The 144,179-nt window shown below is 41.2% G+C and overlaps 2 protein-coding genes across 2 annotated transcripts in view; both read right to left on the bottom strand.

The window, feature by feature from the left end:
* The window catches only part of Tmem171 (transmembrane protein 171), a 6,157-nt gene extending 1,580 nt beyond the window's left edge, over positions 1 to 4,577 (bottom strand). The window contains exons 1-2 of the mRNA XM_059276295.1: positions 3,941 to 4,577; positions 1,023 to 1,161 (exon numbers count right to left, since the gene is read on the bottom strand). Of these exons, the coding sequence (XP_059132278.1) occupies positions 1,023 to 1,161; positions 3,941 to 4,577 (776 nt within the window). The remainder of the gene's footprint in view (positions 1 to 1,022; positions 1,162 to 3,940) is intronic.
* Positions 4,578 to 36,174: 31,597 nt separating this feature from the next.
* Fcho2 (FCH and mu domain containing endocytic adaptor 2) lies at positions 36,175 to 137,787 on the bottom strand. The gene is given in 27 exon segments (XM_059276251.1): positions 36,175 to 38,527; positions 38,783 to 38,947; positions 42,495 to 42,559; positions 43,228 to 43,427; positions 45,678 to 45,810; positions 46,086 to 46,241; positions 49,799 to 49,910; positions 58,554 to 58,683; positions 63,581 to 63,684; positions 65,593 to 65,684; positions 67,232 to 67,274; positions 69,246 to 69,270; positions 69,685 to 69,696; positions 72,624 to 72,799; positions 73,060 to 73,117; positions 79,456 to 79,480; positions 80,217 to 80,289; positions 81,102 to 81,146; positions 95,569 to 95,665; positions 97,165 to 97,263; positions 105,402 to 105,506; positions 111,957 to 112,109; positions 112,193 to 112,334; positions 115,316 to 115,390; positions 122,916 to 123,007; positions 137,607 to 137,768; positions 137,770 to 137,787. Coding segments are annotated over 27 exon segments (2,580 nt in total). The 3' UTR covers positions 36,175 to 38,504.
* Positions 137,788 to 144,179: the final 6,392 nt, after the last annotated feature.

Here is a 144,179-nt window from a genome sequence, read left to right as displayed (position 1 = left end):
ATTTGATTGCTGAGGTTCTTTTCGTTCCCAGGGCAACCACTGAGTGAACACATATGGGCACCAGGTCCCTAGGGCTTAACTTCTCCTTCTCTGAAAAATGCACACATTTCGCCAACTACCTTCCCATTTTGCCCTGGGATATTTTTCAGCAACATTTCCTTCCCTCACCACAACCTGGGTTCCCAACTCCGTAAGAGTTGGCATCTGGGGGCCACACACACTGGCCCCTATCTGGCACTGTCGGGAACTCCTACGTGGACACCTTCTACCAAGTCTTAAGAGGTCCATATCAGTACCGCCTCTTCTCGGTACACCCAGCCCTGAAAGTCTACCTCAAAGGTCTATTCTCATGTTCCCCCGACTAGCGGGGAGCCCTGATCCTCTCCTAGCCTGTGTGCCCTCCTTCACCACTATCCCCGTCACTCACTCTGGAGATCAGTGTCCCCCCTCTTCCTTGAGACCAGCCTTCCTCCTACCCTCTCACTGTGTCTTAGGTTCTTGCTGCCTCAGGCCTGTCCCATGAGACTCTCTTTGCTTTGGATGTGGAGTGGGGCACGGACCATCTGTCTCTCTCCAATCATCCTTCAAAGCTCTGAGGCCCAGAGGCTATCGAACACGGAGAGAGAGGCCCAGCTGGGCCAGGTCAGAGCCTCCTCCATTAGAGTACTGAAATCCTTCTGCGCATGTCCCCTGGAGCCTTGAACCTCTCCCTCTGCCATCTGAAGCAGCAACACTAATCGAGCAGAGGCCTCCAGCCCCCGTGGCGGCTGCCTGTGTGACAGATGTGTAGTTATCGGAAACAATAAAGATGCCCAGAGGTTTCCTAGCAATCCTTCATCACTCACCCTATGAACTACCCGAGGTTTCCTGACTGAGTGTGGGCATCAAGGCAGGAACTCTGGCATACCACCACATCCTCCGCACTCTAACGTCAACACAGCCTTAGAGCTAGGCTGGCCTGAGTTCAGGCCTAGTTCTGGAACGGCTACACATGCCCACTGGTGGGGAAGGGGAACTCTTACCCGTGGTTAAAAAGACTGCAGTAGGAAGGTGGGTTTTCAGCCCGGTGGTGCAAGCTGTTCGCCCCAGGAGGTCGAGTGCCCGAGGAAGACTCCGGAAAGTAAGGCGGTGGAGGGGGCGGGAATATTATCACCGAGTCACCTGGGGAAAACACAGAACAACAAGTTAGAAAAAAAACAAAATTAATGGCTTCTCTCTTGCCATCTCCACACACACACCATAAAAGGTCAAAACAGCCCTGTGCGCTCTGGAATGTGAAAGTAGGCCTGTGACGCTTCCATGTGGAGTAGACTAGGTTTCAGTTGGGAGGGAAGGGGGTTGAACTGCTAACAGGTGTTTCTGTTTGGGAGGAAGGGAAGATTCCAGAAGCTGATGGTGATGATAGTGTTGCAATAGCTTGACTATATTTAATAACATTACATTGTATATACTGTGTATTATATAAACATAGATATCCATATATATATATATGTATATAACATTACATTGTATATAGCGTATATATAAACTGTATATACAGTATATTTAAAACAGTTAAAATAGGGCTGGGGGATAGCTCAGTCAGTACAGCACTAGCCTCACAATCAGGAGGACCTGTGTTCAAATCCCCACACCCTTATAAGACCCTGGGCAGAGGGGCATGTGCCTGTAATCTCAGGGAGGAGGAAACAGGGGGGTCCTTGGGGTTCACTGGCTAGCCAGCCTAGCCAAATCAGCAAACGTTTTGCGGCAGTTGTAATGCCTGTCTCAAAAACATAGAAGGCCGCGTGTGCAGATGAGGGAGACACCCAACATCAGCATCTAGCCCTCATCTGCACACACGTGTGCACACACGCATATGAAGGCACACATGCACTCACATAACACAACAGTAAATGAAAATTAAAAATGGCTAAGCCAGGAAATTTATTGTTGTTCTGTTTTTTTGTTTGTTTTGGTTTTCTTTTTCTTTTGTTTTGTTTGAGACAGGGTCTCACTATGTAGCCCTGGCTGGCCTAGAGCTTGATGTGTAGACCAGGCTGGCCTCCAACTCACAGAGATCCGTCTACCTCTGCCTCTTGAGTGCTGGGATTAAAAATGTGTCACTATGCCTGGTCCTGAAATAGTAAGTTTTGGGGTACATACAGGTCACCACATTTTTTTAAGTTGGCCTATAATTCAGAGTCTTGAGTTCTCCGGTGGTAATATGGAGTCAGCCTCTGTCAAGCCCCCCTGAGCTAATGCATCTGTGAGACACTCTCAAAGACATCCAACTTCTCAGGGACGTCTTCTGTTGAGAAGGGTTTTCTTGCTTTCTAGTGGTAATCTTAACTCATCAAAATCCAGCTGCTGGATTAAGCGCAGAGTTGCTCCAACACAGCACTCCGCTCACGTGGCAACGGGCCACGCTGAGCCCCACCTCCGCCGCAGCCGCCCGGGTGCAGTCGAACTTCTAAGAGTTTGTTTTAGTGTCCCTGTTCCCTCTAGAACACACCCCTGTGTTCTGAGGAGGAGGGAACGAGGGACCAGGACTAAGTTGTCTCCCAGTTCCGATCCTTTCCGATTCCCATGCATGGCATGATGACCACTGTCCAGAACATTCTAGACAGGTCGCAGCTCTGCTGTCAGAGGACTGAGGAAGGATGGGCCGGCGCCACCAGGTGACGGTGCCAGGAAGAGGTAGGAAAGAGAACTCCACTTCCGTATAGGGAAGAGACCAGTTCACACTAGTGACTGGACGTCTAAAAAACCATTTGCCAGGGCCCAAGCCAGTGTAGGCCTGAGCAAACTCAGAACTCCCTGGCCTCGGCTGCCACAGCTGCCAGCCGCACAGAACAGCACCTGTCTTGGAGGACAAAAAGGACAGGTTGTGGCCACTTGCGTCCAGTGTTAAAGTGCCGCCTCACACAGAGCAAACCTTGGGCCTGTGACACCTGGCGATGGCACCTTCGTCTCTGTCACCAGCTAAGGGCATTTGTTTGTCTGATGAAGAAACACTTCCAGCTGGCAGTCTCGGCCCCACCCCCCCACCCCCCCACCGCCACTGCCTCAGCCATTTCCCAGAAGTCACAGAGATGCCCAGAAAATGGATGAAGTCCTACTGTCCTGAGAAGAGAGGGCGGGTGGACCCCTGACCTGCTGAAACTTGACAAACTGGAAAGGTTCCCTTTGGATTCATCTGAGTTTTAGAGGACATTGTTGGTGGGGAGCGGAGATGGCGCAGCAGTTAAGAGCATGTACTGCTCTTTCAGAGGCTCCAAGTTAGGGTCTCAGCACCAGCAGCCAGCAGTTCACAACTGCTTGTAACTCCAGTTCCAGGGGATTCAACACCCTCTTCTGACCTCCTCAGGCACCTCCACATATATCCCTACAAACACACCCACACCCCCCCACACACACATACACACTACTACTACTAATAATAATAATAGTAACAATAATAATAATTCTTAGTTGGGAGTAGTAGCACATGCCTTTAATCCCAGCACTAGGAAGGCAGAGGCAGGTGGATCTCTGTGAGTTTGAGGCCAGCCTGGTCCACATAGTGAGTTCCAGGACAGCCAGAGCTGCAGAGTGAGACTGTATCTCAAATACAAACAAACAAACAAAAAAAAACCAAGGAAGCTCTTAGTAGGCCTAGGAGCTGAAATCGAATGCTCACTTTAACTATATACTGTAGTGTAACAGACCTGTGAAGCAAGCCCACAGGGCAGACCTTCTTACAGCCTGCTTTTCGTGTGTGTGTGTGTGTGTGTGTGTGTGTGTGTGTGTGTGTGTGTTTGGTGGTGGGTTATCTGTGTGTTCAGGTGTGCGCACTTGTATGAGACAGAGAGGAGTTGAGTTGAGAAAAGGAATCTAGACCAGACCTAGGGAAGCCTGGGGAGGCCTTAAAGCAATGCCCACTGAGACTTGAGCAAGCTTACAAACGACCAACACTCACCTACAGTGATATGGACCGGCTCCGTACTGTGAGCATGTCCCCCTTCAATTTCAGAGGTATCTCGGCTGGAACTCAAGTTGTGTTTCTTCTTAACGTGGGCCACCACAAAGAAACACAATCCCACAAGCACAATCAAGGGCCCCATGATCTGCAGAGACAGGAAGCCGCAGATCTGGGGCTCTGTTTCTCCCGTGTCCGTCTCGTTCAGCGGCTCCCGTTCCCAGTCTGCGCCGCATCCAGGCACCCAAATGCCCAGGATGCTGATGAGCATGCCACTGGTCAGGAACAAGAACCCAAAGATGAGGCATTGGGCAAACTGGCGGCTCTCTCCACAGATGAAGGATTGGTCAGGGTCCTGGAGGCCTCGCCGCTGCCCCTCCCGCAGATGCAGTCGTGCCCGGGAGCGGGCCAGAACCACAGCCCCCAGCCCGATCACTGCGCACGATGGGCCAGCAATCTTTAGCACCATGTTGCAGTGTGAGAGGGCCTTATATTGGCAAGCCTGGTAGCCAAAGATGGAGAGCAGGACTCCCACACACAACAGGACCGCACCGAAGAGGAAGAGGAAGAAAATGAGCTTGCTGACATGCCTGTCCCTCTGGTCCCCATCTGGCTCAGCCGTTCCTACAGAAGACATGGCCAGAAAAGAAAAAAGGCTTCCTCGTTGCTCCCTGCCGTGAAGCGGAAATGTGTTTCCTTCCCTCCCGAAGTTTCAGGCTCTGCAAACAACAATAAATGCAAAATTACAACGGATACAGCTATCTACGACCAGCTCTGATCTCTTGCTGGCCATTGCAGAAATCACAGAAGGGTGACCTGTTAGTAGGTAGAATGTTATGCAATTGGTCTGCTGTAGAACAATGACTGGGCCTATGAGTCAGGAGAACTGGCATCCAAAGACTCCCAAATGTGTAATTTCATGAATATATCAAAAAAGAGGAAATTCAATTACCGTGCTTCTGAGATAAGGAAATCTTTTTAAAAATAAATAAGATGACTGGGTGTGGCTTTTCCTGTTCTGAGTCTTACAAACTCATTTCTCCAGGCCAATGAAATAATAATAATAATAATAATAATAATAATAATAATAATAGTGGCAGGTAGGTAATGGAAGAGCCATGGGGATAATTTCAGACATACAGCTGTCCGGTATCGTATCAGAACTGCTCTGAGAATTTGGGTAAATTTTTGTCCAATAACTAACTTCCCACTTCTTGTTTAAGATTTCCCCAGCTTTTCACTTCTCACTTTATTCTAAGGCTGCATCCACACACGATCCAACGCCCGCAGTTTCAACAGGACGGAAAGGTAGTTCAGAAAGGCAGTGGGTTTGTGGACTTTTAAGCTAACTCTGTCAAAATGTCATTCTAGGATTCTCAAGATGCCAACCCTAGGGCTGCCCAGACACTACACCCTCACTGGCAGCTCAGTGTCTGGACCCTGGCATGACCTGAGAAAATCTGGCACAACAGGTAAAGTCCAGCCCCATGGCAGAGGTAGACGGTGCCCTCAGGTAGGCGAGCAGACCCAGGTGGGTGGCTAACACTCACCCTCTTCCACAGCGCCGCCCACTTCCACAGAGGCTTAGACACATTGAAAAGCAAGTGGTTACAGGGCAATAAAGGCTCACAAACGTGCTGGGAAAACAGAAATGTCCAATGGAAAAAGCTCCTCATACAAAACCACAAAAGGCCGGTACTTCAAGACTATTTTATACTCATACTAGCTGGACATGTGGCGCACGCCTTTGATCTCAGCACTTGGGAGGCAGTAGGCGGATCTCTGAGCTCGAGGTCAGCCTGGTCTACAGAGTGAGTTCCAGGACAGCCAGAGAGAGCTACATAATAGAGAGACCCTGTCCCAAAATAAAACAAAAACAAAAGAGTATTGTATACTGACGTCTCCAAGCAGTGGTTAAAGGGTAGGCTGGTTTGCACAGCATTGGTTTTGAACCAGTGACTTTGTTTCACTTGAGTGAATGGAAGTAAGGGTCCTTACTGTACCACTCACGAACACAATCCAAATAGAGAAAATGTTAAAATGTGGGGCTGGGGAGATGGCTCAGTGGTTAAGAGCACTGGCTGCTCTTCCAGAGGACCCAGGTTCCATTCCCAGTACCCACATGTCAGCTCACAACTCTCTGTAACTCCAGTTCTAGGGAATCTGACACCCTCATACAGACATGCATGTAGGCAAAAACACAGTGCACATGAAATAAATAAGTAAAAAAAAAAAAAAAAAACTTTAAAACATAATTTGCCGTTCACATTCATGATCTCACATGAAGGAGTTCATGGCCAAGACCTAGACAAACTAAATCGTATAAAAAGATGAGTTTGGGTAAAGATGGTAATCAATTGAAGCCACCATAGGAAGTACTTTCCCCCCTCACCCCCTCCCCAGGAAAGTGCGATAGAATCAGAAGAAAGTGAAGGAAGAAAAAAGAAGCAGATGAGGCAAGCCTTCCTCTCAAACTTGGAAAAGACACATTCCATGAAGATGCTGTTAAGATGGAAGACTTAAAGCATCGTGCTAATTCAAAACACATCTTCCCTTGAATCACATAATATTACTGCTGCTTTCCCAGATAAGGACTGCCTCAAGTTCTGTTAGGAACTCACTGGGTTCTTGGTGTCTTCAGCTTTGCGGGCCTCGACTCTTAAGGCAAGTTCCCAAACACCAACAATATAAACAGAAGCCCCAAACTAGATTTGCAGTTTCTTTCCCCTAGGACGCCTAGCACATTTGTTAGTCCCTGATCCAAACTAAGGTGGGGATCGCCCCAGCGCCCCGCTTAGGTGCGCTCAAAACACGGACACCCGGGGACATCCACATAGATGGAAAATTACCTAAGAAACCGAACCCTCTCTACCTTAAACTGTTTCCAAAGCCAACCCCACAAAGCCAGATCCGCTCATAAACACTCCTTTGGTTTTTCCCAAAGCCAGTCCCAAATCAACAGCATCTCTCCGCTTCCCACCTTCGGGAGAGTTGGCAAAGCCAAGCCAGGAGAGGCAAATGTCTCTGCAGGGAGTTGCTGCGGTTCCCAGGGTGCCGCTTACCTGAGCTGGTCCTGGGACTCTCCGCCGCACGCCTGGCTTCCACGCACACCCTCTGCGCGTCCGGGCGCGGAGGGCGGGTCGCCTCCGTGTGCACAGGGCCAGGCGGTGCCGGGTCCGTGGGCACGGCGGCCGGGCGGGGCAGGGCAGGGCTGACCGGTGGGAGCTGGCCGCCGCCGGGTGCTGCCCTCCCGGGGCCTGGGCGCGCCGCGCCCGAGCGCAGAACTAAGGGCGGCTTCGTGGCCCTGGGACGGTAAGACTTGGCGGTGCACCCGAGGGACTGGGGTGTGAGTGGAGAGCCAGATTGACCCGCTCCACCAAGCTGGGGGTACCAGCGAGTTGAGATTGTCCCCCTGGCAGCCTGGACTGCGTGGCAGGCAGCTGGGAGGAGAGCTGGTCCCTTTGCAGCCTAGGTGCAGACAGAGCTCCCGGGGCTGCCGGAGAGCTGAGCCCCGGCAGAGCAACAGGGAAAGCCAGGGATCCCAGTCCGCCACTGAGCCTGGTCTTCGTCGTCCGCCGCCACTGCTGATCAGAAGTCAGGTGGCCGGTCCTTCTACTGCTCTGAGATCTCGACCTGGGGAGGTCACTGGAGCTAGGGCCCCGCAGGGAGCTTTCTACAACAGGATATGGGAACACCTGGGCCCGCTAGAGAGTGAGACAGGGGACCTCGTACTCTAGCATTCAACCTGAGGGCCTCGCTCCTAGACTGAAGTGGATCCCCCATCAAGTCCTGTAGTGTGCCACCTCTGTCCCGTCCTGGTCATATATGTGTGTGCTCACAGCCCTCCTTTGCCATAAAACACCCTCTCTGGTGCTCCAGGGATTAAGCTGTTAACTTTCCCTGACCTTGAACGCGAGTTTCTGATGGGGTTTGCTAATCCCCGTGCTATTTGTAACCTGCCCCGTGACACTTGACAAGTATCCAACTGTGCTAGTTTCCACACCAGAGGTCAGACCGCTGTGAGAAGTGAGTCAAGCGTGCTCTGGACCCGAACACTCAGGCGCCCAGAGCTCTGGGGACTTTCCCACTCAAGCCTTTTCTCCCTAACTTTCTGTCTCCTTGAAAGCCCACCCATTCTAACTCTATAGATGAGTTAGGTAAGAAGAGGTGAAGAAAGGAAGTGGGGCGGGGGGGGGGGGGGGGGGGGGGGAGGCGGGGAGCTAAGAGGGAGGGACGGAGAGTTACCTGGGCTTTGGGGCTGGTGGAATGGGAAAGGTGAAATGGGGGTTCACCGAGGAGGTTCACAGCCATGGGAGGGGCGCACTTGTCTAAGGGGCCAGATGTGGGCTTTCTCACAGTCAGGGTGCTCTGAGCACTGAGTCTCTGTCTTACATAATGGTTAGTACCAGCATTCAGCACCCAGAGGGCTCTGCGGAGTCCCTGCCTTATACCTGCAGCCCATGGCTCCCTACTGTGTGTCTCCAGCTCCCTGGAGCAGGTTGGGGTCATAAGTGGGTGGGGATCTAGCAATCCTATTGATTCAGTGAAGGAACCGAAGCCCAGCGGTGAACTGGCCACTGCATCTGCTTGCACGGGGCAAGCAGCCAGATGTGCTGAAAACTAAACGTTCTTCCCTGAGCTCGCCTGTCACCCAGAGAACCCACAGGCCGTGAACTTGGAGAATGCTTTTATTACATGGTCTTGTGATGCCAGGGAGGGACCTGTACAGATCAATAAAAGAACTATCCCAAGGACATTGCAGTCATCCAATGCCTTGGGTGGGGCTATCTTGGTCAAAGTGTCGAGCTACACCAGTCATCCTCTGGAAGGGCACCAAGGTATGTCCAGTTAATGGGCAGAGAACTACTAGTGGTTATTGCACAATAGTGGTGAGGCCTGGACTTTCTAAGAACTCGGGCCCTCACGCAGGAGTCGCCCCCTTCAACCCAGGCCTGCTCTCTTCACTGCACAAAACAGATCCATGTCCACTGCCCACTCACTCTTCCCTGCTCGCCTATTTGAAAGTCAGCCTCTGGCTGAGTCCTGTGCGAGCCTGCAAGGGGCCTGTTGATACAGCTGCCCCTCTGGTGCCACATGACTTCGGGCTCGCCACCCATGACAGACTTGAATGTCCTGGCACCAAGGACAATCAGATTAGCTCCCCCTGGGGACAGTCGCTGTTTGTGTCTTTTGGAGCCCTGCTTGACTAAATCAAAGCCTTGGAAACTGATGGTCTCCTGTCAAGTATGACTTCCTTCGCGGCGCTTGTCTTTAGATCAGGCCTGGTCTTGGGAGAGAGGCCGCACGATCCAAAAGCTGGTCCTCCTCCCCAACCTGCAGGCGGTGAGAAAAGGTGCCCCCAGACGGAACCCTTAGAAAAACAGCATCAACACGAAATTTTAAAACTGAGTGAAGCAAGGCACGGTAGTGAAGGGCTATAATCCTAGCCCTTGGGCGGCTGAGGATCATGAGTTCAAGGATGGCCTGGGCTCCATAACAAGTTCCAGGTGGACTTGGTCTACATAATGAGACTTCAGCTAACAAAACAAACCTTTGGATGTCCCTCAGATCCACCCAGTCCCTGAATACAGAAGGACTAAAGCAGAGGTGAGCGTTCATTTACTCACCCAGCAACTATTTACTGAGAATTCAATGGGGAGACAAAGATTTAGAAAGCCAAGGAGACCTACGCCTGGAGGAGAGCCATTCTTAAGGGAGTGAGTGAATGGTGGAGGTGTCTGCACCGTAGCACAAACTTGTTGGGAATGAGGAAGCCGTGCACTGTCTCCGATTGTATAACAAACGGCCCCCAAACACAGAAGCTGAAAACAATAGAGTTACTGTCTCCCATAGTTTCTGAGGGTCACGAAGGAGGTCAGTTTCTGGGAGTGGCTTCGCCAGGTGGTTCTGGTTTGAGGGTCTCTCCCAAGGCTGCAGTCACATGGTGGGCCAGAAAGGCAGGTATGTGTAGGTGTGGCTGGGGCTGGAGCAGCAGCTTCAGGGTGGCTCACATCCCCGGTGCCAAGTGCCATCCCTTTGGCAGAACTGCAAGAATGCCCTCACCATGGGGCAGTCAGGGTTCCCTGCGGGAGCCATGCCGGAAAGAGCCTGAGGAGGGGACGATGCAGGGCCTTCCATGTCCTCTGGATTGAGCCACTAAATCAAGGGAAGGAGAATTCGGTTGCATGTCAAAGGGCCTGTGGGGGGCAAGTTCTGTAATATCTGGGAGAAGAGGAGAAGAATACTTTAGGCAGAGATAACAGCAGTACAGGGGCTGAAGAAAGAACTGTGCGCTGGCCACTCTTCCCAAGGACCCAAAGTGGAGTTCAGTTCCCAGCACTCCCATTGGGCGGTTCAGGACTACGTGTTACTCCAGTCCCAGGGGATTGGACACCTTCTTCTGGCCTCTTCAGGCACCAGGACACACATGGTAGATACACACATAGACACACACACATAAATAAAATAAAAATAAACCTTAAAAAAACAACGGGGGCGGGGGACAGAGAGATGGTTCAGCCATTAAGAGCGCTTGCTGCTCTTGTGGAGGTCCCAGGTTCCGTTCCTAGGGCCTATGTGGCAGCTCACAACTGTCTTTAACTTTTTTCAGAGGTACCGATGCCCTCTTCTGGCCTCTGCCAGCATCAGACACACACCTAGTGCACAGACATACACGCAGGCAAAATACCCATACTCATAAACATTTTTTTAATTAAAAAAAAAAGCAAGCGCAAAAGCTCTGAGATGAGCATGGGCGTGTTTGGAGAAGAGCAGGAGGCCAGGGTGGCTGAAGTGGGTGAACACAGGGAAGAAGACCTTAGAAGAAAGAGGACACATGGGCCACAAACTGAGCCCAGTGGGGGCTCAGGAACACCAGGGACACCAGGAGGCAAAGGCCGCCAGCTTGTATGGGGCCTTGAAGATCACTGTGAGAAGTTGAGACTCAGTAGAGGGGACGCCTGGACTGGCTTTTGAGCTTAGTGTAGGATCTGATTTTATTTTTTGAGATGGCCTCTCATGGGTAGATCTGGAGCTTATAGGTTATAGGCTCCAGTAATCCTCCTGCCTTAGCCTTCCAAGAAGTTAGGTTTTTTTTTTTTTTTTAGTTTTTAAGGTGTGTGTGTGTGTGTGTGTGTGTGTGTGTGTGTGTGTGTAAGGTTATGTGTACATGTGCCCATAGTGGCCCGGGAGGTTTTCAAGACTCCCAGATACTCCCCTGAAACTGCCTCGATTGATCCAGCCACCCAGCTTCACAGTGGATGCTGCCAGTATTCCTCAGGTGTTTTCTTTTCTCCTCAACCCAGGAGCCTGAAACATGGGTAGAGGTTGACTGATGGGCGTGTGAGAATTTAAGGTTCAGGTTGGGTCCCCCAACTGATCCTCACACAAAGGCAACCCTCTGCAGTCACTTGACAGCCTGGATGATGCTGTTGATTTCACATGGCTGATACCAGCTCTGCCTGAGTGCCTGGTCACCTCAGCAGGAGTGTGGAATGCATGTATTTGTTTCAGGAAGAGAGAGTTCACCTGGAGCACGCATGGCCTTACTGCGGTCAACCTTTCTGCACTTATTCAGGGGAGAGACTCCCCCCAGCACACACATAGCGGCCACAGCTTCTGCTCTAAGGGCTAGAAGAAACCAATTTGTTGAAAAGTCTGAAGGAAAAAAACGGTGGTTTCCTGGCATGTGGTGTTGCTCGTTCAATTCTCCACAGCCTACTGGACCCCAAGGAACGGACGGTTTCTTCCCAGCATATAAAAAGGGGATTAGACAGGCTGGATTTTGCTATTGCCTTCATTACTTTACTAATTGCATGGACTTGAGCAAGTAGCATGTTCTCTGTGCCTCTCAGTCCTCATCCAGGAACAACGAGACCTACCAGAAAGGCTAAGTATGAGGCAGGTGGAGGATGTCAACAAATGTGCTTCTTTTTAACCCCTGTGGTTACTCAGGAGAGCTGAGGAGGCCCACAGAGATCAAAATGAGATCTATCACGGTGGTTCTCAGGGCCTGGTTGCTATGGCTTGAGCTAACTCCTACAGCATCCCTCCCGGTTCCTTCTGGGCTCGAGAGGTGCGCTTTGGATGTCTACAGAGACCAGCATGCCCGCCTGGTCACCCTCTGTTTCTGCCTTTGTGTTAGCGGCATTTCTAGAACTTATGAAAGGTGCCTAGTTTCCCCAGAGGGTCGTGGGATCTTACAGCCAGCCCATGGCCGGGGCTCGGGTTCTACCTGGCCCCCTTCTCCCAGGTCCTTCCCTGTTGGTTGTAACCCCATCTCCAAATTCTCTGTCCAGCCCCTCCACGTCCTGGTGGCCACCGTTGACTCCGAGATGGAGTCGAATCAGTTTACCGTGCTCTGAAATGATAGCCTAGTGAAGTAAAACAGGGAAACATGATGGAGGGAAGGGAGGGAAGAAAGGTCTTACCCTGGTTCCGGCCTCCTTTAAAGACTGTGGGCATTGCACTGGGCAGGTAGAATCCTCTTGATGTTACTTATATAGGTATTTATGATATTTTAGGATCAGACAAGGAAGCTTGTGAAAGGCACCTAGGGATAACTCCCAACATGGCCTGACTCAGAGACACAGGTGGGACCCACCCCCTCCCCCCAGCTGTCCCAAAGTGCTGCACGACACAGACCCCGGGGTCTGGTGCGTTAAGGCTCTTCCCAGGTGTGGCTAGTCATCTCGGTGACACACTAGGAACCCTCGGCCTCTCCCACAGTAACTTCTGGCCTAAAAAAAAAATTTTTTTTTCTTTCAAGTAATAAGAGTCTAACACCTGAGAGCTGGGAGGGTTTGATAAATAAAAAGCCAGCTTGGCAGCCAGCCAGCCCGCAAGTGCCCCACATATCAACAAAAGGCTTTTTGTGGAAGCCACGGACTGCAGGCAGAGCTAGGGCTGGAGACTATATTGTTTCAGAAAGAAGGAAAAGAAAACCTCTTGTAGGAGCTGCTTTTTTTTTAAAAAAAAAAAAAAACAAACCTCACTTAGAAGCTTGATGAGGGAAGGGAGACCACTCACACAGAGAAAGACCCGCCATCCTGCTGCTGGGTGCGATCCAGGAGAAATAACTATCTGAATCATCATGATAGCTGGCCCTACCCATGGCCAGCTGGAGTCGGTGCTCACAGAGGCGTAGCATGCCTTGTGTGTGCTCAGCACCGTGGGAGGTGGGTCCAGCTACGGCTGTCCTGGCCCACAGGTGCACAGGGGCATTATGCACCTCACAGATTCATGGCTCCGGAGCAGGCTCAGGGCTTTGTCTGGGACCCTCTGCCTCCAGCTGGAAGCAGCTATGACTATTTAGTTTTGAGTCAGTTGAGGACAAACTAACAAGCTCCTATTCATCCTTTACAATTCCAGCTCGGTGCTCCTTCCCAGAGAGGCCTCCCTTGACCTGCTAATCTAAATGAGCCCAGGCACCTTGGACACCTGCGACCCTGTGTATTTACGGAACATTCAAGACCCTTGGTTGGAGCTGTGGTTATTTATTATCTCCTTCAGAGCCCCCCACCCCACCCCATGGGGTCACATCCTGGCCCTTTCTGTCACCATCATCCTTGGTGTTCTGGAGTGCCTGTCCTTGGTGTTTAGCATCTGGCTGGTCCCTGTCACTCCAAATCCCACCTTCATCCTGCTCATCTTTAGCCTGTACATGGTGGCCCGCCCGGAACCCAAGCCTTGTCGCCCGAGTCCTTCCCCCTCCATGTGCCTTGGCTGGTACCATCCATCTGCTCAGCCAAGACCGGTGGTACCGGAACAACTTCTCCTGCTAAACAGAAGCTGCAGCATCAGCCTCGGACCTCGAACATCCAGACATTCCTGCCGCCTCTGCTGCCCTTCATTCACATGCTCGAGTCCCTTGCTTCTCCCTTCTCCTGTTCATCTAGTCCTGTGGCCCACCAGTTCAAACTCTTTCCCCGGGGGTAGTGCCGGCTCTGTGCCTCCCAGTCCAGGACAGTCAGATACCCTAACTTTTGGTCCATGTCTTGTGGCTCCCATGAGTCAGCACAGTCACCGCCTGCTGTTGGTCGCTAGCTTTCTGACACTGTGACAGAACACCTGAGACAGTCAGAAGAGCAGAAGTTGGTTTGGGCTCAACAGTTAGTTCATCTTGGCCCTGATCACTTGGCCCTATCTCTTTGGCCCGAGCCTGAGGCAAAGCTGAGCATCGCTGTGGAAAGTTCAGTGTGGACCACAGTTGCTCACCTGATAGCAGCCAGGAAGCACAGCAAAGAGAAGCTGGAGAAGGGGGTCACTGTCCTAGCACTGCTTGGAAGGGCGCAGCCCCGGCACCTCACTCCCTCTAGGCCACACCTAACAGTTGCGCCACTTCCTAACAGTGCCACAGGCTGGCCACCAAGCTTCAATGCATGGTCTTTGGAGGACATTTAAGATCCAAACCCTAACACCCTGAGTCTCTGCCTCAGTAGCTGAGTTCTGCTGGGGGAAAAAAAAAATGCAACTCGGGCTGGAGAGATGGCTGGGAGGTGAAGAGCACTGGCCGTTCTTCCAGAGGTCCTGAGTTCAATTCCCAGCACCCACATGGTGGCTCGCAACCATTTATAATGAGATCTGATGCCCTCTTCTGGCGTGCAGGCATGCATAAAGACAGAACATTGTATATATAATAAATTAATAAATCTAAAAAAATGCAACTCAAAAATCAGCTGTTATCTATCTGAGTCAGCTGAAGTGGGACCTCCGAGGTGTCTGGTCACACAACCCCACGGTGCGGCTGGACTCACTTTCCACAGAAGGTACAAAGCCCACCAAGCCCCTTTCTGGGCCCAGGTGACCTCACTCACTCAGGCGGCAAGGCTCTTCAAGACAGACAAGCAGGTGAAACTTAACCAAGCACGCCATATCTGCCGCACCCCTGGCCTGGTCCCAGGTTGCTCCTCCGTTTGCTATCACCTGCTTGGTTCCTCAGGCATAATGGCAGCCAGCCCCAGTTGGTGACTTCAAGGCCTTAACCTGCTTGGCAGTGCAGGTTTTCCCGGTATGGTGAGTGGACAGGTGTCAGCGCATGCCAACAGTCTCGTCTTCCATCTCCTGCCGTGAGTCCTTCCTCAAGAACTTTCACTATTTCTTGCAAGTGGCCTTAGCAGGAACTGCCTCTGTCTAGCCACAAGACTTAAAACAGGTCAGAGAGCCTTTTGTATAAGGGGCCGCTAGTGAATGCTCCAGGCTCTGTAGGCATCCGACCACTTGACCTCCACGACAGCTATTCCACTCTGCTGCCAAAGCAGCCCTAGACACAGCCAGTGTATCAGCAAACAAGCAAGGCTGTGGGCCTGCAGCTGTAGTCTCGGGCACTGAAGACGGAATTTTGGGTAATCTTCACATTATTGAGTTTTCTTTTCCCTAAGTGCACAGTTGGCCATGGTTCCATGGCCATAAAAACAGATGGCAGGCCAGATTTGACCCTTGAGCTGTGGCTTGCTCACTCCTGTTAGACTCCAAAAAGGGAGGTGATAATGCTGGAAAGATGCCATAGTGGTTAAGAGCACTGGCTGTTCTTCCTGAGGACCCAAGTTCAGTTCCCAGCACCCCTATCAGGTGGCTCACAGCCATCTCCAGGAGATCCAATGCCCTTTGCTGCTCCCCTGAGGGCACCTGCACAATACACACACACACACACACACACACACACACACACACACACACACACTTTTAAGGAAAAGGGATGGGTCCAGGAAGGTGGCGGTATAAAAACCACCAAAAATCCCACCCTCCACTTGGACAGCAGCCACACCAGAACCATCTGTCTGAATCGCCAGCTTAGAACTCAGGATTGTGCAGGCTAATAACTTCCAGCAGGGCAGGACTCATCCTGTACATTACAGCTACTCTCTCAGTTTCAGGCCTTAGCAGAGAAGCAGCTGCTTGCTTCTCAGCCACATGCCAGGTAGCAATGACGTACCCTAATGCAGTAGGTATTCACACACAGTTTAGGGGAAACACGGTAAACGAGAGGCCACTGGACTCCAAAAACTGAGAGTCCATGCCTCCACTACTTCTGAGTGAGGGGGTGCAATGTGACCACTGTTGATTTCCCAACCCCAGTTTAAAGAGACAGTGTTCTTTCTCTGCTCTCCCATTCTTTTCCCTTCCCTTAGACATTAAAGACTAAGACATGAGAAAGGATACCCACACAGGGAAAGTTAGGAAGTGATCATACATGTCCACTAGAAGACCCAAGAAGTTCTTAAGTCTATAGCCCCTTCAGGTCCTTAGCATAGAGACAGACTATAACAATCAAAACGTAGTCACTGGAGATGTAGTTTAGTGGAAGAGTGCTTGGCTAGCATGCATGAGAACTTGGACTTGCTCCCAATGGGGAAAAATAGGTCAACCAAACTCAGCGAATCCTAGGGGAGTGGAAGCTACTTCCACAGTTACCACAGTATTAGGTTCAAATATCCTATTACCGACAGCAAAAATCACAGGGCATACAAAGACCAAGAGACTGTGGACAATTCAAAGGAAAATTAAACAAACCAACAGAAACAAGTCCCTGAAACAAGCCTGAAGTCAAAGCTCCTAGATCCATGGTTCTCAACCTGTGGGTCACAACCCCTTCCTTCACAGGGTTGAATGACCCTTTCACAGGGACACCTAAGACCATCAGAAAACACAGATATTTACATTACGATTCATAACAGTAGCAAAATTACAGTTATGAAGTAGCAACGAAAAGCCTGAAGAAAGGTGAGCATAGCCTGTGGAACTCCATCAGGAAGAGCATCTCACACACACACACACACACACACACACACACACACACACACACACCATAGGAGACTCGGAAGTAAAAGAGCAGAGACAACATATGAAGAAAATGGTGGCTGAAAAAAACTCTCAAATTTGATGAGTAAAGACATTCAAGTTTGGCAAACTCTAAATCAGAGCTATCCAGAAAGATCCATTGAGAGTCGTTACAATCAAACTCTTTTTCTTTTCTTTTCTTTTTCTTTCTTTCTTTTCTTTTTTTTTTTTGGTTTTTCGAGACAGGGTTTCTCTGTGTAGCTTTGTGCCTTTCCTGGAACTCACTTGGTAGCCCAGGCTGGCCTCGAACTCACAGAGATCCGCCTGGCTCTGCCTCCCGAGTGCTGGGATTAAAGGCGTGCGCCACCACCGCCCGGCCCAAACTCTTTTTCTAAGCATGAAGATTCACCTTACTACTGTTCTGTTACTCTGCAGAACCCTGACTAACACAGGTGCCTAACTAGGGCCTTCACCCCTACTAACTAGTGTTCACAGTACTGGAGAGCACGCTGCATGCTACCAAGGGGAGAAGGTAAACAACAACCCTGCTGCCAATACTTCAATCTACAATAGTGACCAGCCTGCATGACTGCTGCACAACAGTGGCACACACACGGGGTGAGTAACCAACCACTCTTCAATGAAAGGTAAAGCCTGCTTCACAAGATGGAACCCACGCCTGACACTGCTCAGGTGGCCAAGAATCTGAAGCTGGATAGGCCAAGGGCCTAGGGGAAAACCAAATACCACTGTTCTGGTAAAGGAACACAGCGATAAAACAACTCCCAATGCCATTCTTCTATACCCATAGATCAGCGCCTCATTCAGACATCATCAGAGAAGCTTCCTCTTGCAGTACATGGAAACTAGTACAGAGCTCCACAACTGGACAAGGTGCAGAGAGTGAGAGACTTTGAAACAGTCAGTCCTAAATAGGGTGTCTTCATCAAAGCCCTCCAATCAGGGCTCAGGGATCGATGCAAAAGAGGAGGCAGAAAGATAGTAAGAGCCAGAGGGGATGGATGACCCCAAGAAAACAGCAAAACCTTCTGGACAGACCTGGACTGGCACATACATGAACTCACAGAGACTGTGGCAGAAAGCGCAGGATCTGTGCAAGTCCCAGTCCGACGGAGTTCCAGAACTCAGAGAGGGAAGTGGATATGGGCTCCCACTCCTAACCAAAAAGCCGTCTCCAGCTGACATCTGCTTGCAAAGGAAAAATTAGTTTTCTCCAATGAAGTCTCACTGAGTATAGAGACCACCCTTCAGGATAGGCTCTGTGCCCAACCATAGATGGCCAACTCAAAGCAACCTCAATGGTATTTCCGTGGACTTTTTGTCTCATGTTACTTGGTTTGGGTATTTTTTTGTCTTATTGGTCTTTTGCTTGTATATTATGCTTTCTAATTTTGTAGTTGTGTGTGTGTGTGTGTGTGTGTGTGTGTGTGTGTGTGTGTGTGTGTGTCACATGTATACAGGTGTCTGAGGAGGCCAGAAGAAGACACTGGATCCCCTACAGCTGGAGTTACAGGTGGTTCCGAGCTGCATGACAAAGGTGCTGGAATCACCCGTGACTGTTGTTTTTTTTTTTTTTAATTTTTTTGAGATTATAATTTAATTACAACATTTCTCCCTTCCCTTTCCTTCCCCCAAGCCCTCCTATATACCCCTTTCTGTTCTCCTTCAAATTCATAGCCTAGTTGTTATTTCATGCATGTGCTATTATTTTGTTTGTTTGTTTGCTTGTTTTGTTTTTCAAGGCAGGGTTTCTCTGTATAGTTTTGGTACCTGTCCTGGATCTCACTCGGTAGACTGGGCTGGCCTCGAACTCACAGAGATCTGCCTGGCTCTGCCTCCCAAATACTGGGATTAAAGGGGTGTGCCACCACCACCTGGCATTCTACTATTTTTTTTAAAAGACAGGGTCTCACTGTGAAGTGTGGCTGGCCGGGAACTTGTAGATACGCTTGTCTCTACCTGCTGATGGCCATATGCCTGTGAGTTTCTGTCTAGCATTCATTCATTTAACTTGCCAGGTTCTATTGAGCATTTCTTGTGGAGCAAGTCAAACCCAACTCGGGTTCTCTGCAAAGAGCAGTCCACACTCATAACCAGTGAACCATCTCTCTAGCCCCTTGATCATATTCTTAACAAAAAACAGTTCTGTATAAACAAAATTAAATTGGTTTCAAAACAAATCCTGAGAATCAGCACATCTTCTCCAAGTAACCAAATGCATTCTCGGAATCATGGCTGTTTTGATACTTCCATACACATTGTAGCTTCAGCGTTTGCAGTATATTCCCTCATGGTATGCTCTTCAGACCATGGCAGACTTCACCTCTGAACTGCTTTCTCTTGTTCTTGGGTTCAAGCATGATCAAATCTGACTTGTTTACTGTTAGAATTTGGACATTGCTAGGGTTTGGACCAGGCTTAGGCTAACAGGAATCCCTGGCCACAGTCTCCTGTCAGTGGCTGAATTGATGTTCATATCAACAGTTCTGTATTCAGGAGGGGAATCTGGTGTGTGTAACACACTAGTCGTCCAGATGTTTCTGGAGTTTGACCCACTGGATCTAGTGGGTTTGAGGATTGTGCTGTTCAAAGCAAATCACAACACCTCATCCATCAACAGGATTCCTATGGATACAAATGCTCCAAGCCCCTTCCCTGGTGATCTGCTGCCAATCTCCAGAAACTGGGTGGGCTGAGGTAACAGAGTTTTCCCAGTGCAGGATTCTGGAATGTGCAGTTCTTTTCTCTTCTCTTTCTATTTAAAATTTCAGAGGATTTGTTCTTCCCCTCAGAGGAATAAACTTAGAACTGCAGCACACTCTCCTCTCTGGGGGGCCAGTACTTCTCCACCACAAACGGCTGTGGCAGTGGGGACAGCCGCAGTGGCTGGCCCTCACCAGGCTTGAGAGGCCCAGGGTTCTGCCCCGCTTAGGAAAACCTTTTATGGCAGTTCTTGTTAATTGGCATACTCATGAAGACCCTGTCTTCACGGCTCCATTTCATTAGAGTTTGGCATAAGTGCTTCCATTTTGGTAGACAGTTTTCACACATACAAGGGAACGGTACTGAGCATCTAAAAGGAAAGGAACTTGGACACATGCCACAGCCTGGATGAACTTTGAGACTGTGATGCAAAGTAGAAATAAGCCAGTCACAAAAAGAGAAATAGAGTACAATTCTACCTAAATGAGGTACTTTGAGTACTCAGACTCAGAGCATAGCATAGAGGTTGCCAAGACCAAAGAAAACAGGGAATTTTCACTTAATGGTATAGTTTTCAAGACTGTATGAATTACAGATATAGGTAGTAGTGACAGCTGTACAGCATTATGAACAAGTTTCCTATACTGAACTATGAACTAAAAAATAGGATAGTACATTTCATATTACGTTATTTTGCCAACACCACAACAAAGTTCTCTGTCGACTCTGGGGCGACAATGCTCTCCTTCCTGAGTGTGTATCCAGTTACCCTGGACAACAGTGCAGAGAAGGCTCCTCGGAGGGCTTCCCGATGGCTCTGATCACCCACAGGTGATTTACCGCCTTCTCTGTCCTCAGTGGGGCTCCTTTACACACAGTTCCAATTCATTCTCTCTACCCCTCTCCCACCAGGCCACAAATTGTTTGCCAGATCCATCACAGAGCTAAATAAGCCACCAGTCCTTCAGCCATCTCATGGGACTGAGGACTCCCCAGGGCCTGGGACACAGGTCTGTCACACCCTCCTTTCCCCAGAGAACTCTTTCCTAAACTGGCTCTACCTTTGGGCCTGGCTGGAATCAAAGCCCCCATCCCTCTGCCTCCAGGAGTAAGGGCCTGGGAGTCTCACGGCAAAAGTTCTGAGTGCTGTGTGTGAGTTGAGTATTACCCAATCCTGAGAGCCAATGGCTTTCTAAATATCGATCTGCACCATAAATAGATGGGGGAGTGGCCAGCTGATGAGTCAGAACAAATCATTTTTAATATAAAAAAATGACGTGATCTTTTTTTTTTTTTTTTGGCAAAAAAGAAAAAAAAAACTTGTAGAAAAACCCAGAGAATAAAATGTTCTCACTGTGCCAGGCATGACTCCTCTAATTCCAGCACTCCAGAGGCAGATCTCTGTGAGTTCCAGGCTAGCCTGGTCTACAAAGAGACTTCCAAAATACAGCCAGGGCTGTTAGACAGAGAAACCTTGTCTCAAAAAACAAAAAAAACAAAACAAAACAAAACAAAAATCCCACTGTATAAAAGTCTCTGTTGTGCTGTGTATGTGGACAGGAGGCGTCCATTGGCTCCCCAGCAGTAAAAGGACCGATGTCGTTCCAGCAGTAAGTACTGGCTATTCACTAAGAGGGCTCATTGCCTTATCAAAGGGGTTTTTTCCATAAACGCTCACTTTGTGTTTAGTGATCACCAGCATCCAATCTATGTCTGATCAATTATGCTACTCATAATTTGTACTGACCATGTGATGCAAGAGTATTTTAATATTTTGGACCTAACATTTATATTAAAACAAAAGTTAAAAATGGCTATAAAGGAAGATATATAGAATACAGGCATGAATTTTTTGCAAAATAAAATGTATTTCAAAGAAATATGATAACTAATGAATAACAATCTTATAAAGATAATGCATCTGAATAAAAGTCTGTGCCAAAGAAATACATAGATATTGAAAACATATTATTTTAAATAATCTGGCTGATTAAAAGGAGATTATGGTTGTCATGGAATAATATAACTTACCTGTGTCCACATCAGGTGATTTTCAGTAGCAACCACAAATATCTTGCCGTGACTACAATCTACCTAGTACCCACAATCTCACCAGTGGGTGCAAGCAAACACCTCCAACAGATCGAGTCCTGTTAAACACACAGACCTTTATTAAACATTAGCCAACAATTACACAGTAGTTTATACAGCAGCTTGCCAACAACTGTCTGAAGGCAGCTGTCTGAACATTCCAGAACTTAGTTCTCTCATACTCCCTGTGCTTTGGGCCATCAGACTTTGTCATGGCCATGCATGCATGTCCGCACACACACACGCACACACACACACTTGTCTGAGATATTTTTGTTGTATTTTAGTTTGTTTAAAAAGGTGTCTGGCTATGATCCCCAGCCTGGTCTCAAACTCCTGGGTCACCCTTCTGTCTCATACCCGAAGAAGCTCTAACTACAGTAGCATGCCTTTACACCAACTCCCCCTTTCCAGTCAGCCTGCAAGGGAAAATGAAGGGCACCCCTTCATTCCAGGGCAGGGAGTACTTCTAAAGCCAATGAGCATGACTTGATGCCTCCGATTGCCCTGGGGAAACCCACTGCTAGCATTCACCGTGACACTTAATATTAACAGGCCAGTTTGAGTCTCAGATGTCCTGTCAGTCACCTGAGTCTCAGGCTGGCAGGATGCCTGTTGATGCTGCCTCTGGGCTGTGTTAGCTAATGTCCTCACTGATGTCCCACATCACCGGGGTGACAGATTAGCCTAAGTGACACATAACAAAATAGCACAGACCACAGAATTTTAAAGTAGATTATGAGCATTTTTAACACTGTCACATCTCTGAGGAATGCTAATCCAGCTGGGCATCTTTAAAAGCAGGAACCCTGGATGATAAAATGTCAGTACTTACACCACCTCAACACATAACAACATAGGGCGTATGCAACATGCCATAGTGTAAATGCTTTCATTTGAACTTATGACAAAAATCTGTCATCTTTGCCATGAGCAAAGAGGTATATACTTCTTAAAAATAGCTTTAGAGGTCATCTAAGAAGCCAGCTACCTGTTCAGCAGGCCTGTCTTGGGGGGCAGGGGGTGGGGAGCACCTCTCCTTGGAGCATGAGGACCCTGCATCTCAGAGCGTCCAGAGCCACTGCCCTTCCAAGCAGTCAAGCTCCCGTGATGAGTCCTGCAATTTCTCTAGCTGAGAGACTCTTCCAGAACACAGATCTGCTCCTTCGTGACCTGGTGGTTCCACTAAAGCTGGGACTGATGACTAAATAGTGGATTCTTTTTTTTTTTTTTTTTTTTTTAGGTTTTTCGAGACAGGGTTTCTCTGTGTAGCTTTGCGTCTTTCCTGGGACTCACTTGGTAGCCCAGGCTGGCCTCGAACTCACAGAGATCTGCCTGGCTCTGCCTCCCGAGTGCTGGGATTAAAGATGTGCGCCTCCACCGCCCGGCGGGATTCTTTTTCAAAACGTTGTTTTTTACTCTTAGCAGCCATCAACCTGCCCACCCAACACAATTCTTCTTTTAGTTTGAAAATCAGTGTGCTCCATGAGGCAGAGACATATCGAATTTGCTACTCATGATGTCCCCTTGCACATAACAAAGTACCTGGCTGGTCACCTAGGTGCTCAAAGAATATTTTCTGGATGGAAGATAATTGAAATGCTATTAACGAGATGAGAAATGGGAACTAAACAGAACCAGGAGACGTCCCGATTCAAGGCAGCGGTAAAAGTAGAAGTTACCCTCTCAGGTGAGCCAGCCAGACCTAGTGGCCCTAATAAATGTGGAGAAGACAGACCAGGTGTGTCTGTGATCCACACAGGGCCTGGAAGTTCCAAAGGCTAAGTCTAGAAATGAATTTACGTGATTGTCTCTTGCCATGAATGATCATTTTATCCCACTTATCTCTAGCTCCTGCTCTCTCACTGTTCCTACCTGAGCTGTATCATGTCTGTGTGTGTGTGTGTGTGTGTGTGTGCGCGCACTCTTGCTTTACAGAGAGTTAAGTGCATTGTCGATCTTGTATGTTGTCTCAGAGAAACATATATTTCACAAGAGCATTTTTCTGCCACGTAATTCTCCTGTCCTACTTGTCGCTTTTTGTCTGATTCACATTTTAACTTAAATATTTAGTTGATTTAATTTAAATTAAAACCCAGGAGTTCGCCGGGCGGTGGTGGCGCACGCCTTTAATCCCAGCACTCGGGAGGCAGAGCCAGGCGGATCTCTGTGAGTTCGAGGCCAGCCTGGGCTACCAAGTGAGTTCCAGGAAAGGCGCAAAGCTACACAGAGAAACCCTGTCTCAAAAAACCAAAAAAAAAAAAAAAAAAAAAAAACCCAGGAGTTCATACACGCTAAGCAAGCACTGTCCACTGACTGAGCTATACTCCCCACCCAAGTTAAAATTTTAAATCATTACTCTCCTTTGGGTTATGCGCTTCCGGGGCAAGATATTCAAGTATTTATGCAGGGGCAGCCTATAATAGGCCATGAGCAAACTGACCTGCTATATTAAGCAGGGAGCTACTTTTACCAGGTTATACCTCTCTTGAGCCAACCAAGAGGCAAGATTAGTGAGGGCCCTTCCCTAGAGCTATGGCTCGTATCAAATCTGGCCCAGAGATGCCTCTGTGCAAACGGGGTTGCTTTTGTTGTTGTTTCGTTTGGTTCCTTGGAAGGGTCGCCTTTGTATTTCCAGCTTCGCTTCTGACTCGCACACACATTCCAAAGGCATCCTTTCCCTCTTAGTCAGCTGCTGTCATCTGCTAGCCAGCCACCTGTTAGGCAAATGGTCCGGCACGGCTAACCTCAGCTCAATCACCTGGTCTCCTGTCCAGCTTGACTCTCACTGCCCTGACACTCCTTCACTGTGCTTGGTGATTTTGAATTGCAAATGTCCTCCGATTGTGTCCAAGGGAAGAGTTTGCATTTGTTTCTCATTACTGTCAACTGCTCTAGTTTGCTTTTCTGTTGCCGTGATAAATGCCACGACCAAAAGCGATTTGGGGAGGAAAGCTTGATTTCATCCCAAAGTTACATTCCATCACCAAGGAAGGCCAAGGCAAGAACCCAAGGCAGGAGAGCTTGAGGAAGAAACCTCGGAGAACTGCTGCTTACTGCTGGCTCTCTGCTAGCTTGCTTATACAGCCCAGAACCCTTCTCCCCTCTTCCCCTACCTGTAGCATGCATCTTAAAAGGTCTTATTAATAAAAGCAAACCTGGAGCCAGGTATTGGGGTGAACACTGAAAGGTCAGAAAAACAGACAAGCCACATCCAACCTCACCTCAACAACTTCTCAGCTGATCTTTTTTCCTCAGACTGAAAGCCTCTGAGTCCTCATCCAAATGGATCTCAGCTGAACTGCTGCTAAAAGCCTAAAAGCTTTAAAAGACCTCTAGTTCCTGGTCTTCATGCTTTATATACCTTTCTGCTTCCTGCCATCACTTCCTGGGATTAAAGGCATGTGTCACCATGCCTGGCTGTTTCCAGTGTGGCTTTGAACTCACAGAGATTTGGATGGATCTCTGCCTCTGGAATGCTAGTGTTAAAGGTATGTGTGCCCCTGTTTTCTGGCCTTTATGTCTATCTAGTGGCTGTTCTGTTTTGACCCCAGATAAATTTATTAGGGTGCACAATATATTGGGGGACATAATATCATCACACCTACCTCCTAGGAATGTGCTTCCCAGAGTGGGAAGGGCCCATCTACATGAACTAGCAATTGAGAAAAAGGCTCCACAGACATGCCCACAGGTCAGTCTGATCTGAGGAATTCCTGAGCTGAGGCTTCCTCTTCCCAGGTGACTCTAATCTGTGTCAGTTTGACAATAAAAACTAACCAGTATGTGGTGGTGTGAAAGAAAATGACCCCCACAGGGAGTGGCACCATTGGGAAGTGTGGCCTTGTTGGAGGAAGTGTGTCACTGTAGGAGTGGGCTTTGAGGTCTCCTTTGCTCAAGCTAAGCTCAGTGTGACACACAGTTGCTTCTGCTGCCTGCAGGTCAAGATGTAGAATTCTCAGCTCCTTATCCAGCACTGTGCCTGCCTGCATGCCACCCACCATGACGATAATGGACTAAACCTCTAAAACTGTAAGCCAGCCCCAATTCAATGTTTTCCTTTATAAGAGTTGCCATGGTCATGGTGTCTCTTCACAGCAACAGAAACCCTAAGATACAGTACAGCCACTGTTTGCAAAATTTCTGAAGATGACAGGATTCTTTTTATTCCATTAAAAAAAAATCTTTCAAGGTCGAAACGGTGCAGTCGGTAAGTGCCTGCCACAGAAGCGTTATGATGCCAGTTCTTATGCCAGTGCTGAGGGGTAGAGATGGCAGGCTCTTTGGGGCTTGATGGCCAGCCAGTCTAGCCCAATTGGTAAGCTCCAGGTTCAGTGAGAGAGCCTATCTCAAAAATAAGAACAATTGGGGAAGACACCCAACACTGACCTCTGGCTTCCACATACGGGCATGTGGATTTGCAGGTTTGCATACAAACAAAGAGCCTTTTAAAGTAGGATTTTGAATGCCAGTGGTGAAGGCATAAAGGCAGATATTCTAGGTGGGGTAGGAGATCACCATGGGCATTAAACCTAGGGCATTAAACAATACAGTAGAATTAATGATGACTCTTGTTTGGCTAAAACATGGGCGATCAAGCCGGGCAATGGTGGTGCATGCCTTGAATCCCAGCACTTAGCAGGGCAGAGATAGGTAGATATGAGTTCGAGGCCAGCCTGGCCTACACGGTGAGTTTCAGAACAACCAAGGCTACACAGAGAAACCCTGTCTCGAAAACAGCAACAATAATAGTAACAACAACAAAAAGTATTAGAGATCAAAGAGTATGTAAGAATGGTGCTTGGAAAAGTCCAAGAGGATACTCTGGACGTCTTACAATGCCAGGTTGTGGGGATTTACCACTGTTGCAAGCAAGAGAGCCTTTAGAAGTTTCCATGGAGGGAATCAGCAAATAGTTTATAGGACAAGCTGAAAATGGGAGGGGGGCATCTGGCAACAAAGAGAACTGTAGGATGATGATGCTAATGTTCAGAATCAAAGCAGTGAGTGACCAACACCATCACCATCCCTCCAACACATGCGTGTTACACCACTCATGAAGGCCAACTGACTTAGTCACACATAACTGTAAAAAAAAATGTTAAACTGTTATTTAAAAATACATACAAGGGGCTGGAGAGCTGGCTTAGTGGTTAAGAGCATTTGCTATTCTTGCAGAGATTGGGGTTCAGTTTTCCAGATACTGGTGGTGTGTACACAAGCTCTTCAGTGTTTCCAGCAGACCTAGTATCCCTGACCGGCTTCCCCTGGCTTCGCTAGGACACTTGACCAAATAGAAAATATAATGGCTTCAGCTAGAACATGCTCTACTGGCAGGCTGGGTATGTATATCTCAAACACTGCTAGATCACTGGTGAAGAGACAGGAAATATTCAGCTTATGTTTCTGATATTTCTACTGGCCAACAGTAAAGTTTATGAGGCCAACAAGGAGGAACAAAGAATGGGAGTAAGCTTCTTGGAAATAATTGTGCAACTTCCCAGATCATTAGCAAACTTGACTCCCCATTACAAACCGTGGAATCACGAGTTTTATGTTCATTACTCTCATCATTTAAAAGGGTATTCCAAATTCCTATAGTCTTCATTGTCAGACTTAGTTCTCCCTCAATAGTCAAGAACCAATACCAGAGAAAAGAACCCATTTAAAACAAATCCTAAAAATATTAAAAACACAGACACTTTAAGAGAACGTGTGTGTGTGTGTGTGTGTGTGTGTGTGTGTGTGTGTGTGTGCATGAGATGAGTTCCCTCACCAGGTAAAGGTCTAGAGATTCAGTGGGTGAACTTTGGGCCATCTCCATGCTTCTGCTAAGCTTCAAGGCTGTTTCCTACTAGTGTTTTTTATAATCTCTTCCCTGGGATAGTCACGCAAGGTTTGTCTGTACAGTTTGGCGTTTTAGAACTGTTTGCACGTAGCAGTGAACACAGGAGGCAAGCGAGGGTGTTCTTAATCAAACTGGGAACAGCACAAGCAGGCTGTCATTAGAGGTGACCGTTTCCTTAATCTTACCATCTACCACAGGGTTAAGGGCTGCCATGTTCCACCAAATGGCCACTGCCAAGAAGTTATCTCACATTTAAAAGATGCCCTTCACCATACCCAGTAAGAACAGGCTCTGTGCCTAAGCCACATGACTCAAAGAGAACTATGCTGGACTGGGTCAACAAGGTTCCATTTCTAGACCTTCAAAAGACAGAGAGAAACTTCGGAGACTTCAAGTCACCTTGGCTGTAGGACAAGGAAGTGGCATTTTTTTTTTTTTTCAATTAAGAGGAATAAGCATGAGGGGTGGATTTTAAAATGCTGTGGAGGCAGAACCCACCTAAGCATTTCCAGTTAAGTCTCCAGGGAGTCAGCTGTCTATGTCAGTGGTAAAGCAACCAGATGTTTGAAGCCCTAGATTCAATCCTCTCCCGTGTCACATCTCTCCCAAATAAAATCTTCAGTAAGCACTGATGGGTGCTTATGAAGCAGCAGAAGCAGCAGCAGCAGCAGCTTCTGTGTGGGCCCAGTCTGCTCCTGGTTCCTTCTGGGAAACTGCCTTCAGAGTCGCTGATGATATCTAGGTATTTTTCCCTGGCTGCTCAACGAGATTCCAGGTGATAGGGTTTACAGTCATTCACATGAAAAGCCAGAGGTTGTTATTTCTAGGACTATTATAGAAAAGTCGATAGTATCTGGAAAATGTATCGAAGCCATATAAAGTCTGCATGCCTTGGAATGTCTGACAGGCTACATTACTTTTGGAACTTAAAAATATTCCAATTTTAAAATTCCCATATTTCTTGCCGCAAGACTTCAGGAAGCACATAGGGTTGTCTGTTCGTCCTGCCTCGTAGGTTGCCTCCCCATAAAACACCTGTTTCCAGAGGTTATTTGCAATGTCTGCTTTGCATATTTCATAAATGCCTTTTCTTGCAGAAGCTGAGTTTCTGGCACATAACTTGCAGCTTCTCTTACTTGAAAATGTGGGCTGCATTCCCTATGGTGCAACGCCTTACTCAGCCGTGATGCAGGGGGAGGCGCTCGGTGTGGCCCCAACTTGGTGTGCCAGCCTGTGTTGACTACCCAAGGGAGGACTTACCCACTATGAGGAAGGGATGGGGGTGAGATGGGGGAAGGAGGGGGAGGAGGAGAAGGGGAGGGAGGCAGAACAGCGGTTGGTATGTAAAATGAAAAAGGAAATTTAAATAAAAAAGAAAGAAAATGTGGGATGTAAGACAGCCCAGTGTAGTGACACGTTTGTAAACCCAGAGATTAAGGCAGCCGAATCCTGAGTACAGTGACAGCCTGGACTACACAGTGAGTTTGAGGCCAGGCTACATGACATAATAAAGTCAGGGCCAACCTGAGCTACATACACAGTAAACTCAAAGTCAGTCAAAATTACACAGTGAGATGCAACCGGAAACACCCACAAAGAGACTAGAGTGGTGGATCCGGGGTTAGAAGTTTGAACAGCTCTTGCGGAGGACTCGGGTGTGATTCCTAGTACCCACGTCAGGCAACTTACAACTACATGTAACTCCGAATCTGGGAGGATCTAAGGCTTTTCTCTGAGGCATGTGTACTCATACATGTGTGTACAAGCATGTGCGCGTGCGTGCACGCGCGCGCACACACACACACACACACACACCACACACACTCTCACCAAGGGAAAATACGTATCACCTACACACAAACAACAAAAAAGGACTGGAAAGAAGTTGCTGTGGTGAATGTGCACGTATCTGAGTGCTCACCCACTTCTATCCTCAGGAAGGCATGCTGGGATGATGCCTCCTACCCTCCAACGGAAGAACTGACAGGGTCTTTCCCTAAGTACGGTGTGTGCCACCAAGGACCCCAAGGAAGGAAAGGCAGCAGCTGCACTCACGGGAGACAGGATTCTGATGACTACTTTAAACTAGCAAGAAGCTGAAAGGCCACCTCACCTCAAGCAGTAACCGTCATCTGGGCGCTCTGGTCACACGGCCATGTAAAATATGCCTGTGAGGGTGTACATGCAAACTGACATGGAGACAAATTAGGACAAAGTTTGCTTTTTCTTTCTTTTTGTTTTTTTTGTTTGTTTTTCAAGACACGTTCTCACTATGTGCCGGGGGCCAGCCTCGGCTCTGGTTCAGGTCCTGAGACAGGGAAGGGGTAGCGGTGTAAGGAAAAATTCTGACCGCCAAGTAGATTTCAATCAGGTGGCCCCAAATAGCTCGAGCCGTCTTTATTTATACTTTAACAGAGCTTTTTCTACCAGGCTTACATGAACAGCTTTATTAGTGGCTTCTATTTTTGACTTTTAAAAATTACGTACTTTAAGAAATACATCGCAATTATAAAAGCCCCCATTGTTCCCCATTATACTTCCCCAAATACACCTTCCCACCCCCTACATAACCTTATTCTAGACATAGAGTTCAGCGTTTCGCAGGCTTAACTAAATATCAAGCCAGACACATCCTGTTCTTGTGGCACTTAGGTCAGCTTATGTCAGTAACCGGCACTTACTTGCGGTTACAAAGTTAAAAAATACTAGACATGGGTACAGTGCTTTAAGGACAATAATATTCAAACCCAAACAGTTCTTTCATGTCTGCAAGATATGCTTTTATACAGTTCCCTTTTCTACAGGAGGGTCCCATGTCTGTCTCTCTGTAAAAGGCAGACTTTGATAAGGCATTCTTTTCCCATCTCACAATACCGTACTTCTTCCGCCAATATAAGCTCCTGTGTAGGGTAAAAGACAGATGGATCTTTCCATCTCATATTTTACATTGCATTTTTTTTTTTTTTTAACCACTGGATACTAGATTCTACCATTGATTCTATGTGCTTGCTGTCCAGGGAACTTACAATAGAACACTCACCAAGACAGAAGTTGGTACCAGAAGTGGAGTGTGTTAGTTAGGGTTTCTAATTGCTGGGAAGAGACACCACGACACAGCACTCTTATAAGGAAAACATTTAATTGGATGGCTTGCTTACAGTTTCAGAAGTTCAGTCCCTTATCACCATGGAGCATGGTGGCATGCAGGTAGATGTGGTGCTGGACAAGTAGCTTAAGAGTCTTTTTTTTTTTTTTTTTTCGAGACAGGGTTTCTCTGTGTAGCTTTGCACCTTTGCTGTAACTCGTTCTGTAGCCTAGGCTGGCCTCAAACTCACAGAGACCCACCTGCCTCTGCCTCTGTCTCCAAAGTGCTGGGATTAAAGGTGTGCGCCACCACCGCCTGGAGAGTCCTACATCTTGCAGGCAACAACAAATGGTCTGTAACACTGAGCAAACCTTAAGCAAAAGAGACCTCAAAGCCCGCCCCCACTGTGACACACTTCCTTCAACAAGGCCACACCTCCAAATAGTGCCACTCCCTATGAGCTTATAGGGGCCAGTTACATTCAAATTACCACACGGGGTATTGCTGTGATAGGCCTGACCATGCTGCTTGTTGGCAGAATGTGGATTAGGAAAGCCCCTCTTTACATGGGGCTTAATGGGGCATAATGGCTGGACCATGGAAGACAGTGATGAGGGTAATTTGAACTGTGGGGTCCAGCTCAAGAGTTTCAGAGGGATTTAAAGAATATTAGCAATTGGCCTAGAGACCATTCTTACAATATTTTGGCAAAGAATGTGATTGCTTTTTGCCCTTGTCCTAAAAGTCTGCCTGAAGCTAAATTGAAAACTTTTGGATTAATGGCATTGGTGGAGATTTCAAGACAGCCTAGTATTGACTCTACCATGTGACTATTAGTGGTCACTCTTATGCAGATCTTTAATGAAAATGAACAATCTGAGCAAGGAAAAATACGAAGTGTACAGTTTGAGAAGAAAAGAAACACCAGGAAATGTAATGGTGCTAAGTCCAGTGTTCCAAGTTCCAACCCCAGGAAGCAGCAGAACTTGGCAGCTCTGGCTTGGTGGTTCTGGTTTTGGAGTCAAGGATACAAAAAAGTGGTTGTGGAATCTGCCTTGAAGAAAAGCTGCCGAGGTCAGGAGTCCATCAGGGATGCCCCTGCATGGAAGCCCAGAGAGGCCATTGTGTAAAGCTGTGAAGGCAAGCCTGGATTGTGCTGGGGGCCCCAATGTTGGAGATGCCAGAGGAGGGTTGAAATGAATGATAAGCGGCTCTGGTTACCTCGTGAAAAGGTCATGAGCCATGGCCACGCTACCTGGTAGCAGAGAGCTTTATTAGGAGGAGGGGCGAGAAAGACAAGAGAACCAGGCCTGGGGAGGAAAGCACATGCAGAGAGGGAAGATGGTGGGGGGAAAGAGGAGGGGGAGGGGGGGAGAGAGAGAGAGAGAGAGAGAGAGAGAGAGAGAGGGGGGGGGGGGAGAGGGGGAGGGGGGAGGGGGAGGAGAGAGAGGGGAGAGAGAGAGGGGAGTGTAGCTCGAGTTTTCCTGCCTGGCCCACAGTCAGGACAAATCTCTCTCACCCGCCAGTCCCACAGCCGCTCTGACCCAACCAAGTAAACACAGAGACTTATACTGGTTACAAACTGTATGTCCATGGCAGGCTTCTTGCTAACTGTTCTTACAGCTTAAATTAATCCATTTCTATAAATCTATACCTTGCCACGTGGCTCGTGGCTTACCTGGCATCTTCACATGCACATGCTGCTAGTCATGGCGCTGGCAGTGTCTCTCTCTCAGCCTTCCACTTCCCAGAATTCTTCTCCTCCTTGTCCCACCTATACTTCCTCCTGCCTGACTACTGGCCAATCAGTGTTTTATTTATTGACCAATCAGAGCAACACATTTGCCATACAGAACATCCCACAGCAGGGGAGAGAGAGAGGAGGGGGGAGAGAGAGAGGGGAGAGAGAGAGGAGGGGGAGAGAGAGGGGGGGGGGGAGAGAGAGAGAGAGAGAGAGAGAGAGAGAGAGAGAGAGAGAGAGAGAGGAGAGAGGAGAGAGAGGGGAGAGGGGAGAGGGGGAGGGGGGAGGGGGGAGGGGGGAGGGGGGGAGGGGGAGGGGGAGGGGGGGAGGGGGAGGGTGGGGTCTGAGTCACGGCTCTTTAAGGCGCAGATGGGCTTACAGAGCCGAGCCCTCACTGCACTGCGCCTGCGCACACTGATGACGTAAGACACAAGACCCTTTGTTTAACTCCTGAACTGCTCATGTGTGGGTCTCACATCTGGAGTGAGGGTGGAATTCTAACAAGGGTACCTGTCAAAGGAAGCTGCAGACCAGGTGTGGAACCAGCCCATGAGAGAGAAGTGCTTTGCAGACAACAAAGCTTGAAAGGAATTGGAGATCTGAAGACTACTTTGACATTGGACATAGAAATGCAGAATGTGGAGCTTTCTCTGCTGGTTTTCAGTCTTGCTTTGGTCCAGTATTTCCTCACTATGCTTTCTTCCCTTTTGGAATGGTAATGTATATTCTGTGCCATTGTATGTTGAAGTATGTGATCTGCTTTTTTATTTTGATCTTATTGAGGATTACAGTTAAGAGATTGTCATGAGTCTCAGGAGAGACTGTGTTGTGACTATAACAGATTATGGGGACTTTTGAAGTTGAACTGAATGCTTTTTGCATTATGATATGGTTACAAGTCTCTAGGGGCCAGGGAGTGGAATGTGGTGGTTTGATTAAGAATGGCCTCTACAGGAGCATGTATTTGAATGCTTCGTCATCAGGGAGTGGCACTACTTGAGAAGGATTAAGTGTGGCCTTGTTGGAGGAAGTGTGTCACTGGGGGTAGGCTTTGAGGTTTCCAAAGTATAAGCCAAAACACTGCAGTGACTTTCTCTTCTTCCTGCTATCTTTGGATTTGGATATAGAATTCTCAATTTTTTTGGCCAACCCTTCCAATTTTGTCACACTAGGAACAATATTGCAATAAATATCTTTTATGCACATTTATTTGTTCATCATGTTTTCCTAGGGAAAAAATCCCCAGTGATTACTAAATGATACATATATTGAGGGGAAAAAGGTACTGGATTCAAATTACTATGTAGAATGGTCATAGGAATTTACTATCCTAAAAATAAAACAGTAGATATTTACTTTTAAGTTGATCTTGCTCATTTGTAACTTTACATTGTTAAGAACAGATTAAAATGTTGACTGGGGCCAGGTGTGGCTGCGCACACCATTAATTCCAGCATTCAGGAGGCAGAGGAAGGCAGATCTCTGTGAGTTTGAGGCCATCTTGGTCTACGTATTAAGTTGCAGGCCAGCCAGAGATATACAGTGAGATCCTTTCTCAAAAGAAACAAGTTAAAGCCTGGCGGTGGTGGTGTATGCCTTTAATCCCAGCACTCGGGAGGCAGAGGCACAGGCAGGTGGATCTCTGTGAGTTTGAGGCCAGCCTGGGCTACAAAGCGAGTTCCAGGAAAGGTGCAAAGCTACACAGAGAAACCCTGTCTCAAAAAACAAAAACAAAACAAAACAACAACAAAAAGAAACAAGTTGATTGGGATGGGAGCAAAGGTTTGATTGTTAGGATTAGGTATGGAGTCAGGGCTAGGCTTACCACCTGTGTAATACATCTGTGGCTGTCAATCATTTCCATTGCTCCCCCTCCCACTCCCCCATCTTATGTAAAGATTTCTTCCCTTCTCTGCCTCATACACAATCTGACCAACTGGACATGAGCAAAGAGGTGCCAGGAGCTTCCAGAAAACTTTTACTCTCCCAACGGCTCTTGTCTGCCTGTGGTGTAAGCATACTCCTCCCAGGCTGTGGCCACTCCTGCAGCCACGAGGAAAAGGCCAAAAGTTTTCTACTGACCAATGCCAACACCAGAAAACTTGCAGACCATAGGAAATGAGCAAACTATTTGCCTACTTTAAACTTTTCTTACCTTGTTTAAAACATTTTTCAATTTGTGTGTGTGTGTGTGTGTGAGAGAGAGAGAGAGAGAGAGAGAGACAGAGACAGAGACAGAGACAGAGACAGGAAGTGTGCATATGGAAGTCAGGACAACTTCTGGAAGTTGGTTCTCTCCTCTACTGTGGGATCTGGGGATTGAAGCATGATCATCAGGCTTTTACCTCCTGAGCCATCTTGTCAGCCCTTATTTCCAAAAGATAAAACTGAATACCAAAGATAAACAATCATTTCTGAGTTACCAAAAATGAGCATGCAGGACACTCACTAGAAGGATGAATGGAAGGGCTGGTGAGATGGCTAGGTTAGGAAAAGTGCTTTGCTGTCAAGCCTGACACCCCCAGTTTATCACTGGGACCCATAGGAAGGGATAAGAGAACTGACTCCAAGTTGTCTTCTGACCGCCACACACACAAATAATAAATGTAATTTAAAAAGAGTGAGTATAGAAAAAAATCAGGTGTATTAAAAATAAGGATAGACTGTCAATATATAGCAAGAATTTATGGAATACCACAGACTCTCTCGAATGCATGTTTGGGGAAGGGTCAGGAAAATTAACAAGACGGAAAAGGGACCTGGTAAGCAGAGGACTGTTTATCTGAACCTGGTTTGATGTCTGTCTCCTCGTGGGCATACAGGGGTACTTCATTTCTTATCTTCTCCCACAGCCAACTGAGGCTGTAAGATCCAAGGCTCGCTCATGGACCATGGGTGGAACAGATGATTCCGTATCTAGGCCTGACCCATAAAAACCTAATGAACTTTGCTTTTTCTCCATCTGGTGGCCAAATGAAGATCCTTAGCAGAACCATGAAATGGAAGGGGCCCGAGTTCCTCAATTACTGTAGGAGCAAAGATATTCCCTCTACTTAGGACTGTGGGATGAGCCAGTCTGGCACTGTGCTCCACCTCAGAATGTAGGGTGTCACAACTCTCAGACTTGTCTAGTAGAGTTGGAAGTAGACATGAGGAGAGAATAATCCATGGGATGTGTGGTGTGAATGCTAAGAGGTTTCCCAACCAAACCCAAATAATTATACTAGTGTTTTTATGACATATTTGACAAAATTGTCACTATTTAATATTTTTTTTTTCTTTTCTCAGTTTATCCTTCTATTCCTTCCTAAATCCACTGGTTTGGGTTTTTTGATTTTGTTTTTCAGACTTGATGTCCCTAACTTCTGACATTATGATTTTTTAAAATTACATTTATTTACTTGCTATCATACTGTGTGCATATGGAGGTCAGAGGACGACTTGAGGGAGTCAGTTCCCTCCTTTCATTGTGTGGGTCTGGGGGACTGAACTCAGGTCATCAGGCTTGGTGACACACACCTTTCCCAGCTGAGCCACCTCTCAGGCCTCATCATGACTTTAAATTATATAAAACTATTTCTACAAAACTAGTCAAGAAGAAAAGTCTTTACTAAAATTCATAATCAATTTCAATATATTTATAAATATGTTAAAATAATTCATAGTTAAGTATGTTTGATATTCAGAGATACACACCAAACCAAGTTTTCTTTATGACCATCACATCTTCAGTAGTTCATCTGTATGCTAGCACAAATGGTGAGCTAAAGCTCAGAATCCGCTGGGGCTCCAGCTCACTGTAGAGTGATTGCCTAGGATCCACCAGGCCCTTGGTTCAACCCCTACTACACAAAAGGAAAACAATTCTAATACAGTTCAAAGTCAACTGCTCATTCCTTCTTCAGCTCGACTGTCCTATCTATAACATATCTATTAATAGGGACACAAAGACACATAAAGTCAACTGCTAAATTATATATTACATGTTTATTAGGGATACAACTTTTATGTAAAATTTACATTTTATGAAAAAAATCAAAAATATTTACAAAATTTTGCAAGATAGAGGTGCTCTAATTACAACCCAAAGTAGTAAATAACACTCCTTAAAAGCTCACACTTGTTAAGAGTTCTGTGTTTACAAATTCCTGGTTAAAGAAGCAGCTACAAAGTTATGACTGTACACAAGCAAGAACCAGCTTGCTAGATAGTCTCTCACTGAAATCTACTGGGCTTTTTAAAAACATTAGTGACTTTTTAAATGAAAAAAAAAAAAAAAGACTATCAACTCATATGGCTTCAGAACTGTAACCTGTACCCAATACAAACGTGCATGTCAACACTAGGTCTGCAGGCTATGGGGAGAAAGTGCACAAGGTTAACCATTCCACTCACGTCAACATCTTAAGGTACTACTTGATTAAAAACAGACATTGTGAATGTAGCAGTGTCAGAATTCAAACAGTAAAGCATTAACTGCCCAATAAAAGCAAATGTAGTCAAAATTTTAGTAAGGGTAATTGTAACTGGCATTTTAAAGAACATAAGAGTTAGAAATTCTAACTTTGCTAGTTAGTAAAGACTAACATCTCAAACAATTGCCTTATGTTTGCTTAAGTCACACCTAAATTTAGAACTGGAATACCACTGAATATGTAAAAATGCTCACTTTGTATTACATGCTGCTGAAGAGTAGACTTTCTGTTGTGTTTAGTATAGCAAGATGTTATTTTAATGTCTAGTAATAGGGGTTTTATTTTCTGTAAAGCTTAACAAAATAATTAGTGGTTTATACAAATTATCAGATGTAACACAAGCTATCACTTCTATGAAAAATGAAAGACATTGGTATTTATCATAAATTCCCACTTGTAAATTATGAAACTTTGTCTAAAACATTTTATTTCTTTTGTTAATCAGAATTTTCTATAAAGTTACTACTCAGTATGAGCAGTTCATGTTAAGAAACACTTAACCCATCCTTCACTTCAAATAATTTACCTATTCTTACCATATGGGGATTTGACAATTTTCTAATTATTAAAATGAAAATAAGTGACAGTACTTCTCTCATTGTCAAAATGAATCTTTTAAAAATTATTCATACAAAGCTATAAAACTTATATTCACAACACAATAGGAACTAAGTGTATAAATTTTCCTTGATGAATATGGTCAAGGGAAATGCTAAATTAGAGTTAAAATACCAGTTACCAATTTATCACCATAGTTTCTGCACTTGTCCACTTCACATACTTAGGAGGTCAATGTTGAGTATCTGAAAGTCATTTTATTCTCAGTAAACATACTCCATTAGGCTTATTTGTTTTTCTAATGGCTATAGTGTATCATTAAAGACATGAGCCAGGATTTTTAAGTATAAATTATCTTTTGGTTATTTTGAATTTTCTTCCCAATTACAGCCCAAAAGTATTTTAAAAACTGCAAATATCTTTTAAATATGCTTGACCACTGTAGGATTCTGAATACAGGATCCAGAGTGAGAAAAAAGTGAGGCACATTAATTAACACAAACTAGAGGCACATTTCTGGGTTTTGTTATTGTTTTAAAAGGCACACATTATGTAATCCATATAAAAATAAATTAAATCTACAGCATTAATTCATCAAAACAATCACAACTTCTATAAAGTTAATTAACTGCAGAAGTAAGTTTTTCTGCTGTCCTTTGCAAGCTTATTTTAAAACACATTGCACTTGAGAATTTTAAAAAATCATATAAAACACCATTTACACTTTATTAATATGCTTATGAGAATCAGATTATAGGGTTTTTTGCATACAACTTGGACTCTGGTCTGACTACCTTATGGCACATAACTCAATTAGATTGAGCTCTGAGTTAACATTCAAAACTTAAATTTCACGTTCTGTTTATATTCATTCATATCAAACTTATGGAACTTCAAAGCTATCTCTGAGTCTAAATACTTATGGAAAGCTAAATAATTTTGTGCTTGCTCTCCTGAAATTTTAGGTTTGTTACTACATTCTAACCTCTTAAAAAACACAGACATTGAAGATAATGAACTTCATTTTAGTGACAATTTGAATACATGTGCTTCCTGAATATTGCATTGGATCGTTACTGTGTACAAGGTCATTTCAGTGCTCTCTTTCAATGACTCACTTTGAAAGTGCAATTGAACATTGTAGTCATCTTTCAAAGACGAAGTTTGAAAGACATCATACAGGTAAGAATAGTGTTTGGAAAGACAGGTGATGCTGCAGTGGCAGGTTCGCACTGTTCCCTGGAGAAAACCGCTTTCTAGGTCCATCAACAATCCGCCAAGTATCGTCCTGAAAAACACCAAGCAGACTCTAAATGACCACACTGCTCTTTGTGGTTACAGACACACAACTCTAGTCTCCACCTGCTGTTTACAATGCACTAGAATCACATTACATAGCTCGCTATGCTGATCATGGTAACTACTAAGACTGTCTTTATCTGGCAGCTTGTAGCAAGGGGAAAAAAAATCCATGCTTTTAAATTATAAACTGCTAAAATAAGTGTTTCCCACATACACTAGAGTTCAAAACATCCCAACTTACCAGTGGCAAAACGCTTCTTTACTAAAGAAAGTCTATAGCCAGTGCCAACAAGCTCAATATCTACTCCTGAGAGGGTATTTCCCTCGCTAAGGAATTGTACTGCAAGGGTTGTGGGTTTGCTGGGTCCTTCTGAAAGATCAAATTTTGCTCTGAGGGATCCAGAGCCTGCAAAGAAAAGAATAAAAGCTTTATCAAAGGTAAAATACACTGCACACAAAATAAAAGTAAATGAGCAACTAAGTCGGTGCTTCTGAACCTTCCTAATGCTACGACCCTTTAACACAGCTCCTCAGGTGGTGGTGACGCCAACCATAACATTATTTTCATTGCTACTTCATAACTGTAATTTTGCTACTGTTACAAATCGTAATGTAAATACCTGAGAAAGGGCCATTGCAACCCACAGGTTGAAAACTGCTGGTCTAAGCTAAACTACCTCAGCCAATGGTAAATTCATGAGATGTGCATAGTAAACAAACCACTGTCCTGTTTTCAAATCAAACCCTATTCGGTGAGCCTGAATTTCTACTAGGTAATCTCAATCTACTATTTTCTTTTACCTATCAGTAATGCTCAGAGACGTACCCTGCTTAGATAGATGCCTGTGATATGTATGTACGTGCTAAAGTGAGTTAACAAAGGGGAGATAAGGAATGAGGAGCAGCACACAGGAAGCATGGGGGGGGGGCACGACACGAGGGACGGGAGACGACAAGACAAAGTCAAGAGAAGTGAGTGCTAGGTGCCAGACCACGCAGTCCAAAGCAGTAAGGAGAAAAGGCAGCTACTACTGCTGGAGGAGGCTATCAGCCTCGCTGTTTTCACTTGTCTTATTAGCACCATACTTGAACCACCTGAGCTAACTGGCTAGCTGCATCACGCCGCAGATATTCAGAAGTCTTTTCTTTCAGCTATAATCACTTACTCAACAGATCCCTGTCTGAATGCAGCAGCAGGAGGAGGGCATCGGTGACGCTAAGGAATCTGAAAACATGCACTGCTACTCAAAGTCATAAACACATTTTAGACAGAAGACCTGTGAGAGTTAGTAGGCTGAAGAGAACTGCATCCATACCACAGTATCTGGAGAAGAGGGTACAGTGGAGGACAGCAGCAGATGAGCTAGAAGAGCAGCAGGGCCCGGGACACAACCAACCACAAGGAAACACCCAAGGTAAGACAGGCAAGACTACCTCAGATTAGTGTCCCAGAGGAGAAGGGAGGGGGAAGGACGCCAAGGAAGGAGACCAACTGCAAGACAGCAAGACAGTTTACTAGGGCTCTGGGTGACAGAAGAGGGGAGCCATGGTGGAGCCAATGCACAAGCAAAGAACACAATATTTAAAAGGAAAGAAAGGGGAAGTCTAGAAGGATTTCTAACCTAATTTAACCTGGGTTTTGGGTTAGGGCAGTGGTTCTCAATCTTTGGGTTGAGACCCTTTTGGGGGCCAAATGACTCTTTCACAGGAGTTGCATATTGGACATCCTGCATATCAGATATTTACATTACAATTCATAACACTAGCAAAATTAGTTATGAAGTAGCAACAAAAATAATTTTATGGTTGGGGTTAGCACAGCATGAGGAACTGACTGTAGTCAGGGGTTGCAGCATGAGGAAAGTTGACAACCACTGTGTCAGGGGACGTGGACAGACTTGCTCAGTAGCAGCGAGAAGACATGTGAATCCCCTGTATATAAGTTTAACACTACAGAGAAATATGGAACAAGATGTAGTAAGTGGTCTGTCCTATGCTATCATGCCTGGTGATGTATACCAGAGTGAAGAACTGCTGTTCCAGCTCTTAACTCGTGTCCACAGTCCTGAAAGCTGTACACTTGATCAAGAACTCCGCTCTGTGAAAGTTCCACTGCAGGCCCCAGTGAGCAGCAGCCCTTAAGCTATACAACTGTTTCCTAGTTCTTGTACAGGTACTGAGCTAGAATAGAAAACAGGTTTCTATTTTACAGCATTTGAATCTGGGTATTTCTTTGTAAAGGTTTGACTGACCACATCAAAACCACATTCATAAATTTTTCCCATTTCCTCACATAGAACAGCACTTTCTTAGCTGAGTAACAAGGAAAGTACTAAATGTGTGATAGAAAATGTGAATCTTGTTTTTGAAAGAACAAATTCCTTTTGTGGTACATTTACAATTATTGTATGTTTTATTAAATAGGGAACAAGATATTCTCTCTTCCTTGTTAGCTGGCTGTAAGCCTAATACATAGGATGTCTGATTTACTTACAGTTTAAGTTAGAAGTTTCAGTGTGATTCACAAAAACTATGGCTAGGAGAAAAGATTGAAAATGCTAACTGTAAGTACTAAACAACGAAAACTAACTAGAGGCCAGCTTGGTCACCTACCTCAAGTGTGGCTCCCTAGTATAAATCTGACCCTGTACAGCAGATATACAAGAACAGACCATCTAGATTTGCTGATAGTCCTTTATGTAGAAATACTAGAGGAGAAAAACCACTGATATGCTCAAAATATTCAAAAAGAAAAAAAATTGAACAAAATTGGAACAGCTAAAGCATTCGCTGAATAAGAAAAATTAATGGAGGATAATTAGGAAGACAAGTTCTCTTTTAACTAAGAGAGATTATGAGTATCTCATGTTAGGGACTTGACTTGGGAACTGTACACTAGTTTTAAAGACAAAACTCAGAGGAGATATTGGAGTGATAACTAGCCATATGGTGAACACAGACAGATTCAGTAGGAGGAAACAATTAACTTGTTTCTCCTTAAAACTGCCACACAGAACTAAAGACCTCTGGTAAACTCCAACAGGAATGAACAGAAAGGTAATCTCAGCAAGATGGAGTAGATAAGCAGCATGTCAAAGCTGTTTTCTATGTAACTGGGGAGGGGAAAGCAGGGGCACCTGCTTTAACAAAAAGCACCTGCTTTTCCCATCAACAGAATTAGCTCAATCATTTCCAATTATTTGAGTTACCTACCTGGGGACAGTTTCCTTTTCAACAAATTCTACCACTAGGCATTTCTCTTATGTAAACACAAAAAGCACTTATCCTTCAGTTATAAAAGTTTAAGTTATCTTTCTTTTTTTTTTTTTTTTTGGTTTTTCGAGACAGGGTTTCTCTGTGTAGCTTTGCGCCTTTCCTGGAACTCACTTGGTAGCCCAGGCTGGCCTCGAACTCACGGAGATCCACCTGGCTCTGCCTCCCGAGTGCTGGGATTAAAGGCGTGCGCCACCACCGCCCGGCTAAGTTATCTTTCTTACAAAGAAAGCCTATTCAAGAGAAGGGTAAAAACTGTTCTGAATCTCAGCTTGTCCATTCTTACATAGAGTATTAACTTCCACCTAGTGGTCAGTTCTAGAACTGAAGGCATAAAATTTCAAGAGGAAACTTTCAATAAATATGCTTCAAAAAAACCCAACCAAGGCAAAGACGGCTCAGCAAGTAAAGGTTCTGGCCACCATGCCTCCACCCACGTCTCGTCCTCAGGACCCACGTGGTGGAAAGAAGAAGAGAACTGACTGATACAAGCTGTCTGTGACCACACTGTGTGCACTCACACACACAGTTAACAGAGGTAGTAACAGTAAGAGCAACAACAGAAAACCACCCAGGCCAGGGCAGCAGACGGGCACAGCACCTGCCTAGCATGTACCCCCGCCCCCTCCAGGGCCTGGATCTGATCCCCAGCACAGTGAATGAGAAGAGCACATCCGTACCTCCACTGTCCGATTTTTCTGAAATCCCAGATAATTTCCAAAGGGCTTTCATTTGTTCTGCATTCCTGAAATAAGAACAAGTTATCTTCAAATCCAGTCTCTTACAGTGTCTAATATATAAATGGACACTCAATAAATGTACCTCAAGTATTTTTATTATCAAAACTATAATGTGGGCTTTAAATGACATTCCCCAGTGAAAATGTATCATATATATAAATATAATACTGTAGCTTTCTTGAGTAATGAAAGGTTACGAAATTCCAGGACTCCTTTCATTTCCAGTGGCCAGAGGAAACAAACTTGTGGATATGTGGCTCGGTATCTTAGTCAAGGGAGACATCATTCTTAATGATAACTACAAAGAATTGTCAGAATTACAGTACTAACAGAGGTAGGGGGGTACAAGAGGTGGTTAGCAATGACGGTAACTACTGAACACTAAGCAGATATTCCTGTAGACAAGCTCAGTGCTACATTTAATCCTATTAAATAGTTATTACTGTTCTTTAAATTCTATGTATGTATAGAAATATGCTTGCCACTGACACATAGGGATCAGAAAACCCTTTACATGGGTTCTCAGGAACCTTTACGAAGTTCTCAGGCTTACTAAGGTTGTCAGGTTTGCATGGGCAAGCACTTAATCAGTTATTGTTAGTTTGAGAGGTCAGAGCTGTTACAGCTGGAGACAAACAGAAATGCAACTGGAAGGCTTTTAAAAGCAGTTTACCACACTGCAGGGGGAAGGGACTGCATGTTGGTGACTCCTCCATCCACTGGAACCACCACCTGTATGTTGGAAAGCACACTAGGTGCGACCATGGCTTCTGGGTTGTACTTATAGTCCACTCGCAGATCTGTGGTGCTGGCACTACATTTCCAGTACGTTGCAAGATTCAGAGGAGTGGACTGAATGCCATTTGATGATACCTTTAAAGAGAATCCAACAAATAACTGTCTTTGCCTGAGATTAAACAAGGCACGTTCATGATACAAACGCTTAGGCCTGAGAACCTGCACAGTCACAACTAAGCAGCAGGGAGTGGCTGTTGCTAGGCAGAATACAGCACTGGGCTCCTAGGGTCACTCTCGGCCTGTGGCCCTGAGACAGCCTATCTGCAAACTGCCATGGTGCAGTTCCCTTGGATCCAACTGTGGAAAAGCTGACTTTACAGATTAGGCACAGTGCCCAGAGGTCAGCATTCTGTTAGGTAATTTTTTAAAAACTATTTGTGAAAGTCCAAAACCTTTCAAAAGAGGATTCTAAGATTCTGCATTAATCACGTATGAAATTATAAAGAATTTAGATACAATCCGTGAGAAAAAAAGATTCACCACATACTTCCCAAAGCCTAGAATTAATACACGCCTAACTTCAAACATTTAATAACTTTAAACACAGTGAAGGGCATAATTCCTCCCAGCTCTTGGGCTCCTCTTTCAAGGCTCCCTGAAGCCGTCTCCTTTTGTCTACAGCACTTGCTCTCTAACATAACAATATATTTACTGACCATGCTTACCACCTCCTTGTCCTACTCCCAGCAATTAGCAAGCACTGATTACAAATGTTTTTTAGAAACACAAGTTATTTTAATATTACACTATTAAAAATTCAAACATAAACGTCGAGAATTTATCTTCAGCATGTGCATGCGTGCTGGGGATTAAGCTCAAGGCTTAACACACGCAGGATTAAGTGCTCTAACTACTGAGCTGTAAGCGAGCCCAGCCCTTGGTGGTTTTACTCCCCACTGTTAGCATCATGCTACTTATCCTCCCAGACTTTTTAGGAACTTGAAACAGTTCTATCTCATTGCTTGTGATGGTTTTTATAACATCCTGATGAAGCAGTGTACTCCTCTGCTGTTGTATACTCAGGTGGCCTGGAAACAATGACGCAGGAAATGTATTTTGTACCTTTTCTTTGCCTGTTATGAAACTTCTGAATAATTATTTCAGAAAGAACTTTGAATTAAACATTTTATCTATCCAATTAATTTACTACAACTTCCTTCTAAAAGGTTCTATTAATTTGTATTCCTAGGAGTAAGTGGTCGCACCCCTTTCACTATTGGATAGAGCAATCATTACCGCCTTAACCACAGTTCTGAATACTACTGTAGTAGAGCATGCTTCCTTCCAAGAGTTATCCACCTTGACTTCCTAACTCCTCAAGGTTCTTGGAGTGATCCCTTTAGTCTGTCTTATGCATTCCAGCACTTTATATGCAAACTCACTTAGTGGTTTTATGTCAATTTCCTTTTTTTACATCCCTTCTGGATTTTAAATCTATTCTTTTATGTGTAAACACAAACACACATACACATGCATTTGAAGGTTAGGTCACATTCCACATTTCTGTGAATTCTACAGATTGAACTTAAGTCATCAGGATCAAATTCAGGTTGTGAGGACTGCACAAAAAGCACTTTTAACCACAGAGACCTCACCAGCCACTCTGCTGGGTTTTAAATAGACTTGGAAATGGCTTTCATAGTTCAATATTAACATTATATCATAAGCATATGTATGTATGTATACATATTTGGTCGTAATTTATTTTAGGCCCTTCTATGGTTTCATTTATTATTAAGTATTTGATACACGTGGACTTAGAACTTTAGGGTTTTTTTTTGGTCTTTCAAGACAGGGTTTCTCTGTGTAGCTTTGGCTGTCCTGGAACTCGCTCTGTAGACCAGGGTGGCCTTGAACTCACAGAGATCTGCCTGTCTCAACCTCCCAAGTACTGGGATTAAAGGTGTGCGCCACCACCACCTGGCTATTACTTCGTATTTTATTCTCCTATGTAGCAGTACTAACAAATCCAGAGAAACACTTAAATTCTGTACTATTAATATAAACAGTGAGTGTCTGCCATATCGAACTTTAACTGACGGCTTTGGCATTTCTTTATGAAGAATGACTACACTGGAGTTTTCATGTTAAATATAAATGCATGTATTAATATTTATTCAGTAGTTGAGTCACAAACAGATGGTAAACACTTCATTATTTTGGCTCAAATAGTCATTAACTTACTAACAGATTTTCAAATTCCAAAACAATCTTGCACTCTTGGAATGGACCTCGTTTGGCTATGACATATTTATTTATTTAGTGTTCTGCCAGATTATATTATTTATATAAAATTTAAGGTTTTCACAGTGATAGGACACTCACCTGATACTTCAATACATCTACATTATAATAAGAAGCAGCTGGATTTTGCTCTGATAGCTTCTTGAGGTAGACAGTAACAGCTTGCATGTTCATCCAAAAATCTTTTGTGTTGGAATCACATTGGGATGGATCACTGTGTGTGTGAGAAACACTGTTATTTCATTTGACTTCTCCTTTCCTTCCTTCCCTCAGTCAGTTGGTGGCCTGGGAAGGACTGCTAGAAACCGATGAGGGGAAGACAGGGACATGGCAGTGAAAGGAACCGGCACCCACGAAAGCAAAGGGCCCAAGGCTACACACCTGCCTAAAGGATGCTGGCACTGTCTTCAAACTCAACATTACTTCACAAAGGAAAACATTTCTTAAAAAGAAACTTCAATCTTAATCTTAAGAGCAAAACACACAAACCTGAACACGAGCTGTGAATTTGGAAGGATTTGTTCCAGTCTGCTGATGTTTTTCACTCTGAAGCACAGCACAGCCGGAGAGGGGTTGCTTGTGAAGACTTTAATAATTCCACTTGGAAATGATATTGTCACGTCTCCAGTGATCTTCACAATACACCTGACATTGGGGGACATGGGCAAGTGCTTAAATAAGATGCTCTAATCTCTTCTCAAAAGTATGCTTGGCTTTAAAAGTTTATGTATGTGAGCACATATGCATGAATGTATGCATATATGCATGTAAACATATGTATGCATGCATATATGTATTTTGCTGTATATATATATATACACACACACACAGCTGTGGATCTGTTCATACATACGTATATTTATATCCTTTATTATAATTATAGATGAATTAATCATAGAAAACTGCAATGGCACACCCCTACTATTAAACATAGGCACAATTCTTTGTGTGTGGTAGCCATCCTTGGGAGACCTGTAAGGGTAGTGCTTCCCTGGTAACAGCACCACTAACTAGTTAGTTACCTTCTCCTCTTAAGGCCTTTGAACCCCTGGGCTTGGTGATGGCTGCTCTTCTGGTTCACTGCTTCTTCCTCCGAAACTCTTGGTTCACACGCTATTGCTCAGACCCTGTCCCCTCAGATCACCTTCAATAGTCCCGTTTTACCTGAAATCCTGAGGTCCTGACTCACCGCTAATCTTATCTCTGCACCCCTATTTCTAGCATAATTTTCTGTAAGTTCAATAGCCATCCAGACGGTCCTTTTAATATCCTTAGTCACGTAGCTCTTCAGTTTCTTTCTTCCGGTGGCTCTGTCCTACAGCTTACCTCAGCCGCGGCACAGTCCCTCAACAATGTTTCCCAACCATCACTCATCCGCTCAGATTCCTGTTTTGTTTCTAGCTCATTTCACCTAGTAGCACAACTTACTTCCTCACTATCCTACCGCATTTTCAATAATCTTTCAAACTTCATATCCTTGTATCCCCAATCTTTGGATTTCCAGGCTCCTCATTAGACATGCTCCTTTGCCTAAGCCCCCTTGATGCCTCTGCTGACTGCTTACAAGTCTTGACTGAATCCAGCTCCCTCTCACACATGTACGGCTGAAGGTGACCAGAAGCAAAACCACACGGCCAAACCTCCCACCTGCCCCCTTAGCACGCCCTGGAATCCTGTCTAGTCACTCTCTCCTCTGCCTTCTCATAGCTTCTGTTTCTCCTCTAACCAGCAATATGCCCTCACCCTATACCTAGGTGATGATTTTAATGAAGAAATAAAATCAGAAAGGAATGTGCTCACACTCTTCACTACCGAACTCCTACTCTGCCAAACCTGTATCTATCATGTGCCTTTCCTCCAGTTTCAACGGAAGACTTGTCCACACGGGCAGGTTGGTGTGGAGACCAGAGGCTGGTATCCGATCTCTTCCTTCATTGCTCACCACGTGATTTTTTAAGGCCTTTCTCACTAAATCTGGAGTGCACAGCTGTGTGCTGCCACACTCAGCCTTTTACTTTAATGTAGTATTTTTCCTATTCTTTTGAGAATCTCATAGATGTATACAATGTATTTGATCATATTCACCCTCTACTCTTCCTCCTAATTCTTGTCAGATCTACCACTCCCTCCTGACTTCCACACCCAGCTTTTATGTGGATGCTGGGGATCTGAATTCAGGTCCTCAGTGATGATGATGCTTGTGATACATGCACTCTACCAAGTAAGCCATCTCCCTGGTCCCTAGCATCTTTAAAAAAAAAAAAAATGAGATAGGCTCTCACATAGGTGAAGATGGCCTTGAACTCACTAAGTAACTGAGGATGACCCTTACCTCTTGATCCTCTTGCCTCCCCCTTCCAAGTGCTGGAATTGCAAGTGTGGGTTACCACACACAGCTCTATCATCTTTAAATCAACATACAAAAACTAAAATAAAACTCTCTTGTTCCTGCCACTATTCCATTTCTCAGCTTCCCCTCAGTAAAGCATCCAAAGAATTATCTGTATTTGTTTTTTTCCAAACAGCTGCCTAAGTCTGCATAGTCTGCTCCTGCACTCCAAGCAGGCTTACACCTTTACCACGTCACTACAATGACATGGTTGAAGGTCAGTAGTGACTTCCATATTGCTACTGCCAATGGCAGCCTAAGGAATTCCTCATACCTTCCTTCAGGAAATGACTTTTAGTTTCAGTCCTCCCTTCTCTTGCTGCTTGTGATCTCCAATTCCTATGCTTGGTCATTCTGGTATGGTTCTCAACAGGGAATCAGGACTCGGTTTTCTGACCTTTGCTCTGTCTACTTCTTAAAACCCCAACTTCATATATTACATACAAACCAAGGACACCAAATATTTTATTTCAGGTCTATACTTACTCGGTGAGCTCCAGAATCATGTACACAGCTACCACCTTGTCTACATTAACAGCACTTAACGAGTACTTCAAACTTGTCATTCTATTCTCTGTTCTCAAATATATTTAGAACATCAACACTTACTACCTTCTCTGCTAATAATAAACTTATTTTCCTATTCAGTGATATGTTTCACTCCACTGTTTCCCGAATACACCAAGCATGCCTTTACCCTGGATTCTACCACTGTGCCCTTGTCCTGGAGTATTATTCTCCCAGATATACGGATGGCTTACACCACCATATTTTTCAAATATCTGCTTAAACCTGCCAAAAGGCTTTCCCCCCTACTGTAATTTCCTAACCTCTTACCTCCCTTTTTAATAACACATATATCAATACACAATCTATTTGCTTCTCTGATGTTTTCTTTACTATAATGCAAGGTCAGGAGATCTCTGTTTTCTGAAGTAGCCTTAGTACTTATTCAGTCTTGCTGGGCATAATGGCACATACCTTTAATCCTAGTACTTAGTGAATGAATGTATGTTGAATAATATTTTTTAAGAAAAGAGGAATTGGGGTTGGAAATAGCTTGGTGGATGAGAGTGTCTGCTACTCTTACAGTGGACCCAAATTCAGCTCTCAGCCCCTACACCAGGAAGCTCACTCCAGTTCCAGGGGCTCTAACACCGTCTTCTAGCCTTTGTGGGTAACATGCATGCACACGGCATATATACATGCATGCAGGGAACATACATACACATAAAAATAAAATCTTAAAGCAGATATAACTTTTCTCAAAAGCAAGATGCTAACCCAATTCTGTAGGAACCCAAACACCCAGTCTACATCTCTTTAGGACAGTGGTTCCCAACCTATGGGTTGTGATCCCTTTGGGGGTCGAACATCAGATATCTTGCATAGCAGATATTTATATTATGATTCATAACAGCAGCAAAGTTACAGTTATGAAATAGTAACAAAATATCTTATGGTTGGGGGTCACCACAACATAGGGAACTATATTAAAGGGTTGTAGCATTAGGAAGGTTGAGAACCACTGCTTTAGGAAATGACATACTGTAAAAGATATACCATCAGTATGCCATACTGGTCAAAAACTTGGGCAAGAGTACTAAACTGGAGGACAGTCATCACTCATTGCTAATTATAGTATTTGTGTGTATTCGTACAGGAACCCCGGAATGCTTACACAGTATAAAGCCAAAAAATGCTTAAAAGAAACTCCTAATCTACAAAGAATCAAAGTGTAACTTAAAATTTACCACTCTGCCCCAATTCCTGCCCACTCCCAAACACAAGTGCATATGTATCTAGAACTAACTTGGTAGGGTCTGCTCCTTTAAAGTAGGCATTGACGGATTCTGTAAGGGCGATTGCCACAGGTAAGGTGTCCTGGTTTCCAAGGCTGACTGGGCTGGGGCCCCGTGACACGCCTAGAATAGACATAATTGACTTGTTAAACCATTCTAGAAGACATACAGCATGAATACTAGAACAGATTCATGTTAGCTTGTCACAAAAGACCCGACTACTGGTTTCAACGATGCTGCAAGTATAAACCTAGAGGTTAAGGAAGACATCATCAAACGAAGAGAACACAGTGTGAATCACACATACACACAAGTCTGGAGGCTATCACACTTACTCTTCAATGGAAAGACACAGGATGGTTAAGGAATGTCAAAAGTAAAAGTCATGGAAACAAAGAGCTAAAATAACTATTGTGGCCTCCAAAACCTTCAAACTTAAATTTTTTTTAAAGTTTATCCATCATAGACTTCAAGGCATTATATTGGATTTTTGTCTGTTATATTTCTCCAAATAATGATAGTTCATATACTACTTATTACTATAATTCCTAAATTCCTCTTTGATGCTTATATAACCTTAGTCATATAATGCTTGGGGTTAGACATCTTTCATATTTTGGAGTATTTCATATTTTAGAGTATTTACATCTTTACCCACCCCCATCATCCCTAACACAGAAGCCTCAAATTCTAAAATGTTCCAAAATCAAACTTTTTTGAGAATTATCACCAAAGTTTTGCATTTTCAGATTTTTGAATTTCTAGATTGTAGGTACTCATCTTGTATTGCAGTCCCATATTACTTTGCCTGAATAAATGCTTGACTAACATAATAATTTAAAAAAATGATTTCATTTTCATTCAGACACAACACCTTTTTAACTGTATCATACTGGAATTTTAGGCTGGTGCCACATGCCTTCAATCCCAGCCCTTGGGAGGCAGAGCCAGGCAGATCTCTGTGAGTTCGAGGCCAGCCTGGTCTACAGAGTGAGTTCCAGGACAGCCAAGGATACAGAGAAACTCTGTCCTGAAAAAACCTAAACAAACAAACAAATAAATAAATAAGCAGGTAAACAAATAAAGTTTGGGATTTTAAAAGCATTAATAAAATACTGAACAAAACTGTGACCACATTTCAATGTTAAGCTAGCTTTACCTAGCTTATTGGTCACTATTGGCTTCTGGTATCCCTGGACTCAGTCCACAGCAGTTGTCCTCATATGCTTCAGCAGAGTATCATGGTGGCAAAAGCATATGGAGGATGACAGGAAGCAGGAAAGAGAAAGAGACAGAGGACCACGTATAACCTTCAAAGGCTAGAACTTCCTTCTGTTTATGCGGGTCCTAGACACTTTATGTTAGTGCAACCCTTCCAAAACAGTGTCACCAGTGTGAGAGCAAAGCCTTCGACTCAAGAGTGGCAGGGCACATTTCATACTGCTTTTTAATCGAAACCAACCACCTCCCCACCCCACCGAGACAGCATACTGCCTTTGTTTTTCTGCCCAGATGTACTCTTCCAACATGTGCTTTACCATACTGGGACGACTTCCCTAAGTCAGGCATTCATTTAACCATCGTGCCTGATGCCTTGTGACCAAACCTTGTTACAAATAGTGACAACAGGTATTTCATAAGCTTAAGGGGCCAGGAAGAGATGTTGTTGTTCTAGACTTTGAAGGAATTTTGATTTAGAAGGTTCTTTATAGTTATGAAAAGAACTTTAGTGCTGAAAACTACATGTAGACCAAAACTGGTGCTTTTGGCCACTGGGAAAAGTAGACTCTCCAAAATGAACAATAAATAATCCCATGTGAAAATAAGAATTCAATAATATCAAAATTCATTCACAAAATAACAGCAGTCATTACAGATTAAATAAACTATATCTGAAGTGCCTGGGATCAGAAGTCTTCCATTTTTAGTTTTTTTCCAGTTTGGGAATGTTTACATAAGCTCTGCCGGTCGAGCATCCCTTCTCTCAAAATCTTTGCTATCCAAGAGGTTCCAGAATCTAAAACTTTGTCGAAAATCTTCAGACTTCAGAGCACTCTGAATCAAGGATTACTATTAACAGGTGCCAAGCACTTTGCTAAGGTGAAAACACAGAAAACTAAAATTGAATAACAAGTCATAGTTCTACAGAACAGAGACACGTATGGATTAGGGACAGATGGACGGACATGAAGGTGAGGACAGAGAGGCGTTCATGACCCTGATCAGAACACACACACCTTATCCATTTACTCTACTACTAACAATAGCTAGGAAACAGAAACAGCCTGATAGCCGTCAAGAGAAGAGGAGACAAGAAAATGTGGTAGTATACACAGTGGGATTCTATTCAGCCATAGAGAAAAATAAACGACATTTGCAAAACATGGGTAGAAAGGGGACTCATTATGTTAAGAACAACAAGCAAGACTCAAAGACAAATGCTACATGTTCTCTTTCATATATCATATCTATATTTGTGTGTGTGTGTGTGTGTGTGTGTGTGTGTGTGTGTGTGTATGTGCAGGTCATGAAACTAGAAAGGAGACTTAAGGGAAACTAGAAAAGAAATCTTAAGGGATAGGAGAAGAAAGAGGATATAAACAGAAAGGGACTACCAGAGAAGAGATAAAGGATATGTAAGAGAGGCAGGGAGAACAGCAGGGGAGGAGAACAAAAATATACAAAATTGGCACAAGGAAATTTTTATGTTAACTTAAAAATTAATTTTGGAAAATATCACTACTGTCAAAATTCAAGAGAAACAATCTTATGATCACTGAGTGACCAAATGATCCCAAACTGAAAGGAATCAGACAGAGTAAATATATATATATTATATATATATATATATATATATAATATATATATATATTTATCTTTTAGATTTATTTATTTATTATGTATTCAGTGTTCTCTCTGCATGCATGCTTGCAAGCCAGAAGAGGGCACCAGATCTCATTATAGATGGTTGTGAGCCACCATGTGGTTGCTGGGAATTGAACTCAGAACCTCTGGAAGAGCAGCCAGTGCTCCTAACCTCTGAGCCATCTCTCCAGCCCCGCAAAGATTTAAATCTATACCTGAAAATGATTAGGTAAAAGATAAAGGATTAATCAACAGGCATGAGTTTGAGCATGCAAGTAAGAAAATGTTAAGAAAAATGCCAACTAAGTATGAATTCACTGATTTCAACTATAACTACATGTTTATAGACAGGAAAATGACTAAAAATCATAAGTTTGAATCCATCAACTTTTTTCTAACATTCTAAAGTAGAAGGTCATCAGAATTTAAGGGCAGCACATTTTTAGGCAAAGACAAAGGCTCTTTTTTGCTTTTTTTTGCTTTTTTTAGCTGTGGCAAAATATACAACAAAATTTATGGTCTTACCTCCTGCCTCTATTTTCTTATCTTTTATTTTTTGAGGCAGGGTCTCACTGTTCTTACCAATTTTTAGGTGCACAGTTAAAAGTACAAAGAAACAACACAAATAATACTGTACAACCATCTCTGCCATGTATTTCCATAACATTTTCAACCACACTAACTGAAACTCTGTACCCTATCCCCATTAAGCAATTACCCTACATAGCTGCACCCCCACTTTACCTAGCCTCTGGCAACTACCACTGTACTGTCCATCTCCATGAGCCTGACTCTAAGTACCTCACAGAGGTAGGGTCAAACAATACTTGATATCACAATGTACTGAATGCTTATTCATATTGCAGAATGTCAGAATTCTCTTCCTTTCTAAGACGACATAATATTCCACGACACACACGTAGTACATTTTGCTATCAGACAGTTTCTACCTTCTTGCTACTGTGATGCTATTGTAAATGGTACTGCTACAAATGGGTGTAAAACTACCTTTTGAGATCCTGTTTCCCATTCCTTTGGATATGTGCCTAGAAGTCAAATCGCTAGATCATACAGTTAATTTTATTGTTAATTTTCTGACCAGCTGTCATACTGTTCTCCACAGCAGCTATGAAATTTACACTCCTACCAAAAGTGCACAGAGGTTCTCAATTTTCATCAAATCCTCATCAACACATGTGATTATGATTTTTTGTGATTTGTCTGTTTTGCAATCATGAGGATCAAACTCAAGAACTCAGGCATAAGAAGCAAGGATTCCACCAGTGAGCTATATCCTAGTTCAGTGAGTTTTTATGAAGGAGAATTACACAGCTGGTCCTCTGAACCTGAAGGTTCTACATTTGTAGGTTCAGCAGACTGGATATGTGAGGAAACACTTTTTTCTTGTCTCCATTCCCTAAACAATACAGAATATTACCTACCTATGTAACGTTTATCTTGTATTACATATTGTAAGTGATCTAAAGATGGTTTAAAGTAGACAGGAGGATGTGTACAGGCTACATAAAAATAAAATGCCATTTATACAAGGAACTTGAGCATCCATGGATTTGTTATATCAGTGGAAAGTTGTAAAAACTAGACTGGAGAGATGGCTCAGAGGTTAAGAGCACTGACTGCTCTTCCAGAGGATCTGGGCTCAATTCCCAGCTCCCACATGGCGGCTCACAACTGTCTGTAACTCTAGTTCCAGGGGACTCAACACCCACGGCAAACACCAATGCACATAAATTAAAGTAGAGGTGTTCAATGACAAAGCAACTGACAGCCAGTTACAAAGTCCCAGGTTTGATCCACAACATAAAACTTAACAAAGAAAAATATTTTACCAAATCAGTTAATCATTTCAAATTTCCAGTTTGGTCATATGATTACAATTCTTGAACTAATTTCCCCATAAACTGTCACGCTTCTTATGAAATACTGGCAAGCAAAGAGTTAGAAAGCTGGAAGAAGGACAACTCAAAACCACCTTAGCACTTGGTATATTTACATTTGTGTTTTCTAATTTTCTTTTCAAAACCATATTGTACATGTAGACTTCAAAATGATGAACTTACAAAGGAAATATTTATCTATGTACAATAATAAGCTTATTCTATATTTTTATCTAAGCATTTTTTTAGAAGTGAAAACAATCTGTACCCTTAACAAGGATATTTTCATTCCCAATTTGGTTTAATATTTAGATACTACTGCTTCATATTTAGATAGCTTTCAGTTCTGAAAATACAGAGTTTGAGCATCCAGGGTAAACTTATAAAGGAAATATTTACCTGTCTAAAATAATAAGCTTATTCTATATTTTTATTTAAACATTTTTTGGAAGTAAAAGCTATTTGTAGTCTTAATAATATTTTCATTTCCAATTTTGGTTTAACTGCTACATATTTTGACAGCTTTAAGTTCTGAAAATACAGAGAGTTTGCGTATATAGGATAAACAGGATACAAAGTACCTTCCTTCAGCATACAGCATTTATATGTAATTTCTTTCAACACAGTACCCATGTGGCCTTTGTTCTCACAGTATAACTACTATAACTTAAATTTTTATTTTATATACAGGGTGCTTTGCCTGCATGTATTCCTGTGTACTGAGTGCATGCAATACCTGGAACTGGAGTTACAGACAGTTGTTAGTCACCATGTGGGTTCTAGGAAATGAAAGCAGGTCCTCTGAAAGAACAGCCAGTGCTCTAGACCACTGAGCCTAGTCTCCAGCCCTTTTTACAATATTTTTAAAGTTGGTATGTCTTGTTTCTTTTCTTATCACTGTACTCCGACAGCCTGAGAGTTCCAATCTATTGATTCTTAATGCTTAGGCAGGATGGAAGAAAATGTAAAAACAGTGTACATTTTTATAACTAGAGATCTGGTCTCATACAGTGACTGAACATAATTATTAGCACAAAACTGAGAGAGTTAATCTTAGGGTTATTTGTGACTGCTGACATACCATACATTGCTGGAAAGGGAGAAGTAAGAACTATTTTAGACAGCTTTAGGAGCATTAGTCACACGGATATTTGTTCTGATACAATACCTGGTGACGTGTCACAGTGCTTTTCAATTTCAGAGAGTGTCCCAATCAAATTATGATCTTCTATCACATTTAAATAAGATAAAACATTGCAGGGAAAGAAAACATTTTCAAGAAACAAGAAAAGTCAACAACTTCAATCTAAACAAAGCTGAATAATCCTAACAAAGAAAGAACTTTTTAGGTGAATTGAAAACCGTCTGCTGTAAAAACTCAGTATCCATCTGCCTTGCCTGCCTCATCTCTGCCACCTGCTACTGGATCTCCTACTGCCAACATTAGGGACTAGAACAAGTACATACCAGCTCAATCCAAATCAACTTAACATTCCCATCACAAAAGAAAACCTTCTGAAACAGGCACATCAAAGGCACTGCATGCATCCCAGGACAGATGTAAATGCATCCCAACACGTTTATAGATCACAGTATCATGGAGATGTCAAAGAGCTGGATATCCCCATAGGCAATGAAAAAGCTAAAGCTTATTTTGGTTATTCAAGCTACCTGCTGAATTTCTAGTAGGGCCAATCTAATCTCGTGAGTAAAGTATAGATTTTGTGGACATAAATTTTCTATGAAAACCACACACACAAACAAAAATAAGGCTGTTCATTAAAAGAACAAACTTATTAGTTATACTCAATTACAAAACTTAAGATGGAAAAATGATACGTAAAACACATGTGAAATAAGATGGTAGTGTCAGGCTTGAACACTTAAAAATCAAACCACTCACATTTTCTTCTCGCCTATACTATTTATGCTATTTTTATAATCTTCACACAGACAAGATGTACTTCTTAGACAAACTAAACTGGATTTAATTAAATTAGTTTAATTATAGGTATCACTCACAAACAGCATGTATCACAATAACCTGGAAAGCATGTAAAAGCCTGGTCCCCCCCTCCTGGAGTGTCTGACTTTAAATGTCTACGTTCCTCTTAGCGCCCAGGTGACAGAGATGCTTGCAGGACCAATACTAGCAGCAGCAAGAGGGCCAGCTGTAATTGTGATGGAAACAGCTGTACCTGAAACACAGCTGGTACGCTTCAGCAACTCTGTGTCTGTTCTTCACAGTGACAAGGAGTTGGAAAAATACTTCAAAAAATTAAAGAGAGAGAGAGAAAGGGCTGAAGAGATGGCTCAGAGGCTCTTCCAGAGGTCATGAGTTCAATTTCCAGCAACAACATGATGGCTCACAACCATGTATAATGACATCTGGTGCCCTCTTCTGGCCCACAGGCATACGAGCAGGCAGAACACTATAAATAATACATATTTTTTTTTTTTTAAAGAAAAAGGGAAAATAATGAGAACTTGTAAGAAGCCTGATAAAGGAGACAAGGCTAAAAAATTCTTGAGTAAAATCTAGATGCAGTAAAACACTGCTTTTGTTTAGTAAGGTTTAGATCATATAAATAAATTCAGCCTAATAACTGTTAATATTTGTGATAAATTCCTACAGAAATAAATAATCCACCACAAGCACACAACACTCTTTCACTGAATAAAATGTTTAAAGAAAATAATTTTCTTTTTTTTTTTGGTTTTTCAAGACAGGGTTTCTCTGTGTAGCTTTGTGCCTTTTCCTGGAACTCACTTGGTAGCCCAGGCTGGCCTTGAACTCACAGAGATCCGCCTGGCTCTGCCTCCCGAGTGCTGGGATTAAAGGCGTGCGCCACCAACGCCCGGCAAGAAAATAATTTTCAAACCCAAACTTCTTTTTTAAAAAAATTATTTAATTACTTATTTTATTCTCTGTGTGTGTCTGTGTGTATGTGTAAGTGCATGTGTGTGTACAACATTGATAAATTAATCTGACTATGTCAGGATCCTCCAGAAATGGAATTACAGGCAGTTGTGAGCTGGCACGTGGGTGCTGGGAATCCAGCCTCGGTCCTCTACAAGAGCAGCTAGGCACTCCTGATGTAAACCACCTCTCCTGCCCCCAAAGCACATTTTCTGTCCGTTCACAGTAGAATTGACTGCACTGTACAATATTCCCTTAACAATGTATACTGACCAACAGTTCTAAATTGACTAATTCTTAATAGTTTTAGCAACAGTTAAAATACTCCTAGTCTAGAAAATAAGAACTAAATAGCAAAAGAAATGTGATTAGTTTTACAAGTGTCAAGTATATGTCCAGAAAAACAAAATTTCTGATTTTAAATTCTTCACTTCCCACTAGGGGAGAAGAGGAAAAAAAAGGATATATGGATGTGTGTGTGTGTGTGTGTGTGTGTGTGTGTGTGTGTGTGTGTGCGTGCGTGCGCGCGCACACGCGCGCGCCTCCTTTTCCCTTGTTGAATGTCTTAAAGCAAGATGGGTCAGCAGCAGCTCTCTGGGAGTGACCACACAAATGTGGCCATCTACTAGAACGACTAGAATGGGATCCATACAGAGACTCATCATGTCACGGCAGTGTTTCCACCAGTATGCAAAGGACACAGGCTTCAGTAAGTTGGACTAAGCTACTTTCCTTAAACAGAACTCAAGGCCATTTACTCAGTGAAAAGAGCTGACATAAAACTAGAAAATTTAAGGCCTTCAAATACATATACATGTGGTGCCGGGTGTGGTGACATATGCCTCTAATCCTGGCAGAGGTAGAGGCAGGTAGACCTCTGAGTTCCAGGCCAGCCAGCCAGGGCTATGTTAGGAGAACCTGCCTCAATAGAATGGAAAAAAAAAAGTGTGTGTTCGTGTGTGTGTGTGTGTGTGTGTGTGTGTGTGTGTGTGTGTGTGTTCATGTGTGTGTGTGTGTGTGTGTGTAAACGTAAACCCGACTACCCTCAGTCCCCTGACTTCGTGACCAACAGCAGCCACTTACCTACTGTTGGAGTATTGGCAGCACTCAGGGACGCAGATGAAGAGATAGAAGAAGAACTCTCTGCTCGGGCTAAGGGAGCAGTAGGGGGTGGGCTGGTGTTGGAAGTTACAGGTGGGCTGAATGGCCTGGGCTTAAAAACAAGAAGTTAGTTATCAAAATGCTAAAGCAAGATTTTCCTGGTCAGAGAACTTTTTTAAGCCATAACAAACCAAACAACTTTACCATGAGTTTCTTTTAACTAGGTATTAGGTGTTATGTCAAATCACTTCCAATAATATACTGAAACCTGAAAAAGCTATTTTAAAGCTATGCTATCAAGGTTTTATACAAAAAATATTCTCTGTATTTCAAAAAGCAGACTTACTATGGTACTCAGAACTGAAATGAAAGTTCTTCATATATACTATCAAACAGCTTTCCAAAAGATTATGTACACGATAATTTCTAGAAACATGAGATTAGTTCTCTGTACCCTGTCAGCAATAAGGAAAAACAAATTTTAAATGTTCTAGCTAATATAATTTTAAAAAGGCATGTTTTCATAGTTTTTTACTCTTTACTGTTTTTATATGTAGTTGGTATGTGGAGGCCAAATAAGGGTACTGGATCCCCTGGGCTGGAGATAAAGATGGTTGTGAGCTGCTCAAAGTGGGTGCTAGGAACCCAATTCTTGTGCCTCTGCGAGAGAAGCAAGTGCTCTTAACCACTGAGCATCTCTCCAGCCCCTGTATTTTCATTTTTATGAAAGGTTTTGAAAGGTCTTATTATTATTATTTGAACTTTTATTAACCCTTAATACTATTTGTTGCAAATATTTTCCTCTTTAAATGTTGCTCGACCTTTACTTTTTATATTTACAAATCTGTTCACATTTTCTTTTGTAATTTTTGCAATGCCTCCTTAAACAGCAAACAAAGGTTTGAGAAAAATCTTCCTTTTGTTGTTTTCTCATTTAAAAAGAGTGTAATATATAAAAATAAACGGAAAATATTATCTCCAATTCTTTTATTTTTTACATTGGTAAGTAGACTTTTTCTTTCCAAATTAATTGTTCCAATAATACACTAGGAATACTTCCTACAGTGTACTATTTGATTCTAAAAACATACTTAGCTTAATTAAAAATCGTCTTTCCTGCTTATAGAGGTAACAAAAACAGACACTGTTCTCACCTACAAGACATTAAAAAACAAACGTAAAACCATCTAAGTATTTACACACTAAATGAATCAAATCTTCGCTGTATTAACAAAAACTTACAGGCATCAAAATAAGACTTCACTCTATGAAGCACTTTACAATCTGTAACCCTCCCTCACTAGTAATTATTTTTAAGCATCCTTTTCCCTTGAGTACAGCTTGCTTCCTTTTTCGTCTTATTTATTTATGTTTGTTTGTTTATTTATTTATTTATTTATTTTGGTTTTTCAAGGCAGGATTTCTCTGTGTAGCCCTGGCTGAGTACAGCTTTCTAAGGACTCATCAATCACTATGATTAATAGGTTGAAAAAATACAGCATGCAGCTGTTTATTTATATAGAGAAGAGGTACAGATACTGTCTGAAACTTAAAGTCTTCAGTTCAATGACTTTAAGGAAATATCTCCAGTGGCAACATGGTCTCATGGCTACTATGATGTGGCTGAATTTTTACAGTGCATTTTACAATACTTAACGGAAAGGGGAAAATGGATCTTTTCCCAGGATTTTCTCTTCCTTTTAGAATACAACTATACAATACAGTCATCAACAGAACTTGGTATTTACTAGTGCAAACCGAGACGTGTTGTAAGTATAAAAATGAACTTCGAAGATAATGTACACATCAAAAATGCAAAAAAAATCTCAAAAACTTTTATTGTAAATATATATTAAAATGTTTTGTAATACTAAGTAAAAGATAATAAAATGGATTTCAGGGCTTTTACTACCAAAAAATTTCAAAGTTTGTATGTTGCTGTACATATTCTCATCGGGTAGAATTACTGTAAAACAGTGGCTGTCGATGCCAGGCGGTGGTGGCGCACGCCTGTAATCCAGCGCTCAGGAGGCAGAGCCAGGCAGATCTCCATGAGTTCGAGACCAGCCTGGTCTACTGAGCGAGATCCAGGAAAGGCTCAAAGCTACACAGAGAAACCCTGTCTCGAAAACCAAAAACAAAGGAACAAACCGTGGCTGTCACATATTAGTGTACGCCAACAGAAGACGTGTTAATACTCTAACTGCCTGGCCGCTCCCTGAACTCCTGATTTCTCCGGGGACAGCCACAGACCATTTCTCTTGAGTTCCCAGGTGGTACTAAGGCTGCTGATCTGAGACCCCATCTGAGGGTCTGTAAGAAGACAATGAGGTTGCCTTGGGACAGACAGGAGGGCGCCATTCTTTAGTGGCCAATGAGGCAACAATCCTCAAAGTCCAAAAGAGTCATGATCCCTTTGGGGACTGAATGACCCTTTCGGAGGTCACATGTCAGATTATCCTGCATATCACATATTTACATTACGATTCATAACAGTAGCAAAATTACAGTTATGAAGTAGCAACGAAAATAATTTTATGGCTGGAGGGGTCAGCACAACATGAGGAACTGTATTAAAGAGTTGCAGCATTAGGAAGGTTGAGAACCACTGGTCTAAAGTATTTATGTGTATACCATTTCATCCAAGAATTTCATTTTAAAAATCACTTAATAAGGAAATACTGAAATGTGTACAAAGCATAGCTATACTATTATTATAATAACAAGAACTTAGAATTATCAAATTTCTAAAATCTTTTAGAACTTTAATTCTAAATGTAGAAGACTTATACAATGAAATACTCTGCAGTCAGTTGAAATGTTGCTTTGTGATGCCCCTGAAGTAGTTTCTAGAAGGATCTCAAGAAAGAAGGGGGAAGGGTTGATAGAAGTAGTCAACTATGAATTCACTTTTAATGATTTTAATTATCTGACAAAGGATTCTAACTACTTTTAAAAGAAGCTTGAAAATTATAAAGAGTAATTTATAACAGAGAGATATTTCCAAAATACTTTAAAGTAAAAACAATAGGGATATGTAAAATATAAATTAAAATGTATGCAACATAGTAACTTTCTAAGTAATCACTGGTATGCAGCAATGTCCTTACAGTTTTACGTATGTTAAAGTCACTTAAATCTCCCTAGGACTCTTACTAAAACTGGTCTAACACTGAACAGCTAATATGCCACCTGTCTGTCCTTACAGTAACTGTTAATTTACTGTCTCTGGTCGAATTAAGAAAACAATGAAAGAATATATATTAAAATGCCAACACAGTTATCTTTGGTAATATATGGGATCCACTTTTTATGTGTTTTCTGTATTTTCCAACATGATTAGGGGAAAAAAACCCCACATTTTATTATAATAATAATAATAATAATAATAATAATAATAAAGACATGTTAAGACTTGGTGATTCTAGCCGGGTGGTGATGGAAAGGGGAAAATGGACCCCCAGCACTCAGGAGGTGGAGGCAGGCAGATCTCTATGAGTTCAAGGCCAGCCTGGTCTACAGAGTAAGCTCCAGGACAGCCAGGGCTACACAGAGAAACTCTGTCTCAAAAAAATCAAACAATCAATAAAAATAAAGACTCAGTGACTCTTAGATTACTTAAAACATCGCCATCTCCTTGGCAGCCTTCATCTGGTCTTCTCTCCTTGCCGGGACGTCAGTTCACTGGGATAAGAAATTAAAGAGGCTGCCATTTCCACATGACCCTCCATTCAAAGTACATTTCCTATCTACATACCATGTCTCCGGCTTTACTCGATGTGGACATGAAATTGGCTAGTACATAATCCAGGAAGAGAACAGACACCAAGTCTATACAACGTGATATGCACACTAACAGAAACACAAGCCAAGTATACGGGAGTAAGCGGAGAATGACACCATCTGTTAGAGTGACCAAAGGTAGTTGATGGATAGCTGGGTCTTAAAGAAAAAGGCCAGTTTTGCCTCAGAGAAAACTGTCACTTCCAACAGAGGAGTACAGTGAGAAACCATGGATGTGTAAAACAGCATGAACCAGCTCCACAGTAGTGCAAGGGTGCATGCGTCACGCACGAGGCCCAAGGTCCAGTCCTCTCTCCTTACAAGACAACAGAAGACAGAACAAAGGGCATTTGTGTTTGGAGAGCACCTGAAGGTGTGAGCGGCTGCAAAGACAGGAAGAGGTGGCTGGTACAGTGAGTGCTGCAGGCTGCTCAGACATCCAGCCAAAATACCCAAGAAGGGAAAAATAGAGGAAGCCTGGCTTTCAGGAACGTGACCACGGCAAGGAAAGAGCAACCCGTGTGAAAGACGAAACGAGAGAGAGCACGCAGGAGGCACAAAGGCTCGCTGGGACCCAACACAGAGCACAGATGTTTCTGCCGTTCCTGATGACTTCTGAAAACCAGTGCTCCCTAGTCTTTGGTTCTTTTATATCAGCTACCTGCTGTGGACTCCAGTCTCCTATGTATAAAATAAAGTTAGAATAGGACAGATGCCTCCTGGGAGTCTCCTAACAGTAAGGCCTAAAACATACCACATTTTCTTTCTTAAAAAGAATTACATGAACTTGCCCATTTTGAGTCAATGGACACTGACTCGTGTGATACGCCAACCTTTTAAAAGGAAATCTCTGTCCTCTTAGGCAGTGGGTTGCTTTTCTAGTATGATTTTGAGATTATATGAGAGAGAAGTATGAGTGGAGAAACTTCCTATTTTTTAAGGACTTTAGAAAAAAAGCATTTAACCATGCAGGGGCACACAAAAAAATAACTATCTTAAGTCAAAATAATTATACCATTTTTAGGGACCGGTGTGGTGGCACATGCCTTTAATCTCAGTACTTGAAGGCAGAGGCAGGTGAATCTTTGTGAATTTGAGGCCAGAGCAGTCTACATGGTGAGTCCCAGGCCATCAGGGCTACACATTGAAACCCTGTCTCAAAAACAAACAAACAAACAAACAAACCCAAAATCGTTACATAATGAAAAAGAACTGTGAGTACATACTATTTCATTAATTCCACTCAGCTTGCCTGAAGTAAGCTTTGGTCTGGAAGCAGGCCGTGGAGGTGGAACAATGGTGCCTAGAGAAAGAGGAGTTGTGGGTCTGGCTGAAGGGAGAGAAGAGAGAATTTGAAGAAAACCATTAGTATGTAGCAATCCTAGGTAAAGACAAAAGAGCTGTTAGGATTCAAAGATCATTTTCCAATAGTGTTACTATAATTAAGGGTATTTGTTGAAATAGTGAAAATCTATCTGTCAGATACTTTTTTTAAATCAAAGCTACTGTTAATAGTCACAATATTACTCATAACAATCATTAAACCTTCCAACAAAACTGACACGCACAGAAATTTTGCTCCTGTTTCAATTATTTATACATAGAAAAATTAACTCTAGTAGGTCAGTTGATAAAAATAAACCAATTCAAATTCAAAGGTCATTGGTTTACTATCAATACATCTAATTCACAGAGACTAATATGACTGCAAGGCTTTGCAGCTGTGCCTTCAAAAAACTGTGAATGCCAAATAACACACCTGACCTTAATTAAACCTATGAAATGACTTAAGTAGAACCATACTGCAATATTCTTCAGAATAACTAAAAGCATTAAAGACTTTATAATTTTCTAAAAGTAGTACCAAAATCAGTACAACCCATTTTTTAAATGTTCATAACACCTTAATTCTTCCTAAATTCTATGAATCAGTGCTCACTTTGTCAATGCCATTTGCAATATTTCTTACAACTTTGAAGAATCAATATTTCTAAATTTACATACCTTTATCATGATAGTAAATGAAATTCAAGTATATATAATCAAAAGTCAAATATATGTATAATCAAAGCAGGAATAAATTACAGGCAAATATTTAAATTATCTTTATAAAGTTATTTACTTATTTTTGTGAGTGTGTGAGTATGTGCATGAAGGTCAGAGGACAACTTGTGGGAATCAGCTCTCTTCTACCATTTGGGCTCTGGGGATCAAACCCAGGTCATTAGGCTTGGCTACAGTACTACAGTCATCTCACTGGCCCTTAAATTACCTCTAAATAGGATGATTTCCAAAACCTTTGGTCCAATCAAAAATGCATGCTATAATTCAAACATTAAAAAAATACAGTGGTAGGAAAAATATAACTGGCAAATTCTCCATATTTACAGATGTGCAAAATTGAAAACATATAAAACCAACCTGAGTAAATACATGGGAAAACAAAACGCAAAGCTAAAGATCCTCGGTTCTCAGTGAAGGAGTGAGGCATGGCAGGAAGCAGAAGGAAGAAACAGGATGGAAAATGAACTGGCAGGAAGGAATCGTCATTAGAAAGCACACCACAGGAAAGTGCGTAGGCATGCTTAAGGAAGGCAGCCAAGAGCTAGGAAGATACCAAGTTCCGATTCGGAGGCTGCTGCCTCCTTTCAAATGGTAACCGCTCTTTCATGCTGTCCGTGTCCTTGTGTTTGAAGGTATATTCTGAGGAAATGTGTACCAGCCTGAATGATTACAGCACTTCCCTGTGCTGTTAGTCGCTACTGTAAAGATACGGTCGTATGTGAAACTAGCACAGAATCAGTCAGATTTCCGGCTGTGATGAGCTTACCACAGCAGCGGCATTTATACACGAGTTACTTATCAGGGCCTGTCCAAGTGGCATTTTAAATGGACTTAAAGCCAAGCCCAGTAAAAGTGTGAAACCAACTCCTTCAGAATTTATTTCATAAGAAAAACTAATAGAAATACTTATTAACACTAGTGTTTATAAATGAATACTAAATCTGCATATATATCCCTCAGACAGAGTTTGTAGAAACCGCTGAAGGAGATGATTATAATTATTTCCATCCTTAAGTGTTTTAGTGTGTTTGTTTTTACTGGTGGTGGTAGTGATTAAACACTATACATAAATGGAATCAATGAGAAGGAAATGTAGTTACCTCAGTCCCCCAAATAAGACATCTCTCTCATACACATATATTTTATTGTTTTTGTTTTGTTTCGTTTCATTTACCTGATGATGATGAAGTTAGTGAAGCTGAAGAAGATGAATCAAGAGATGATCCAAACAAGGGGTCCCAAGCAAGTAAATCATTGGTCCCTTTCCTAGCATACCATTTCAAAAATAAGGGTTAGCAAGATTATTTTATGAGTATAAAACCATTTATTTTTATTCCACAAAATTCTACCAGTTCAATAAATGTGATCAAATAGTTGAAAACACTGAGAAATTTAGTCAATAGCATTAAGCAGAATCTACAATGTAATATATTGTTGGCAGGAAAGTAGAAAGAATTAATCTCCTTTGATTATACCTTGCTAGACTCCAACTGAGCATGAAGAACAGTGATTTCAGATTTACAAATAAAGAAAAGCAGCAGTCTAAATGAGCTACCCAATATACACAGCTAATGGATTCTAACAGTCTGAGTTCTAGCAGAGTCTAAAATATAAAATTCAAAACCAGTGAAGTATGTATGAAATTCTGAGTAGAATGTAGGCCTACTCTGCTAAAATCATTAAATGACCTAAAATCACATATTTAATATTTCAACAAGCACCAATGCAAACATGTTCTACCTTGTACAATAAAACTTACTGATATAGCTACATAAGTGGCATCTAAAGACTAAGCTTTAAATGCTCAACAACTTATCTTTAAAACCAATAAATAGCACCACTGTTTATTTAATACCTCACAGGTAACAAATGACCTTTCACTATTAACTTCATTAAGCCAAACTCTTACGCACGTAAAAACATTAACTCAAAGAAAGTACTCTTACTGACAGAGAAATGAAAAGGGACTCAGGGAACACTGGCTTAACAGCTTGTTTTCTTTGTTCTTTTCCCCCTTTTCCTTTTTGAAGAGCTAGCAAGCTGGCTCTCTGGCTTCTTGCCTTTTCACCTTAACTGAGATACTTCATCTTGAAGCTCCTGACATATGGTCCGTTTCATAAAGTCACAATCAGAAGTGAAGGGGAAAAATGAAAAAGAGAAATGAGAAATTTTCCATAAAAACTGAAAACAGATGTGTATGAACCTAAGATATCAGCATTTGTTACGAAGTGGGAAGGCTCCCAAGGCTGACAGCAGTTAAGTGTGTTTTTTAGAAAACCATCATAAAAAGAAGTTTCATGTAAAAAGAAATTAAAATACTAAAAGCCCCAACGTGAATTTACGGTTTAGAAAACAACACTACTAACACTTAACTGCAAGAGTCTAGAAAAAGAGGACAAAGGAAAACACGGAAAAATCTAAATGTGGTTTAAAAAAGGATAGATAAGCAGAGTATGAGATTTCCATGCCCTCAAATACTGATTAGGATGCTACAATGTCAGTCCTTTAAGAGTTGCCCAAAGAGGAAGAAAGGGTGGCATGGGGGAGGGAAAAGAGCGAGCTGCCACATCCACAGAATGTGCAAGACTGAAAGTGGTCCCTCTGAACTATGTATTTTGGGTGACCCGTGTCAAGATGTAACAAATGCACTAGTCTGAGGGACTTTGAGAAGGAGGCTTGGCATATGTAAAGGTAGGGGACTATATAAGGGCAATCTCTGTACCTTTCACCCAGTTTTGATCTTAACTTAAAATTGCTCAGAATAAATAAGTCTATATTATATGTCTATTAAAAGAAATAAACAGCAAACTTACTCATTGGGTAGAGAAGATGGCTTTGATTTTGTTAACTCTTCATCTAATTAAAAAATTAAAATATTATGAAAAACTAATAATCTGAGAAGAAAAATACTTTAATTAAAAGATCCTCTATATACTTATATATTCCAATGCTAGGAACAACTTATAAATTTTGGAATAGAAAAAATAAATGTTAACAAATGTGAAAAAAAGGTAAACAAGGTGAATTTCTGTTGATTCTTGATTTCTTTATTAGCTTTAGAAAAGAAAACATGGACTGCTAACTTTAAAAATCATAAGAGCTGGGCATGGTGGCTCAGGTCTTTAGTCTCAGCACTCAGGAGCCATAGGCTGGTGGATCTCTTGTGAGTTCAAGGGCAGCCCGGTCTACACAGTGAGTGTTAGGATTACATAAAGAGATCTTATCTCCAAAAATAAATAATAAAAAAAAAATTGAGGAAACGTTTAAGTACTTGTGTGCATTCTACTTAAGAATTTTAATTGATGAATCCTATAATCAATTTTCAAGTTCTCAGAACACTACTAGTGACTATTATACAATCATCAGTAATGATGAGCTACTAAAGGAAGTTCTACTCTTTTCTGTTAGATTTTGCATTTGTGACGTGTCTTATTTCATAACCAACTGACAAGTAAGAACAGTACTGGAATGAAAGGTCATGATGGTGACTATAAACTTCCTCCACATCTCATTGTTCTCTCTCCCCAAGCCACAGGGATGCCTGCAGTGATTCTAAGTGGGTCCCACCTGCAGCACACTACAGGAGTACCACACTGTATGGATACTACTAAGTGGGTCCCGCCTGCAGCACACTACAGGAGTACCACACTGTATGGATACTACTAAGTGGGTCCCGCCTGCAGCACACTACAGGAGTACCACACTGTATGGATACTACTAAGTGGGTCCCGCCTGCAGCACACTACAGGAGTACCACACTGTATGGATACTACTAAGTGGGTCCCGCCTGCAGCACACTACAGGAGTACCACACTGTATGGATACTACTAAGTGGGTCCCGCCTGCAGCACACTACAGGAGTACCACACTGTATGGATACTACTAAGTGGGTCCCGCCTGCAGCACACTACAGGAGTACCACACTGTACGGATACTACTAAGTGGGTCCCGCCTGCAGCACACTACAGGAGTACCACACTGTATGGATACTACTAAGTGGGTCCTGCCTGCAGCACACTACAGGAGTACCACACTGTACGGACACTACGCTGCTTGCGCTGCTTTCCCCTTGGCTTACTCTGCATGTCTGCTCTGTCTCAACACGCTTGCTGCACTGCCCTACATACTGCAGCAACCCCACTTACTTTCTCTACAACTTTAGCATCAAACATTTCTTTCAATGATAAAATCCTTACTTTAATTTTGGTATTTATTATTAACTCAATCGGTGTTTTCAATTATGCTAAACTTTTAATCAAGACTGATTCTTAATAAGCATTCTATTTACAAAATTATGAAAGTTTCCTACTAAGTCTGATTTATAGTGCATAACTGTACAAAAAATGTCACCACCCTAAATTTTTTGATATTATACAGTTGCTATTTTGAAATTATAAAATAGAAACTACATTGTAATATGACTTTAAAATAAGTAAAGCTCAAGATTACTATTTTATAAAGCATTTTCATAATCCCCCTGCCAAAGTGCTGGGGTTTGAACCCAAGGGGTGTGTACATACTAGGGCATGTTAACAACTGAGCTATATCCCCAGTCCACTTTAATACTCTCAATCAGAAGCTATTCTCTGGCTTTGGTGATTTCTGAGAAATTTTATAAACTATATGAAAGATTAAGGAATGTCTCTTAGTACAATAAGAAATTCTACAGGCAGTTTGTTTTCTGCATAAAATAAGTATCCTTCTAGTCAATCAGTAAGACTGGTAAAATGGAATGAATATTAAATCCTTAACTACACAAGGCTGAGACTAACAAGCTGCTTGATATTCTTACAGACATAAAATAACCAATTCCTATGTCAAACTTACTAGATGAATTCCGATTCATCTGAACCTAAAACAAAAATACAAAAATTGAGTATTATTAAACAAATAATTTATTTTGGTAACAAAATATTTGTCAAAATGTTACTAATAAGAAGCTAGTTTTACATTGTCTTTATTGTATCTACTTAATAGTAAATGGCATTTATGAAAAAATATGTAAAAAAAATTCAGTAGTTGTAAATGTACCTCTAAAGCATGATTTACTTAATTATTATAATTATTAATTATAGTACAGTAACTGAATTTAGAATATAAAATACATGAATCTAATAAAATGCTGTTAAAATATTAAGACAGTATCTAAAGCAAAATATTAGAAAACTTACTGATAATCTAAATTTAACAAAATTTTGAAAATCAAATGTTCAATTACTCTACTTTTTAAAAAGTCAACAGGCAAAATATAAAATCTGGCACTTACTGGACTGTGTCTCTAGCAGTGCATGGAAAGAAAGAGAAAGACAGTGTTCAGTATAGGATTCAATTCTCTTCAAAATTAATAATTTCTCTCTTCCTCCTAAATACCACTTAAAATATATACATCTTAAAACACATGCTTAGGAGGAGAAATTACGCAAGTTAACCAAATGGGCAACAAAACATACGCAAAGCTATCTTCTTTTCAAATCTAACATTCACTATTAAAATTTTCTTTGACTATTTACTTTCTGGGTATGAATTTAATACATATTCATTAAAAAAAGACAGATGAGACACAAAAGCTTTTAAAAATACCTATGACCTCAACTGCTCATAAAGAGGTTTGTAACATTTTAATACATATCCATCCCTTTATTGCTTACCCATATTTTTAATTAGTTATGCCGTTATACAATAAAAACTGTCAATGTTTCACAATTCTCTACTTCACATATATAGTAAGTCTCTTTATAATAGTCAATGTTAAAATAGTAATGATATCATAAAACCTCTTTAGAAATCTTTGAGGCATGCCCTTGAGAATTTAATTCTAGAACCTTTTTCCCCCATCAAAACTGATTTTCTCCTCCCCTCCCCTTCCTGTGTCACTGGGTACCACACTGAGGGCATAGTGCTTGCTTGGCAGATGTTCTACCCATAGAGTTGGATACCCAAGAACATGAGCACATGTGTAAGAGAAAAACACTTCCACCTCCAAAACAAATGTATATAGAGACCACTATATATAGTATAGAATGTATAATTAGGGCCAGGTGTGGTGGCACAGGTCTTTAATCCTACAGTCAGGAGGCAGACACAAGCAGATCTCAGTGAGTTCAAGGCCAGCCTGGTCTACATAGCATATACCAGGTCAGCCTGTCTCAAAAATCATAAATTAAAATTTAAAAAATAAATTAAAACACACATACAAATTAGGTAACATAGAGAACTTCATTATTAAGAAAACTAGCTTTTAAATAAGCATATATATGTATATATACTTCTCATTCTAAGACATGACTTTCCCTTCCTGTAATACTTCTGAACTCATAATATCAGTGGATTACTGTAGTATTTTTTATCACTATTGTGTATGATGTATGTGTGTATGAATGCAAGCACACATGTGGATGGAAACTGGAAGACAACTTCTGGAAGTCAGTTCACTCCGAGAACTAATTTGGGCTCACATAGCAAGTGCTCTTAACAGCTGAGGCATCTCAATGGCTACATCATTATTTTAGTTCTTCCCCAAACGCAAACGGTGAAAGACAAGAAAATAAAAATGCAAAGAAGAGCTAGGAATGTCTCTTGGTGGTAGAGTATTTGCACAGCATAAGTGAGGGCCGGGATTCAAGGTGGGGAGGAGGACAAAGACTGCAGTTAACCTTTAAGGTGATTTTCATGACATCTTTTTACATTAGATTTGAAAACACAAGAGTAAAATCTTTAAAATTACATGAGAAAGGGCTGGAGGGATGGCTCAGAGGTTGAGAGCACTGACTGCTCTTCCAGAGGTCCTGAGTTCAATTCCCAGCAACTACATGATGGTTCACAACCATCCATAATGATATCTGGTGCCCTCTTCTGGCCTGCAGGCAGAACACTACATACGTAATAAATAAATCTTAAAAAAAAAATTACCTGAGAAAAATAGTAACTTTGTCAGTTCACAATCTTTTGCCAGAGAGACACTGCAGTGTTTATAGAATATAACAAATAACGAAAGTTCCACATTTTTCACTTTTTTGAAAAAGATCAATTTATTTTTTTACATGCATTGATGTTTTGTCTGAACGTATATTTGTCTGAGGGTGCCAGATCTCCTGGAACTAGAGTTAAAGGCACTTGTGCACTGCCATGTGGTTGCTGGGAATTGAACCTGGGTCCTCTGGAAGAGCAACCAGTGCTCTTAAACACAGAACCATCTCTCCAGCCCATACATTTTCACTTTCTTAAAAATATTTTCAAGACTACAACTAAGTCAAATCAATGACCTCATTTGTCTATATAAATATTATAAACGAAGATGGAGAGATGGCTCAACAGTTGGGTGCACTGGGTGCTTTTCCAGAGGACCCAGATTCAGTTCCCAGCACCCACATGGCGGCTCACAACTGTCTGACTCCCCTTCTGCCTTCCTTGGACCTTCATACACATGGCACACAGACATACGTGCAAGCAAATAGTCACACACTGAACAGCTTTGGGAAATAAAAAGTGTGGGGGAGGGGGAGTTGGGGATTTGGCTCAGTGATACAGCACTTGCCTAGCAAGCACAAAGCCTGGGTTCAGTGCTCAGCTCTAGGAGGGTGGGAGGGACACACACACACACACACACACACACACACACACACACACCATGGGACAAAATAAAACTCACATACATAAAATTAAAATCAAACAAATCCTTTTTAAAAAGCACAAAACAGTCAGGTAGTGGTGGCACACACCTTTAATCCCAGCACTAAGGAGGCAGAGGCAGGTGCATCTCTGGGTTCAAGGGCAGCCTGGTCTACAAAGAGAGTTCCAGGACAGCTAGGACTACACAGAGAATCCTGTCTCAAAATAACTTCCCAACCAATGTACTTAGCTGTTCACTGTTTTAGTTTTTGAAATTTTTTTTAAAACTTATTTACTATTCTTCAAATTAACCATGGTGCAGTATCTCAGCAGGTTAAAAAAAAAATGTACCTGCCCCACACACGAGCACGACAACCTGAACCCATGTAAAGATAAAGTGAGAGAACCGAGTGCACGAACTGTCCCAACCGCCACACATACCCTATGGCACATGTGCACACCCCCTCTACACACATCACACACATACACAACTACAGAGTAACAAAATATTTTAAAAATCCACCAGCTGTAGGCAGATGGGGTAAAATAAAAAGGCTTCAACGTACAGGGCAAACTGGCTTTTGTTGAGATACTTACAGACACTGCTGGGGACAGTGTTATGTTCCCTATGGACACTTTCAGTTCATCCAAGGAAGCCATTGTGTGGTGCAGGTTATTTGGGTGCACAGGCTTGATCTCTATCCGGTACCTCTTTGGTTCTTCATCTTCCGAGTCAGAATCACTGGATGAGTAGAAGTGGTTCTCTTTGGTATGTGGGTCTGAGTTAAAGAATGTGGTTTCTAACTGATCTTGAATAGTTGTTTTCCATACATGTACAAGAAGAAGAGAGCCTTCTAAGAGTAAGATATATGGACAGGAATAAAACTATAGCTTTAATTAACAAAGCATGGAAAACAAAGAAGTCATATTTCAGCTAATTAAAAATAAAAAACGCTTTAAGCGGTATGCTAACTTTAGAGCTATGCGTATGTCAACACAATCCACAAAGAATACCCAGATCACAAAAGGATATCATTCTGATTTGCTTCTGGTTTAATACTATAACCTTCTTCATCTACATCAGGAATATTCTAGGAAAAAATTGTAAAGAGTTAATATAATGACAACACCAATATTCAGACACTAAAGATTAACAAACAACTATAGTCTAAAATACTACTGAGAGCCAGGTGGGAGGAGAGGCAGGTGGATCTCTGTGAGTTCCAGGACAGACAGCGCTACACAGTCGAACACTTTCTTGAAAAATGAATGAATGGAAGGAAGGAAGGAAGGAAGGAAGGAAGGAAGGAAGGAAGGGAGGGAGGGAGGGGGAGAGGGAGGGAGGAGAGGGGAGAGGGAGGGAGGGAAGGAGGGAGGGAGGGAGGGAGGGAGAAACAGAACTAAATCATTTTAGCAAGTAGCAAGTGATTAACAAAATTATTAACACTGTGGAAAATTACATCTCTTTAGTTATTAATTAGCTTCAAGTCATATTCCATGTCTCAAATATCTGAAGAAACCCCTGCAACATGCAACAGGAGAATCACAAGTCTCATCATTTCAGGGCAAAAAACTGACAAGGTGGGGTACAAGAGATGGTTCAGTGGTTAAGAGTACATACTGTCTGGCTAGAGGACCCCAATTTGTTTCCCAACATCCACATCAGGTAGCTTACAACTTCCTCTAACTCCAACTCAAGAGGATCTGATACCTCAGCCTCTACATCTGAGGGCACCTGCATATATACACGCATGTGTTCCCCCTATAGATATATGCACACACACATAATTTTAAAAATGAATCTTTAAAAAAAGAGAAATAGTCAAGGTGAAAACCCATTCAGAATGCTCAAGATCTATATTTCTGTTAAAATCAGGAATAAGTAACTTTTAAAAACCTATGGCCAGGCTAAATATTCTCTCAATGCCGTAGGAAGCTATATGGAAATACAAGATTCAGTACCTCTTTAAAGTAGATTAAAGTCCTGGCTAGCCAATGAACTATCTAAGATAGTGAATCAATATTAACAAAAAAAAATAATAAAAATTTTTAAAAAATCACCATGTGCATGCAGAGGAGAGAAAACAAAACCCAGTGACTCTAAGTCTGATCCAGAGTACAGAACTAAGTACCAATGTATACGACACAGCCAAGTGAAACAATCCACTATGAGAATACAGACAGCACAACCCAGGCCACAGGAAACTACAAACCATTTAGTCTCTTCAATAACTAACTAGAAAGCTAAATAGAGAGATGGTGGAGGGGGAGATGGGATTGCTCATGAAGACAACAAACTCAAACAAATTGTAATGAAGCATTAGAAGATAATAATAAAACTATACATAGGCTGAAAAGCCATTTTCTAGGAGGCTGCTTCTGGCTCTATCTGCAGATAATAACTATGAAGTGTGACGAAAATATATAAAAGCTATCTGAAGGCAGTGAAGAGTAGCTCAGGACAACCACTAAAAAGCTCTATACGATACGTCTGAAATTTCAGAACAGTTTAAAAAGACTCGCACTCCTGAGTTTACTGCAGTGCTATTTCCAATAGGCAGACATGGGAATAACCCTGGGGCCCATCAGCAGATGGTGAGTAAATAAAACACAATACACAGACAAAGTGGAGCATCAATCGGCCACAAGCTCAAAAACAATGACCCTTATCATGGTCACCTACATGGAACAGGCTGAAGGAAATTCTGTTAAATGACTTAGCAGATATAGAAAGACAAATATTTCATACTTTGATTTATGTGTAGAAGCTAAAAAAAAAGTATGAGGAGTTCGAGGCCAGCCTGGTCTACAGAGCGAGATCCAGGAAAGGCACAAAGCTACACAGAGAAACCCTGTCTCAAAAAACAAAACAAAGGTATGAGATTATGCCAATGATTCTGATCTGATCTTATACAATGTAAACACATACTAAAAATATCAAGCGATGTCTTAAGTGTGTAGAATTATTTTATCAACTAAAAACAACATATTTCAAAAAATTTTAATGAAATATAGTTTTTAATTTATAAGTGAAAAAACACATTTCTACTATAATTAATTAAAGAGATTGGAAGAACAAATAAAAGATAAACTTGATCCAACTATATGGTGTCTATAAAAAGGTCAACTAAAATATGAATAGGTTGAAAGAAAGGAATAGAAAAAAATACAATTCACAAAAATAAGAAAGGCTGAAGTGGCTATCTTAATATTAGATTTCAGAATAAAATTACCAATCATAAAGAATAATCGTCTATACAAAAACCTGTATCTGGGTTGGGGATTTAGCTCAGTGGTAGAGCGCTTGCCTAGCAAGCGCAAGGCCCTGGGTTCGATCCTCAGCTCAAAAAAAAAAAAACAAAAAACAAAAACCTGTATCTATTCTTCGCAGAAAGTTTATTTCTAACAGCACAAAACAAGAAAAAACAAAATATCATATAAACAAACTTCGGTACTACTGAGCAGCAGAAAGAAATGAATTTATCATGCCTACAACAACCTGGACGAACCTCCTGAGAACTGGCTAGAGTGAAAAGCCAATCTGCAAAGGTTACTATGTAGTCCCCTTTCTATAACTGTACTCGTTGGATTGTTTTTTAAAAAGGCATGAGGTTGGAGAAATGGGCCAGTGGTTAAGAGCATCTCCCGTTCCTCCAGAGGACCCGGGTTTGGTGTCCAGTGGCTCACTACCATCTGCAGCTCCAGCTCCAGGAGGGCATCAGAAGCCCTCTTCTGACATCTGCAGACATCCACACACACAGGGCCAACACAGACAAATACACACATATTAAAAAACAACAACAAACTGAGTCAGTTACTTAAGTGCTGGAACTACTCAGAATGTTAGTATTAATAAAAACATACAGATTACACTACATATCTTCATTCAACCCATGGTTTCTATACTAGGGTTTTCACTATCGGAATAAAGTATTTTGTCAATAACAATATGAAGAACAGAAGAGATAACTTCAACATTTTAAGAATAGTTGTGGTAGTAGTGCTTTCTTAAAAAAAAGAAAAAACCCACTGTGCCCAGGTGTGGCAGCACACACCTTTGATCCCAGCACCCAGGCAGGAGATCTCCGAGTTCAAGTTTGTAGTTCACAAACTACAGAGTGAGTTTCAGGACAGCCAGGGCTATGTACAGAGACCCTGTCTCAAATAAATAAAATAAAATAAAATAAATAGAAGATAAGGCCATGAATAGCTCGTCGTAAATAACAATAACTGGCCATAAACAAAATGAAGCAACAAAAAGTATCCTTTCCTGCTAATCAGGGCAATCATCCTGCCCAAAGTAACCAACCACAGTTACTTTTTGACATGTTTTATTTCTGAAATTCATCCTTTTGAGATGTTTTATTTTTGAAACAGCAATCACTTAAGAGACCACACTTAGTTTTACTAAGTTCTTTCTATATGGACAGATACAGATATAGATCAACCTAATTCTTTATAAAATCTGCCTATATAAATAATTTATCTAACCAGTTCTTATTTGATGAATATTTTGGTGCTCCAGTATTTTGCTAATATGTTTTCTTAATAAAAAGTCTGAAAAGTAAAAACGAGTATCTTTCCCCCTTTTCAGTTTCTATACATGCACATACCTCAATCAAGAGGGTATGTGTATATACTGTAGATAGATACAGATTTTATGTGAATATAGTCACAATAGTAAACAGAGCATAAAGTTATTAGCTTAATAATAATGTGTACTTATTTGGGGAGACACTGCCAAATTATCCAGAAAACAGATTGCCCCAATTTATATTAATGTATATGCAGTGGCATGTGTGTATCAACATTTCTGCCAATATTGAGACTTCCAAGCTGTGGGATGTTCTGTATGGCAAATGTGTTGCTAATTAGTCAATAAATACAACACTGATTGGCCATTGGCTAGGCAGGAAGTGTAGGCGGGACAAGGAGGAGAATAAAGTTGGGAAGTGGAAGGCTGAGTCAGAGAGACACTGCCAGCCGCCACGATGACAAACGGCATGTGAAGATGCCGGTAAGCCATGAGCCATGTGGCAAGGTATAGATTAATGGAAATGGATTAATTTAAGCTGTAAGAACAGTTAGCAAGAAGCCTGCCACGGCCATACAGTTTGTAACCAATATAAGTCTCTGTGTTTACTTGGTCGGGTTTGAGCGGCTGTGGGACTGGCAGGTGAGAGAGACTTGCCCTGACCGTGGGCTAGGCAGGAAAGCTCTAGCTACACTTCCATATGTCTGTTTCATTTTGCATCATCTCTAAGTAACATTCATTATTGTTATTCACTTCTTATATTTCTCTTGAAGAAAATTGCTTGTTTCTATCTTATATCCTTTCTTGCTAACCAACTGCTTAATTACCAAGCTGACTTATATAAAATCATCAAAGTTCCTTTGTTGCTGGTATCCTTTAATATGCACTGCCAATATGGTGATACAAAACCCTTTACCTATTTTTTCTAACTTAAAAAATTTTTCATTTCTACAGTCAAATTTACAAATCTCTTCTTCTATGGCATTAGAACATCATGTTCTCTTTAGCCTTTTCCTATATTTTTGGTTGTGAGCCTAGCCTCTCTCCAGCCCCTTTAGCCTTTTCCTAAAGCCCTGATAATTATATGTGAAGTCTAAAATTGAATAATGATCATTATGTCACTTAGCTGAAAGAATTAAAAAGTTAGGAGAATATACATATATACATATATATATATATATATATATATATATATATATACACACACACATATAATACTTAAGATAGTAAAGAGCTTAATTAAAATTTGCAACCATCAAATGCTATAAATAATTTCAAAATAAATACATGATGAGAGCTATAGTAAATACCAAACACATCTGCTAACTTCAATAATCAGTTAAGCTTCTCTGATGACTTTTCACTTAATTTTCACATAGATTTTCAAAAGATCAGTTTTATTTGTGTGTGTGTGTGTGTGTGTGTGTGTGTGTGTGTGTGTGCCTGCATGAGTTTATGTGTACCATGTGTGTGCAGCTGGAAGAGGAGGTCTGAGGGCATTGGATACCCTAGAACTGGAGTTACAGACAGTTGTGAGTTGCCAGAAGTGAGAGGTAGGAACCAAATTCTGGTCTTTTGCAAGAGCAGTACATGCTCTGAAACACTGAGCTATCTCTCCAGCCTCAATTTTCAAATTAAGTAATTAATAAACCACAACTTCTTACTTGAAAGCTGAAATAGAAAATAAAAATACTTATCTAAATTACATAAGACCGTGTTTTTTTCAAAATACTTTCACTTCTTTGTTACACTACATTATTTAAGATTAAAATGTTTCAAAGCAAAAAAAGAAACCCAAACAAACAAACAAACAAACAAACAAACAAAAAAACCAGAATATTCAAACTCCTACCCTAGTCAACACAATCTGTTTACACATTACTTACATCATTTGGTAAATCTATTCTTGCACTAGACCCACTGGGAACTCAATTTATTATCTACTTGAATTATTTATAAAAATCATTTAACCAAGAAATAGAAACAAACCTTAGAAACACACACACACACACACACACACACACAAGGGTAACCATAGTTGTTGTTGCTATAGTTTCTAAAATGATGTCTTAAATGAAAACCAAATACATGAACAGGTAAAACTATCTTTTAAGCTGCGTGTCGGTGGCACACTCCTTTCATCCCAGCACTTGGAAGGCAGAGAAGCAGGTAGATCTCCGAGTTTGAGGCCAGCCTGGTCTACAGAGTGAGTTCCAGGACAGCCAGGGCTCCTACGCAGAGAAACCTTGTCTAACAAGGAAGAAAAAAAAAAAAAAAAAAGACTACCTTTAAAAAAAAACAACTAAAATAATAAACGTTTCTCACTTTTTTAAAGATTTATTTATTTATTATGTATACAACATTCTGCCTCCAAGTATGCCTACATGCTAGAAAAGGGCACCAGATCTCATTATAGATGACTGTGAGCCACCATGTGGTTGCTGGGAATTGAACTCAGGAACTCAGACCTCTGGAAGAGGAGCCAGTGCTTTTAACCCTGAACCATCTCTCCAGCTCCCAAGGTTTCTCATTTTTTTTTGTTTGTTTGTTTTTTGAGACAGGGTTTCTCTGTGTAGCTTTGCGCCTTTCCTGGAACTCGCTTTGTAGATGCAGATTTTTTAAATCTCTCATTTCCCAAGAACACTTTATTGATATGGTGCCACTCTAATTTTAAAAGTAAAATTATACATTTCTCAAAGACAGTGAGAAGTATTTTCAATTTAACAGAAAAGTATACTGCAATGTAAAACTGGGATACACCTTTAAAATTATTTTAGCAGCAAATTATTACATGGTACTTTTCTTTAAAGACAGGTTTAAAAAAAGTCAAATACGATTTTTTTCTAATGAAAATACCTACTTTAAATTGCTTGTAATAAAATTAAAATTACTTACAAGTGAATCTGCATCAGGACATTCACTGTTTAAAAAACAAAAAACAAAAAAGATGAAGCATTACAGGATTCATTGTTAGAACTATCTGCTAATTATATCATATTTAGAATATCTATCTTGGTATTTAAATATAGCTTTTGTTTGAATTCTACAAAAATATTTTGAGAAATCAAGTCATGAAGATTAAAATAATATTAATTTAACTTAAAATTCAAAGGTGGACCTTCTCACCTCAAAAATAACTGTAAAAACATGAACAGCGCCCACACATCTAAAATGCTTGTGGCTGGCTGTACTTGTTTTCCAGGAACACGTTCATCAGTGTGATCAGCGAAGCTGTCTGTTCTACAGGCTTTCTAGCAGTGCTTACATTTTTAAACTTTATTGGGGGCGGCGGGGGTGGGGGCGGGGGTGGGGGCGGGGGTGGGGGCGGGGGTGGGGGGGGGGGGTGGGGGGAGTGGGGTGTCCACAGGACAATCTGCAGGACTGGCTTCTGTTTTTCTACATGAGGGTCCTAAGCACATCAGCTTTTGTCGATAATGTCTTCCAATTGTAAGGTAGTAAGTCAGAAAAAGTTAATGCTATGAACCAAAACCAGAAAAACTGGCAAATCTAGTCGTTCAGAAGAGTTTTTTCTTTTTCTTCCAGTTTAGACATATACTTTGAATACTTCCAAAAAGACCTTTTCTTTTCAAAATCAAAACCATTCTTAATCACTTAGAAACAATGAAAAGGATTTGGGTAATATTTAAAATACTTACACAGACTCTGCATCCTTTTCCTTTTTAATTATTCCAGGCAAAGCAAACGTCTTTCTTTTCCTTGGTTTTATGCCTTTAACATAAATGTACATTGTAAAAGAAATGTCTGTTCTTTTAAGGATATAAAACACAAAAACTCAAGACAAATTTTTTCGTGACAAGCAGATTTTGGATGAAAGAAAGAGAAGTCTTTCCAGGAGTGGTGGTGTACACCTGTCATCTTAACACTCTAGAAGCTGGAGCAGAGTTTCAAGTCTGTTACCAGCCCAGGATACATGGCAAAACGCTTTTCCCAAAAAATCCTAGTAAACGAATGAATGGAGAATCAATGAATGAGCAAAGAACCAACATAAAAAGCATCAATTAGTAAAGCCTACAACTTGTATCATTCAGAGTCTGTTTCAACTTTTATGTAATGCAGTATGGTTCATTAAAGGATTATAGAACATTCACTTAAAGAAATTCTCTTTTCTTCTGGTAAACACTCCCTTGCAACTTCAGTTAAATGAGCATATGAAGATATATTAAAACTTAAAAAAAAAATTTGCACACGCCTTTAATCCCAGCACCTGGGAGGCAGAGGCAGGTGGATCTCTGTGAGTTCAAGGCCAGCCTGGTTTACAGAACAAGTTCCAGGAGAGCAAGGCTATTACACAGAAGAGAGGGAAAAAAGTATGTAATTCATTGCATGTATTTTCAAAAGTATTATCTTGGGCTATGTAGTAGAATACAAGTAAGCCCTGGGTTCAGTATCCAAGAGCATTAAATATATGTATTTTAACACTGTGCCAGCGTCAATGGATAGCAGCAGTCCCTTTCTATCTGCTCACCAAGCAGAAGACACTAGTTCCCACAGAGTCAGTACATTACAAGTAGTCAACTTACCTTCCACTGCACTAGCAGGGTCACACTCTTCAAACTCAATAAGGCCTGGGTTAGAGAAGAAAATACTTGCTTCAAAAAATAATTACCAGACAAACTGTTTTAACTTTGAAACTTTAATTTTAAATATTTAATTATGTATTTATTGATGCTATGTGTGCCTATCTGAAGTGTGAGTGCGGGCACACATGTGGAAGTTGGGGTTCTTTCTATTTTGCTGAGGAAGGAAGGGTCTCTGTGTATCTGCTGTACTCTGTACTCCAGGCTGGCTTGAGAGCATACTGATGCACACCACTGCATAAGCTTTCTTACAGGGGTTCCAGGGATCGAACTCAGGCTGTGAGGCTTGGGCTGCAGATGCTTCTAGCTGCTGAGCCATCTCACCAGCCTGACGAGACATCCTCTCTAAGTCAGGCTATAATGCGTTCCAGTGCTCGTTAGAATAACAGTAGTGTGCTGTTCCGTACAGGATGTGTGAAAGAGTGAGAGAACTGCGGGTACATGCAGGGTCAGAAGAACTGGTTCTTCCACTCTGGTTCCAAGGATCAAACTCAGGTTGCCAGGCTTGTACAATAATATTTTTACCTGCTGAGCCATCTCACTGGGCCTCGGTAACAATGTTTTTAAATATTTATTTTTATTTTGTGTTGAGTACCTGCATGTGTGGATATACACCACACATGTCTGGTGCCTGAGAAAGGCAGAAGAGGGTGTCAGATCCCCCTGGAATTGGAGTTACAAACAGTTGTGAGCTGCCATGTAGGTGCTAGAAACCAAATTCAGGTCTTCTGAAAGAGCAGCAAGTGTTCTTAACTGTTGAGCCATTTCTCCCAGCCCCTCAGTAATAATTCTTAATTAAATAATCCTAACTGAAAAGAAGAAAGAAAAAGAAAAAGAAAAAAAGTAAGGGCTGGAAAAATGGTTCAACATGTAAAGATGCTTGCCACCAAGCCTGACCACCTGTGTTTGATCCCTAGGAACCACAAGGTTGGTAGAAATCATGGAGGGAGGGAGGGAGGGAAAGGGAGACAGGGAGGGGGAGAGAGAGAACCGACTTCTGTAAGTTTTCCTGTGACCTCCACAAGCACCCCCTGGGGTGCACACCCCCACCAGACACACACCTAAATGAATGTGAATTGAAAGTTAACAACTGAGACTGCTCTACTAATACAATCATTTACTGACAACTCTTTCTAGGTCATCCCACAGAGCACAGGCAGTTGATGCTTTTCAGCACCCTGCAGCACAGTTAGTGGAGAAAATAAGCACTAAGAGGCAGGGGCTGAATCCCTGGCTGTGCTCATGGGAAAGCAGAAGAAAGCAGGAAACAGCACTGGGGGACAAGCTTGGCACCTCATCTGTCCCATTCTTTAGTCTATCAACTCCTAGAGTTACGCTTAGCAAATACTAGGTCTTCAGTTGCATAAATAATTACATCCTCATTAAGTGGTCACCTTAGGATCAAAAATCCAGATCTCTAATTGTATTAGAAGGCCAAGATATTTTAAGTGCAGTTTACAGGCAATGGAAAGATTTTTGTTTGTTTGAGGCAGGGTTTTAACTATGTAGCTCTGGCTGAGTTGAAACTCACTATGTAGACCAGGCTGGCCTTGAACTCAAGAGATTCACCTGCTTCTGCTTACCAAATGATGGGATTAAAGGTATGCGCACCACCACACCTCACCTAATGGAAATATTTTTAATGTGAAAAGCATGTTCATACACATAACCTGGCAAAGTGGTCTGAAAGAAAAATTAATTAAGTGCTACTAAGAGGGATGGATATACTGTAGAACAAGAAACAATAAGGTAAACTCAAACAGAAAGTAATTAAAATAGCCCTAAAATGACAGAACTGCAGACTAGCTTTACATGTCATAGAATAAGGAATGTTTCATACATGAAGTAACAAATGGTTTAGGTGACAGCAAAAGAAATGAAAGGCTTGAATTACTCTCCTTCTAACATACTCCAGTTAAACATCACACTAAGAATCATCTCTCTCCCTTGAGAATCATGTTAGCTGTCATTTATAATACTTAGGGTTATAAAAGTCCAGCATACTTTATGAAATTTTTAATTTATGACTAACAATTGACATAGCCTTCATTATTAAGAAATTTATGGGCTGGAGAGACGGCTCAGAGGTTAAGAGCACTGGCTGCTCTTCCAGATGTCTTGAGTTCAGTTCCTGACAACCACAGGGTGGCTCACAACCATCTGTAATGAGATCTGGCGCCCTCTTCTGGCGTGCGGACATACATGCAGGCAGAACACAGTATATATAATAAATAAATAAATCTTAAAAAAAAAAAAAGAACTTTATAAATAGTGACTGACTTAAAGAGACAGTGACAGGTTTCCTTCCTTGTTCTTCTGAGATGTTACACTTAACTATGTACTAACTGATGACCAGAGTTCTTGTTGGTGACTTAATACAAAATCTTTCTCTAAAAACATAGACTAAATGTTCCCTCTCCCTTATTTTTTTGGTTCTTGTTTCTCTTCAAATCAGATGGCCACTGCTTCTGCTTATTCCCAGAATAACTAAAATAGTCCACAAAAGGAGCTGATAAAGTCCTAACCAATTAATTACCAGTATCTTCAGTTCTGCATCATTATTCTGTAACACGTGACTAAGAAAGGTTTATCACTTATACTCAAAACAGCCTTAAAAGGTCAAACAATTTAAGGAGATTATGTAAACCCCCACTACAGATCTGGAACTGGGCAATCACTTAGAATCTTTCAGAGATCTGCTAACATTACAATGAGATGAAAACAGACAGGAAGATAATAAGGTAAGGAACTAACGCATGCACATCACACAATCAGCAGCTCTTTTGGCCTATAAATTACAAAGAGTGACGTTGGTCTCAGCGTCACCAGTCCACGTGTTCCTGGCTTTCTTAAGTACTAGGAGAGCCTGAGAAAACACAGTGATATGTCACATAACTAAGGAAAAGTTTACTCAAACAAGGTAACCAGAGATGTGGTCACTCATAAATCCCCCACCACTATCCAACACCTCATTTTACTCAGTAACTATGGAGGAATCTCTAAGGTACCAGCGGATTCCAGACCCAGGGAAGAAAGACAGACAAAACAGCACCACCAAATGAATCAAACTGCGCAGATGCAATGTGCAGAGAAAAGGTCTCTAAATGGATGATTTTATGCAAGAAAATAACAAAGGCATCCTTTAAAAGTAAAATCAATTACTTCGTCACAAACTTTGACTAGACATATTATAGACATCTTGATCAATTTTCCCCTTTATCTTTTATACATACACAACCCAAAATCAATTCAAAATAAGATAGTGTCCAATGAAATTATTCAAAATGACATTTTTGCAATATAAAATATGAAACCATAGAATACATACAAATGTTTATACTGAGTACCAGCCACATATAATTTTCCATTAAAAATAGAAATGCCAAGAGTTCCTAGCATAATGCATCAGACTCCTCATAAAACAATTAAATCATGCACAGATTTTCCTGTTGCAAATGGCATGTATTCCTTCACATGGCTGGCTTTGTGTGCCTGGCTCAGTGCCAGCTGCCAGCTCAGCTGGGTGTCACTGCACAGCCTGACCCACCCCCCAGCAGCGTGTCACTGGTGTCACTGCACAGTCTGACACCTTGGTAGAATGTCACTTCTGCAGCTCAGCTGGGTGTCACTGCACAGTCTCTCTCTCTCTCTCTCTCTCTCTCTCACACACACACACACACACACACACACACACACACACACACACACACCCGGTAGCATGCCACTTCTGAGCTGTTTCACAAGAGGAGAGCTTATCCAGCCCCTCCCTCAGATGCCCTTCACTGCTATTTAATCGTAAGACAGTACTACAGCCAGAGTCAGAGTGTTAGGGAGAAGAACAGAGAGGTTCTAACACTCATCTTCAAGCTTGCTCCTTGGCTTGCCAGATGCCTGGGATAGGCAAGCTAACAGTAGACGAGCACCAGACTCAAGCCAAGCCTGCGGGTGTACCCCTCCTCTGGGACTCAAGTTCTAGTTCTAGCACTTGGTTTTTAGCTAGGCAGTACTTACTGTGAATGTAGGGTAATCATTTATATTACTTAAGAAAGGGGAATGCTTAGGAATGCCTTATGTATGATTTCTCTCTACATATATCCATCCACTTTTTTCTTTTTCTCTTTTGCTAAACCATTTGAAAACTTACAGATATCAAGTATATCTATTTCAGTAAAGGTCCTGTGGAAATAATTTCTTTAATTAGGTAGTTTTAAATCCCATCTGGCCATCAGAAAATCCTACAACACTTCTCACCCAATGATCTAAGGTTATGACCACCTGGAGGACTTGTCGAGCCACATATCTCTAGGTTCCAACCGCAGAGAATCCTGGTCAAGTCCACGGTGGCATTTTAATGGTCCAAGAACCACACTAGAGAAGTATAGCTCTAGAGGACACTGGGGTTGTTACTGTTCATTAAGTCTAGACAAGACTTACTCACCTATCCTGTATAAAAACTACCCAGGGGCCATATTAAAATACATATTCTGATTTGATTGGATAGGGTTGTGATTTTGTTTTGTTTGTTTTAGAGACAGAACTCACTCTGTAGACCAAACTGGCCTCGAACTCAGAGATCTGCCTGCCTCTGCCTCCTGAGATGGAACTAAACGCATGCGCCACCACTGCCAGGCCAGTGATTCCGTATTTTTAACAAGTATTCATCTGACTTAATGCTACAGTTTCTTAACAATCAATGAAAGCTAAATGGACTGAGGAGCATTAATTAAAATAAAATGATTTTTAAAAATAGTCCCCAAATTAGATAAATGAAAACGGAATTTCTAAGGTGACACATTTGTAATAAAAAATTATTCTTATAATCTTAATTTGAATATCCTTAATAATTAACAAAGTTCTGTGTCTTCTTCATTTTATTTATTTATTTATTTATTTCCATTCGCTTATTTTCTTTAAAGTACCCAAAGAGTTAAATTTTTTGTTATTATTTGTTGTTTTGGCTGTTAAAATTATGTATTTTGGACCTGACATGGAAGCACATGCCTTTAAACCCAACATTTAGAGGCAGGGACAGGCATATCTCTTGAGTTTGAGGCCAGCCTGGGCTGCATACAGGAAAAGCCTATCTCAAAAATGAAGTACCTAATGAAAAGTAGAAATACAGAGCTGTGGCGGTACAGGCCTTTAATCCAACACTCCAGATGCAGAAGTAGGCAGAACTCTGAGTGGAAGGCCAGCCTGGTGAGCAAGGAAAACCCCAGGCCAGGGAGGGCTATATACTGAGACCTTGTCTCAAAATAAAATGAAAATTAGAAATAATAATGGCTAGTGAAAAGGCCAGCAGGTAAAGGGGCTTGCTGCCAAGCCTGACACCCTGAGTTAGATCCCCAGGACCACATGACAGAAGCAGAGAATCAGCTCTATCCAAACACTTTCAATACCTGTATGAACTCCCGCAACTGATTTTCTTCTTTGGGTTACAATGCAATCTAGTCATTACTTATTAATTACTTACTCAAGTCATCCTCGCTAAGGCCACGGGGAGCTTTTCTGGAAGTTTGGTTTTTCAAGACAGAGTTTCTCTACACAGTCCTGGCTGTCCTGGAACTAACTCTATAGACCAGGCTAGCCTCAAACACAGAAATCCGCCTGCCTCTGCCTCCCAAGTGCTGAGATTAAAGGCATGCAGCACCATGCACTAGACAAACACTTCTTCAATATGACACCGAGCTTTACTGGTGAAGCAGGCCTGAAATAACAGCTATGTGGGAAGCTGAGGCAAAAGGATGAGTTCAATGCCTATCTGGGCCACACAGTGAATTCTAGTAAAAACAAGGCTGGGCAATACAGCTCAGTGGTGGAGCAGCTTGCCTAGCATGTGACAGCCCTGGATTAAACACCAGCAACACAATTTTAAAAAAAAAAATAACATCAAAGATATAAAACATAAAAGTAAGAATCGAGTGAACTGAACTTGATAAAAATTTTTTTCTTTTCAAAATGACAACCTAAGGGCTAGAGAGATGGTTCAGTGGTTAAGAGCACTGGCTGTTCTTCCAGAGTACCTGGGTTCAATTCCTAGCACCCTCATGACAGCTCACAACTGTCTTGAGTCCCAAGGGATCCAATACCTCTTCTGGCCTCCAAGAACACCAGCCAGATAAATGGTCCACATACATACAAATAAATAAAATAAAAAATAACAGCCTCAAACTAAGAGAAAATTTTCACAAAATATGAATCTAATATACAGCTTACAAATTCAGTATTAATAGAATATCCAGTCCAATTTTTAGAATGGTCAAAAGATCTGAAATTCTTAGATAAGAAAAATTATAAATGGTCAAAACATTTAAAAAATGTGCCATATTAGTTCTTTGGGAAATGCAGATCATAAATTCTGCTAGATAATCCCTCTATTCAAATTCAACACAAAACTAAGAACTGATATCAACAAAGCAGAACCTAAGTGCCTCACTAGTCAGACTGCAAAATACTGTGGACACAGAGTTTGATAAAATGGATAAAATGGAATCTGAGTTGTTCACAGTAAAATATTTCCAATTATTCAACATATATCGAAAGTTTACAGCAAAATGTTGGAGAAAAGTTATGCTCAATATACATTTTCAAGCAACTTCTCTCTTGCCTCCAAAGTCCCGTCTCCAGCTGTCTTAACGGGTCTCTGAGGCGGAGACGACGCGAGAGCTGGGGTGATGTCGAGCTCAGCACAGGCATCTCTCTCTGGGAAACGCCCCTTCTTCAGGCAGGGGAAGCACAGCCATATCGGTAACATAGGACCTAGCCAGAACTGACTGGACTAAAAGATTACCTGACCCAACCTGAACCAATCATAGGATTTCTCAAAAAAAACTTGGAAAAGAAAAGCAAACAAAACCCTTGAATTCACTGACTCTAAGCCATGGGTGCAACTAAGAAACGAGGAACATCACCAAGACATCGCTGAGCTCCCTTTATTTCATGTACTTACGGAAACAAAGAAAACAAGAAAGCATGGACGTAGAGACATCTCACTTTCTTACTCCTCGTATGGGTTTCCTTCTGAAGCCTTGCCACATGCCTTAGCTTGAATCACTGAGATACCTCAGTTTCCTTCCAATAAACTACCTTTTAAGTTCAAACTGGCTTAAGTTAACTTCTTTTACAGACCATAAAAAGAACTAGAACTTCTTCTTTCTACTCTACACACAACTTTTAATCAAGCCATATGCAATGGTACATGTCTGAATTCCAGCCTTAAGGAAGCAAAGTCAGGCAAAACTAGGAAACTATGAGACCCCACCAACCCACCCAAGGAGGAGGAAGATGTGGAGGAGGAAGAGGAGGAGGAGGAAGAGGAGGAGGAGGAGGAGGAGGAGGAGGAGAAAGAGAAGAAAAAGGAGGAGGAGAGGAAGGAAGGCAAGCAGACAACCTGCCTGGCTGTAAAAATCAGCTTAGGAAAACAAGAACACTGCCAGGCAGTGGTGGCACTCACCTTTAATCCTGGCACTAAGGAGGCCAGTCTGGTCTACAGAGTGAGTTCTAGGACAGCCAGCACTACACAGTGAAACCCTGTCTCAACGCTACCCACGCCCCCCCCCCAAAAAAAAAGGAAAGAGAGAGAGCAAAGAAAAAACACAAAATTTTTTCTGTAATTTTTTTCTCTCATCTTAAAAGCAATTTTTTGCCAGGCGCACTCCTTTAGTCCCAGCACTCAGGAAGCAAAGGCAGGCACAACTCTGCATTCCAGGTCAGCCTGGTCTACAGAGTGAATTCCACAACAGCCAGAGCTGTACAGAGAAACCCTGTCTCGAAAAACAACAACAACAAAAAGCAAGTTTTAAAAACTTGGGTTATGAAAGATATAAATCTAATTGTTCTTCTAGTTCTGATTCTGTCGTGAATATTTTGGTTTTGGTGATAGCTAAGTGCATAAAATATATTTAGTACTCAGGGTAAAATTTAGTATAAAGCTCCACATTTTTCCATTCCAAATATCTATTCTAAATATAGAAGCTCACAGAGTTGTACAAACTTGGGGTCTGGTTAATTTGGGTGTGGTAAATTTTTATTTATTTGCAAATATTTTTATAATAAATTCATAATATTTAAAAGAAGTCTAGGGAGGGTCATGGATAGTAAGTTCTCTAGGTTTGGTATTTTATCAAATCTTCAAGGGGGCCTAGAAAGATGACCAATAAATAGGTTGAATTTTTCAACAAGTTTTTGTTTTACATTATAATTTTCAGTATATTTAATACAGAAGCTGAAATAGTTCAGACAACTAAACTAACACAGTAATTTCATGTAGGAAGTCTGATCAGAATCTCGTTTTCTCCTTTTTCTTTATATCTACCCTTTCTCAGCTCATCCTATTTGTATCTTTACTTTCAAAGATCTGGATCTTTGACTTGAAGTACTTTGGACTCTTCAGCTGGAAGCCAGAACCTACTTTGCATGAAATGAAAACAAAGATAAGTTTTTTAACAAAACCGTTATCTTTAAGCATTACATTGTGGCCTATTAACTTTTTATTTTTAAAGTTATTTATCCTATTGATTCTTTTTGTTTGTTTGTTTGTTTTTTTTTTTGTTTTTCAAGACAGGGTTTCTCTGTGTAGCTTTGCGCCTTTCCTGGAACTCGCTTTGGAGACCAGGCTGGCCTCGAACTCACTGAGATCCGCCTGCCTCTGCCTCCCAAGTGCTGGGACTAAAGGCGTGCGCCACCACCGCCCGGCTATTTATCCTATTGATTCTTATAACTGGCAGTTACTAAATTTTTATGAAAGCATACAGTAAAATTAACAGGAAGACTATAAAGTAGGAAACAACAAAACTATTGATCTTAAATTGAGCATACTGGTGTGCCTATAATCCCAGCACTAGGAGAAGTGATGCAGAAAGACTGAGTTTGAAACCCTGGGCTACACAGCAAGTTCCAGACCAGCATCAACTGCGTAAATATCTCTTAGCAAACTAAATATATGAGAACAATTAAGGCTACTAGGATAAAGTCAGAACATAAATAGAGATCTAAATTAGAAAACACTTGTTTCTTCCTGACTCTTTCAGATGACAGGGTGCTGTGGTACTCAAAGCACCCAGTTATTATAACTCAAATTCCAGAGAAACCAGGCAGTACTAACTACACATAAAGGAATTTTTATGATTATCTCAAATACTAGGGAAACATTTGAACACTCCCAAAATATTTGATTTACACAAGATACCTCAAAAAGACATGTCATATCTTGTAACAGAAAACTAACTAAAGATTATCTATTATCTCTGGCCTCTATAAAAACATCTCCCCCCAGAAAGATGTTTACGTATTAAGAATATACATTTAAAAATAACAGAGCCTCTGGTTTTCTCACTAAAATCTGTATCCCATAAAACTAAAACTAGCAAAGAAACTCATTAACCAGGGAGGCCCTTACAAAACAGTAGAAATAGCAGACATCAACAGACTAGACTGAGACTAAGACTAGATGACTTCTTGGGTAATAAAATACTTTAAATATATGGATTTTATACAATTACATACAAAATGCGGAGGTTCTTGTTCTGAGAAACATCAACTTCCCATCACTGTAAGGAGCCCTTGGACCCTCCGCTCAGACGTTAAAAGACTGAACAAGACCAGGAAAGAGCTGTCCTTCCCCACTGAGAGCAACTGAAGCAGAGCAGTCACACCCTTTCTACTCTCCACAGTCCTTTTCCACTCCAGTTCTGAAACACACCTATATGCACAGTATCAGCAGTCATCCTGAAAAACCTGCCTACTTCTGGGTTTAGTGATATCAGGAAAACTTATCTTCCCTCTTTCTAAAACGAAATTATAGGTATTTTCTACATGTTATAGTATAGTATACCTTGAGGCATTAAATGTCAATTTATAAAGAAATGATATCTACCATACCATTTAATCAGCAATGTTTCAGCTTTTCAGAATACCATTAATTACTTGATACTGTCACATTACTATGCAAACTTCCCAATAGTCCCATGGGTCAGTCCCCACCGATGAGAGCTCTGGGACTTAAAATCTCACGCTGGTAAAGATCAACCATAAACTACTGAACTACAATAGAGACAAGAAAGCACATGTGCTTGTGTGTCTACAATGTAAAAGGAATCACGCAATGAGTCAAAGCCAACTGCTGATAGAGCACTATTCTAAACATCCAAACAACAGAGGGCAGCTTAGGAAACAACTTCCCAGGGAAAATGTATCAGTGGGTAGGCAGGAAAGAAAATGCGATGTCTGTCGGAAGGGTCTAGCAATTCCTGAGAACTGACCAAATGTTTAACTCATTGTGATGGTTAGTTTTGTCAACTTGCACAAACTATGGACAAATAGGGAAAGGGAACCTTGAGGAAATGGCTCTATCAGATGCCTGTAGGCAACTCTTGGGGCATTTTCTTAATTAATGACTAATGTGGAAGAGCCTAGACCACTGTAGGCAGTGCCACTGGGTGGTGGTCCTGGTTATGTAAAAAAGCAAACCCAGTGAGCCGTGAGGAGCAAGCCGGGAGGCCCCGTTCCTTCATGGCCTCTGCTTCACTCCCTGTGTCCAGCCAGGCTCCTGTCTTGAGGTTCTTATATGATGGACTATAAACTGTAATCTGAAATTAACTCTTTCCTCCTCAAATTTTCTGTCAAGTGTTTTATCACAGCAACAGAAAGCAAACTAGGCTTCCTATATGAAGTGAAATGAAAGGCATGTTTTCATAAGTTCCAACATATTTATGTTAAATAAATGGCTTTGGACTAGATTATTTTAAAATTCTCATTAAGTAATAAAATTCCATGAGTGCAATACAAACCAAATTATGTAACATTTCCCTCTAGTTGATCTAATTACAAAACAAATCCTTCTGAATTGATGTTTCTGATCATTTAAATATTAATAACATGACTATGCCCTATAATTGAAACATACAATCAATTCCAGTTTTAGAAGGTTTTATATGATAGTCTAATGTGCTTTGTACACTGACACTACAATGCAGAACTAAAACAGACAGGCATAAGAAGAACACCTTCCCTAAAATCACTAACCTAACACTAGGCAAACCAAAGTTTGATTTTCCTCCCTGGAGTCTCAACTGACAGTCACTGACCCGTTGACAACTCCTTCCCAGCACTGCAGAGAACATCTACAAAAGGAGCTGAAGAAGGTGAAGCCACACAGAAATAAGAAAGGGGTGAGGGAGAGTAAAACAAGTCCTAATGATAGCTGCTTCCTTGAATTCATTCCTGTCCTTCCAGGTTAAAAAGCCAAGGCATGGAATTTTGTATTTCAACTTGTTTAAACTGGCTTGTCAACATGTGGAAACAAAGACTCTATTCAACTAAGCCAGAGATGACAGCATCGGCATGAGTGCCAGGCCTCAAGACTGGCAGGAACTGCACGGAGCACTCTGTGAGAAGGGCTCTGAGATCCTCCCGAAGAAAACTACTACGACCTAACGGCAGTCTCTTCCATGGTACACGTCACATACCTGTCAGCCCTTGACTGAGTCTTTGGAAATGACATCAGCACAAGAAGCCCAGGAAGCCCAAGTAGAATGGAGAAAACTTCCATCAGGGCCAGCATAGTATCACCAGGAGACTGGTCTACACAGTTAGTGCTAGGACAGTGACAGATACCCAGTGAGACCGTCTCAACTCCTAACCCCCAAAAAGCTATCAAAAATGCCAATCAAAGCTAAGAATGGTAGAGCATGCCAATAATCATAAAGGCCCCACTCCAGAGGCTGAAACGTAACTACCAGCATAAAACTTTAATGTTCCAATTAGTCTCTGATTTAATGTTTGAAGAACAAGACACTTCAAGCCGATTTTTTTGATTCTTTCATTTTTACATACTACTCTGGATCATCTGTGACTTAAGGCAAAGTATTGCTTATAAGTGAAGGTTAAGAGTTCAGCTCATTTTTTGGAGTATTTTTAGATGATTGTAGATACACATATAGTTATAAAAAGTAATATAGGAAGGTATTGGTACACCTTGCCCAATTTCTGACAATAACATTTGGAAAACTACAGTTTGACATAACTAGAATACAAAGATAATGATCTCTTCTCTACTTAGATATCTCACCATCCTCATTCTATCTTTAACAAGGTCTGTCCTAATTTTTTTCCAAATGGCCTTGGAATCAAGAATTCTGGAATTGAAGCCAGGCAGTGGTGACACACGCCTTTAATCCTAGCACTCAGGAGGCAGAGGCAGGCAGATTCTCTGTGAATTTGAGGCCAGCCTGGTATACAAAAAGTGAGTTCAGGACATCCAGGGCTGTTACACATTTGCCATATATTAACTTAGGCATATCTTTAGCTTCTCACTTCAACTATAAAACTGAAATATAGTACCTACTTCAGAGACCAAAGTATGTCTGCAAAGTGACTATAACAGTACAGGGCACAAAATCTAGTGTTCATTAAGCATTAAGTCTAATTACTTAAGTGTCCACATAATGAAGATTTTCCTAAAAGTAAATTCACCCACTTCAGTCTAATCTTATTCATCATTCTATTTATAAACTATTTATAAATAAATAAAACCATTTTCAGCACACTACTTATAAACATAGAAATAAAAGATGAACAAGTAGGGTATGTTTTCACAAATACACAAAAAGGAGAAGTATGAAGTTTAGGGACATTTTTGATTAAAGGAGTAATATATAACCTGGCTCTTTAAGAGGGCATTTACTTCTCACATGAACAGAAAGGTGTAAGGCAGGAAAGATGTGGAATGTATTACTCTCTAGAGTAGGGATATAAACACAACTAAAGCAGCAAAGAAAAAGAAAGACATGTGTAGGAACTGGCAAGCAGATCAAGTTGGCCACAACGAAGGTACTGGATCACACACACCAAATCCTCAAGGGCTTTGAATTCAAGTACAGATTTTAACGTATTTTGTGTATAACAAAAATTCAAAGATTTATGAGTAGCTTAATTGTAAGTTCTTAATTGCACAATCAAACACACACATGCTATGTTTTAAAGGGACCTGATAAGAAATATCTATTGAACCAGTGTAAGAAAACTGCAAATTAATCAGGCAGATAGAAAAAAAACCACAAAGGTCTGAGGGAGAAATACCAATATAATTCAATTAGTAACATTTACAAATTAATGAGATTTGAGAAGAAAAGAAACTTTAGATGACTCGGGCTTCAAGTCTTGCTTTTATGATATACTGAAGAAAACGGACTCTCAAACTTTTTTTTTTATTGTTTACTTATTTTTCTGAATTCCATGCCACAGTTTAATTAAGTTGACTGAATTATTTTTACCTACATTCAATATCATAATATGCTCAATAAAAGCAGAATATGGGACCAGGCATAGTGGCGCACACCCCTCATCCCTGCACTTGGGAAGCAGAGGCATTTGCAGAGGCAGTGGATCTCTGAGTTGGAGGCCAACCTGGTCTACATAGTGTTCCAGGACAGCTAGAGCTATATAATAGAGAGCCCCTGTCTCAAAAAACCAAAATAAATAAAAATTAAAACATAAAATACACCTTTAAAAAAAAGTAGAATGTAGAAGTCAGGCATGGTAGGCACACGCCGTTCATCCCAGCACTTATGAAGCAGAGGTAGGAGGATTTCTTGAGTTTAAGGCCAGCACAGTCTACATACTGAGTTCCAGACAACAGGGTCACATAAGACCCTATCTTTCAAAAAGAAAAAAGAAAAAAATAAATAAATAAAAGTGGAATTTAGAATCTGGGGTCATTTATTCACAAAATCTGAAAGCAAGACTCGTTCATTCATTCATTCATTCATTCATTCATTCATTGGTTTATTCTTAATGCTTAGCACAGTTAGCACTGAATAAAAACATTTCCTAGAAATGTATGTGAATGAGAAAAGAAAAACCATTACATTTTAAGAAAGGCCTATATTGGTCTCAGTGCTGAAGGGTTAGCATTTCCTCACAATCTTTCTTTATTAAACAGGCCTTCTGTTTCAGTAGCTAACTCTCCTTTCAGAAATCCAAACAAACTGCAAACAGTTTCATTTAGTAAAAGCTATCTAACCATTTTAAGTATTTCAATCATTAACTACTAAAAGCTGTAACAAGAGCCTTAACTCAGAGCTGGAGAAATGGCTCAGTGGTGTTAAGAGTACTTGCTGCTCTTGCAGAGGCCCTGCCTCAATTCCCAGCACCACATGGTGGCTCACACTCATCTACAGGCTAATTTCAGAGATCGAGACCCTCTTCTAGCCTCCTCCGGCACCAGGCATGCAACCAGTACACACACAAACATGTCTCGTCAATACAAAACAAACAGGTGTGACTCATTTTTAGATTGCCTCCATTTTACAGTTTAAAAATACTGTTCAGGGTAGATATGTGACATAAAGTTACAATTAAACAATAACAATAATAAGGCAAATATTTGTTCTCTTGCAGTTTATCATCTTACCAGGTCTTTCCTTCCCTGTGCCTTTTGACTCAGCAAATTTTTGTATCAAACTTTCAATTGTAGTATTAGCCATATTATTTATAAATTCTTCATGAACCTATTAAAAAAAAAACAAAGATTTTTTTTTCTTTTTTTAACTAACATTGTTACTTTACAAGCAATTTAAAATGTTACACCAGATATATTTCTCTCCCATGTTGGTTCCTAACTACGTTGGCGGATTTCTAGAGATCAACTTCTGGTTACCTTCTCCACTAGGACATTACTTTGCAGGCAGTTTAGTACTGCCACTTTTGATTATTTTAAAGTCAAAATTCTTTTTTTTTTTTTTTTCCTTCCTTTTTTTGGTTTTTCAAGGTAGGGTTTCTCTGTAACAGTCCCAGCTGTCCTGGAACTCGCTTTGTAGACCAGGCTGGCCTTGAACTCACAGAGATCTGCCTGCTTCTGCCTCCTGAGTGCTGGGACTAGCCACCACTGCCTGGCTAATGTTTACATTTTAAATAGCAAGGGAAAAAGAGTCTCCTCTCTCTCCTTATTTCAATACACCCCAGATTACCATTAAACACATTCTGAACACTTTCACATTTAAATTTTCTGATTACTGAAGTTGCTGTTCTAACCTTAAAATAGTAAAACTTGAAAAGAGAAATACTCAGAAGTTGGTAACATCCAATTTTAATGAAGAGGACTATATAGTTAATTCTTAGAAGTATATAACTATTTAAAATAACCAGTTGTTTAATATATACTAACTATATGGTTAAATACATAGTAATACTGATAAATATACTTATATATAGTAACTATATAATTATATAGTACTTAGTTACTTTAAAACAATTTAAATAGGGGCTAGAGAGATGGCTTAGTGGTTGTTCTTCCAGGACCCAAGTTCAATCCCCATCACCCACTGAAGAGGCTCACAGACACAAGTAGCTCCACTTCCAGGGGAAGCTGACGCTTCTAAACTCCAAGCACCTTCAGTCATATGTACATACCCACACACAATTAAAATAAATAAATAAATAAATCTTAAAAAAAAATAGTAAATTTCAGCCAGGCACTGGTGGCACATGCCTTTAATCCCAGTATTTGGGAGGCAGAGGTAGGCAGATCTCTGTGAGTTGGAGGCCAGCCTGGCCTACAGGACAGCCAGGGCTACACAGAGAAACCCTGTCTTAAAAAAACAAATAATGGGGCTGGAGAGATGGCTCAGAGGTTAAGAGCACTTCTTGCTCTTCCAAAGGTCCTGAGTTCAATTCCCAGCAACGACATGGTGGTTCACAACCATCTGTAATGAGATCTGGTGCCCTCTTCTGGCCTGCAGGGAGGGATACGTGCAGACAGAACACTGTATATACATAATGATAAATAAATAAATCTTAAAAAAAATAATAATGACAATAATAACAACAAAAACAACAATAATAAATTATGCTTGGTGATCAATAAGACAATACATGTAAATACATATTCTTCATCTGAAATAATTCAGTATCATACGTATGATTTCCAAACAATGTGATAAAAGAATAAAGAGCTATAAATGAACATAAAAATTTCATAAGCCACTTCAACACAAAGCAAAAAATTTACCTGGCCTATTTGTAAATGAATTTCCTTTATAGCATTTGACAAGGATCCTATAATTTCCTTTATGTGAATGAGATGAGTTTCTTCAATATCTTGAAATTTCTGGGTTTGAAATATAAAAGTTTTGGTTATAAAATATACATATATACATACAAACATATACTCTGGAATTAAGAAAAGTTTTAGAAACTGTTTTAACATAGACAACTAAATAAATAAATTAGCACTATGTTTAAAATGCTTCTAAACAAACGGACCTAATAAAGTTAGCGTTTTGCTATCCCATTATCTTAGGCAAATATAAACTTTTTCAGAGTCTGAAGCTATGACAAATTAAACTCTACAATCAGGATTTTAAAACATTAGGAGATGCAGAAGATAAGAGTATTACAAAAGCCAGAGAGACTTTCCGAAACTAAAAACTGACGCTAGTAGAGCAAAACTTTCCATCTGATTCAGAAGTTTACCATCTCGCCAAAGACTCCCAACATGCCTGTCTAACTTTCCAAAAGTTAACAGTCTGATCAAAGAAACTTGGGGAAGCCTGAGCAACTTGTCTCAGCGGTTCTCCATGGAGGGTGGGAATGCACTGGATCAGCTGGGGGTGTATCACACCAGGAAATGGGGCTCTCGAAAGGAAACTTTCTAGTTACGATAACATCTTTTACTGCTAGCTCCTGTTTTGCAAAACTCATGATCAAAAACCCTGAGAAATACTGAAATAAAGGAACCTACCTCACTTTGTTTACCCTAGCATTTTCTAAATGTCTTCCAACCTCACAACTTTAGCGTTTTTCTCCTTCCCTAAAATACAGGTGCCAGTTCCTATTTTTTTTTTTTTTTTTTGTGTGTGTGTGTGTGTGTGTGTGTGTGTGTGTGTGTGTGTGAATGTATGTGTATAAAATTCCAATTCTTTTTCTCTGGTTAAGCTCATACAGTTTTTGCAGAGAGCCCAAGCTCAATTCGCAGCACCCAAGTCAGATGGCTCATAGCAGCGTATAACTCCAGCTCCAGAGGATCTGAGACACTCCATGTCCACACATAAATAAAAATAAATCTTTAAAGAAGAGAGACTTAAGAAACATCCAATAGGAGGAGGAGTCTTCTAAGTTCATAATCGAGGAAATGGTCCAGGGGCTGGAGAAACGGCGCAACACTGGTTGAGTGTTCTCGGGCTGCTCTTGCAGAAGACCTGGATTCAGTTTCCAGCACCCACATATACTTCACAACCATCCCTAACTCCAGGAGATCTGATCCTCCTCCTGACCTCTGCAGGCACCACATATGACAACAAAGTACACATACACCGATGCAGCCAAAACACTCACAGAAAATGAGTACAGCTAATAAAAAAAATTTTTTAAAGTGGTCTTCAGCTTAAATGTCAACAATTTATTAACAAAACTTTCTCAAAAACAAATAGAATCAAATATAGTAAAGCTGACTTATATAATTAATTTCGTAAGGATGACTCCCTACTTCCAAGGAAAGTGTGTCTTCATTCCCTTTTAGTAGCTTTACCAAATATGGTATACTTTGAACTACTCAGAAGTATCTTTTTACTTTTTATGCCTTCATATATATGTAGTGGTATTTGCTCCACCCATGACCATGACCTTGGGCTATACGCCCTAAGGAGGCTTTGGTGCTTCTTGGTTGTATGTGACCTCTTAAAAGAAAAGGGAGAGGGGTCATGAATCTCCTTCTCCCTGCTTCCTGGTGTGATCCAACTGCCAGGTGGATTCGCTCCCCATCAAATGAGAGGATGGCTTCAGCTGTCTACTCAGTTCTGTATTCCTGAGTGCATTTCCTCAGTTTATATCCTAATAAATTCCCTAATACTCCTTAAGTAGTAAGGATTTACTCCTTACTCCTTAAGATTTCCTACTTTATATATATATATATACACACATACATATACATACATACATATATACATACATATACATATACATATACATATACATATACATATATCTGTGCACCATGTGCCTGCTGTGCCTGAAGAGGACAAAAAGAGGATGTTGGATCCCCTGAAACAGAAATTACAGATAGATGTGAGCTACCATGGGGGTGGGTACTGAGACTTGAACCCAGGTCCTGTGAAGAGCAGCCAGTGCTCTTAACCACTAAATCATCTCTCCTGGCCCCTATTTAGAAGTATCTTGAAGCACGAATCCACATATAATTCAATGCATAATTAAGATACAATTCTGAGATTGTGGGATTTTTCTTTTAGGGTAGAAAAAACACACTGCTAACTAACATTACTACTCAAAATTAGTGACTACTACTTATTCAGGGCAATTCAACAGTAGGATATGAATATGTTTTATGTGTTTAAGGATAAAAGGAGGCATTTTCTTAAACTTAAAAACAACTGTGCCTAACTGCTTGTGTGCATGTTCATGTGTTGAGTGCTAGCACGTGCATGCCACAGGGTGTATGCAGCCAGAGGACAACCTCGGGTGTCAGTCCTCACCTTTGACCTTGAGTCAGGGTCTCTTATTACCCATCTAGCACACAACAGGCTAGGTGCCCTGAGTGTTCCCAAGCTCCATAGGAGCATGGAGATTATAGAAACACACTGAGTGTGGCTTTATGTGGGTTCTGGGGATCTGAGCCCCAGGCCTCATTCCTGCGTGTCAAGCACTTCGTCACTAAGCCATCTCCCCAGCCCAATGAATGAACGTTCTTGAACTAATTAGATAAATTTCCCCACTTATAATGCTCACATTTACCATTACATTTAGAAAGCATAATCTCGTCAACTACCAAAGATAGCCAAAAGGAACATGTTGCTCAGAATCCATTTCTACAGAGAGTAATCTCACTGCATCTGAGTAGACAAAATTTTCATATTATGTTTCTAATTTTTAAAATGTCCCATTAACTAACTGTGGAAAAAAGGCAAGAATGTAAAGCACAGTTACATTTTAAACTGACTTTAAAAACATAAAAGCTACACATATTAACGGGGTACTATGTATTGTTTTGATACATGTATGTATTTCATAATGTTTAAATCAGGATAAACCTATCTCCTCAAACACTTATCAAGTCTTTATGATAAAAACTTGAACACACCACCTTCTTGCCCTATCTAACTCTAACTTGGTACTCACTGATCAACTTCTCCTCCTCCCCATCTCCAGGCCTCTGACAGCTACCATTCTATTCTCAGAGGAGTTACAATTTCAACCGTTCTTACTCTCTACCCAAATGAAAAAACTCAAACCACACACACTTCGAGTAAGTACTAACCATGCAGCTCACAACCACCTGTAACTTCAGCTTCAGGGGATCTAAAACCCTCTTCTGGCTTCCTCCAGACACCTACACACAGGGCACACACTCACCAAACATACATACATACATACACATAAATAAAAATAGAGGTTTCCTTAGGAAGAAAGGAAATGGTAGGAATCAGTTTTAGTGGTCCGTGGCAGCTTACAGCTACTACAGCTCCTACTGCAGCTGGAAGGCTAGAGCCAAAAGGTCACTGGAGCGGTTTGGGCTATCTACAGAAATCCTGTCTGAAAACAGAACAGGAACTGGACAGATGGCTCAGCAGTTAAAAGCATGGACTGCTCTTGCAGAGGACTCGATGACTTACAACTGCCTCTAACTCCAGCTTCAGGGGACCCAATGCCCTCTTCTGGCCTCTGTGGGCACACATTACATAATTTTAAAAAATAAATCTTATTTAAAAAAAAAATACTAGGCAGTTTTGTGTGCATGCACACAAGTGCATATCACATGAGCTATCAGAAAGAGAAAGACACAGAAAAATATTAAGAGGAAATATATACACTAGCAAGGATTATTTAAATCAGGATAAACATATCTCTCTCTTCACATCTGTTCAAGTAAATCAATATCCATTCACAAATGGCAGAGTAAATAATTAAAATGCTACTTTGAAGAAAATGCAATGAGAAAGAAGAAAAGGATAAGGAAATGGAAAGATGGATGTTGGAAATTTTTCCCCCCAGGTTTTTTTTTGTTTTTGTTTTTGTTTTTGTTTTTGTTTTTTCAGATATGGTTTCTCTGCGTAGCCCTGGCTGTCCTGGAATTCAATCTGTAAAATAGGTTAGACTTGAACTCACAGAGATCCGCCTGCCTCTGACTCTCAAGTACTGGGATTAAAGGTGTGTGCCCCAACCTCCCTGCTGAAGAATACTTTTAAAATAATAACATTAAAAGTATTTGCAAAGCTGGTTGTGTTGGCATACACTATTAATCCTAGCACTTGGGAGGCAGAGGCAGGTGGATTTCTGTGAGCTCAATGACAACCTGGTCTATACAGTGAGTTCCTACTCAGGGAAAAAATGTAATGTCGAAACCAGGCATGGTGGCTCCTGTCTGTAATTCCAGCACTCAAGAGACTAAGGCAAGAACTCAAGCTGGAGGCCAGCTTGGCCCATACAGAACCTAAAAACAAACAACTTGTATAAGTGTGTGTGTGTTTATAAAATTACAGGTCTGAGTTGGATCCTGGACCACACAAAGTAGCATGAGAGATTCCACTGCATAGAGCTGTTCTCTGCCCTGCACAAACATAAATTTTTTAAAAAAATTTAGGAGGTCAAGAGATGTCTCAGCAGTTAAGAGCACTGGCTGCTATTCCAGAGGACCCATGTTCAATTCTCAGCATCCACACGGAGGGAGGCTCACAACTGTCTGTAGCTCCAGTCCCAGGAAGTATGATGCCCTCTTCCTGGTCTATATAGGCAAAACTCCCATATTTAATTTAAAGTTAAGTAGCATCAATAAAGAAAAATACTGAACAGCAAATTCTAGTTCCTATTTTAATTTAAATGATTAACTGATATTAGCAGAAATGCAAAATTAACAGTAAAATTTTTTTAATTGGTTTTTCAAGATAGGTTTTTCTGTGTAACACTTCTGGCTGTCAACTTGCTCAGTAGCCCAGGCTGGCCTCAAACTCTAAGAGATCTGCCTGCCTCTGCCTCCCGAGTGCTGGGGTTAAAGGTGTGCACCACCACCACCACCTGGCTAAACACATGTGCTTAACGATTTAGAAGTCAAGACAGCATTTGCTGCAGTCTTATTAGTCTTCCTTGCAACAGAAATTTCACTACTTTAGAGAACCTCATTTAACACAACCAAAGGCTTCTTGTGGAAGCATCATCTTTTCCATGCAACACAACTGACGGAGCCGTTCTGCAGTGACACAGCACACCCCAGTTTTCTTTGACTCTGGCCTTTACTTAGGTCTTAGCTTCTCTTCCTCTATCAAGTTCTCAATAATCGTGCAAATCAAACATGAAGTCATCGTGGCTTTGGAACCTCACACAATTTTATAGAGGCTCAGATTACAATTTCTTACCCGAAATCTTTGGGACCAACTTTGTTTTAGAATTCAAATTTTTTGGAATTTTAAAATAAAGATATGTGGTAGTATAAAAATGACATATTTTATGCTACTACCAGCACAATCTGATGCTTATTAATATTAATATTTCTAAAGAAAGCATATACATTCAGTCTAAGGTAGTTGAAATTATAAACAACTTCACATAGATTCAGGTCAAGTTTTGCTGTCAAAAGAGTTATAATAAAAACAATTTTGGGTTTCCAGAACGTTGAGGATTCAAAATTGTGGCTATGACAATGAAACATTACATCCAGCGCTGTAAGAGCACCTGCCATCTCAAAATCAACACACTCTCTACCTGCAATCTGACCTGTTCTCCACATGTCAACCAAGTGCTTTAGGAAGCCTCTCCTGTTCTTCTTTATCCACCATTTGAAAAGTCAAACTTTCTCCCTGAGATTTTCTCTCCCGCCCTAATCCCTGAGACTTCCACAGCATTTGCAACTCTCCTCGAAATGGACCACAAGACCCTGGCCCTTCTCAGCTGACTATTATGCTGACTTCCAACCAGACTACTCACTGCTCTGGGGCTAGAAAAGTGCATTCTTCACCAAACTGCCAGAACTCACTTTTACAATACAGATCCAATCATGGTACAACAAAACTTAGGTGGCTGCTGCTGTTCTTAGAACAGCTAGTAATTGGTACAGCCTGTCTTCACCTATCTTTTAAACCTCATTTAACTAGTTCCTTTTGATTTTTCTCAGTTTTACGTTTACTTTCTAGAATAGAGCATCTATCTTATACTCATGGCCCCAAAGCCTAGGACACTTCTACCCTACTATTCGACTCCTTTTCAGGCCTCAGTTTTTATTTCTTTATGTCTGTGGTTTACATTTATGTGTTTATTGGGCTCCAGGGACTGAACACTGGATGTGAGGCTCGGCAGCCAGTTACTTGTTGAGCCATCTTGCCAGACCCAAGTCCCAATTTTATTTGTTTTTAAATTTTATTTATTTATTTGTTTGTTTGTTTTGTTTTGTTTTTTGAGACAGGGTTTCTCCATGTAGTTTTGGTGCCTGCCCTGGATCTCGCTCTGTAGACCAGGGTGGCCTCAAACTCACTGAAATCCTCCTGGCTCTGCCTCCCAAGTACTGGTATTAAAGGCGTGTGCCATCGCTGCCCGGCCCAAGTCTCAATTTTAAATGTCACTTCCAAAAGAAGTGTCCCAACCTCCTGATTTAAATTAAGTCACTCCTGTTTTTCCCTCTCCTGAACCCTTAGTCCTACCCTTTATAACATTTATAAAAATGTGCTATTTTATAAGCATGTACTTCATGTCCGCCTCCATCCTCTGCTGTCACCTGACTACAGTCCATCTAGCAGAGCCTTGGCATACTAGGTAAACATGGATGGGGGTGTCTGCATGCATGCATGCAAACAAGCACACTTCCTGGCTTGTGAAATCTAAGTCATTCATTTCCTCAAGTAAGGAGACAAAAAAAAACCTAGCAATCAAAGTTCCAGATTTATCAAGACTTCTTTCATCTAATACATGCCCACCAAAAGAAAAACTATTTTAACTGCTGAGAAAATAAGAATAAACTGCTGGGTGGTGGTGGTGGTGGTGCACACCTTTCATCCCAGCACTCGGGAGGCAGAGGGAGGCCAATCTGGTCTACGAAGTGAGTTCCAGGACAGTCAAGGCTGTTATAAAGAGAAACCCTGTCTCAAAAAACCAAATAAACAAACAAACAAAGTATCTGATCCTTGTCCTCACGTAATTTATATTTCAGTAGGAAAAGACACAACAACGAATGGGAGTGAAGGAGACCCTCAAAAATGATGAGTAAAACGTTCCAAAAAGTCCCATCATTAGCCTCAGGCCCAGAGATGCAGCACACCATGAAGAACATGCGGCATGATATAGGGTAAGCCGCCACTGTGATCTGTGAGTCCTCTGCTATCTACCAGGTAAAATTAAATTCCTCAAGTTGTAAATGGTGCTAGATGCTAAGAACAAAAAACAAGAGTGGCAGTAGAAATGTTGTTAGGTAGGATTCATCAAGTGCACCTCCCTTAAAATAAGCCTTCAACTAGGGCTGAAAGAACACCAAATTACATGCAACTGATCCCAAGTTAACAGAGCACAAACATTTTCATTGTCTATCTTCCTCCACTAAAATTTGAGCCCTGTGACAACAGGCTTTTTCACTGTTTTGTTTCCTGCTGTGTCTTCATGACTGAGTATCTTCCAGTACTCTTCTTACACAGAAGTACATCAGGAACTCAAAACTCAAGCCTGACAACCAGCATTGTCTTCACCATCTATCAATGCCTTCCTTTTCCTCAATGATCTTTCAACAGCTCTTATGTATTTGAATAAACCTTTATCACACTGTTATAGTCTGAACGTGAAATGTCCATCCCAGGCTCATGTGTTTCAAAAGTTGGTCCCCAGCCGGTTGAACTGTTTTGAGAGCATGGAATCCTTTGGATAAATGTGCCTAGCTGGCAGATGTAGAAGATAGGGCCAGGGCTTAAGGAGTCTAGGCTGGTTCCACTTCTAGACCAAACTTTCTGCTTCCTGATCCTCTAAGATATAAGAAAGTAGCCTCTTATTCTAAATGTAAACCATGAGCTCAGATAAATCCAGGCCTTTCTCGGGTGTTTGATCACAGTAATGTGAAAAGTAACTGTATAACAAGCATCAGCACTCTGGCATGTTGGCCCTCAATCTCCCAAACAAGATGCCAATATAAATTATTACAGCACTAAAATGGTTCATTTAAATTTTTCTAATAGTAAAAGAGATAAACAGAAACATTCTATTATTTAATCAATGTATACAAATATAAGCATTCTGTCTTCAACTTAAAGCCTTAAAAATACCAACCTGAGCTGTTTCTGTCATCTTTTGCTCAAAATCAGCTTTTGTTAATGCATACTTTTCCACATAGAGTTTGTAAGTATCTGTAGCTTTCTTAGATTTAACAGCTGCCTGTAACAAAACAAACGTAGTTTTAAGAGATGCATTTAATTTTATGTGTATGAGTGTCTACGTTCACATACATCTGTGCACAACGTGCATTTCTAGTGCCCTCGGAGGGCAGAAGACATCAGATCTCCTAGAACCAGAGTTACAGATGGCTGTGAGTCACCATATGAGTGCTGGGAACCAGACCTGGGTCCTCTGCAAGAACACCCACCAGTGCTCTTAACTGCTGAGCCATCTTTCTAGCCCACCCCTCAAAAGCATATGAAACTGAGGTTAACCACTTTTCTTTCTTAATGTAAGGTAATATGAAGTAACAAATTAAAAGTACATTTTGAGAGTCTGGTATGACACACAACAAAGTTTAATCCTTTAGTGCCTGCCTTAGTCACTTCCTTTTTGTCATGGGCAGACAATAACTCAGGAATTAAACACGGACTCTTCTTTCTGTCCAATGGAATATAGTTCAAAATATTCAAACATGCCCACTTTATAGCCCAAAGCAAGACTGTATAACCATAAGCAGCAGCTGTGAGAAACTTCTTGACAATGTAAAAAAGTGCACCATCAGAAGGCACCTGATACGCTTTTCCACAATGGTACATCTTCCTCCTCTCCCATTAATTCATACGTATTCCATTTAATGTCTGATTAAAGTCTAATAAACCAAACTCAAAATCAGAAAGACTGATTTGCCATGATGGTTCTCAGTTTCTAGGATGTTCCAATAAACCAATAAATTTATTTTTAATTTTTATCTATTTTTCAGTATCTATTTTCAAGATCTAAAACCCACTATGGTAATAATCTAGTTTTAATTTTATCAGTTACTTAATGAAAATATTAAATATTAATGAGAAGAACATGAATAAGTTATGTAGGACATCTTTTCCTCAAGGACTTTGCAAAATAACCTACACATGACTAGAAATCAGAAAGTGACAAGACCACAGAAATCAATATAAACCTCAGGTGGGACACATTCTAGGGGAAAGATATCCTAATCAGATCTGACTGGGCAGACACACAGCTACAGACAGTCTTCACTGCTGTAGACAATGGTATGTGGGCAATAGGAGCAGCAGGCCAAGGCAGGGGTCGGGAGCAGCAGCCAGCCTGAAGGTGGCAGGGAAAAGAAGAAATACCTAATCGATCTAAAGGCTGATCGATTCAGACATGAGAAGATGGTTGTAGAATAAGGGTTCAAAGATGAAGGACAAACTGTAGGGTTTCCATATAGAAATATCTCCACATTCTTGATGAGATAACAGATCATCTGATGAGCAACAAATAGTAGGCTGTGCTAGGGAAGCTTATCCTTGGTAAGAACAAAGTAAGTTTCATCAAACTACAGTGTGAGGACATATCGGGTAATAAGACTAGATGATTAAAAATACTGCTAAGAGGTCTAAAGTGATGCTAAGAGCCAAGTAAAAGCTTTATAACAGGACATTTGTGTAGGGCCAGTCAGCGCCAATATGTAATTATCTTTAGCTGTGTTTCCAGGACAAGAACTAGAAATAGAAAAACTAGCTTTGCTGTGGGCTGAGATTGGTGTGGTCTTCTCTAAACAGACAATCTTGGGTTCTCTAAAATTCAATAAAAAAATTATACTAAACATGTATCTTATATGCTTTCCTGCCTTTTAAAATAAGATTTATTTTTATTTATGGTGTGTGTGTATCTGCCACATGTGTGTTAATACCCAGCAAGGCCAGAAGAAGACCTTAGATCTCCTGAAACTGGAGTCACAGGTAATTCTAAATGCCTGACCTGGATGCTGGGAATCCAACTCACAGCCATCTCTCCAAACCCTTTCCTGCTTTCTTAAATAAAGTATATACAAGGTACCATTTCACCATGTACTGTAAATAAAACTGGCCTTAAGCCAGAGGAGAATTAGTTCAAATTTTGGATCTACCATTTACTTCCCCTATTACTTTATCTTTGAGTTTTACATAGCTCTCTTACTGCTAAAACAGAACCAATACCAGATATTTTTAAGGCTGCAGTAGTGACCCAACTATAATTAGATAAAGTATGTGGGGCTCGTGAAATGGCCATGGTTCAGTAAGTAACGGTAGTGCCTGCTGCCACACCTGATAACTCCGAAACCCACACAAGGGAAGAGAGAACTGATTCCTGAATATTATCTTCTGACTGCAACACATACACTGACACAGACACATTAATGAAAAAACAACTAATGCTTATGGTAGGATCTGGCACATTGGCCAATTTACAAAATAACTGTTAACAGCTGTTATGTTTCTAACAAGGAACACTATAAAAAATACACATTGTTAGGGGCCTGGGGAGATGGCTCAGTGGTTATGAGCACTCTCTGCTGTTCCAAAGGTCCTGAGTTCAATTCCCAGCACCCACATGGCTACTCACAACTGCCTGATGCCCTCTTCTGGTGTGCAGATGTATATGCTGACAAAGTACCCATATAAATGAACGAATAAATCTTAAAAAAAAATACACATTGTTAAATTTTGTTGTTATATAAAGACATGTCTAAGTTACTGACTTGCATCAAGTTGCTCATCCCTAAAGAATGTAAATAAAATCTGTAACAGTTGTACTTTGCTCTTATAGTTTAAAAAAAAAAATTCTGACTGGCTAGCCATTTGATACTACTTTCTCAAGCATCCTGGCCCTATTCAAACACAACAATTAGATAAAATGTCTCTGTAAAGTTTACTATGTTTCATCCCAGGGACCCTATATAACCATATTTGCTACAATTTATTTTAGAAAAAAAATCTAGCCAGGGATGGTGGCACCTTTAATCCCAGCACTCAGGAAGCAGAGGCAGGCGAATCTCTTTGAGTTCAAGGCCAGCCTGGTCTACAAAGCGAGTTCCAGGACAGCCAGAGCTACACAGAGAAACCCTGTCTCAAAAAACCAAAAAGAGCCGGGCGGTGGTGGCGCACGCCTTTAATCCCAGCACTCGGGAGGCAGAGCCAGGCGGATCTCTGTGAGTTCAAGGCCAGCCTGGGGTACCAAGTGAGTTCCAGGAGAGGCGCAAAGCTACACAGAGAAACCCTGTCTCGAAAAACCAAAAAAAAAAAAAAAAAAAACCAAAAAGAGAAAAAAGAAAATCGATTGGCAGAGTCATCTAGGTTTCCTTCTGGATTTTCTTCTAAGTAAATCTTTAGTTTCTACACGAAAAATCAAGTCTACAGTCCACGAAGTGGTTTATAGTAACAGCTTAGCAAAAAGACATAGCCTTACTCAGAGACCCTTCTTCCCTTGTTCTTCATCCTAAATCACTTTTATTCTGCTGTCTATTACATTTTGCTAAATAGTTCATATGTCATATACTAATAAATACATGAGACCTCCAAGAGAGACCTACCTGCCAGATATACTTATGTATTAGTGGCACAAATGTTGTGGGAGCAACTAACCACTTTCTGATTGGACTCCCTGAGATGGAACCCTACCTGACAATGTTAAAGTGACCAAGACCTGAGACTAGATACACAGTTTAAGGGTCTAGGGGAAAACCCAATACTATTATTCTGCTAAAGGAGCACAGTAATAAAATGACTCCTAGTGGCACATACCCATAGATCAGTGCCTTGCTCAACCACATCAAACATGCTTCTTGAAGTGGATGGGAACACAGGGAGCCACAGCTGAACAACATGCAGAGTGGGAGACTTAGGAGCACTAAGTCCTAAGAGAACATCTTCATCAACCCTGGTCCTCAAGGCTCAGGGATCCACACGTAAGAAAGGGATTGTAAGCCAGAGTGGTGGGTGACTTGAAGGGAACAATGTCTTCAAGACACAACAGGACTGATGCACACAGGCAATCAGAGACTGAGGCAGCAAGCAAAGACCTGCACAGCTTCAGGCCAGATGGGATCCCAAAACTGCGAAGGGGAAGAAGTAGACACCGAGTCCACAAAACATTTTATGCCCAACACAAAACGAACTCCCTCATTTATTTTTGTGGGCTTTTGTTTCACTTGGCAGTTTTTTTTCTTACTGGGCTTTTTTGTTTGTTTTCATTTTCTTTCTTTTTTTTTAAAGAAAGAGAAAAAGAACAAAGTTGTGTGGGCAGGAAGGTGGGGGGGATCTGGGAAGAGTTGGGGAGGTGAAAATGTGATCAAAATATATTGTATGGAAAGTATTTTAAGATAAAAGAAAAACAAATTAAGAACACACACACACACACACACACTGCTAGGCAAGTGCTCTACCATTGAGGTATATATCTAGCCATAATTTTTCCTTTTCACATGTTCCATACAAAATACTATTCCTCTCTTCCTACAAATCATCACTCTATCCTCTCTCTAATTTCTGGCTCTATCTATTTAATAATGTATTTTAGCTCTCCAAGAAAAGGGAAGCTTCTTGAAGACAGCAAGAGATAACATGTATTTAGTTTTTAACCACATAACAGCATAGCAAGAGGCCAGGAACCAAAACATTTATTTACTACTCAATGCAAATTATTATACCATAATCCAGCAATCAATCATAAAATATACTTGAGCAAATCATTCATTAAGGCAATAATTTATTCTATGCCTTAGAGCTAAACACACTTGTAAATGTGTTTTTATTATATTAACGAACTGAAAATTTCAATCCATTTTCCAAGTAAACATATGTTACTGACAATGTAATGATGGCCCCTCATACTAGTAATATTGACATCACTATTATAAGCCAATAGTAATAAAGTCAACACAGAAGATCTGTACTACGTAATTATGTCTCAGTATTAGTCCTTACATCAGATGGGAATTTAAGAGATGGAAGGCCACCCCTGGGGCATCCTTTCCTCTTCCTTAAATGGTTTCTAGAATTCTAAATAGCTTTGCTGCTGAAGTCTTTACTTAGAGGGGATATTACTAATATGGTAAGGGGTGGTGTGGGGTTGGCTCAGGCAGTGGAGTTCCTGCCTAGCAAATGTGAAGCAGCAGATTCAATTACCAGCACCGCACAAATTGGTGTAGTGGCACAGAGCTGTAAACACCAGGACTCAGGAAGTAGAGGCAAGAGGGCAGGAAGATCAAGAGTTCAAGATCATCCTTGACTACATAGCCAGTTTGAGGCGGGCTACCCTGCAGCTGTCCAATCGTGCAGTCAGGTTTGCACAAGCAATAACTATAATGACTTATTGTAAGGTGGGAACTTCTGTTCCCCTTTGTCATGTAAGAGTCAAATTCCACTGCCTACCTTAGGAATTTGAGCCCAACAAATTTCGATTACAATCTTTTCATGTCATTTTGGGTTTCTGATCCCCAAAGACAACACTCTTCCTTTGAACTCAGTTAACTCGGCTTTTCTTTTTGTATTTTATTTATAATTGCTGTGTCTGGAACATGTTTTTAAACTACAAATTTAATTGTCACCTCATCTTTTTCTTGCCTCTCAATTTTTATTTATTATATAAACTTTAAAGGAGCTTATTACTCCAAATTCCATCAATGTTTTTATTTTTTTCTCTCCTTTTATTTGAAAGTATACATTTGTTTTTCTAACAAGATATGTTAAATATTTTACAAAGATTTCAAATCTATTTCTAAATGAGATATATATCTTTAATCCCAACAGAAGAGGCAGAGGCAGGCAGATCTCTGTGAGTTCGAGGCCAGCCTGGTCTACAGAGCAAGTTCTAGGATAGGCTCCAAAAGCTACACAGAGAAACCCTGTCTCAAAAAATGAGAGAGAGAGAGAGAGAGAGAGAGAGAGAGAGAGAGAGAGAGAGATACCAAATAAATGAATGGTTGAACTGTGTTAAGAAGAAAAGGCCAGGCATGGTGGCATATGCCTTTAATCCCAGCAATCAGGAGGCAGAGGCAGGTGGATCTCTACATGGTCCACAAGTTCCAGACCAGACAGGGATACAAAGAGAGACTCTATCTCAAAAAACACAAAAAAAGAAAGAGGAAAGGAAAAAAGACCTACTTTCAATTAAAACAGAATAGGGCAAAAGGTTATGGTCCACTGCAATGCAATATAAATTTGGTTGGTCAGCAACAACATACACTTAAAGCTTATCTTCAACTGGCTATGTCTTTCTAAATAGACTCAATTATTTCATCAATATCTTACTATGTAAGTCTCCAGGGGTGGGGAGATAGCTCAGTAAAGTTCATGCCATGGAAGCATAAAGACTGGAGTTCAGGACCCAGCATCTATATAAGAGCCAGACATGGTGGGTACTGCAACCCTGGTACTGAAGAAAGTAGAGACTCTTGGACTGTAGGCACTCGAGGGCCTCTTGGTCCATCTAGCTGAGTTAGTTCCAGGTTCATTAAGAGACCCTGCCTCAAAAAATAAGGGCGAGTGACAGAGGAAGACAGAGTGACCTCGGCCTCCCACGTGCATGCATCTGCTCTACATACCCCCCTCCCCACACACACACACACTACACAGACAAAGAAGAAAGCGCTCCGGAGTGTGGAGATGTTTTTATTGTGATTACCTTTTCTATTTCTCTTTGTGTAGCGCCTTCCTTTTTCAGACGTTCCTGCTCTACACACTTGGCATTGTAATTTTCCTTAGACTTCTGGAGGGCCTGAGTTATGTTCTGAATGGCTTGGACTGCTTCCAGAGTCCCTGCAACTTCTTCTTTAGTCTGTGTGATAAGAAATGGTTCAATAAGATAAGCTATAAAACACTTACTGTGACCACTCAATCCTCTAACAGGAAAAAAGTTACCTTCTTATGAGATTTCACTTGCTCCTCTCCATACTTCTGAACTTCCTTTATTAATTCCTGTAATTTTCTAACAAGATCCAAATGACAATTTGCTAATTTCTCTGTAGATGTTTTGAACACATCCCACACTGGTGCAAATGTTCTAAGGGAAAAGCAAAATAAGAGGATAATTTATTAAAATAAAAAGGAGCCAGTGAGATGGCTCAGTAAGTAAAAGTATGCTTGCCAGTACACCTGATGTCCCAAGTTTAATTCCCAGAGCCCACCACAGAGGGAGAGAACTGACTTCCAAAAGTTGTCTTCTGATCCTGCTGCTCACGTGTGCACAGGTGTGTGCAGCCACACACATACATATTACCACATTCCATGACAAAAAGTAAAAAATAAAAAGTAAAGTTTAAGGTTCTAAATTGAACCCAATGGAATCAATAATGCTATATTTAGCAATTTTCTTTAGGTAAAAGATGAAATTAAAATAATGAAATGGCCCATAGATTTTATACGTCTGTCCTTGTTTAATTATTTAAAATAGCTTTGAACCACAAGGACACAGAACTTGTTTAATTTTATGTCACTGGTCTTCAGAGCTCCTGTCATTTAATTGTATTCAGACACATCATAAGCCTTTCTATGATTAACTAGTGCTAAAAATTAATTTATCAAACTTTTAAACAATTAGTATCCCATTAAAAATGCTTAATCAAAAATAAAGTTTCTCAGGGCTGGAGAGATGGCTCGGTGTTTAAGAGCACTGGCTGCTTTTCCAGAGGACTCAAGTTCAATTCTCAGCACCCACATGGCAGCTCAAGACTCTCTATAATTCCAGTTCCAGGGGATCCAAAACCCTCACACAAATATACATATCGGGAAAACACCAATGCACATAAAATAAAACTAAATAAATTAAAAAGAATAATAATGAAGTTTCTCTGGAGTAGGAGACATATCTCAATGACCGAGTGCTTGCCTCACACAAAGAGACCCTGGGTTGATTCCCAGCATCACAATAATAAAAGTAACTACAATAAAACCTTCCCTTCTTAATTTAAGTAAGCAAAAATCAATTTTTACATATGCGTTCTTTGTGCTTTCAACAATTTCACACAAATTACTTAACAGCAGCAATGTGAAACCGTGATGTGAGCTTTGTAATCGTACCTGTGTACTTAAACAATTTCCTATCACCTTTCTACCACAGTATATGGAATGTGTTACATATTTTCTTCCCACTTTTTCTCAATAGTAAAGACTTAAAATGTTTAATAAGCTCAAATACATCCAAAGACTTCTATACTTACCATCCCTTCGACAGCACTAAAATTTCTATGGTTAGTTTAAACCAGGCTGGTCAGTGTAGAATAGTCTAAAGGTAGATAACTCTGTGCTCAAGTATTTGCTTTAAAAGTCTCTACAATAAGCTTCTAATAGGAAAAATAAATAGCAACAACAGCCACTAAGGCAAGAGGGTAGAGAAACAATGACTTATTCTAACATGGACTCTTTGCCAACTGCTATAATTCCTAACCAGTAGAAAAGTTAGCTGGAGCAATCATGATATGCAATTATAAAGAAGTTCAAAGAGGTTAATTAAACTCCTTAGACTAGGATTGTTCTGATTAGATTTTACTCTGAAATTCAATCAACACTAAATCTGACAGTGGTTACATGGAAATTTTCAAGAGAACAAAATACCTAAATATACATGGACTCCACTTCCTGTAAGCCTGATACACACTACTCAAGAATTACAAGGCAGTTAAGATGGCGTACCTTTACCAACATATTCTTTATACCAAAAAGGGATTCAATACAAGATTTCTCTAAAAATAGGTTTCTTGAGGCCAACAAGATGGCTTGGCAGGTAAAGGCACTTGGTATAAACCCAACAGCCTGGGTTCAGTCCTTGGAACCCATGTAAAGGTAGAAAGAAGAGAACTGAGTCTACAAAGGCATCTTCTGCCCTACCTTCTTACCAGTCTACACAAAAGAATTTTCTTGGTATTTTTTTAATTCTTTACTTATGTATTTTATCTTTATGGGTACTTTGTCTGCATATACATCTGCACAGCAGAAGAGGGCATAGGACAGTTGTGAGCTGCCATGTGGGTGCTGGGAACTGAACTCAGAACCTTCGGAAGAGCAGTGAGTGCTCTTAACCACTGAGCCATCTCTCCAGCCCTCTTGTTTGTATTTTATGTGCGTGGGTGCTTTGCCTATGTGTATATCTGCATACCAGGTATGAGGGTCTAGTGCCCAAGGCCAGAAGGCACTGAATCCCCTGGAAATGAAGTTACAGATGGTTGTGAACCACAATGTGGGTGCTAAGAATTGAACCTGGGTCCCCTAGAAAAGCAGCAAAGAGTTCTTAGCCCCTAAGCCATCTCTCCAATTCCCCCCCCCAAAAAAATTAATATACTTCAAATTTTACTTTAAATATTATAAGTTGCAAATTAAAGGAGAAAAAAATCACACACAATTGACCCAAAGACACAACTCAGTGAAATTTCTATACAGTTAGAGTAGCCAATAAAGCTTCACACTGGATTTTATATTTCACTACTGAATGTTATTACGCACGTACCCACCACTAAAACCAAAAAATGCATGGCAAAGTTAGAATCAGAAAAACTATCAGCTTTACATCCTCTTTAACAATCGTGTTTACAGTTGGTCCTCCGTCATTCCCCAATATTTAGCCGTTCTTGTCCTCTTTTCTACATGCTATTGTATATGCACGTGTATGTTCTCTCTCTCTCTCTCTCTCTCTCTCTCTCTCTCTCTCTCTCTCTCTCACACACACACACACACACACACACACACACACACACACACACAACTTTATTGGCGAGGTTCCAAATAGGGAGAAGATGCAATTTTTACATATTTATTTAAGAAATTTCAGCTGGGCAGTGGTAATGAATGACCTTAATCCCAGCACTCAGGAGGCAGAGGTAGGCGGATCTCTGTTGAGTTTCTGGTCTACAGAGTGAGATCCAGGAGTCAGGGCTACACAACACTATGAAACCCTGTCTCAGGGGGAAAAAAGAAAAAAGAAAAAAAAGGAAAGAAAAGAAAAAAATAATAATAGATAAACATTTGAAAAACAACTAGAAATTAACTCACCCAAGTTGTGAATAATTGCTTGCAGATTTCGCTAGTTTTGTCATTGATCTGGAATATGCCTCTTCTATTGTAGCTCTGTTAAATTAAATTGTTGTATTATAATACCTACTGTTTAGCAATCCAAACATAGCAAAGTTACAAAAATATGATTAAAAATGCACACGAAAGTATGCCTCAAAGTACATGGTGAAAATAGGCAGGGAGCCCCAGTGGATGTCTGAAATCATGGACAGTGTTAAGCTCTAGAGTTATGGTTTAGATATACAGTGTCCCAAACAAAGCTCCTATGTTGAAGGTTTGGTCTCCAGCTGGTTATCCCAATCACTGAGAGGGCATAAGGTAATGAGACCTCTGCCCTAAGAAATGGATTAATTCTGTGGTGGATTCATAATCTGGTGGCATTCTTGGGAAGCGGTAAAAATCAAGTGGTGGGGCCTATTTGGAGGAACTGTGTATCCTGGCAAGATAGACCTCCCTCTTAGCCTCCTTTTTATCTAGCTCTGTGCTTCCTGGCAGTCCTAAGGTAAGCAGCCCCTGCTAGATTCTCTCACTGCTGTGATAACTGGCTTTGCCTCAGGCTCAAATAATACACATGACTAGCATGGACTAACACCTCTGAAACGGAGAGCCAAAATAAATCTGTTCTTAAATTGCTTTTCTCAAGTATTTTGTCATAGCAATGGCCAAGTTTGAGTAGCTAATTTGCCCTTATGCATACAACTACAATAAAATTTTAATTTATAAGTTAGGTATACTAAGAGATTAACAATAACAACTAATAAAATACTGCAACAACAACAACAACATAAAACTAGCAAGGCCAAGCATGGTGACACACACCTACAATCCCTGCACTGAGGAGGCTGAGGCAGGAAAATCACAAATTCAAGACCAGTACACAGCTGAGTTTAATAATCCCAGCCTGAGCTATCCAACAAGCCCCTGTCCTTAACATACTCAATAGAGTCTTATTGTTGTTCAACACTGTGATACACTTAAAATAGCAAACCTGGACTGGAGAGATGGCTCAGTGGCTAAATATGTTTGCCACAAGTTTGACAACCTGAATTAATCACACATGGTAGAAGGAGAGAATTAAATCCCACAAGATGTCCTCTAATCTCCACCCCAATGCATGTACACACTCATGCACACAAAATAAATGAAGGTGTAATTAAAACAATTTAATAATGAGCTTTATGACAATCATTTGCACAAAACTGAATCACCAGCAATTCTGAGGTCCTGAACCTCAGAGTTTAATTTACTTTAAAAATAGGTCTAAAACATTAAGTATTTCACACTAGAAAGCATTTAACTAAAGCATTTAACTAACTTTAAAAATAGGTCTAAAACATTAAGTATTTCACACTAGAAAGCATTTAACTAAAATGAAGATTTTAGCCTAGGAAAGCAATCAAAGCCATTAAATTAAAAAATTAAAAAACACACACACAAAATTAGTATTGTTACATATAAAATAAATACTGGTATAAGAAAAAAATACATAAATTATCCCATACACGTAACCTCTAAATGTTACACCTTTACCTTTTCCATAACTTCACGAGCCCTTTTCAACTGTGTGCTAAATTTAAATAGTGGAATAGTCTACAACCATCCCTGTCTGTTTATTTATTTTGACAGTTCCACACCGCTCTTGCACTAATGTCCAAGTCTGCCAGACTAACTACACTTAGACATCTACATCACCTCAACTCCAAATTTCTACAGTCATCTTTAAATTCTTCCTAGTCAAACAAACAAACAAAAAAAAACAACTGCTCAGAAAGAATTAACAAAAATGCCCCCTCACTGTGATTTTATTCTGTTCTTTTATCCATTTATGTGCCAGCCATAAGCACACACACCTATAATCTCATCCATTCACTAACGCTGAGGCAGATCATAAATTAAAGTCATCTTGGGAAACACAACAAGACAATACCTCAAACAAATAGACAATAACAACAAAAAATTTCATTATTGTATATTTTTCAGTAACACTATGAATAGTACTCTTATCATCTTTAAAAAGTTAATACAGGGCTGGAGAGATGGCTCAGGTTAAGAGCACTGACTGCTCTTCCAGAGGTCCTGAGTTCGATTCCCAGCACCCACATGGTGGCTCACAACCACCTGTAATGAGATCTGGTGCCCTCTTCTGGCCTGCAGTCATATATGCTGTATACATAATAAATAAATAAATCTTAAAAAAAAAAAGAGCGACAAGTGCTCTTTAAAAAAAAAAAAAAAGTTAATACAAAAAAATTATTAGTTTTTTGAGACAGGATTTCTCTGTGTAGCCCTGGCAGTCCCGGAACTCTCTCTATAGAACTCAGAGATCCACCTGCCTCTGCCTCCTGAGTGCTAGGATTAAAAGCCTGTGCCACCAACCACTAGGCTAGGTATGTTTTTATTGTTGTTGGTTTGTTTTTAGTAAAATATCAGTATCTTAATGGTTAAGTTTAACTAGAAAAACACAGGGCTGAAGAGATGGCTCCGTAGTTTAAGAGCATGGCTGTTCTTCCAGAGGATCTGGTGCAATTCCAGCACCCATACAGTGGCTCCCAACCATCTCTAACTCCAGTTCTGGGCAATCAGTCGTCCTTTTTTGGTCTCTATGGGTAGTGCAAGTACATGGTACATGCAGGCAAAACACCCACACGCATTAAAATAATAAATATAAAAAAGAAAGACAATGAATCTATAAATTAGGAATAGGAATTAGACACCAAAACTGTCTATGGAGAAAAAAACTTGAAATTGGGAAGTAGCTGGAAGGGGGGGGGGCACATGGGGTGAGGATACATATGAAGAAAAGAGCATCAAGGAACTAACAAGACAGTTTAACAATCAGTAAGGATGTCCCGAAAAGCCCATGAGGTGTATCAGGCAGCTTTTTCCTGCAGGACACCCAGGAAGAGCAGCTAAAAACTTGAGAAGTAAAACAGGGTTTTTCACAGGCAAAACCTATAAAGAGTGAAGGAAAGCATGGGTGACTCCTTGTGAATGGAGAAAATGTAACATCTGTTAATCTAGTATTGGCTTTATAAGAATCTAGGACCAGTTGTGGTGGAAAATACATTTAATCCCAGTACGAAGGAGGCAGAGGAAGGTGGACCTCTGTGTTTGAGGCCAGTCTGGTCCACAGAGGAAGTTCCAGGACAACCAGGGCTACACAGAAACACTGTCTCAAAAAAAAAGAAAAACAAACAAGAATTCAGTAGTCTAACCTGATCTACTGAAACCCTATCTCCAAAAACCAAAAACCAAAAATAATAAATAAATAAATAAATAAATAAATGAATGAATGAATAAATAAATAAATAAATAAATAGGAACTCAGTAGTCCAGCCTGGTCTACTTAGTGAGTTCCAGGACAGTCAGAGCTATGTAGAAAAGACCCTGTCTTAATAAAAGAAAAAAAGAAAATGTAAGAAATAATGCAATAGTTGTGGAACTGGAGAGATACACTTGATGCTCTTGCAGAGGATCTGGGTTCAATGCCAGTACCCACATGGTGGCCTCTAACATCCCTAACTCCAGTTCAGAAGATCACATGGTCTTCTGGTTGTGCACACACAGCACACATACCTACATATGCAGTCAAAGCACTCCTACACATACAATAAATCAATCTTTAAAACAATCTACATCAAAACAGGGAGGAACAATGGAGAATGATGTGGCTCAGGTGCAGAATGACTGCTTCATGGGTTCAAAGTTCTAGGTTCAATCTCCAGGGCCACAAAAGTTAAAACAAAAATAATTACCCGCAACAGAATACTAAGAACAGGTAGTTTTAGTAAGCCTGACTGATAACTATTGTTAAAAATACTACAAATGTGGAAGAATAAGTAATATGACTTAGACAAACTAACTGGATCAGATATTATATAATATTTTAATTTATTATAAATTTTATTGGAAAATAATGATTATTTAAGTCCTTACCTATTTTGAGACATAAACTTGGTAACTACAGACAAAATTTGCTTTCAAGGAATTTCTTCCAAACACTAAATATTGTCTAGTTAAAGCTCCCAACTTCGTACTTTGTAACAGTTTCCTAATTCTTGAATTTTCACAATAAAAAGTTAAATGAAGGAGCCACACATGGTGGCACACACTTTTAATTCCAGCACTGGGGAGGCAGAGGCCAATCTCAGCACTGGGGAGGCAAAGGCCAATGTGATCTACACAATGAGTTCCAGAACAGACAGAGCTACATAGTGAGACCCTGTCTCAAAACAAACAAACAAATAAACAAACAGAAAACCTAAAGGAACTGGAAAGATGGTTCAGAGGTTAAGAGAACTGGCTGCTCTTCCAGGACCCAGGTTTGATTCCCAGCACCCACACGGCAGCTTAAAGCCAGCAATCTGTAATTCCAATACCAGGGGGTCCAGTGCCTTCTTTTAGCGCCTTCTCAGGTATGAGCATGCATGTGATGCAATGTTCATGAAGACAAAACACCCATAAACATTAAATAAATAATATTAAAACCAATAAGAAAAAAGCAAAACAAAAATTATATGAAACGTGTACTTCCATAATGAAGTTTTTGAAAAGTCAAAGATCAGGCAGATGTGGTAGCACATGTCTGTAATCTTAACACTTGGAGGCCAAAGGAAGAGGAATGCCATGGCTAGGCTATATAGTAAAGACCAGGACAGTCAGAGTTTATATATCAAGACCATGACTCAAGAAAAAAGTTTTTTAAAAAAAGGGGCCAATAAGATGGCCTAGTGAGTAACGGCCTTGCCACCAAGGCTGACAACCTGAGTGTGATCTCACACGGGACATGAAGTCCTGCAAGTTGTGCTCCGATCTCCAAACAAGTCAGGAGGATGTGCTTTTCTGAGGTCTGCACATCTCCAGGGAAGCACTAAAAGTAACAAACGGCATCAGATATTAAGAGGACAAGGATCTTGTATTATAATACCGAGGATAATCACTAATTGAAAAGTATAGAACAGGCATTACTTCTAAACCAATAGAAGAAAACGAATTTTTTTTTTTAAGTCAAAAGCAGACAACAAATTGAAGGAAAAAAAACCCACAAAAACAAACTAAGATAATACTGAGACTGACAAATTATAGCTCTACTGGAAAATAAGTGCAGATGATAGAAGGGAAAAGAACAAAACATTAAAAAGGATGACACGAAGAGAGACAATAAATAGTACTTCTATCAGACAATAACAAAGTGCTAAGTACTGAGGTACAATAGGGCACTGTTTTGTAAGTAAAACGAAACCACAGAAACAAATACAAATGAGTTATTAAAAGATGTTATCAACACTACAAGAGATTACAACCGTATGTTTTATCCTAGTCACAGAGACCAGGAAGAAAGAGCAGGGTAAGTGGACACACTGCAAAAGTCTGAAAAATAATGTAGAGAGGAACAGGCAAAGGCAATGCCTGGAGTAGAAGAACCTGTTCAAGACTGTTATCTCAGGATGGAAATAAGAAGGAACCCGGTGTGAGCTAAGACAATGCAAGCTGAAACCTGGGAAATGGTTTAAACAAGGAATCAAGCCAGTCTGTAGCTCAAAAATAAGAACAAACATAAACAAACAAACAAAAAACCCTCTAGCTACAACACAATTAATGATTTATAGAACAAGAATCAACGCCGGGTGTGTGTGACGCACACCTTTAATCTCCAGCACTCGGAAGGCAGAGGCAGGCGGATCTCTGTGAGTTCAAGGCCAGCCTGGGCTACAGTGCGAGTTCCAGGACAGGTACAAAGCTACACAGAGAAACCCTGTCTCAGGGAAAAAAAAAAATCAATGCAGATAAACTAGTTAGGAGCAACTTCTGGCATTCGAGCAACAATACAAATAAATCAAGATAATGAAATTGCAGATTCATCCTTTACTAAGGGCTTACTCAGTGCCAAATGCTTTAATAAACAGAGGAACCAGAGAACACACAAAGAAAAGAAAAGAAAATCCCCACCATCGAGCACTTCCAATTAAGAAGAGTCAAGCCTGGTATGGTGTATGTACCTTTAATCCAAGCACATGGGAGGCAGAGACAGGCAGATCTCTGTGAGTTTGAGACCAGCCTGGTCTACAGTGAGTTCCAGGTCAGGGATACACAGAGAAACTCTGCCTTTAAAAAAACAAAACAAAGAGTCAAATATCAAACATAAAGTATGGAGGAGAGTTGCCCCACTGTCCACAGAATCAGAAGGGACTGCATTCTAGGTAAAGAAATCACCCCACAAGAACTAGACTCCCTGTGACTGACACATACAGAGGTCTCAGTATCTAGTGACAGCAGTGAAAAGTGCTGGATAAGAGGAAGTCCAGGAGATGAGTCAGAGATATTGTGCCTTCTTGTATTCCTGCTGATGCTGGTGCAGAGGCCAGGAGGAGGACAGACTTCACCCAGAGTTCCAACTATGTGAGAGTGCCCCTCTCCAGGAGAAAGGTGGAAAGCAGAGGAACCAGTTCCACATAAAATTATTCATACCCCCCCTTCCCATAAACTCCATGAAAGAAGATGTATATTTGCAACCGTATTTTCAGAACGCAAGCAAGTGCCTGGCACTAAGCAGACATGAGATAGCTATGTTGTCAAGAATAAATGAACATAATATTTAAGGCCAAAATTTCCTATATAATCTAAAGATTTTTAAATGTGTTCATATGAAAAAACTAACCAAACAAACAAAAAACAACAAGTAACAAAAACAAAAAACGCAGTAGAGCTAGTCACAAAACAGTGCTAAGAAGTAGCATAAACATGCAGATGTGGTGGTACATGCCTGCAGTCAAGCACTGGGATGGCGGACGCAGTAGCAAGGTCTGTGTAGCTACACAGAGAATTCAAGGCCAGCCTGAGCCAATTCAGACTTTGGATATGAGGGGTGGGGTGGGAGGGCAAGGTCTTCATTTCCGAAGGTCTTAAATTCCAGCACTCAGGTGGCAGGGGCAGGTAGAATTGAGTTCCACTATGCCAACCTGGTCTGCATAGTGAGTTCTGGACTAGCCAGAGCTACATAGTGAGACTTTGTCTCCAAAAACAAATAAAAATTAAAATAAATAAAAGGGGTGTTAGAGAGCCCAAGTACAAAAGTAGTTTTGTCACTGTCAAATTACATTAACTTCTAATAACTTTTAAATCGACTATTATATTCTAAAAGTTGAAAGAAAATTACATTTTATAAATAAAATTTATAGCATTCAAAACCACAAGACTTTTTAATAAAAATTATAATGTGCAACTAAATTGAGTTTGGGAGAGTCTTTTCAAATTTTTTTAGCATATTTGCTTAAAGAAATGGCAATGTTTCATCCTACAAAATCTTGTTTTATTATATTATTTTGATAACACATTCAATGCAAATGTATAGCTATTATAAAGAAATAATTTGCAAACTGGGGCTTCAAACAATGCCACTTTGAGCCAGTATCAGCTCTCAATGTAGAGAGGAGAGAAGTTTGTAAAACACTCCTTTAAAATATAATTATGTTTTTAGAAAGTGAACTTTAATTATTCAAATCCAACTAAAATTTTTACAATTAGTTATATTCTAAAATTTAAATTGGTAAGTTCTTAAACGCCTTATAAAAATACATACCTTTCTCTAACAAAGTCTGCTAGTTCTTTAGTTGATATCTGTCCATGTTTCATATTATGGTAGAGAACATCAAAGCCATTATTTTTTTCCCCCTGAAATTCAAGACATAAACAAAAACAGACATAAAAAAGGAGAAAGTACAATAATGCTACATTAATTATAATACAACTCCTATGTTCTGGAAGCCATTTTTCCCTAAGCTAACAACTGTTAAATGATTACATAGTATCAAGGCAATTCCATACCTTTGATAACATTTATAATTTACTATACACAAATTCTATAAACATGCAAAAGTGTACAATCAATGAAATTAATTCTGAAACTTTAAGAAACACACACCATAGTTTAGGAAATATAAACTTGAACCTTTTAAAATACATCACAAAACCCCATTATACCTATCAAGAGATTCTGGATCACTTAACTCAAGAGTTCACGCTTTAAAATAACTAAATCCTAGCTCAGCATGGCGATGCATACCTTTAATCCCAGCACTGGAAGGTAGAGGAAGTCAGATCTCTGTGAGTTCAAGGCCAGCTCAGTCTACATATTTTAAAGTTCTAACTTAGGCAGAACTACAATGAGACCTTGCCAAAACAAAACAAAACAAAAAATAATAAGTAAAATAAATCCTGACTTTTGAGTCCAAACAGCATACTAATAATGACATAAGCTCTGAACCTCACGGAATACTTTGTAATTCCTATTCAATTTTTCAATCAACTTAACTTGAAAAAGAGCATAATTTTTTTAATGATTTCTTTTATGTGCACTGTTTTGTCTGCATGTATGTCTGTGTGAGGGTGTCAAATCCCCTGGAACTGGAATTACAGATAGTTGTGAGCTGCCATGTAGATGCTAGGAATTGAACCTGGGTCTTCTAGAAGCAGTCAGTGCTCTTAACCACTGAGCCATCTCTCTAACCCCAAGATTTTTATTTCCATAAATAAAAATTTGAAGAAAGATAAGAAACAGGCTATTGCTTTATCTCCAACTGATGGAATATTAATAGAATTATACAAATATATAATTCTTGAAAATCTTTATGCTATGTAACCCTAGAAGTTCTACATTATTAAATCATCACAAAGGAAATACCTAAAATGTCCATTTAACCTGTAAAATAAAGACCATGACTAACAACTCCCATATTTATGGCGTAAGTTTTTCATTTTCTTAATGAAAATAAAATGAGGAATGAAATATATATATATATATATTTTTTTTTTTTTTTGATTTTTCGAGACAGGGTTTCTCTGTGTAGCTTTGCGCCTTTCCTGGGACTCACTTGGTAGCCCAGGCTGGCCTCGAACTCACAGAGATCCGCCTGCCTCTGCCTCCTGAGTGCTGGGATTAAAGATGTGCGCCACCACCGCCCAGAAAGAATGAAATATATTTGTTGGATATAAAAGCAATACTTATAAGCAAGTATCACAGGATCGGAAATCTGTTTTCAACAGTCCACCAAAAACAGGAAACAGGAACTTCAATCAAGCTGAAGTAATCTCCAATAACTCTTAGCTTGTAAACAGCAAGTACTTTGCCACACATACAACAAATAAAAATGTTACATAAAACAATATATTTTCAATATCCATTTTTATCTATGAGGAAAATATAAAATTAGAGCTTTTTATGAATCTAACATTTCCATCGGGTTTCAACAGGTTTTCATATTTAAGACTGTTATTAACTAACTTAGATTTTTGTGTTTTTTTTTAACCTATGCTGTTTTCAAGCCATTTTCCAGTCAAAATGAGAATATTCTTTCAGCTAACCATTACCATTAGCCTGTAATAAGCAAAAACATCGTCATGTAGATGTAGAAGCAACAGACAAAAAGCAAAGGATCTAAATTTTCCAAGGGATTCCATCACTTGAATATAACACAAACTACATGTGCTTGACAAAACTACCCACCAGCTTATAATTGAGTTGGAAACCTTTAAATAAACAGAGACATAATTATTGAAATACAAAACCACAAAAACCCAAGTCTGAGGATCTCATGCCCCAAGGTTCTTATTCGCCCACAATACAATTTAAGTTACCAAGTCCTCAATGTGCATTATAAATATTTATAAGGGTAGCCAGGAGGTGTAAGCTCAGTGGAGGGTACAAGACTCTTGGTTCAATCTCTAGCCCCCTACTCCAAATGTGTGTGTGTGTGTGTGTGTGTGTGTGTGTGCGCGTGTGTGCGCGCGCGCGCGCATTTAAAAGACAAATCAGGGGTGGAGGAAAAGGGCTATTACCAAACAATATACAGATTATTATGATAAATATTTACCAGACTCACAAGGAAAATAATAATACCTCTTATGCTGTAAAGGGAACAAGAACTTGGAGACCATCTGGTAAGCCCCTGAACAATACAGCACCTAAACATTAATCAAGGCAATGCTCATGGGTAGAGCTCTTGTCTAATATGCATAAAGCCCTGGGATTTGATCTAGTTGTCACAAAAACAACAACAACAACAAAATGACCCAGGTGTGATGGTGATGGCTTGCATCCCCACTAGTGGGGGGGAGGCTGGAGCAGAAGGGTCTCTACTCCAGAGCCAACCTGGGCTATATAATGAAACTGTCTCAAAAATAAGCAAATAAAATGAAATAAAAAGCTAAATCACATTCAGAATCTATGTTCCAGATAAAAGGCCCTGAAGTGGGCCAGAGTGATGGCTTAGTGGGTAAGAGCACTTTCTCTGCACTAAGTTTGAATCTCCAACACCCACCCAAAAAAACAGAAAGCCTGCACATGTATATAACCCCAGCACTGGGGGACAAAGAAAAATGAATCCCAGAGCTGCTGGCCAGCCTAGCCAAAATGGTAAGTTTCTGGTTCAGCAAGATGCCCCATATCAAGACAGGAGGAGAGCAGTAGAGCAAGACATCCAAGGACACACACACACACACACACACACACACACACACACACCCGCCGCCTCTGAATGCACACAGGCACACAGACCTATACACTCACCTAAATGCACCTTACACAACACATACGCTCTTGAAGAGCAAGCTGCTTATTTGGGAAAGACAGATACCTGACTTAGGAAGTTCGAATGGAACAATGAGGTTCGTTTACTAGTTTCTATGCAACACAGCAATATTACTTTCAGGTCAGTTCTGTCTACTTCTTCCCTTAGGGTAGACACTAATGCCATAAGGAGCTTAAAAAGTACTAAGAACAAAACCTTACATTTACTATTTCATTCTACTTGGAAATTCACTAATTTACTCATGTCAAAAAATGTAGTGCTGTTAGATGAGGTGGCACATGCCTTTAGTCCCCACACTGGGAGGCAGAGACAGGTGCATCTCTGCAAGTTTGAGGACAGCCTGGTCTACATAGTGAATTTCAGGCCAGCCAGAGCGCTACACAGTGAGACCCCGTCTTAAAAAAAAATTATTGCTCCAGACAACTCTAGCTATCAGTTTAATATAATTTTTTAATTTCACAAACCTATTACTACAGTTATTTTTTGATCATGAACTTTCATTTCATTAGAAACTAAACAAATTTTAAATAGTTCAAATGGGTCTATATGTATAGGATATACACATATATGCAAGCACGCTTTTCAAAAGAACCTTCAAAGTTGAGATGTCTAACAAAGAACATAGGTCTTATTTTCACTCTATCAAAAAGTTACTGCATAGCTGGGCATGGTGGCACATGCCTTTAATCTCAGCACTTGGGAGGCAGAGGCAGGCAGATACCTGAGCTTGGGGCCAGCCTGGTCTACAGAAGAGTTCTAGGACAACCAGGGTTACACAGAAACCCTGTCTCAAAAAACCAAAAGAAAACCTGTCTCAACCAACAAAGTTACTGTATTGGCCTGGTAAGAGAAACAGTGTGGTAAATACACACATACATTTCACCATCAGTTTTGGAGAACCAACCAATTTTCAGAGCAATCCATTTTCGTCCCCACAAATAAATCCATATCCAAGTGGCTAAATTTTAAAAGTAGGTATTCACTCATCATTGGTAAGCTCATTTTCAGCAGGCTTATTTAAAGTGTCTCATACTTATCAGTTAAGTAAATGCTTATGTCCACAAAGAAATTTTGCATGTACATTTATAGCAGCAATATTCAAAACACCTAAAGGTAGAAGCAATCCAAATATCTGTCTAAGAAATACACTAAAATGCAATATATCCATATGACAGATGATGATTGGGCCATAAAAGGAAAGGAACAGTGACATATTCTACAGCATTGGTGAACTTTGAAAATATTATGGTCACAGCTGGGCATGGTGACACACACCTTTAATTCCAGCACTCCAGAGGCAGAGGCAGGTGGATGTCCAGGCCAGTCTGGTCTACAATAGCAAGTTCCAGGACAGCCAGGACTCTGTAGAGAGACCGTGTCTCAAAAAGACAAAGAAGAAGAAGAAAGGAAAATATCCCAGTATGTGAAAGGCTGATCACAAAGACCACACACTTACATCAGGACTTCATTCACAGCAAAGCCTAGGGTAGGGAGGCTAATACAGAAAGAGAGGCAAACACGCTTGGGGGCAACATGGTGAATGAAAACGTATAAAGGTTTCCTTTTGAGAGGATGGAAATGTTCTGAACTACCCGAGAGGATGGCAGCTGCTCTAGTTTGCTCTCTGTCACTAATGATAAACACCATGACCAAAAGCGACTTAAGGAGGAGAAAGGTTTATTTCAGGTCACAGCACACCGAGGCTGAAGTCAGGGTAGGAACTGAAGCAGAACCATAGAGAAACACTGCTTACTGTACTGGCTGGCTCTTTGCTCATGCTCAGTTAACTCTCAAGTTATTCATTATTATTTATTTATTGGTTAGTTGGTTGGGTTTTTTTCTGTTGTTTGTTTTTTGAGACAGGGTTTCTCTGTGCAACCGCCCTGGCTATCCTGGAACTCACTCTGTAGACCAAGCTGGCCTCAAACTCACAGAGATCCATCTGCCTCTGCCTCCCGAGTGCTGGGGTTAAAGATATGTGCCACCACCAGGCACATCAGCTAGATCTCTTATACAGCCCAGAAGTACCTACCTAAGGTGGTGCCCTCCACAATGGGTTGGGCCCTCCCACATCAATCGTCAATCAAGACAATCTGACGGGGTACTTCCTCAACTGAGACTCCCTCTTCCCAGGTGACTCCAGGCTGTGCAGAGTTGACCACGACAACTAACCAGCACAGTCACACACCTACATTACCAAAACCTCCTGAAGTGCACTTCTTTTACTTACATTTTTATTATTTATTTGGGAGGGTTGCATGGAACTGGTCAGTCAACTAGAGGGTCTTCTGAGTACTACTCAAGAGCTCTGTAAGAACTGTCACTTTAGTGATTACTTAACAATAAAACTCACCCTAGGGAGCTGGAGAAGCAGTTCAGCTGGTAAAGCGCTTGTCTAGCATGCACCAGCATTAGGTTCAATCCCCAACATCACATAAACTGGGCATGATGGCAAATACCTATAAATCCTAACACTCAGAAGGTGGAGGCAGGGGACTCATAAGTTCTACGTCATCCTGAATTACAAACATCCTGAGTTGAAGGCCAGCCTGGGCTACATGAGACCCTGTCTCAAAAAGCAGACATACTTCTACTAGGAAAAAAATAAAAATAAAAAATAGTAATAAAAAGGCAGACATACAGGCAAAAATGTATACTTCAAAAAGTTGTTTTTAAAGAACAAAGTAAATTTTTTATAAATGTTTTTCCTCTCCATAGTTCTCAAGGGTAGACCTATAGCTAGAATTCAACTTCAACATACCCTTCATACTCAATTGAGGCCAGTCTGGCCTATATAACAAGTTCCAGGACAGCCAGGGCTATATAAAGAGACCCTGTGTCTAGATAGATAGATAGATAGATAGATAGATAGATAGATAGATAGATAGATAGATAGACAGACAGACCTATAGCTAGAATTCAACTTCAACATACCCTTCATACTCAATTGAGGCCAGTCTGGCCTATATAACAAGTTCCAGGACAGCCAGGGCTATATAAAGAGACCCTGTATCTAGATAGATAGATAGATAGATAGATAGATAGATAGATAGATAGATAGATAGATCGATCGATAGACAGACAGACAAATAGATGAATCAATCAATCAATCAATCAATCAATCAATCCTTAGCAGAAACTGTCATTCTTATCTAAGCAGCTTACCATTCCTGGTCTGAGAAAGACAGTTATGATGAAGTTAAGATTTTTTCACTGTGCATGCTAGGCAAGTGATATCCTCAGATCACAGATGGGATCTCTATCTGCCGATCTCAAAGCATCCCACAGAGGTAGTACTCTCATTCATTGTTTACTGATCAGGTCCTGGGAGAAAACAGTTTATTAAAGCCCAATCTAAGGGCTGGGAGAGCAATGCCTTTAATCCGAGCATTCTGGAAGGCTGGGGGATCTGGATGAGTTCCAGGCCAGCAAAAGAGCTACAAAGCAAGACCCTGTCTCAAAAACAAAACAAAACATAAAAACAAAAACAAAAAAATACCAATCAAAGCAGGTATTTAAATCAAGTTGGGGGTGTAGCTTACTGGCAGAGTGCTTGTCTGGCATTTGATAGACCCAAAAAAGATATTCTTAGAATCATACAAGCCTTTAAAAGGACTGCAGTTAATAGTTTGACATGTATTATTCCACATTCAGTTTAGTAAAAATAAGACTTTATTATGCATATGGATTGGCATTATCAATTAAACTGAAATTTAGCTAAAAAGATATACTATAAAGTCAAGTCACTGAAAATGTTCAGGCTTCTTCTAGTCTAAAACAGAGTAAACAAGCAAAGTAACTTTGAAGTTTCTAATTAAAAAGTTTAGACTGGGCACAGTGGCACAGGCTTTTAATCCTGCACTCCAGATGGATCTGTATGTTCCAGACCAGCCAGGGTTACACAGTGAGACTACAGACCAGAAATTAAGTCACATATTAAAACTGTATCCTTCCTAATGCCAGTGTTCTAAAAGTCCTCCCTCTGAATTAAAAATAAGCAGACTAAATCACATCAATTTTTCACTTCCAATTTCTCCTGAGATTAAGCAAAAATACAAAATAAAATACTCTTTTCAAAATTCTAAGCACCTCACGATAAAATTCAGTGCAGTCTAAAATTTAATTTTTAAAAAGTCAGAGTGTCACATGCCTGTAATCCTATCACTCAGGGGCTGAGGCAAAAGGATCATGAATTTGTGTACAGTCTGGGCCACAGAGTCAGGTTTGTTTTATTTGTTTTGTCTTATTTTAAAGTGAGCCTGAGCAAAAAAAAAAAAAAAAAAAAAGTGAGATCCTATCTCAAAAACAAAATAGATAGCTCAGCAGTTAAGAGCACTGGCTGTTCTTACAGAGGACCTGGGTTCGAATTCCAATTCCCACATAGTGATCTCCTGACACCTTCTTCTGACCTCTGTGGGCACTGCATAAACATAGCACACAGACAATGCAAAACATAAAAGTCTTTCTTAAAAATACTATAATTTTAGAATGTCTACTAATCAAGCCTAATTGAACTAAGTCAATTGAATCTGTAGCTGGATATTCTGTTTGTTGCAGTGATAACAACTTGGGTATGGCTAACTACTTAAATAGTCATACACTAACACACGTCACTTTGTGTATGCATATGTTTGTATGTGTACAAGTTCTTTGGAATGATAAAAAGAAATAAGTGACTGTGTTTAGGGGGAACATACCGGCTGGAGAAAAAGGGAGATTTTATATTTTAGTCTTTTTTTGTACCTTTTACGTATCAACAGATATAAAATAATTTGCAAGTTTGTTAGTACACAGTAAACATTTCTGTTATGGAATATTAGTTTAAGATGTGTTACATTCGGGACTGGAGAGATGGCTCACTTATTGAGAACATTTATTGTTCTTACAGAGGACCTGAGTTCAATTCCCAGCACCCACATCAGGTAGCTTACAAATACTTGTAACTCCAGCTCCAGAGGATGGCCCTAACCTCAGATACACACACATATACCGACATACATACACGTACATGTAAATAAATAACAAGAAGAATATTTGGGGAAAAAAAGATGTGTTATATTCACTTATGCTGTGGCACATTTGTTTAATGATGCAAAGATGTGTTGCGTTCTTTTAGGTTGCATTTGTTTAACTCTGTGAAGCTGTGTTACTTTGCCTGCCTACAACACCTGACTGGTCTAATAAAGAGCTGAACGGCCAATAGCGAGGCAGGAGAAACAGGTGGGACTGGTAGGCAGAGAGAATAAACAGGAGGAGAAATCTAAAGAGGAGAGCAAGAAACGAGAAAAGGAGAAGAGGACACCACGGGCCAGTCACCCAGCCACACAGCCAGCCATGGAGTAAGAAGGAGAGATTAAAAGAATAAAAAAAGGTAAACAGACCAGAGGCAAATGTAGTTAAAGGTGAAATAGGATAATTTAAGTTAGAAAAGCTGGCTAGGCCATGCAGTAGTGGCGCACGCCTTTAATCCCAGCACTCGGGGGGCAGAGGCAGGCAGATCTCTGTGAGTTCGAGGCCAGCCTGGTCTACAAAGCCAGTTCCAGGAAAGGTGCAAAGCTACACAGAGAAACCCTGTCTCAAAAAACAAAAAAGAAAAAGAAAGAAAGAAAAGAAAAGCTGGCTAGAAACAAGCCAAGGACAGGCATTCATAAGAATAAGTCTCCATGTATTTATTTGGGGGCTACGTGGCAGGCCCCCAAAGAGTTTAAAAAAAAAACAAACAACTACTTATTTATACATATACGTCCACATATGTAGAGTATTTAATTTTAGTACATCATTTGATGGGATCATATTCTAAGCAATAATACCAAACTACAATATTTATAACTTTGAAGTAATAAGAAGACAAGCTTCTATTTTAGGTTTCCACAGTCATATCAAACTTTTCTTTTTTAATAATTTATTTATTTTCATTTCATACACATTTGTGTTTTGCCTGCATGTATGTCTGTGTGAACGTGTTGGATCCCCTGAAACTGGAGACACAGGCAGTTATGAGTTGCCATTTGGGTGCTGGGAATTGAACCTGGGTCCTCTGGAAGGAAAAGCAGCCACTGCTCTTAACCACTGAGCCATCTCTCCAGCCCATATCAAACTTCTCTAAAGTTATATATTTTTAAATTTTTAACTGGAATTAAAAAAAAAACAAAATGTATTAATCTCTCATCTGCAATACTAGATTTAAATCTGACAATCAAACAAAAATATAATAAAGGTTTATACTCCAAAGTCCAATGAATAGACTAGTACAGATTTTTCTAGAAGCATTTTAATCCTCCCATATTTATCCACATTAACTGCAGATGAGAGTGGATAACCAAGTGCTCCAATTTAAGACTAAAGTCTGATGATGCCAATGAGACAGTAAATGAAATGAGACTGTACGGGTTACACAGAAAGAGTAAAAGGGAACAGCTTTGGGATCAAAACACCTAATGCTACTTATCTGTCAATTTTTGCTGTTGAATGAGACACTCTCTGGAGAAAGTTTCCTAACTCAAAACATTATGTTTATTGTTTATTATAAAGTAATATACACTAAGGAATATGTGGCATGTTACAGAGACTAGGTTTACTGTGTAAAATGATATTTATAACATATTAAATACAAGTCTGACATGCTTATTTTCCCGTAATTATTATTTGTGGAATTACTTTAATGTTTTTACTGATGAATAATCTAGGTTTATACAAAAACAGCCATTTTAATGATGATAGTACAGTGTTTTTATAGATAATCTCAGTATTATAAACTAGTACTTAACTCTTCCTGAGCAAGATGCAGCCTAAGAGACAGTAAAATATTGGACAGCACCCTTTTAAAGTTATGCAATCTGCTAAAACGCTAACATTTGCTTTTACATATTAAGAGTAATGATGTAGATTACTTTTAACAGGAAAAATATTTTCAGCTTGATTATCAACTAGCAGTATGCTTTATGGCAACAGACTTATCAGCAACAAAACATCTGTTATGTAGGAAGTCTTGAGCATGTTTTTTTCTTTAAAGTACAGTATTAAGGAATTTTTAATTTAGCAGTTTCAGTTAGGAAAAACTATAAGGAAAAAGGGAGGATGTGCTGCTTTCAAGAGAGCTGGAAACGTGTTTCAATGAGTCAAGCTTTCCTCTAACAAAATGCCACAACAAAAGGTCTGTCTTTATAGATGCAGGGAGAATACCATTCACAGGTTGTTTGGTTAAAAACTTAAACTTCAAAGTTTTCCATTACCTCATGGTGACCAGTTTTTTTGAATTGATTCTACGTGTGTGTGTGTGTGTGTGTGTGTGTGTGTGTGTGTGTGTGTGTTTTCCACATACAGTATGTTTTGAACTTTGACAAGTTTTATTTTCTTACCACTCTAAATACTGGAGGGAATAAATATTAAATTCTCTACTTTAAGGAATTACTTCACAAATGACCCTGGACTATGTAAATTGCAAGATGTTTAACATAGAGAACTGAGACCCTTCCAGCTAACTGCTTAGGTAATGCCTAGGCTCTCCTAGGTCCTTCTGCCTCCTCTGGGAGCCTTTACTGCTCTAATTTAGAACTTTCAGCCCCAATTCCACACTGGGAAATAAAGGCAACCTATTTTTAGTCTATTTGACTATTTGTTCCTAATAACGGAAATGAAGACAAAGACTGAAACATAAGTTAGATTTCAGGTATTCCAATTATTCGTGTTCCTCTATTAAGGCGGTCAAACAAGAGGCATGAAAAACATGTACAAAAATATCCAGAAAGGCATTCTCTAAAACAGGCAAAAACAAGGCACGCTAATGTCCAACTGACAGAAAAACTCTGAAACAGCAGGAGACAATTTGGAATTGTTAATAAACTTAAAAATATTAGCATGTTTTTTAAATATTTATTTTTATCTTATGTGCATTGGTGTTGTGCCTGCATGTATGTCTGTGTGAGGGAACTGGAGTTACAGACAGTGGTGAGATGCCATTTGGGTGCTGGGAATTGAACCCAGGTCCTCTGGAAGAGCAGCCAGTGCTCTTAACTGCTGAGCCAACTCTCCAGTCCACAAACCAGTCTTAAAAAAAAACCCTTTCCTTAGCCAGACAGTGGTGGGGACTTTAATCTCAGCACTTGGGAGGCAAAAGCAGGTGGATGGATCTCTGTGAGTTTGAGGCCAGCCTGGTCTACAGAGTAAGTTCCAGGACGGCTAGGGTGATTACACAGAAAACCCCTGTCTTGAAAAACAAACAAACAAAAAAAACAACAACAACAACAAAAGGAAAGCTATTCTTTTCAAATTCCATTTGCCTCCCTGGGAGTGTGGGGGATGCCTATCTGCCAAGGCAAACAGAGGGCAGCTGGGGAGTCTTTCTCCTCCTACTACACAAGTCTTGGGGATCAAGCCTGGAGACAGGTCTTAACTGGCCTAGCCGTTCTCACCTGGCCTAAGAACATCAATCCCAATCTTTTTAACAGTGTTCTAAGTTTCCACTAAAGTGTATGGAGTAATCCTAAAATTCCTATGGAAATGGAAGGAACCCCCAGAATGACCAAAACCTTCTTTTAAAACAGAAAAGAACTTGTAGGACTTATTTCCTGCTTCTTGACTCCTTATACAGAGCTGTATGAAACAGTATAGTAGCAGCTGGCATAAAGTAGACAATAGAATAAAACTGAGAATTCAAAAATAAACTCATATATTCATGGTAAAGAGATATCTGAAAAAGATGCCACCAAAACCCAAGGAGGAAAGACTTTTAAAAAAAAAAAAGAAAAAAAGATGCTGGAACAAATAAACATACTTGCCAAGAATGAAGCTGGACTCTTTTCTTTGAACACACAGGATTAAGTTCAAATGGATCACAGAAGGAAATAAGGAGCTTAAACTATGAAACCTTATAAGAAAACAGGAGTAAGTTAGGTTACCCAAAAGCCTCTCAGGATAAAATTAAAAACTGGACTGATGTTACCAAGAAAATAAAAAGACAGTCTTCAGAATGGGAAAGGTATTTCCACACCACCTACTGTTGAGTCGCTGCAATGACCTTAGGCGGTGCTGGAGCTCCTTGTACCTGGTTTTCTCCTCCACAAGCGGGATGGCCCACAAGCAGATCTACTACTCAGGCAAGTACTTTGACAAGCACTATGGGTCCTGGCAGTCACTGTTACCCAGACAACTCTCCACACAAGTACCAAAAACTCATCTGAAGAGGAGTGGAGACTGAGTGTCCGACAGAATGCACAATGAGTCCATTACATGACTCATGAGCCAGGACCACATATTCTTCTCTTTAGAGGACCTCTTCCAAAAAAACAAAGCAAAGCAAAACAAAACAAAACAAAAAGTACACCTGGGGATCACCTAATCTTTTTCAAATGTATATGTGCATACAAGGTAGTATTCAGTGAATACTTGAAAAATGCACAGATCTTTCATCATACCTGTGCATGAGCTGTGTTTTTCACAGCAAGAGTTCAACACAACTGCAAGTAGGTTAAGTTGTTAAAGATAAATTTTCTTGTAGTTTGTTTTTTTTGATAAGTGTCTGTTTTACTTTACCTGTTGCTTTTGTTAAATAAAGCTTGTACACTGCGTTAAAGAATAAAGAAAGGGAGGAAGGGTGGAAAGGAGGTAAGTAGGTGCACCTAAGGGTCGGGAATGGTAGTCAAGCCTTTAATCCCCACGGCCCAGGAAGCAGAGGCAGGTAATCTGAATTCAAGCCCAACCTGGTCTCCATAGCGAATTACAGAACAGCCAGGGCTATGTAAATAGACGCATCTCAAAAAAACGAAAAAGAAATGTGCACCCAGGGCTGACAGAAACGGCAGACATCTACATTCCCAGCATTTGGTAGGCAGAGGCAGGAGGATCAGAAAACCAGGAAACTGTCTTTAAAAAGTGGGCAAGTGCGCGAGCGTGGGGAGGTGGGGGTGGGGGAATCCAGAAGATAAAAAGAATTCAATAATAACAAAAAGGCAATAAAGATAATTCAATTTTAAAAATGACAATGGATCTACACAGTTATCCAAAGAAAAATCCTTAAAATAGGCAGTAAGAACAAGAAGAAAAGTTCAACATCCTTAACCACAGAAAAACGCCGATCAAAAACACAAGATGATACTCAATGTTCACCATCATCATGCTATACCACAAAAGATGTGTTGGTGAGCATATACCCGAGACACTGCTGTGCATTTGGACACCGCGGCAACCTCTCTGAAGAACAGTCTAGCAGTTGACTGAACTAGTAATACAGTTACCATCTACTTCTTGGCCCTCTGGCTAATCAAGTGCAAATACAGTTAATCATATGACCCAGGAAATTCCACCCCCAAAAGAAATGAAAACGTGTGCTCTGACAAACGTGTATAAAAGTGTTCACAGCAGTATTACTCATGATAAACAAAGAATAGTTATGATGTGTACCAAACATCCATCACCAATGAATGGATAAAGAAAATGTGGAATGGAATATTATTTGGCCATAAAAAGCAATGAAATACCAACATGTACTATCTCGTGGATTACCTTTGAAAATACTGTAGTAAGTGAAATAATGCTGTCATAAGAGCACCATTACATGCTGGGTCCAGAAAAGACAGATCTGTAGAAGCAGAAAGATCAGTTGCTCAGGGGCTGAGGCTAGGGGCAAACTGGGAGTGACTGCTAACGCGTACAGGATTCTTCCTGAGGTTATGAAATTGTTCTAAAATTGACTGTGGTGATGTCTGCACAAAACAATGAGGAACTCTTCACAATATGCACTTTAAATGCATGCACTGTACACATGGAAAAGGAACCTCAATAAAAAAAAAAAAGCCGCTCTTTTAAAAAACACCACGGCGTACAGATGTTTGTGGGAAACGAGTTATCATTCGAAATAGTAACTATGAAGTGACTGTATTACTTGAGCAAGCCCATGCTTGAGACAGAATTAAGAATCTGAGATAGCAGTGGCTGGCGTGACTGGAAGCTGACGCCTTTCAACACTTCTACACCTTACCAAACAGAAACTGCGGTATGTGCAATTGTCGGACCATAAAAACCCGAGTCCGGCCAAGATACCCAAGTAAACACGTTACTTTCCTGTACTTGCCATTCTCGGGCAAACCGTAACTGCACGCCGCCCGCACTCCGCAGGCAGACCAGAGGAGTGTGGGGAGAATGAGGAAGGTCCCTGAAATCCAACTTCCACGGGCTTTGTGAGCAGGCCCGGAGGCAAAGTCCTGGGCGCAGCCCCACGAGCCGAGCGAGCCGCGCGGCCGGGAGGAAGTGCCCAGCCCGCCCGATCGCCCGCCCGCCCGCCCGCCTGATCGCCGGCCCGCCCGCCCGACAGCGCACGGACTCTGCGCGGGGCTCCGGGCCTGCGCCGCGGGAAGCAGACCCGCAGGGCGCCCGGCTCCCGCGCCCGAAGCCGCGCACGCCCCGTCGGCGCTTTGTCCCCGCCCGGCGCCGCGGGCCCTCGGGAGTCCCCGGCGCGGCTCCCGGGCCCCGCGCAGCTGCCAGCCCCGGCGCCCCGCGCAGCTGCCAGCCCCGAGGACCCGGTGACCGGAGAGCCTCGGCCCGGCGGGAACTCGGCCGGGCAGTCCCCGGGCCGCGGACTCTCTCGCTCGGCCGCTTCCAGAGCCGCCGCCGCCGCCGCCCGCCGCGCACGCAAAGGCCGCGGGGGAGAAGCCGAAGCCCGCGGCGTTTCCCAACAACCCTCGGCTCACCCAGAAATTCTCCACGAAATGCGCCATGACCATCGTGCCGCCGCCGCCGCCGCCGCCGCGCCGGGTTCCGCGTCCGCACCCGCCCGCCGCTGTGTAAACACGGACCGGCCTCCACGGCGCCCCCGCCTCTCGCCACCGCCGCCTTCTTCCCAGAGACCGCCCGCCGCCCTCCAGGGCGCATGCGCCACCTAGCGGCCGCCGCCGCCGCCGCCGCCGCGGGTCGAGCTCCCGGGCACTGCCGCCCCGAGTGCGCGTGCGCGCGGCCCGGCCGGGTCCGAGCGTTCGCTGGGAATGGGCAGAACTTGAAGTCTCTGCGAGGCGCCCAGGCAGGCGGGAGCGGGGCGACCCACAGGCCCCGGGAGGGGGGGGCGGGGCGAAGGAGGCCCCGCCCACTCGTGAGTCCAGCGCCCGGGCCTTCGAGGATCTCCAGCAAGACCCGGGGCTTGGCAGGCTGGGCGTAAGGAAACTTGGCCGCTGGCCACCCCGAGGAGACTGGGAAACCTTTGGTCGACAGGGAGCCTTTCCTTGACTGGGAAGTAAGATCCAAAACAAAACTCCCCAAGGCCGGAAAGGGAGGAAACGCCCAGTGTCGCCTGCAAGACTCAGGCACTGCTGCTGCAGGTCACAAGGGAGCCAGCCTGCCTGGACCGCCTGCCGAGAGCAGGCGTGACCCGAACCGCGACCCCTCCAGGCTTGTTCACAAAGCCCACGGTAATCTTACCAACTTGTACACTCAGGGAGAAGACACAAGTTTTAACATGCCTCGGCCTAATGGAGAAACTAAATCCCTTTTGCATGCCTTACTTTCCAAAAGCAAAAACTTTAGAGGTCTCAAGTTCATTAAGCCAGGTCAAAAATCTGCAAGTCTGAGGTGAGGCCAAGCTCCACAAATAATTTAGTGTAGTTTTAACTACAATATGCACACCGCGCCTCCCAAGATCTTGTTTTCAAACATGAACACGATAACACTTTCTTCGTGGGAAATTATTTCCCTCCCTGGAAGTAAAAACCTTGCATTGTCTTTCATATGGATGAAATGTAAAAAGGTAACTAGATAATGGATATCCTCCATAAATATTCATGCTATGATAAGACATCCATGATCTGCTCTAAAGTGTTTCATAGCAGTGAGGCAAAAGACTACGGTACAGATGAAACGAGATTGGCCATGGTATTTGTGGTTGGATGGTGGGAAATGCTGGTTTCATATGCTACTTTAGAAGATTTATGTGTATGAGTGTTTTGTCTGCTTGTTATGTGTGTACTCCATGTGTGTGCCTGGTACCCAGTGAGGCCAGAAGAGGTTGTGGGATCCCCTGGAACTGAAGATAACAGGCAGTTGTGAGCCACCAAGTGGGTGATGGAATTGATCAGAGTCCTCTGCAAGAGCAGTCATGCTCCTCATCACTGAGCTATCTCTGCCATTTTTTTTTTTTATATGTTAACTCTTCTGTTTCTTTAAAATAAATATTTGGTTTAGTTCTGTAAGCCATCAGTCTAGTTAGATTATCCTTGATGCTGAAGATGTAAGTAAATCCTGCCAAAAGGAGTAAGAAAGTGCACCCTGCAAAAGAGGTTGACATCCAGCTCCTAATATCACTTGGTGCTACACCCTTAGATGCAACAAGGGCTCCTGAGTTCTAGGCATTAAATGACCGCGTGTGTGTGTGTGTGTGTGTGTGTGTGTGTGTGTGTGTGTGTCAGAGAGAGACACAGAGAAACACACACACATACACACACAATCCAAAGAAAACCTACACAGGAGACTCTGTTAATGGTGATCTAAAGGTAAACACCGACCCCCAACCATAAATCTCTCCCATGACCAACACTATTCAGGTCCCATCAAAACTATGTCTTTTCCCCCCTCTGCCCTCAAACTAAAAGATAACTTGCAAACGCGGTGGAAATTTGTGGGAGGTATGGAACGGCTCCCCACATCAGAAGCAGGCAGCTTTGGAATTCAGGCAGATGTGAGCCGCTGAAGAGCTTTCCGGACGGAAGGGTACCTTGCCAAACCCTTCCTCTCGGTTTGAATGCGGTGGGTTCTTGCACAACAAAAAGTGTCGTTTCCCGGTAGTGTCAAGCACAGATTTGCCTTCTCTTGAGGTTCTAATTTGTGGTTACAACTATTTAGCTGAGCGCTCACAATAGCCGTGGCTGCTACCCAGGCCACCATTTTGTTCTTAACTCTGGTCTCATCGATATCAAGGATGTCTGCCGTGAAGGTAAATTAAATGCTCCTCTGTGTGTTTCAAGTTCGTAAGGTTCATTGTTTGGTAATTACCTGGTATTTAAGTTGGAGAACTTTATAAACAGTTATTAAGTGAATTTCAGTAAAGATGGCATAATATAAGAAGAATGTGGGTGGCATCTGTCACCTTCTGTCCTTTCAGTGACGTCCCCAGGGATGCGCAGGTACTCTAGCCAAGTTAAGGCCCTCAGTGGGTAGCTCACTCGAATGCCTTAAAGTATTATCGATCTACACACTTGGCCTTTTTTTTTTTTTTTTAACCCAAATAGACCTTGAAATTATTATTAAAAGCCAGCAGGTCTAACAACAATATACAACTCTTCCTGCCACCTGCTACCAGTCACCTGACAGTCACTCAGTTAATGTTTGGTGACTAAATCAATCATTAAGGCTGTCATAAACATGTCAAGGTGGCTGAGTCCTTGGCTAGGCAACAGCTCCATTCTTTTACACTTGCTCTTTAATTGATGCTAATCCTATACCTTATAAAAGTATGAAGTTCTGCCTGGTTGAACTTTTCACCTTAGCTTAAATATTTTCAAACGAATTCTTACGGGCTCGGTCATCCTTCTTACTGAGTACCGGTTTTAGTAAAACTAAGGTAAAATTGCAAACAGTGTTGAACATATGCTTTATCCGGAGGTCTCCTTTGGGCAAGGGGCTCGACTTTTGAGCCTCTGTTTTGAGGCATCCTCATCAGATTTTACCTTCCACTTAAGATTTTTCATTACACCTGCCATAAACATGCTGGTTTCTGGGGAGAGGCTGTTGTTCCCCATTAAATTCTTACCCAAGCGTAGACATTATAGCCCAAAGCATTCCTGGGCTGTTAACTCATAATGAGTGGTAGCAAATGAGAGAAGGGAAAATTTACATGAAATCAGTCCAGAACTTGGGTTTATAAAATATGGCTTATGTCCAAGTTCAAAGGCCTGTTCCATTAGGCAATAGAACACGTCCACTTTTGCATTCCGTGGTATGCATATGACCTTCCCATCCGGCTTACAGCTCAAAGCACATTAGTCAACATTTAGTTGCAAGGTCTATTTCCTCATAACCATGTTGAGAACTAGTTTCATTTCAGAGGAGTGGCCATAAAGTAAAGCGACATTTCCCCATTTGTTTTCTATGTAATTTTATAAATACAGTTCACTAATTCCTCAGATGAGAGTGGCACAGGAAAAGCTCATGTGGACCCGTTCCCTTGCTATTCCCCTCACGAGGCAGCATCCTGTGGCAGGTGCAGGAATCTTTCTCGGTACTCATACTCAACAATAACAAGAGGGAAAAGAGCAGGAGAGGAAAAGACACATCTCTGAAATCTGGAATATTCTCTCTCCCTCCCTCCCTCCCTCCTTCCCTCCCTCCCTCCTCAAGAACAAGCATATTGAAAGCAAAGGCTTTATGCAAAACAGAAAAAGCAAAGATTTAGCAGATGGTAGCCAGGCAGGCTGCACCCTGAGGGCTGAGAGGTAGAAACGAGCCGCTCCAATGGCAGAAGAGAACTGAACGCCGCCCCCCTGCACAGCCGCCTCTGTTCTGATCATGCAGCCAGGCACACGTCTCTCTTCGGGGCACTTGGGACTGGCAGCCATTAGAGGTGGCCTCATCCCTTCCTCTAGAATGACATGCGTTTTCCCCCAAGGGCTCCCTTACCTTGCTGTCTGTGGAAGAAGCATAAAACACCTGACGGGCTCAGGGGTTTACACCACTAGTGGCCACAGAGAACCCAACAGAATTTTCAAAACTAAGAGCGAAATTAGAGTCGCAAAGGCAATAAGAGTGTAAAGACGTGCATAAGTGTTTGTCATAAATGGTAGGTGGAAAGGCGGAAGATGGTATGGTAAGTACATTAAAATTACAAATACACAAAAAGGGACAGAGATAAGAATAAGATAGAAAAATGAAAACAATGTTTAGACTAATAATTGCTAAATACTTAATTTTATTTTAGTATAATGACAGTATCCAAAGTAAAGAGCAATTCCTGTTCTCTTTGTTTAAAGTAACTGGGCCTGATGATGTTCTTTCATAATAATGCCTTTCACTGGCCCTTCCCTTCAGTAGCTACTTATTGAGCATTTGTACAATAAAAGAAAATCACAATCCGACATGGTGGGGACTATGAAAGTTTTGGTAAAGTGTGTGGACCTGGCGCACAGGTGGTAGCAACGCATGCGTGTTCAATGAATAACCGAATTTCAGAGGAGTTCATTGTTTCCAAAGGGTACGCTCACAGACATCAGTCTTTCCTCCTTTCTTTTTCTCTCATAAAGGAGTGACAAGACATTGTCTTGGGTTCGCTATGGTTATCGGCCTTTAGCACAGTGGACTGGGGATCCGTGAACAGTGGAGTGGTTTTCCGTGGCTCCCTAGCTGAGTGAACCGCACGAGGAATTACGCTAGTGCAGCCCAAGCCAGAGGCGCTGTTGGCTGAGCTGTGAATGGGGGAAGTAGACGTGGTTGTCCTTAAAGATCCTCTGGAGCCTGGACAGGGATCTGCGTCTGGTTGGTATGGCTTGGATACGGGTCCTGTCCGGTGAGTTCATGTCAGAAAGCTTAGTCTCCAGGATGGTGAGGTTAAGGTACTTGGACCTTTAAGAAGTGGGCCTAATGGAAATAATCAGGCCATCGGGCACTACCCTTGGAAGGGATTAATGCAGGTCTCATGGAACTGGATTAGTTCATGAAAAAAAGGACTGCTATAAAGAAGCCAGGCATCTCCTGTGAATTCTTCCTCAGATACTGCTTACTGCTCCCTTGCATTCCATCACTGTGGTACCATCTACCAAGACGCCTTCACCAAAGCCGGCGGCAGCTGCCTATGCCGGGCGCTTCAGTTTTCAATTTCCAGAACGCTGGGCTTGATTGGGTATGAAGCCTGCTCCACAGCAAGAAGTCCATGCCTGATGCTGTAAACCTGGTCAAAAGTCCATGGCTAGGGAGATCTCGAGCTAGGGGGAACCTACCATTGTTTTGCTAAATGAACGCAGTGTCAACTGTCTTCTTTTGTGTCTCTTCCCATGGACTAGAGCTGCTCTCAGCCTTGACCAGAACTTCTGTTTGTAGTGAGCAATGGGTTTTGAAGAGATTCATAACCGATCAACCTGCTGAGACTAAGTGACCGTTGAACACGCAGTCCCTGAATGGCTCAGGAAACATCAAGAAACAGGTCCTGAAAAGACTGGAAACGCCCGAGGATGGGAGGAGTGCATTAAGAAACCCACTGAGTTTAACCAGGGTCATCATGCCGTCGTGAACTCACAGCAGCTATGCTTGTCTGCATAGATGGAGCCCTGTCAACATTCCGTAGTAGATGGCAGGAAGGCTCATGAGTCTCCAGTTCTTCCTGAGGGAACGTTGGCAAGGTGGTTGCTAAGGGAAGGAGATTCCTTTCCTCTGTGGTGTAGTCACTAGCAGGTTGCCCTTGCTCCAAACCAGTCTCCAACTCATGTTCAAGAAAGCAACCCTAATTAAACAGTGGGACACACACGGACCGTCTCTCTCTTGCTCTCTCGCTCTCTCCTGCCAGCTTCTGGAAGCTGTTTTAGCTTCATTCTTTTTTCTCTCCTCCACTCAGATTTTCTGTATAGCTTGTTTTTGCAAGGGCTTGTGATAAAAGCTCTCAATATGGTCTGCTCTCTCTCTCTCTCTCTCTCTCTCTCTCTCTCTCTCTCTCTCTCTCTTTGTTTTTTAAGACAGGGTTTTTTTCTGTGTAGCCCTGGCTGTCCTGGAGCTCGCTCTGTAGACCAGGCTGGCCTCGAACTCACTAAGATCCACCTGCCTCTGTCTCCTGAGTGCTGGATCAAAGGTGTGCTACACTACCACCAGGCTCATCCTTGGTCTTTCTGTGTAACCCAAACAAGACTCAAATTTGCAATCATCTTGCCTCAGCCTCCCAAGTACTAGGATTATAGGTGTGCAATGCACCACCATACTCAGATCTTTTTGTTTTTTCTTTTTGAAACATTTTTATTGATTTATTCTTTGACAACTTCATACATGTATAAAGTACACTGTGATTAGTGTAACCCTCACCCTTTCCCCTCATTCCTATATCCCTCCCTCCAAGTTCCTTTTCCAGATCCAAGTCTTTTTTTGTTTTAGTCCACTGAGTTTAGCCAGGATCATTTGCCTGACCATGGGTTTGGAACTCTGCATTGGAACCTGGAGTTCTTAGTAATTAGTCAGAGAAACAACAGCTTCCTGTGCTGTTTTAGTTCTGCGTAGTAAACGCATCCTTCATTAAATCTGTGAATTCTTCCAGGTCTCTACTATCCCTAGAGTCCTCAGCAGACACACAGCTGAACAATGACTGT

This window comes from Peromyscus eremicus, chromosome 11, assembly GCF_949786415.1.
Source record: "Peromyscus eremicus chromosome 11, PerEre_H2_v1, whole genome shotgun sequence".
Taxonomy (NCBI): Eukaryota; Metazoa; Chordata; class Mammalia; order Rodentia; family Cricetidae; genus Peromyscus; species Peromyscus eremicus.
The sequence above is the reverse complement of the archived record's forward strand: the minus strand, read 5'-3'. Positions and strand labels throughout refer to the sequence as shown.